Source organism: Phyllostomus discolor, chromosome 3 (assembly GCF_004126475.2).
Source record: "Phyllostomus discolor isolate MPI-MPIP mPhyDis1 chromosome 3, mPhyDis1.pri.v3, whole genome shotgun sequence".
NCBI classification, from domain to species: domain Eukaryota; kingdom Metazoa; phylum Chordata; class Mammalia; order Chiroptera; family Phyllostomidae; genus Phyllostomus; species Phyllostomus discolor.
Window position 1 is genome coordinate 77,360,078 of NC_040905.2, and position 134,947 is coordinate 77,495,024.

The window sequence follows — 134,947 nt, forward strand, 5'->3', positions numbered from 1 at the left end:
AAACGCTGCTGCTGCTGGGGCTGCAATAAAGTGGTCTTCCAGCATCACTTAGGTAGCAAATGATTACAAATGCCAGTTCGTGGAAAGGATTCCATGTAAGCTAATATGTACCTTCAGCCCTTTGAAAGGAAGGGTGTTGGGTAAGACCTGGGCCAACAGAGCTTCCAGGATGATGAACGTTCTCTTCATAAGCTGCCTTCTGGGTTTATACCCTGCCTCCTATGAGTGCCCTACAAACAATATTTTTATGTGTTCTATGATGCGAAGAGGGTAGGGAAGCAAAGTCATACAACCAGGTCTGTGCGTTCTTGCTTTCTACTAAGAAGCGGCAAAGTTGCAGCAAATAGTCCTAGTTACCCAAAGCAACTGATATTGATTGTTGGCATGGTCGTGAGCCTTCCCTCCTCAAGTGTTAAGCATCTAGAGATGGAAATCCCAGCTCCAGTCCATCTCTGCAGTGGGACTTAGTTCCTCTCAGCCAGTGGCAGTGTCTGCAGCAGCCCAATGCTACCAGGCTCAAAGGTAAAAGATACCCTTACGAAGTAGCAATAAGGAGTGGTGGAATTAAAAAATAAGAATCTTGTTCTATGACCTTCCAGTTATTGTTAATTATTTTTATGGGTTTATAAGTTATTTATTAAATCATTCCTCAATCCTTTCTCAAGTACAATCATTTAAATGCAAATTGGCCATTTTCCCTAATAACTGGTAGTAGATATCTGGAATACGAAAATGGCAGGTTATGTCAAAGAAATGAAAATTGAAATTTCTTCTGAATCGATTGGTCTCCGGGTCACCATTATATGTAAGTGTGTGAGTTTAAACACGTTCATACATATGCGGTTGTACTCACAGGTCAATTTCTAGAAAACAAACTGCCCATACTTGTTTTCTCTGCAGAGAACTGGGGAATGAGTGTTGGGTGTGGGAAGGAGACCTTGTTGTTGGCAGTACCCCTTTTGTCCTGTTTAAAGTTTTTCTGATATAATTGTTTATCTTTAAAAAAATAGAAAAGATAAGAGTTGAAGCACTGGTTTGGGCAGTAACAACCATTTCCTCCTGGGGCATATAGGCTTGAAACTCTTCTTTTGCTGCTGCTTAAGGGGAAAGGAAGTGTTATTGTGCCTCCCATAAATACCAGGTATTCAACATTCTACAGTTATAACCCAGTTTGCAATCTCCTATGATTTAAGTAAAATCTCATTTTAATAAAGTGGGGTAAGCTCTACAAACTCATTTAGACACTAAAATAATGTCAGTGTATGACTGTTACAGAAATAAAAGCTGAAGTAATTTGGTTTGGAGCTCTGCGTTCTGTAATGTGCTACTTTTCCTCCTGATAGGCAGTAAGATGTTGTTTGAAAAAAACTTAAACACAGAGCTTCCTGAAACTCATTTGTCTACTCACATATTAATAGGACTTACATGTAGTAATTCTTCCTACATTTTTAGGTTTCATTTATGAAAGACATAGAGATAAAATACAATGTTTTCAACATAATAACATGGAGCCAAACCCCACTTCTTAAATATTTTCAATGAAAACATCTTCCTTCTCCAGAGTTGGCCATGGCCTAGTCCAGCCAGGCCTGATGTAGAAACTAGAGAGCTACTGGGATCCCTTTTCTTTTTTCTTTCTCAAATGCTCAGACCTCCAATTACTGATGAGCCTCTCAGGAAAAAAATATTTTTGCTAGAAACTTAACTGCCTCCTAAAGATGCTGCTTGTAACTACTGTTTAGGAGACATGTATTAGCCAGCCAGAAGGCACCTGAAGATCACGCACTGTCCATGTAAGAAGGGGCTTTTTGAGTTATTTAATAAAGGGATCCCTAAACCTGGCTTCTCATCAGAAATTATTATGGAGCTTAAAACAACAAAAAGATCCCTGTCTCTACTCTAGCCTCTGAATAATAAGCTTCGGAAAAAAATATTTGCACATAACACAAACCATTATCACAACAAAATGAAAATGAATTTTTATATCATTTAATATCTAGTCCATAATCAAATTTTTCTAATCCTCTCAAAGATATCTTTTTGTTCAAATTAGGACTCCAACAAAGCCCAATGTGTTGTTCTTACATTTATTTTTTTTATTATTTAAACATTTTATTTACTTATTTTTAGAGAGGGAAGGGAGGGAGATAGAGAAAAACATCAATGTGCAGTTGCTGGGCCATGTACCCTGACTGGGAACCGAACCTGCGACACTTTGGTTCGCAGCCCACGCTCAATCCACTGAGCTACGCCAGGCAGGGGTGTTCTTACATTTCTTTTCATCTAAGTGTCTCCCTCCCCCTCTACTTTTTATGCCACTGACCAGCTTTGGGGAGTCCTGCCTTCTGATAGGGCTGATTGCTTCCTTGTGGTGCCATTTCACTTGTTACAAGTGAGATCTAGCAGATAGATTGATTTGTGCCAAGTGTACCTTACATGGTGTTGTATGGGGAAGTTGGTAATGTCTATTTCCCTTTTAGAGATGGTAGGATTGGCCAGTTGGTTCAGGTGAGCCTTCCATTTGAAAGCTTTCCATCAACTTTTCTCCTAATAATTTCTCTATGTACTGATGATTGCTGCCTAAAACCAGCCCTTGTTAATTAATTCTTTTCTACCCCCAACATTCCTTCCACATTCACGAACTGAGAATTTTTTTTTTGAAAAAGTCCCTTTATCAACTAGCATGATCTGTTTACTCTGACAATGCAGTTTGTTCAGAAGAGACAATATAAGTAAGTGTTTACGTTTTAGAGAAACGGGTTAATGCTCTAAAATAACTGTTTTCCTGTTTAACACCTCTGTCCAGGCCGCATGCTGTCTGAAAGTGGGTCCGGCTGCACTGCCAGTCCACAGCCCTCTTGCTCCGCCCCTGCCATCCGACTGGCCTCATCCCCTCCAGCCACAGGGAGGGACTCACGGGGCTAGCTGGTCCAGCCTCATGCAACTCTGATGCTGCAGAGTTGCTTCCCACGGCGATTCATTTATTAATTCTATTATTCAACAAATGTTACTTGTTGAGAGTTCTGAGCAGTGCAGTCACTACTGGTGGAGCCAGACTAAGGAGGGATATACGTTAAGATCAACCTCCAATTTTCACCTGCTCCCTCTAAAGTAGATGAGTGGCAGGACCTATCCCTCATGCCCCAGGTGTGGTACCTGTTACCAAAGAGCATGCCCCAGGTACCAAAGATCCTGGAATTCTCCTGGGGCCCACTCCCAAAGCCTGCATGGGGTCCTCCCCTGGCTCCCTTCTGGACTGTGCTGCCAGGGTAGGTACCCCTAGGTCCAAGGTGTGAGGATGTAACAGCTGTTTGGAGGAGTTAGAAGTGATATGGAACTTGTCACAGCTGTGAGGGAGCTCCTTAAGGTGTGTAAGGGTGCCTAGGGTGGGAAAAAGAGGACTGGCCTTGAGCTCGGAACCCTGAGGCCAAGATTTCTAAATTTGAACGTGGCCTTTAAAAATCAGGTTCCTTTGAGGTGCTTGAAAGGGTGGTGTTGGTGGGATAGGAGGCTGGGTATGTGTTGTGAGCAAGGATCGCCTGGCTCAGACTGAGTGGAATATAGAGAAAGCCTGCGATCAGAGGGAGGGGTGCAGGTGGCTGAAGAGAGATCCTGTGGGGATGAAAGAACCACCCTCTTCCCTCCTTCCATGGAAAGTGGCTTTTATTCCGCGGCTATCCCCAGTGATTGCAGTGTGCCAGGGCCAGAAAGCCAGGGAGAAATCTCTTCCCTTTGCCCACTTTGCTCCAGCCCAGCAGCAGTCATTGCCAAATTGCGGCCTGGGGAGGAACATGAGGTTGACTATGGGTTTGTCACAATTACTTAGTATGACCTGCTATATTTGACAGCCTATGATGATAGGACATAATTTTTCTACTTTGATTTGTAACTCAAATATGCAGACGTGGTATGTGAAATGGCCCTCTGAACTGCTTCTTCAGGCATTGCTTAGGAGCCACTGCAGTCCCGGGAGAGTTTCAGCTTTTGTCTACATCCAGGGGAGCTTGGTAGCATGAAGTGGAGGGGAGGTCCCTAGACAGATGAAATGGAGACAGTGCGTCAGGCATAAATATCTAGGGGTTTCCGCGTATGCCAAAGATGCGTGTGTGTGTGTGTGTAGGGGGCTGAAGGGTGTAGATACAGAGTCGCTAAGATCAGGTGGGTTGGTGGAGGCCTGGCATCAGGGCAAAGGGGCCGTAGTGCTGGGACTGTGCACTTAGAGGCAGATGGCAGGCAACCCACTTCCAAGGGCAACACTAGATCAGTGGCAGATAGATACCTTCGCACCTTGTAGGCACCAGTCCGGGAAACAAACTGGGCAGCAACCTGCAACAGAGGCCTCCACCAATACCCTGACATCAAGGAGCAGGCGATTAAGGCAAAACAAAACACTGATATTGGAAGAGACTGAAATTATTAGTTGACCAATGTCAATGGCCCTGCTCCCAGGCTCTCCTACCTCTTGATAGCCAAATACACCGGCAAATGACGATTGGGCCCATTTCAGAAAATAAATGTGATCTTTTCTTTGTGTATCTGAGCACTCATCACATTTTTAACCATACTAAAATGGACTAATATCATCATTAGCTATTTGGGGTATGAGTAAAGATCATATTGTCGAGTCATACTGAGCTTTCTGTAACTAACTCCCCCACCCTTTAAATTTATGAGGTTTTCTCCCTTGTTTCTCCTGCCCAAGTTGCTTATTCGAAATTAGTGATTGGTCCTCAAATTTCAGTGTGCATCAGAGCCGTTTGGAGGGCTTGTTAAAATACAGATAGCCAGTCTCACCTCAGAGTTTATGGTTCGGTAGGTCTAAAGTAAGACCTGAGAATTTGCATTTCTCAAAGTTCCCAGATGATGCCACTGCTCCTCTCTACAGGCCACACTTTGGAAACTCTTGTTGTAAATCCTATGCTAATAAAAAAACTTAAAAAAAAAATTTCACTATCAGATACACCAATTAGCATTCAGTCATACAACACATATAAAGAATAAACTTCCCCCTAAACTTAAAAACTTATTTTTATATATGCTGTTTATCGACAAAGGAATACTTTTTATTTTTTCATGAAGAATAGAAAAATTTTAAGATTGATAACATGCAGTAGTGAAGAGGATATGAGGAAACAGGTAATCCAATAACTTGTTCATGAGTTTATGAAAAGCTATGCTGGTTTTGGATGGTGATTTAAACAGTTATCACCAATATTTTTAAAGTATACATTATTTGATCCAGAGATTTCCTTGTGGGAAAGCCATAGAAAAATATATGATGTTCACACCAACATTTGTAAATTGGAAATAACCTTAAGATGAGAAATATTAAAATAAGTCAGCCACAAAAGTAAAAAAAAGATATTGCCTGAACAATTATTCTTATATGCACATTTCTATAATTTAACCACTGAATAATTTCCTACAGCAGAATTCTGTCACACAGTATTCTAGCATGGCAATTACTGAAATTCAAATGGCAAGATGAAAACCCATTAACATTCTAGAGGAAGCTACTTATGTATACTTTTCCAAATTGATTATTTTCCTTCACTCCTTAGAGACTTCCTAAAGCTCTATCAAACTCCCTAACTAGCTCATCTAGGATTAAGTGAGGGAAATTGGCTTTGAGTCTAAGCTCATAGTTTCTACAGTGACTTCTAAGACTGCTTTCTGATCACGTTAAAAAATCACAGTGTTGCCCTGGCTGGTGTAGCTCAGTGGATTGAGTGCGGGCTGAGAACCATAGGGTTGCAGGTTTGATTCCCAGTCAGGGCACGTGCCTGGGTTGTTGGGCCAGGTCCCCAGTGGGGGCCATGTGAGAGGCAACCACACATTGATGTTTCTCCCTCTCCTTCCCTTCCCCTCTCTAAAAATAAATAAATAAAAAATCTAAAAAAATAGATATTAAAAAAAATCAGTGTCAATTTAGTGCACACCAGGACAATCTTAGAAAGCAGTGTGGCAAAGGCTACCAAAATTTATAATGTGAATATTCTTTTACCCAGCCACCACACATCTATAAATTTCGTTTAAGCAATAACACATTTTCAAAGATCTTACAGCAATATTTTTGTAATTGTGTAGGTGTAAAATAAACAACTTATTGATACATTTATGCAATGCAATACTATGCAACTGTTTAAAGCAAAGTATGGATACTGAAAGGCATTCTGAATACAGGGTCTGGCACAAATAACACCACTTTTTATTACAAAATCATAAGTGTGAAATTCTGTAACATAATATCACACTCAAGCACACCATATAACATTTTAGGTGAAATGTCCGAATTAAAACTATAACTACACCTAAATTATTACCTTACCAACCATACTCAAGCAGGTGTTACTCCTGGCAGACCCTGGATATTATTAAATGGAAACAATTTAAAGAATATACAGTGTATCTCATATTCATATGTATATTTATATTCATATATTTATGTTATGCATGTATGTGGTACTGGGAGGATTTAAGAGTATGTTTTAGTATCTGGTTAGGCTAGTCCCCTCTCACTACTCTTTTCTTTTTCAGTTTTCATAGTTGTTATTGTATGTTCTCTCAAATAAAAATAAACATAATTTTTATTGGGATAAAATTAAATTTATTAATTAACCTAAAGGAAAAAAAGCATGTTTCGATGTCGAGTCTCATCTAAGAATACGGTGTATCTTTTCATTTGTTCAAGACTTTTTTTTGCCTTTCAAGAGTTTTATTTTTTAAGTTTTCCTCAGAGGTTCTGGACATGTCTTAAATTTACACATAAGTTTCTTTGTTGAAATCATAAAAGGGATATTCTCTTCAAGTATATTTTCTAACTAGTTTAGGTTTATATATAAAGTCGTTCATTCTTCTTAGTAAATATTTTATTTACTATAACCATACATACAGAAAAGTGCACAAATCAAGTGTATAGCTTCACATTCATAAAGTGAAATGTGCCCATGGAAACAGCACCTAGGTCATAAAGCGGAACATCACCAGCACCTAAGAAGCTGTCTTGTACTCTTCCAGTCCCTGTGGAGCTAAAGAGGAGAGCTGAAAAAATAATGTAAGCATTATGACTCCATTTACATAAAATTCAAAACCAGGCAAAACTAGTTGATGGTGATTACATCATGACAGTACGTACCTTTGGGGAGGGAGGGAGTGACTAAAAGGGCCGCTGATTTCCGACGCCATAGCTAAGTTTATCCCATTTTGAACTTCACTTAAATGGAATCGAGTATGCACTCTTTTCTATCTGCTGACTGCTGATATTTCTGTTAATAAATTGTTACTTTATGTAAAGTTGTCAGAATTTTTCAACAAATTCTTTAGGTTTTCCAGATATAAAATCGTGTCTGCTAATAGTTTTACCTCTTCCTTGCCAACTTATGTCTTTGTTTCCTTTAGTCAAGCTTCATGAACGAACCCCCCTAACACGATGTTAGAGATAGTGGGCCTTGTTCTGACTCGAGTTGGAAAGCCTCTTGTTTTGACATTAAGATGCTGGTTTTGGGCAGAGGTACAATGTCAATGAATTTCCATCAACTTCTACCTGAGTACATTTGACATGAATGAGTGCTCAACTCTGTCAAATACCTTTTCTGCAAAGATGGAGATAACCATATTTTCCCCCCTTAACTTTTAATATAATGAATATTAGTGGATGTGTAATTTTCCTTGCATTACTAAAATAAGCCTAACTTAGTGATGATGTATCCCTTTTTGAAGTGCTATTAAATTGTTTGCTAATATTGTTAAGGTTTTTGCAATAATATACATAAATCACAGTGGTCTATAATTTTCTTTTTGGTACAATCTGTCAGGTTTGGGAGACAATACTATCATATTCACTTTACAAAATGAGTCTCTTTTTTTGCACTTTGAAGTTTAAGATACATTTTCTAGCTTCTGGAAGTCTTTAAACATTGAGATTATTTAATCATACAGGTTTGGTAGAAAACGTCTTGAAACAATCTGAACCTGATGCTTTTTTTTTGGTAAGGAGTCCTTTAACTATGTTTCTTCTATGATATGTGGTAATTTGTTTGTGAATTTCTTTACCTGGGTAAATTTTGGCAATGGGCATTTTCCTAAAAAAGTTACTTTTCTAATTTATTATATAAAATTACTCAAAGTAGTCTTAAAATTTTGAAAGTTTTCCTGTTTTACGGTTATTTCTCCGATGTCATTTAAATTTTTGTTTCCTCCCTTTTTCTTGAGTAGGTTAGCTCGTGGTTGTGTATGTTATTCTCCCCCCTTCCCCACTTTCTACTAATTTTTTCTTCCGCTTTCTTTTGTCTTGCTTCTTCTTCCCGTTTTTAAGACTCGGTAGTTTAATTTTCAGCTTCTCCCATTTTAATTGATATAGTTCTAAATACTATAGATTTTCTGTCATAACTGCTTTTTAAAAATATATATATATTTGGTTTCTACCAGTTTTGTGGTCATGTTTTTCTGGTGTGCTTTCATTGCCTGTGAGGAAGTTGATCTGCTTAATTCTTACAACTTTGAATGGAATTTGACTTTAATCCTTTTGATCTGCTCCTTTATTTTTATTTATTGTTCAGTTACAGTTGTCCTTTTTCCCCATTGCTCACCCCTACCCTGCCCCCCCCCCCAGTCAATCCCCCTGCCATTGCATGTGCCCATGAGTCCTCTATTCGTGCTCCTTTGCTTGCCCCTTCCCCTTCAGTTGGTCATTTTCTAAAAAGAGTTTTCCTGTACTTTTAGGAGGGAGATTAATGACTTTTCTTAGATCCATGGCCCTAACTGTTCCTGTTCATTTTGACAAAGTGATTTAAGGGATTATATATGTCTGTAAATAATGCCTCTGTTGGCCTGCCTTCCCAATTTTTATCTGGACTTTCTATTCTCTGTCCTATTGTACTTGTCCTGTTTAATGCTAGCAGTTTCTCCTCAGTGCTAGGCTTTGACTCCTTACTCTTAAGAGGTACAGACTGCTCTAGCACAATCATCACACCTTATTATATTGCTTTACCACTCACCTGCAAATGGGAACCCGCAGAACCCCTCCCACTTTTAGTCTCTGTTCTCAGACCCATTGCACTTTATTATAAGCAGCTGAGGGCAGTGTTCTAGTTCTTCTGTTTTCAAGGCCTGTTGGAAACCAGCTGTCTGCCTTCCACTTCTCTCCACACAGATGCTGAAACTATGTCGGTCAGTGATTTGCCCTCACTTGGGTATTCCTGTTCACAAGGAAACTCTTGTCATTTAGTTTTGTAGAACAGGGTCTCTGGTGATCCTAGTTACTCTGTATCCTTAGAAGGAGAGTAGAAAAGTATACTGCTGCCATCATTTTCCCCTAGTTTAAACTCTGAGATGTCTATTGTAGAAAAGTTTTTAATAACAATTTTATGGTGATTATGACAGAAATGATAATTATAATTTAAATACTGTAAATTATAGGTATTTACAGTATTTCAGGTACTATGCCAAGTGCTTTATATTTACTATCTCATTTCATCCTCAACCACGTGAGATTTCCCCCTCGCTGTATCAGTGGGAAGGTGAGGGCCCAAGAAGAAGAGTACACTGATGCGCTGGCAGATCTGGGATCAGACCCATCATCTGTCCAGAGGAACTCTTTACTGAGTCTTAAATGTTATCAGATTCTAGTTTTCAAACTATGAACTCCTGTCAGCAAAACTTCTACCTGAATTTAAATATTTATAAATAACTATTTAAACATCTAATAAAAACGCATACATATTACAGGTCAAAGCTAAAAACACTGTAGATGATAAACAGACTGAATTGTGCTGTGTGATCTAGTCAATCCTGTGCTCCTGAACATGCTCAAAGCAAGGCTCCTCCTACTACCTTCTCACAACACCGTGTTAGGAGCAGGAGTAAAGCACAGGGAACACAGCTGGGGTTTCAGACCTCACACTTCCCTTCTCATTCTATCACCACTGCTAAGACAAAAAGTATGTATGTAAAATATTCCTTATAATTTACTAGTAAGTAATTTTCTTGTAAATAATTGTTTAGAAAAAGTTAGAAATGTTTTCTCCACAATTCACACTAGCCTGGTGTTTTTGGTCAATATGCTGCTATTGAATGTGGCAATCCCTGGTGCATGAAGTTTTACAAGAAGGCCTCTCACAAGTATATCAATTAGAACCATATTATAATTTACAATATTATGGTTTAAATTATACAAGGAGTAAAAAAATATTTCTTAATAGTTTTATGAAATACTTTTACCATGGAATTCTCTTCATCTATGAATACGGTTACTGCTAATGACTTTTTAATATTCCAAACACTAATGGTGACTCAGGAAAACCAGTTTGAGCTTTGCATATAGTGCTAAAGCCATTACACACATGGTGTGTTAACTCCCAATGGCTACAAGGTGATATAGCTCGAGACGCAGATGTCTTAACTTGCCGGAATTTAAGCAGAAGCAATTCATGAAAGGGTGACATCTGTTGTTAAACTTATTTTTTCCCCTCATCATCAGAAAATTTATTTTCTTTTTTTAAATCTTGATCAGCAATTTTTAAAAAATATTTTCCATTACTTTGATTTTATTTGTTTTTAAAAATGACTGGCAAGGGGCTTCCAGTCAAGATGGCGATGTAGGCAGACATGGCTCACCTCTTCATACAATCACATCAAAATTACAACTAAAATATAGAACAACCATCACTCAGGAACACCAGAAATTGAGTTGAATGGAAGTAGGACAGCTACAGAATTGAAGAAACCACATCCATTCAGACTGGTAGGAGGGCTGCGGACATGGAACAGGCTGGCTTCATACCTATATGGATAAAAATTCAGGAGGGATATCTGGGGAGCAAAGAGTCCCAGACCCACACCAGTCCCCTCCAATAGCCCCCACCCCAGCCCAAGATTCCAGTTCCAGGAAGAGTGTCCCCAAAACTTCTGGCTGCAAAACCCAGTGGGGACTGAATCGGTGGAGGAGGCTGCTGGAGTCCTAAATGGTTCCTTTGAAAGAACCCACACACAGACTCGCCTACTCAGACCCACTCCCACTGAGCTCCAGTACTGGAGTGGCAGCCTAAAGGGCACCAGTGGTATATAGGGAGAAACTGAAGTGTCCAACATCAAGGCAAGCAGAGCCATTGTCCCTTTGCTGAGCCCTCCCCCCACAGAGCCAGTAGACTGTTGCCATATCTGACTCTCCATCAACCTGGCTAACACTGTGTGTGACCTGCTCTGGAGGTCCCTTGAGACTCCCTCCACTCCACCCAACCTACCTGCCCACCCAAGCTGCTTTTTCTTAAGAATGGCTCTTCTTGGTGCCTAAATACTATCAAACAAGCCACAGCTGGCTTCAGTCAGATTAGAGTCACGGTTTGGCTTCACCTGGGAATCTCCAAACCCAGCATAAGTAGCAGCCATCTCAGAATGCTTTGTAACTCAGGCAGGGTGCCCTGGGGCCAAACACAAATTGGGAGCTGACCTTGGCCTGCACCACCAAGAAAACCCCAGAGCCTGCCTACCCAGTGCACAGCTGCACACCATGTCAGAGCACCACCACCCTGGCCCCACACAGCTGATCCTCTATGGAGGGCAGTGGTTGGTGGTCAGTGGTCCCAGTCAGTCTGCAGCTAACTGGCCTGGGTAAAATCCCTCCCATTGATTTGTCAACAGCAACCAAGGCTCAACTACAACAGGAAGGTGTGTTCGGCCCACACAAAGGGCACACCTCATGCCCCCAGCTTGGGTGATAGGGGAGGCTGTACCATTGGACCCTACAGGACACCTACTATATTAGGCCACACTACCAAGACACGGAATCAAAGCAGTTCTACCTAATACACAGAAACAAACACAGGGAGGCTGCCAAAATGAGGAGACAAAGAAACATGGCCCAAATGAAAAAACAGATAAAAACTCCAGAAAAAGAGCTAAATGAAATGGAGATAAGCAATCTATCAGATGCAGAGTTCAATACAGTGTTTATAAGGACGCTCAAGGAACTTAATGAGGACCTCTGCAGCATTAAAAAACAAAACAAAACAGAAAAACAAAGGATAAATTAATTGAAATAAATTTACAGGAAAACAATAGTAGAATGGATGAAGCTGAGAATAAAATCAATAATTTGGAACACAAGGAAGCAAAAAACCACTATGTAGAACAACAGGAAAAAAGAAACCCCAAAATGAGGACTATAAACAGCCTCCGGGACAACTTTAAGAGGTCCAACATTCACCTCATAGGGGTGCCAGAAGGAGAAGAGAAAAAGCAAGAAATTAGGAATCTATCTGAAAAAAATAGTGAAAGAAAACTTCCTTAATTTGGTGAAGGAAATAAACTAACAAGGAAAATGGGGACAGATCCATAGATGGAAAGCAGGATGACAGCTGGGGGTGGGGAGGTTAGGGGGTGGAGGGACTGAACAAAAAGGAAAAAGGACTCGTGGACATGGACAACTGTATGGTGATAGCTGGGGGAAGGGGGTATAAGGGGACTAAATGGTAATGGAAAAAATACAATAAAGATTAATTTAAAAAATGACTGGCAAACTGAAGTTTAAAACTAATCCTTTCTCCAAGTATAAAGTAGTTATCCTTTTGTTTGGGAAGAACCATTATTTAAGGTTATTTTTCTCCAATTTAGGAAAGATATGAAAATAAAATGTTAAATATTACTATTTAATTAACTATTTTACTATTACTAAACAGTGATATTAGTAATTTAGTTTTTATGCTGATACTTGGAGAACACATAATTCAACATTTATTATCACCAAGATCTTAACTTAAAATCCAGCTCCTTTAGTGAAGCATTTTCCCTCTCCATTTCAGTACTAGTTTCATAGCTTTGAACATCATCAAGGAAGTGATTGATGTGACTTGCTGATAAACTGACTACTAACAGGATGACTCTTTATACTACCTCACTTGTACTTAGCAAGCTCATAGAATGAAGAAAACAAAAGAACATAAGTAAAACCCCAGTCTTTAATGCCTCCCACTTACCCGAAATATAAAAATATAAATGACCATGTATGGAGCTAAACCACTAAATTTACTTGAGTGTTCCTGCTTTTTAATTACATTTTTACTTATTTAAGTAAACTTGTTACTTATAAATTTACTTATTTAATTTTACTTATTTTACATTTCAACTTCTTTAAGTTGAAAAAACTAGAAAGTCATTAGTTGACATAAGAGCAGCTAAAACGGGGCAACGAACTAAAAAATATAATCTAAGTGGCTAAAAACTCAGTTATAAAAGTACAAGTATAATTTATAATACCACACATTTCAGAAAAATAAAAAAAAAAACACTACCTGGCTGGTGTAGCTCAGTGGATTGAGCGCGGGCTGGGAACCAAAGTGTCCCAGGTTCGATTCCCAGCCAGGGTACATTCCTGGGTTGCAGGCCATAACCCCCAGCAACCACACATTGATGTCTCTCTCTCTCTCTCTCTCCCTCCTTCCCTTCCCTCTCTAAAAATAAATAAATAAAATCTTTAAAAAAAAAAAAAAAAACACTAAACATCTTTCCTTCCAGATAATACTGTTTTCTACCCATAAAGAAAAGAAAGTAACTAATAATTTGAGATTAAAATCAAACATAACTGTTATTCAGCCCAGTAACATCTAAATAAATGACCTGCATGACACAAAACTTTTCCATTCACTATCACGTATGTTAAATTACTTTTCCCTCAGTTACATAATAGTCTTCTTAAAACAATCTCCCTTTAGAAAATTGTATTAGTTAAGCCTGTTCATTCTTGCTATCAAGTTAACTTCACTGAAGTAGGCCATACAAGTTTAATTGGCACACACTTAAGAATAAGACAAAAAAAGTCATTCTTTTTAAAAATTACAGGATCATTTGTTTTCAAAGAATAATCCCAGATATTTAATTGATTAAAGCAATTTTCTACCATCAGCACTCAAGCTTTCAAAATGATCACTAATTATCCACTCAAAGATTATCAACGCTACATGAAGTGTAAACTTGTTTTGAAGATTTGTGTCCATTTTACAATATAATACAATTTGTAAGGAAGAGTTTTAAAAAAGATAACCTACATACATAGTTAATTTTCCTCAAAAGAACTTCTTAGAAATATAGTATAAACATTTAAGAACCACAAGATAGTCTACTGTAGTTCAAAATTCAAAGATTTTCCTGAAACCCACCACAAATACTGGCTCAAGACCATACCCAAAGTGACACCAGCACAAGATTTGATTGTAAGACTCTAACTCTTAAAAAAAGAGCACACTTGGTTATACATGGCTTTTAACCTTGAGCTACAGTTATGCTACAAACCCCACCCCACCCCCACCTAAAGTCAGTCATATGGAGATGTGTACATTCTCTGGGCACTGTTTGGAGTCCTTGGCTTGCCAGCTCTGATGGAGATCACGAAGGCGTTCAGAAGTTCGTGTGCTTACATTCAGGGCAGGATGGACTTTACAGATTCCACGTTCCTCCATCAATGACAGGCCACAAATCCCAAAGTATGCATGCAAAGCATCTGAAAATGAAGCATTTTAAAAATTACAACAGGCATTCTGATTTGTACATGCTACAAAACACTTTAGCTACATATCTATTAGCCCATCACTACATTAAAAATGAATTTAGAAAAATTCTAAATACAGTTTTTGACATACTTGCTTTCACGAAGTCTCAAACACTAATTTTTAAATAACCAGGTAATTGAAATCAGATGATATCTGATCCCAGATAATAACATTAACAAAGGAAAATAGTTCCTAGCTGAAGAAGAGATATCTCAACATCCTTTGTGATTAAAGGACAAAAAAGAAGAGTAGCACTAATATAAAAGACTACTCACTTTAGTGGGTTTTCTCCTTTGCTTACTATAGAATATGGAAATAAGGAGTTTAACTTTATTATCATAAGAGGAAATTTTTTTCTTAAAAATGAAAAGAAACAAACCTCTGAACCTAGGTAGCAGTACTCTTACCCTTATTTCTTAAAGTTCCTAAAACATACACTATCCTAATATTGTGTTAAATGAAAGGCACTTAAGCAAAACAATCTATTCTGGAATGCTGTACCATATTTAATTTTCCAATTTAGGGTAATGCCAATCATTCTAAAAGTATCTGACCTGACAATAAAAACAAGCTTATATTCTACTTGGCTATAATAATGTGAGTGCTCATAGAATAATAATTCTTCTACACTGTCCTCACTAGTGTCCTTCAGGGGTCAGCAACCCTCTTCCATTCAAGTGACCACTGAAATCACATGGCCCTATCACAAGGGCCTTATGTGTTCTTCCACAGTTATGGGAACACTACAAAACACAGATTTGGTAGCAGTAAAATTTTTTTTCTACTTTTGATCTGGCCATCATTTATGATCTCAAGAGCTATTAAAGTTCAAAACATCTAAGTCAAACTTTTCAAAAGAACTAAAGAAAAAGTTTTACTTACACAAGTATCATTTACTTTTCAAAACAGGAAAAACCAATAGTTGTGCTTACACAGTGTTATTTGTGAAAAAGTTATTTCACTAATGGAGACCCTTCTTTGTCTTTTCAGAGAATGCTTGGGTTTCTTCTGGCTTATTTTCCTTTAATTTTCAAACCACACACACACACAAAATTGAATTTCCCTGAACTATTATATGCTCCTTGCAGCTATTGTAAAATTATAAAAGACACAAAGGAACATTAAATTTTACTATCTAGAAATGAAGAAACTTTTCTAGAAAAAAATGCAGTAGAAAGAGAAATAAAGTACATCCAGAATAACATAAAATAGGGCCTTACACTTTCCAGTTAATGTAAAAATTAACTGATTTTTTTCTTAAAAGGATTTTTGTAAATGAACCAGCAGTTAACTGCTTCAAACCTCAAATAGTTAAAAAGCAAAACAAAACTCCTTATTGGTAAGTGGTAATGTATTCAAGCACTTTACAGGTTTAATGTTTTTTTTTTCCCCGCAAAAAATAGTTTCCTCTATAAAGTATATACAATCTCTTTTGTGTCATATATGCCACTAGATTTATTAGGACCAAGAATTAGCTAATTTTAAAGACTAGTTAAAATTATTTTTATAAATAAAGACTCTAGAAACAGGTCCATCCACATGAGTTCAACTTATCATACAAAGATTTTCTATGCTCTGTAGTGTACCGGCCCTGAAGACATTGTAACATATCCATATGAAGTATGACATCCAAGTATTCACACAAATGTTAAAGTTAGAAACTGATCTCCCAAGAAAAAAGCTTCAAGAATTTTCTTTTAAAAAAGCTACTGTAAATACTCAAAGTGTATTTTAAGTATGTTTGTATAAGAAATGCTTTCCAAGAGACTGTCATTTCCTATTCCCATTATTTGTTAAAATAGTATCATACAGTGACTGAGAACAATGGCATGCAGACCAAAATAATTATTTTCTTGAGTCACTTTTCTAACATATCTATGGTTACATGTTATATATACCAAAAATCTTTAATTACTATTTTGCTTTAGAAATTAAAAGCATTCTACATTTTTCTAAAGAATATTTTGAATGAAAATACAAATTAAGTATGGATGTGAGGAAATATTCTTGCTCATTTCAAGTACAAAAATATGATTTCATGAGCTCCTTATTTATATTCTGATTCAAGTACAACTTCTGACCATAGCAGTTCTATGAGAGAAGATGAGCTGAAGAAGTTCTAGACTAATAATAAAAACCACAATTCTGTGCTAGTGCAAAAACGATCATTCCTTGAATCTAGTTTCATATATTTATAGGTAATAATTTTCAACTTGCTTATCAAACATACCAGTTTTCTGAATGATTTTTAACAAATTCTCAACTGATTTTTTGAAGCTATAAATAGATTCATTTTGCTGGAGGTAAAAACGTAAGGGGGAGGGGGCCAGTAGCCTGAAAATGATGCTAGAGGTGGGAGAGGAGCCAAATACCAGGAGGGCCTTCTTGTGTGCCATGCCAAAGAACTGACTATGAGTGCTATGAAAGTCTTTGACTTTTTAAAATAGATTTAAAAGAAGAGTTTAAATTAGAAGTTCTTAACCTTTTTTTTTTTTGCATCAAAGATCCTTTTGAGAGTCTGAAAAAAGCTCTGATCCCTCTCCTCTCATTTAAGCACATATACAGACATGCACACAAAGTGTCACTATGAGGGGGTCTAGACTAGAGGCAGGAAGACACAATAAGACTTCTGCTGAATCCTAGGCTTGAACTTGGGTCCAATGGCACAAATGTTTTGGGGCCAGGTAGAGCATGCAGATAATGAGTTCTGTTGGTAGGCAAAGTCTGAATGTCTTGTAGATGGCATCTGCATAGTTACTCAGCAGGTGGTTTTATATTAGAGTATGCAGCCTGTAATAAGTCTGTTTAGGTTTGAGAAATAGTTGCATTATCCACATATTCTGAAGAAATGTCATTATTAATACAGATTTTTCAATATTTCTAAAGAAATTACTTAAAAGTACTTATGAAATACAAGAATCCTTTGCTCTTTATAGCTTCATCATTCCTGTGTTTGGAAAGCATGGAATATTATATTGTCTGAATAGAATGGGTAGGTTCCTGAGTTTAAGAGAGCGAATGGTGAGAATTCAGATAGCAAAGTATTCACCTAAAAAAGTAACACCAATGTGCCAAAAAACCAAAGAACAGAAGTCTGGACAGTGAAGGATACCTGATTCAGGATTTGAGATTTCTGATTTAATAACATCTGAAAACAGCAAAAACAAGTTCTTTTTTTGGATTAAGAGCAATTTATTCTACGTAGCTCAACTGATAGCAATAATCCTAAAGATTTTGTGATTCTCTAATTTGAACAGCGCTTATTTAGACTATTTGCCTATTGCCTCAAATGAAATAAAACATTGCTAAATAAAATATTTGGGAAAATGTAAACTATACCAATACATCTAGATGATCAAACCCTTCCTTTATACTGTCAATATCCTAAATCCCCTAAACTTAACAATTTACCTTTTTAAAAACATATTATTTAATGTGAGTTTACAACTATGGCTGAATTTTCTACCATATGCCATTTCTGACAAAGAGGCCTGAAGGTTTAGTCAAGAAATAAACAAAAGAAAAATTGTTCTGGATTCATACAAAAAACAAATTACCTGGATGGCTGTCTGGCCACTTGGCAAATCCCCCCACGAGGCGATCTTGAGTTGATAAGATGTAATTTCTATTTTTCTCAAAGTTAGTGTATTGGAAAATTTTCAGAAGCTGAAATGACAAGATATACAAATTTACTGGCATAAACTTTCATATCGACCATGGGCTCAATTTTCTGATATGTATCATTTAAATATGCTTTTTCCTAGCTAAGGCTCTCAGAGCAAGCCTCTGGGGACTTGAGCACTAAAAAGTAGCCAACCACATTATCTTTTTTATTATCCTATCAAATCTACTGTCCTGATTTCTTGACTCACTGTTTCCTTCTTTTGAACCATGCCCATCTCTTTGCACCACTTTTAGCTAGGCTCAAGACACAGCTATTCCCCAACATGTTCAACTTCTTCAGTCATTTAAAAAAGTACAATTTTACCTATCCATATTTTAGCTCTTACAGGCTTCTGAGCTAGTAAGTTGCAAACTGACAGCAGTCAGAACTAAAAATATTTCAAAAAAAAGCAACAAAAATTATTAACCAGATGCTAGAGACAGTTCTGAGAATAAAACAATGTATAGTTCTTTAATTATGAAAAGTAAAAGGTGACACAGATATAGCTTTAGCATAAAAACTATGTAGCTTACAGATTTAGGACAAGTATTTGTTCTCTCTTAAATCCCATTAAATAGGAAAAATGAAGGTTAATTCAAATTTAAAAAGAAGGGGATGGTGAGCAGTAGGCAAGTGAGTTCAAGAAATTTCTCTAAGACACAAAGCATTGAAAGTTTGTTACTGACTCAGAGAGGCACAGAAGATATCGGTGATAAATAAAAAAGCATTATACTTCAAACTGAAAAAAAAAAACTAATAAAAAAGTTATGGTAAAAATAAGAACCAAACATTCATTTTGATTTAATTAATAGAATATATGGAAGGACTTCTGGTCAAGATGGCAGTGTAAGGAAACATGGTTTACCTCTTGAACAACTACATCAAAATTACAACTAAATCAGAGAACAACCATCATCCAGTACCACCACAAACTGAGCTAAATGGAATCCCTACAAATATGGAATTAAAGAAGAAACCACACAGAGACTAGCTGGATGGGCAAAGATGCAGAATGGGCTGATTCCATACCCATGTATGTCAGATAAAAATTAGGAGGGATTATCTTAGGAGTGATGGAGTCCCAACCCCATACCAGGTTCCAGTGCCAAGAAGTCTCCATAAATTCTGGCTGTAAAAACCGGTGGGGATTGAGGCTGTGTGACACAGAAACTGCTGAAATCCCAGGCAATTCCTCTTAAAAGGGCCTCACATGGGCTTACTTGGACCTACTCCCTCTGAGCTCCAGTGTGGGGTGGCAGGTTGAAAGGCATCAGACATATGGGGAGGACCAGAATTGTCTGGCATCAGGGTGAGTGCTGGGAGGCAGCTTTCTTTCAGACAGAAGTGCTGGCAGAGGCCAATCTTCCTTTTCTGAGCCCTCCCCTCACAGAGCCAGCAAGTGGGTACCATATCTGAGACTCTATTAACCTGGCTATCACTGTTTGCCCCACCATGGAGACTTCCTGGGGTCCTGGCCCCAGCCAACTTTCAGGCCTATCCAAGCAGTTTCCAGTGGCTTTTCTATTAGGCATCCAAGCCTTATAAATGCCTTGTCCTGGCCCATGCCAAGAAGCATCTGGCTTCAGTGAGCCCTGTACCTCTAAGATACCCCAGACCTGGCACTAGTAGCAACTGGCCTTGGTTCATGGCTTGGCCTCACCTGGGCACTTCCAAGCCCAGCACAGGTAGAAGCCATCTGCAGATTGCTTTGTAGCTTATACTTTGTGACCCTGGATACAAAACAGGTGGTGGCTGACCTTGGATGTGATTTCCAACAGCAATTAAAGCTCAAATCAAGAGGAGGGTATACACAGCCCACATGGTGGGTTCATCTTGAGTAACCAGCTTGGGTAATAGAGGAGGCTATGCCATAGGACCCTAAGGGACAACTACTACATTAAGCCACTCTACTGAGCCTGGGAGACGTAGAAGTTCTACTTAATACATAAAAACAAACACAGAGAGGCTACTAAAACAAGGAGACAAAGAAACATGGCCCAAATGAAAGAACAGATCAAAACTCCAGAAAAAGAACTAAACAAAATGGAGATAAGCAACCTACTAGATATAGAGTTCGAAACACTGATTATAAGGATGCTCAATGGACTTAGTGAGGCCCTCAAGAGCATAAAAAGATTCAGTCAGAAATGAAGTATACACTAATTGTAATAAAAAACAGTTTACAGGGAATCAACAGTAAGAGTGGATGAAGCCAAGAATCAAATCAGCTATTTGGAATATAGGGAGGAAAAAAAAACAACCAATCAGAACAACAAGATAAAAGAATACAAAAAGAAATGAGGATAGTGTAAGGAGCCTCTGGGACAACTTCAAGCATCACAACTTTCATATCAACTGGGTACTGGAAGGAGAAGAGAGACAGCAAGAAATTGGGAACCTATTTGAAAACATTATGATGAAATTTCCCTAACTTGGTGAAGGAAGAAGACACACATATCCAGAAAGCACAGAGTTCCAAATAAGATGAACCCAAAGAAGCTCACACAAAGACATATCATAATTAAAAGGCCAAAGGTTAAAGACAAAGAGAGAATCTTACAAGCATCAAGAGAAAAGCAGTTAAGTTACCTACAGGGGAGGTCCCATACAACTGTCAGCTGATTTCTCAAAAGAAACTGGAGACTAGAAGGAATTGGCAAGACATATTCAATGTTACAAAAAAGCAAGGACCCACAACCAAGGCTACTTCTACCCAGCACAGCTATCATTTAGAGTTGAAGGACAGACAAAAAGCTTCCCAGACAAAAAAAAAAAGAAAAAAAAAGAAAAAAAGAAAAGGGTGGAGTGGGACAAAGGGGGAAAAAAAAGCTATAGGAGTTCATCACCACGAAACCAATATTATATGAAATGTTAAAGAGTCTTCTTCAAGATCACAAATATGAACAATAAAATGGCAATAAATATACTGGGTCAGCAGAAGTAACACCTGCTTGAGTGGGGCTGGTAGGGTAGTAATATGGGTGTAATAATTTATAGTTTTAATTTAGACATTTCACCTAAAATGTCATATGGTGTGCTTGAGTGTGATATTATTATGTTACAGACTTACATGCTTATGATTTTGTAATAAAAGATTTTGTAATAAAAAGGGGCATTATTTATGCCAGATCTTGTACACCTATCAACAATTGAATCTAAAGAACAAAATAAGCAAGCAAGCAGAACAGAAACAGAATCATAGATACAGAGCACGTTTTGATGCCAGATGGTATGGGGTTTGGGTGGATGGGTGAAAAAGGTGAAGGGATTAGAAGTACAAGTCAGTAGTTATGGAATAGTCACAGGGTTGTAAAGTACAGAGTAAGGAGTACTATAGCCAAAGGACATATATGCTTGGCCAGTGGACATAAACAAAGGTGGGGGGATTGTGCGAGGGTATGGAGGGAGGCTGGGTGGAGTTGGACAAAGGGGAAAAAATATGGACAACTGCATTACCATAAACAATAAAATATAATAAAAAAATATATGGAAAGACTCTTTAGAATCTTGATGTTGGAAATATTTTCCATCAAGTAGCACATGGACCACTACATAAAAAGAAATCATCTTAATACTATACTTGGTTCAGCAAAAAACAATATTTACCTAATCATACTGATTATTAGTTTTTAAATTTTAGAATCAACCTACAGGCTAAGCATAAAATATTTTATTATTACTATACAAAATATGAATGTTACCGAATTTGACATTACAAAAGTAAAGGCAAACTGACCAAATTATACGGTAAAGAGGAGAAAAGGTTCAACTAAAAAACTAACAAACAACCCCCCTACCACAGACACACAGAAAACTAGTCATAACTTGCTGACAAAAGGGAGGCTAAATTTTCATTTTTCATAGTTGGGAATAAAAAATAATGTCTAAAGGTGATGAGTTAAGAAATTAGCATATTATATAAAGTTATCAATAAGAATTAGTTTTTAAAAAAGGTTTAAAAGTGGTCGCCTTTAAAGTTGTCAAAGACTATCAAGGTTCTATTAGAAGAACCTAAAAGTCAACTTTTCAACAAATGGTATTGAGAAAGCTGAATGTCCACATGCAAAATAATGAAGCTGGGCCCTTATTTTATACTATATACAAAAATTTACTAAAATAGATTTAAGACCTAAACTCAAGAGCTATACCTATAAAACTGTTAGAAGAATGCACTGGGGTAAATGTGCTTGACATTGGATTTGGCAATGATTTCATGGATATGACAACTAAAAGTGCAAGCAACAGAAGAAAAAATAGATAAATTAGACTTCATCACAATAAAAAACTTTTGTGCATCAAAGGCCATTATCAACAGAGTAAAAAGACAATCAAGAAATGAGAGAAAATATATGCAAATCATGTATCTTGATAAAGAATCAATATCCAGAATACATAAAGAATGTATAAAACCCAGCAACAAGAAAACAAACATCCGATTAAAAAATGTGCAAGTGTTCATGAGGTTGTAGAGCAACTGAACCAACATACACTGCTAGTGAGAATGTAAAATGGTACAGCTGCTGTGGAAAAGTTTAGTGGTTCCTCAAAAAGTTAAACATAAATCTACGGTATGATCCAGAAATCCCATTTCTCGGTAAACATCCAGAAGAAATGAAAGCAAGGACATGAACAGAAATTTGTAGCTAAATATTCAAAGCCACCTTTTTTGTTTAAGTTACTTTTTGATTATAGTTGACATATTAGTTCCAGATATACAACACAGTGACTAGACATTTATATACTTTATAAAATGATCACACTTGTCAAGTACCTAAGGCCATATATAGATATTACAATATTATTGACTATATAGCCACCTTATCCACAATACCCAAAAAGTAGAAATGACCCAAATGTCTATCAACAGATAAATAAACAAAAGATATTACTTAGCCGTAAAGAAGAATGATATTTTGATTATGTGGTATAACATGGATGGACTCTCAGAACATTTATGCCAAGTGAAGTAAGCCAGACACAGAAGAACACATATTATATAATTCCACTTATATGACATACCTAGAATAGGCAAATTCACAGAGACAGAAAGTAGGACGGAAGTTATCAGGGGTTGGAAAGAGGAAAGAATGGAGAGAGTTACTGTTTAACAAGTACAGAGCTTATATTGAGGATGATACAAAATTTCTGGGTGTAGATAGAGGTAATGGTTACAAAACATTGTGAATGTAATTAATGCCAATGATTTGTACACTTACAAATAGCTGTATGACGTTACATATATTTTACCATCATAAAGGATAAAAAAAAGCTAAGGGGGAACTTCATAATGGATAAATCAGGTCTGACAATTATAGAGCTCTGTTAAAAGGAGAAGACAACAAGAGATCATGCACCTCTTCATGTGATGCAATAGGAAATAAACATCATCAATGAATGGCTAGTTAATGATAATAAGGAATTATGGCTAATTTTATTTATTTATTTAAAAAATATATTTTATTGATTATGCTACTACAATTTTCCCATTTACCCCCCTTTATTCCCCTCCTACCTGCACACTCCCTCCCACACTCCCTTTAATTCATGTCCATGGGTCATACATATAAGTTCTTTGGCTTCTACATTTCCTATACTATTCTGAACCTCCCCCTGCCTATTTTTTTTAATGATTTTACTTATTTACTTTAGAGAGATGGGGAAGGGAGGGAGAAAGAGAGGGAGTGAAATATCAATGTGTGATTGCCTCTAGCACACCCCATACTGGGGATATGGCCTGCAACCCAGGCATGTGCCCTGACTGGGAATCAAACTGGCAATGCTTTGGTTCGCAGGCCTGTGCTCAATCCACTGAGCTACACCAGCCAGGGCCCCACTGTCTATTTTCTACCTACCATTTATGCTACTTATTCTCTGTACCTTTTTCCTCTCTCTCCCTCTCCCTCCCCTGCTGATAACCTGCCATGTGATCTCCATTTCTGTGATTCTGCTCCTGTTCTAGTTGTTTGCTTTTGTTTTTATTTTAGGTATGGTTGTTAATAACTATGAGTTTGTTGTCATTTTACTGTTCATATTTTTTATCTTCTTTTTCTTAGATAAGTCCCTTTAACATTTCATATAATAAGGGGTTGGTGATGAACTCCTTTAACTTGATCTTATTTGGGAAGCACTTTATCTGCCCTTTCATTCTAAATGAAAGCTTTGCTGGATAGAGTAATCTTGGATGTAGGTCCTTGCCTTTCATAACTTGGAATACTTCTTTCCAGCCCCTTCTTGCCTGCAAGGTTTCTTTTCAGAAATCACCTGGAGTCTTATGGGCACTCCTTTGTAGGTAACTGTCTCCTTTTCTCTTGCTGCTTTTAAGATTCTCTACTCTTTAATCTTGGGTAATGTAATTATGATGTGCCTTGGTGTGTTCCTCCTTAGGCCCAACTTCTTTGGGACTCTCTGAGCTTCCTGGACTTCCTGGAAGTCCATTTCCTTTGCCAGAATGGGGAAGTTCTCCTTTATTATTTGTTCAGATAAGATTTCCACTTATTGCTCTTCCTCTTCTCCTTCTGGTACCCCTATATTTGGATGTTGGATCGTTTAAAGATGTCCTGGAGGTTCCTAAGCCTGTCCTCATTTGTTTGAATTCTTGTTTCTTCATTCTGTTCTGGTTGAACATTTCTTCCTTCTGGCCCAAATCATTGATTTGCATCCCAGTTTCCTTCCCGTCACTATTGGTTCCCTGTATATTTTCCTGTATTTCACTTAGCATAGCCTTCTTGTAATTTGTGACAATATTCAACCAATTCTGTAAGCATCCTGATTACCAGTGTTTTAAACTGTGCATCTGATAGGTTGGCTATCTCTGTCATTTAGTTGTATTTTTTTCTGGAGCTTTGATCTGTTCTTTCATTTGGGCCAATTTTTTTTTTTTTTTGGTCTCGGCGCACCTGTTATGTAATAAGGGGCAGAGCCTCAGGTGTTCACCAGGGCAGAGCAACCTATCTCGCTGCCTTGTGGCTGTTTGTGGGGAAGGGATCTGAGAAGGAACAACGGTGCCTGCTCTGCTCTCTGTGGGATTTCAGTCACTTCCCCCACTGCTTATAATCAAATTAGGCCCCTCTTGTGTGATTCCTGGGTGGGCTTGTGTACATTCTAGGGGCTTGTGGGTCTCTCCAATGAGCTCTCCTATGAGCCTAGGAGTTTCTCCCACTGCTGCCTCAACCTCACAGGTGTTTTCAATCAGAGGTTTTGAGGCTTTATTTCCCCCTGCTGGAACTCTGGGTTGTGTGGTCTGTCTCGCTCCCCAGTTGTTCCTCCCAGTTTATCTGCATGAAAATGTGGGACCGCCCAGTCCACAATCCACCGCCTCACCGGGTCCTCCAGCTGCTGCTTTGCCAAGAGTCCTCTCTGCCGGACTGCCCATCTCTGCCCCTCCTACTGGTCTGGATGAATGTTTCTTCTTTAACTCCTTGGTTGTTGGACTTCCTTACAGTTCAATTTTCTGTCAGTTCTGGTTCTTTTTTGTTTTTAAATTTGTTGTTGTCCTTCTTTTGGTTGTGCAAGGAGGCAGTGTGTTTACCTATGCCTCCATCTTCGCCAGAAGTCAGGCGCTCATGGCTAATTTTTTAGATGCAATAATAATACTGCAGTTCTTTTTTTTTTTCCTCCCCCAAAACTATATTTTTCTTCAGCAAGTATAATGAAACATTTCCAGGTAATATAAAAGCAGTATCTAGGATTTGCCTTAAAATATAATAGATGGAGGGGACAGCAGTGGGTACAAATGTGGATGAAGGAAGGCTGGCTCAGGGATGAAACTGCTGAGGCTGGTCGATGGATGTACAGGGATTTATTATATATTGTTCCCTCTACTTTTCAATATACTGACATTTTCCATAGTTAAAAAACATTAAAAATGGTGCAGGAGAGAGGGAGGCTCTTGCCTTCATTTTAAATTATTTTGTTTTCTGAATTTATTTCAACACGTGTGTGAATTTTGTCTAAGAGAAAAAATTAGGAAACCATATAGAAGATGAACACAGACATTTGTTAGAATTCAGAATAGATTACAGAATGTCAGAACTAGCTGATACTTTCTAAAGGTGAAGGCATTTTAAGAAAAAGAAAACCCGTAGGTATTTAGTAGCTAAATAACCTTTTAGAATTAGGTAAATCAGTATGTATGATGAAGGAAAATGCATAAACATATCAACCAATACATTTCAGAAGGTTTATACAAATAAATTAATAAAAAATAGAAAACCTTAAATGATTTAAAAAACCAGACCTATTATTTATCTTTTAAGATGAATATCTTCCCATAAAATCTTTACTGTATGTTCAGACAGATCCTTGCTTTAAATGAACTACTGATTATTTTCAGTAACAAGTTTTTTATGATCTTATACCTACTTTTTAAGCTAGGTTTTGGGCTACCTGAATTTTATAAAAATGGACATTTTCAAGTAGTACAACAGATAACTGAATTCTATCGAAAAATCATACAGATACTAGCTTTGCCAGAACAACACGAAAAGCAGTAGCCTAAACTTAATAATATTTGATGAACAGTACCAATACCAAACCCAATAAACACAGTTGATATTAACATAGAATATAGGTTTCTCATTTTTATTATTTCTCTTACCTTTAGAGTTGCTCCCACCCAAAAAGAGTAACAGGTGTCTACAGGCTTATTTGGTCTTCCATGATAACCATTTTGTTGCCTCATTATACACCATCTCTTTATCCTGTTCAATTCTTTTTCTGAAAACACTTCTTCTAGTTTACCCATGAGACACAGTGATGCAATGCCACAAAAAGTGGATCCTCCTGTTAATCAGAATCACACATTACACTTCAAAACAGACACCTAGCAAAATGATATAAAATGGCTGGAGAAAAAAGTGATTAAATAATTCTAGAAAATACTGAGATAAAAGTAATTTAGATGTAAAAGAAAATTATAATTTTAAATAGTCATTAGCACTGAAGTTTTCAATATTAATTTGATGAAAAAGAAAATAATTGGAAATAATTCAAAACTATAAGAAACATCATAAAAATAAGTAAGGCTTGGGGAGACTAAGAATTTGTTCAAAATTAAACGGTTAATGGCAGAGTGGAAACTGAAATGTAGGAGGAACTACTATTCCCTGTGCAGGACTCTACCACCTGAGTCTGATTTTAATCTCCTTAAAGACAGTATGTTTCTTATGAATTGAACTTCCATCTGTCGGAAGCTATAGGTTAATTTTCACATATAACATATGTAAGCTAGAAGCTGGTGTACAGATGAGATGCCTAGTCAGCTTAAGAAATTTAAGGAAAAAAAGCTTGAGTGTAGGGGCAGGAAGAGAGTATATGTGGGCAGGGGAGAAGAAAACTGTAGCCGAAAGTAGATGGAAAGTGAGTATCCATATTCACTACAGTAGAATGAATAAGGCCCCTCCAATGATATCCAAGTCCTCATCCCTGGAACATGTGCATGTTACCATATATGACAATAAGAACTTTGTAAATGTGATTAAGTTTAGGATCTTGAGAAGGGGAGATTATCCTGGATCACCTGGGTGGGCCCTAAATATAACCACAAGGGTCCTTATAAAAGGAAGGCAGAAGGAGATTAAGTTACAGAAAGAGGAGGCAACATGACTATGGAAGTAGGGACTGGAATGATATGGCAACCAGTCAAGGAATGTTGGCAGCCACCAGAAGCTGGCTGAGTCAAAGGAGCAGATTCTCCCCTACAGCCTCCAGAAGTAACCAGCCCTGTGACATCTTGATTTTAGCTCTATGAGGTTCAGACTTCTGGCCTCCAGAACTATAAGAGAATAAATTCGTGTTGTTTTATACCCTGAAGTTTGCAATAAAAATGTTACAGTAGCAATAGAAAACCAAAATGCCCACAAAGCTAATTACTTTCCTAGGAAATGAAAAGTCAGTACTTTTCCATAAAGAAAGGAAACAATACTTTCTATTGGCACTATTTGTTGTCATCTCCAAACAATTTAAAAATACTTATATTTTCAATTTACTACAATTTCACTTAGTAATTTTTATTTATTTCATCTATTTAAATAGATGATAGTTCCTAATATTCCTCATCCTGTAACTTTCCTTTTGCTGTTACAAATCTTGGATGTGTTCTCTGGAAAAGGAAAAGTGAGCATTCACTGCAGAGAACTTAAGGCAGCTATCAAATCAAATGGATTACTGTCAGTAAGAATTATTTAATCTTTAGAATTTTTCCCAATTAGTTGGGAGATCTATGCCAGTCATGAGTGAATTAAAACAGAAAATAAAAAAAATTATTATAACCTTTTAGAATAACTTCTATTAAGCAACCACATCTTATCTACTCTTCAATAACCAACTAGTCTCAACTTTTCTTTCATGAAAACTTAGACATGACTTTAGGTATTATATGATCATTAAATATAAAGCCTCATAGTATGTCCTCTTTAAAACTAACTACCAAAAAGCAAAATGAAACATTTAATTGTTACTATCCAAATTACTTGTTAGGATTCTGTAAAGCAAACTCGTACAATTCAAAGTAAAAATACTTTTTACTTTGCCCGAATCACTAGATTTTGAAAATATTAACTTCTGAAGTTTGGGCTCTGAGTAGTCATAAAAAGTAATTACAAAGTCTATACTTAAGCTAAAATACATTTTATCCCTAAGAGGTTCTTGTTTCACATAAAATTCTAAAAAACTAGTTCCAAAAACCTAGATTAAAAGCAGTATGTTAGGCATAAAAACAAAAAGAAAATACAGTAACATTTCGACAATAAGTAAATTAAGGAATATGATACAACAGCAGGCACAAGAACTCAAACAGTATATCTTCTTGGGAGCTAAATAGGATTAGATCAACGATTCCTACAAATTTTCAAAAACTTCAAGAATATAACATCATTATATTAAAGTACAAGAATTGCTTCTCACAGTAATGATCTGAATTCATCAAGAAAAGGTTAAATTGTGTTCAGTATGCTTTGGTTGAAGAAGGTAGGAAAACCGCCTTCCTCTATTCTACATTTGTGGGACATACCCAATCAACTGAGCCACACTAAAAGAACTGTACTCAGAAAACTACAGGACACTGAAGAAAGAAACTGAGGAAGATACAAATAAGTGGAAGCATATACCATGTTCATGAATTGGAAGAATTAATATCATTAAAATGTTCATGCTACCCAAAGCAATCTACAGATTCAACACAATTCCTATTAAGATACTAACATCATATGTCACAGATTTAGAACAAATATTCCAAACATTTATATACAAAACCAAAAGAGACCCCAAATAGCCTTGGCAATCATGAGAAAGAAGAACAAAGGTGGAGGGGTCACTATACCTGGTATAAAACTATACTACAAAGCTCTGTAATCAAAACTGTCTGATACTGGCATTAAGAAAAGACACATAGATCAATGGAACAGAACAGAGACCAGAAATAAATCTATGTCTTTATGGTCAAATAACGTTTGACAAAGGAGGCAAGAGCATACAATAGAGTAAAGAGAGTCTCTTCTATAAATGGTGTTGGAAGAGCTAGGCTGTACATACAAAAAAATGAAACTAGATCACCAACTTCCACCATACACCAGAATAAACTAAAAATGCATAAGAAAGATAAATATAAGTGATGATATCATAAAAATCCTAGAGGAAAACATAGGCAATAAAATTTCATATATCTCACATAGCAATATTTTTGCTGATATATCTCCCAGGGCAAGTGAAATAAAGGAAGAAATAAACAAATGGGACTACATCAAATTAAAAACCTTCTGCATAGCTAAAGAAAACATCATCAAAATGAAAAGGGAACTGACTGTATGTGAGAACATATTTGCCAGGGATACATCGGACAAGGGTTCGATCTCCAAAATATATGTATAAGGAATTTATATAACTCAACACCAGGAAGACAAACAATCCACTTAAAAATGGGCAAAAGACTTGAACAGACACTTCTCCAAGGAGGACATACAGATGGACACAGACATGAAAAAATGTTCAACATCATTAACTATCACAGAGATGCAAATTAAAACCACAATGAGATATCACCTCACACCTGCCAAAAAGACTATCATTAACAAATCAACAAACAACAAGTACTGGTGAGACTGTGGAGAAAAGGGAAGCCTAGTGCACTGTTGGTGGGAATTCAGACCGGAGCAGCCAGCATGGAAAACAGTATGGAATTTCCTCAAAGAGCTAAAAATGGAACTGCCTTTTGACCCAGTGATCCCACTACTGGGAATACAGCTAAAGAATCTTGAAACACCAATTCAAAAGAATTTATGCACCCTTATGTTCATAGCAGTGCTATTTACAATAGCCAAGATTAGGAAACAGCCTAACTGCCCATCAGTAGATGAGTGGATAAAAAAAACTTTGGTACTTCTATACAATGAAATACTACACAGCAGAAAAGAAAGAATTTCTACATTTACAACAGCATGGGTGGAACTGGAGACTATTATGCTAAGTGAAAAAACAGCCAGTTAGTGAAAGACAAATGCCATATGATCTCATTTATAAGAGGAATCTAATGAACAAAATAAACCAATGGGCAAAGTAGAACCAGAATCATAGAAACACGAAACAAACTGACAGCTGTAAGTGGGGAGGAAGAAGATGGGGACTGATTGAAAAAAGGTGAAGGGATTAAAGAACATATAAGAAGAAACCATGGACATGGACAATGGTGGGGGGACTGATTATGGAAAGAGGGGTGGGCTGGGTGGAGGGTAGATACAGGGTACAAAGTGGGACAACTATAATAGCATAAACAATAAAAAAAAAAAGAGAGAATGGAAAAAAAACAGCCTTCCTTCTCAGAGGCATTAAAAGTAAAAATATTAAGGCACATACAAATAAGAGAAAAATTTCCTTCTGAAATTACTAAAAGTTTGCCACTTAAAGTGATATCCTTCAGTTATATGAATAATTAATGTGTATACAATATCTCAGTCATAAAACATCACAGGAAGGGACAAAAGAGGTTCTCTTTAAACCACCTTCTCCAGTTCTTCCAGGTGTAGGCTAAAGGTGTTTCTGACTCTGCTTCTCTGTGCTGATTTACTTATATTTTAAAAGTGTAAGACAGTTAAAAGTTAACTTATTGCTTCCATTAGGTTGTACAGCTCAATTTTAAGCATTCTCTTAGTAGTATTTATTTGTACATACCAAATAACTGATGTGCTCTGAAACGTATAACTTAAAATGAAAAGTCAAGAAACACATAGCTGAAGTAGAAAGATAAATAATTAGGTACATAAATAAGCATACTGTTTTATACTTGAACATCACATGAAAAGGGTCAAGTGAGGTAAATTCAAAGAAGTTGAATACTTTGATTGAAATCAGGCCAAAAACAGTTTAATATTATTTCTCTTCTGGATTAGAGTAGAGATATTTTAAAAGAATAATGGAATCTAATTAATTTATTTGAACTTTTACTTTTTTATTATGTGTTCTGAGAGAACAAATAGTTTTAATCCTAGAAAAGCAGGGAAATCCAATTCTTACAAAACACACAAATTGTACCATCATAAGAGAATCACTGCGATAAACAGAATCATCAAATGACCAGGGTCTAGAAGGGTAATAACATGCCTGTTTAGTTTTCATGACAGGCTCTAGGCTAGGCAGTAGCTGGAGAAGAACACATGAATTAAAAACAAACAAACAAAAAAAGTGTGTTAAATAACATTTAGACTGCAGAATTAGGAAGAAAAGCACATGAAGAAACTTGATTATTACCGAACTGTAGCAAAGGCACATATCACAAAGTCAGCGTTCTCAGCTTTGAGATACGAAGTAGAACATAGGATAACAAATTCATTAAATACTTACTGAACATTACAACATACAAGGACATGTGGAATAAGACATGAATGAGACATGATCAATTTTAGCAGAGAAAATCAAGTAAACAGAGATAAGTGTCAAGAAAATGGTATGAACCAAGGATTATGGAAATGTAGGAGGGAGAAATTGCTCAGGGCTGGGGCGGGGGAATGACAATAGATGATAAAAAGTTTTCAGATAATGTGACACTGGAACCAGGCATAGAAAGACAGGTAAAACTGTGGAGAATAAGAAAAGGGAAACAAGGAAAAGCAGGTGGAGGGGAAGCATTTCAGACAAAATAAAAAAAGAAGAGTATCAGCAAAGTCCAGAGGTGAAGAGGCACATATGAACACTTGGAGAATACATCACATACTCTTCAGCCTGTAATTATTGAAGGTCTCTGAGTAAATGACAACAATTATTGCAGAGGTTTTGTACTATATTAACTTGTCTAAGCCAGAACTTCCTGTATGGCCTGAAGTTAGAGAAATCTGTGTAGGATTGGTAAGGTGGAAGTGAAGCAGCAGCCACTGCCCTGGTTGTTTCTAGGGGTGGTAAGAGACAAAGACAGAGGTGCTGGTAGATTCTTGCTTGACCTTATGCTCCCATATACTTGGAATACAAATTCTTCTTACTTCTTGCCCCTGTGACACAGGGTTCATAAACGGATGCAGGAGCAACAGCCCTCCACAGGCTGCACCATTCTGGCAGCTGGATGGACCTGGCTTTCCAGATTCCCTCGCAAGGCGTCCCTTGCCCACCTGTGTCAGGGCTTCAGAAGGGCTTGTCAGTGACTTTTTCCCAGTCCAACAACTACTTGTTTCAGCCTCTTACTCCTCCTCCATCTTCATCTGCAACTGTGTAAAATCTTATTCCTGTAATAATTCCTTATTCTTTAATATTCATAGTGATTTTGCTTCTCTGATTGAATCTAATACAAAGATGACTACCCTCAGAGGGCTGGAATGAGGATTAAATGAGACTAAATGGTAATTGGCACAGAAGCAGCTAAATAAGAAAAATTATTTTCCTTTCAGTCTGTGGATCAAACATTATAAACTGGTAAATTATGGGGGACAAAACGTACATGTGGCAAATTACACACACACACACACACACACACACACACACACGCAGGCATGGTAATAGAACAAGAGATAATACATCAAAAATTCTGGATTTCTGGCTTCTCTGAAAAATCAGGAGATCTAGTAGTAGTAGTTCTACCTTCCTGAATAGCAAGAACAGGCTTAGAAGGAAGAAAAGAGAAAAACAATGGTTTAAACATGTGCAACTTGGGATGCTAAAGTGACAGCAAAGTAGATATGCCTAGCAGGCAGACGGAAAGGGAGCTGTACAGCTCAGAAGCAATACCACATGTTTGGAAAAACAGTTTGAGTGACATCAACACAGGGATAATTGATGAAGAACCACCTGCCGGTTCATCCAACCGTGTGCCACATGTGTTATTGGTGTGCGGGACACAGCAGTGAACAGAACAGGACCAAATCCCTGTTCTTATGAGGCTTATGTCATGTGAAGAGACCGTGAACAAACCGCTAAAATATAAGTAAGTGACATGGAGAAAAATGAAGCCAGAAAGGGGGATAAGGGACAGGGTGTATATATGTGGTTGGTTTGTGATTCTAAATAGGGGGTATGTATGTGGATGGTTTGCAATTTTAATAGGGGGCTTATCCAAAAATATTATATGAACCCAGATCTAAAGGGATGCGAAATAAAGCCAGATGTATGCTAGGGCTGGGGATGGAGGATTCTCTACAAGAAAAGCAAGTACAAGAGCCCTGAGATTTAGAAAGATGGAACTACCCACAGAAAAGAAGAAAGTTGGCAGAGGGGAGAGAGGAAATAAGGGCATTAAATGGTACTGGAAAATACAATAAAAAGAAGAAAAGAAGAAAGTTGGACTGAGGTAAACAGATCAGAATGAGGAACAAAAATGGTGAAAGAACCAGAAACAACTTGTCAGGAAGTGGGAAAAGACGAATGTGGTATTCCAAGAAAAAAGGGGAAGAGGTTAATAGCTTCAAATGCTTTAATAAAGAGAAGATAAGGAATAAGAAAGAGACACTGGATTTGAAATAAAGACTATTCATGACTTTAAAAGAGAAACCCCAAGTTGCTGAAGGCTCATACAAAAAATTTAAATAGCAAGCTATTTTTGTAAAAGGGCAAAGTGTATTTGGACCACTATTCTAAAAAGATTAACAACAGAAAGAAGAAAATGGGAGTGTACAATGACTTCACAGGGTGACCAACCCAGAAGGACTTTATTTAACCTCAGAGCACACAAAAGAACAAGAATATCTGATATTTGTAGGACATACCGAGGTGTCCCGAGGTGGCTGCTCCTGGTCAGAGGCCACTTTACCAGGGTCTCCAGACACCCAGGTCCTGCTTGGCTGTCCCAAAAGCTAAGGGAGCAACAGTTTGGCACACCTAGGACCCATCTGTGGTACATCAATAAACTGGAGCACCGTGGTTAGGGAAGACCCCTGTAGGGCTTTAGGCCTCCAACCTACCATACTGAATTTAGAGATAAAAGAAGAATGGAAGCTTTCTGGCATGAACCACAGTCCATCACTGATGATCTTGATGGGTACAATCCCAGGCAAGTCATACTGACTCAAAATCACTGCTTGTGTGACTCAGTAAGTTTTTCCTGACAGGATCCCTTAGAGAGTATCATGTTTGAGCAGATCTCTGTCTCACATCCCAGAGAATGTAACCCCAATTTCTTGGGAACAAGCATCTGTCCCACATGTCTCCTATACTGGTAACCTTACCAGCTCCCCTCAGCCAGTATGCCCATTAACATCCTTTACAAGAGTGAGCAGCAGACCCTATCTTCTCAGAAATTCTTACAATGCTAGATTTTCTTGTCATGTAATGACAAGTGTATCCTTCCTCACCAGGTGGTGATGACCAGTGACATAACTGCTATTTCCAGCTTGCCCCACTGCTAATCTCAGATAGACGCAGGCACACACAAGAATTAACGGTGTCCTAATTACAGTGTGGCCTCAGAGGAAATCCAAGGCAATCTTCTATGCAGCCCTTAGAGACACACTCTACAAATACCTACATGGAAAGAGGGAGTAAGGTGTGAGAGACTGAAAAGATACCTGATAGGACAAGGTTCCAAGGGTATGAAATCGAGGAACATATATTAAAAATATCTTCTAATACATGTTTTATAGTTTATAATCCACTTTACCTCGTATCTCTTATAATTCTAACAACAATCTTAAAAAACAAACAAGCAAACCGTTTTTTTCTACTTCTTCATGAGGCAGCCTTTAGAGATACTAAATGAGGAGCCAAGATCACACAGCTAGTGTCAGGGATGAGACATGAATACTGACCTGGTCTTCCCACTGTATCTCACTGGGAGAGGGGTGGGCACAACGGGAACACACACAAAAAAACTGCTGTGATGAAGATGAAACAAGGAGTTCAGTCCGAGAGCCTGCTTGATTTGGCCTTTCTTTTTAAAAAGGGAACATGAAAGCTTATTTACTTCTATGTGGAAATATTCAATACGAAAGAGTTTAGGCTATTGATGTGCTGGCAAAGAAGTGACTATTATCTCTCTATTTTGGTTGTGCCAAAAGTGGGGGAAAATGTGAAAGGAGAGATTGTATCAATATATTGAACACATGTTATGCAACAAAATGTTTCATGACTATGATTTAGGATAATTACATTAAGGAAGGTAAATAAAACTTTTTTACTTTTTCACAAATTCACTGATTCAGGTTTAATATTCTATATCTAGCTTTTTAGTGTTATGCCAAAGACGGAAACCTGCTATTTTCTAACAATATCTTAAGAAATCATCCCAAGGCCCTGACAGGTGTGGCTCAGTTGGTTGGGTAATCATCCTACAAAGCCAGGGGTCACTGATTCAATTCCTACCCAGGGCACATGACTGGGTTGTGGGCCAGGTCCCCAGCTGGGGTGTGTGAGAAATGCAACTGATCAAAGTTTCTCTCACACATCGATGTTTCTTTCCCTCTCTTTCTCCCTCCCTTCCCCCTCTCTAAAAATAAATAAATAAAATGTCAAGAAAAAAATAAAGACATATCACCCCAAGATACTATTGTGCAGCTAACACTTGAGATTACTAGAAAACACTGTATGAAAACTCTTGTCTGAATAGTTTATAAATGACTACTGACCTAGAAGAGGTTCAAATCGGCACAACAGTGTCAAAAGAGAGAAGCAAGAAGACGGTCAGGCTGAACAAAGGGCTGAAACAAACTTCTGGGGTCCTCCATGTGGAAGATGCCATGATGTTGTTTAAAGAAACTACATGTTTATTTATTTTAAGATGCCTTACCATGAGATTCAAGTCCAGCTCCCTGTGCCAACCCATTGTCATAGGACTGAAAAAGAAAAACATTGTTTGGTTTAATAGGAAAATAATAATAAATTAAATTGTTAATATACTGAATTTTTGTTGCTTAATCTAATTTTATTTCTCCTTTATATCTTTTCCACAAAGTAGTAGATATAGGCATTTTTAAGTACCTGCTCTTGTCTTACTCACCACACCCAATTACTAAATGCATATATTAGGCACATTCTGACAGTAGAGTGTTCAATGATGGCACCTTATTTGTATTCATTTCTACCTGATAAAAAGACTCAACTCTCATTCCTCTCCCACTTGTAAGAATACACGTGTTTAAGGAAGATGTTAAGATTTTATACTAAAAACACATTATAAACACAAAACAAATCTATCTTGAGGCTTTTGGGTAGCTCAGGATAACGGTGACTGCCTAAAATTTAATCTCCCCCATATCCTAACAAATCAAAACAATACAACTATATAAAATTGAAACCTTAGCAAAGCTGGAAGACATGCTCAAGCTTCAAATCACCTGTTTATAGAAAAATAAATATCAAATCCCAGTAAGGCATCTCTCACACTCTTGACAAGTTTGCAGAGGGCAAGGGCAACCTGAAAAATCATGAGGAAGACAGAGGAGGGGAGCTAGTGGCAGGTCTGAGGCTAATCTAAACTCACTACCTGAAAGACAGACTTCACCCTAAGTGTGAAATATAGGCAGTCCTTGCTTTGCACAGTTCTCATCTGTACAAATTCGAAGTGCCATGGCTTAAATAACACAGTATAACTCAAATTTCAGCAAACCACAGTACACTAACTATGAGCAACTGCATAAAATATAAACTTCCTGCTAGCTCCTCAGTCCACAAATCACTACATAAATAATAAATTTGCATTATGACAAGTGACCAATCACATCACTCTTTTCAAAGTCTGTTAGTAGTTTGGTCACTGCACATGTTATTCAGTTCACACAGAGACAGCAAGTGAGTGGTTGTGCTGTCCCCTTCTCCTAGTGATAAACCCACATGACAATTTATAAAAAGTCACAGCCAAAAGAGGTTATGACAATGGCTACAAAGATGAAAGTGCAGTAAAGAAAACAAGAGCAATACCACTGGAAGTGACAGTGAAGTCAAGCACAGTGGGAACATTGACAGTGCTACAGTCAGAACAATGAAGTAAAGGCCAAACATCTACATGGGTGAAGAAAGTGGTTGTGATGAAGAAAATAAAAAGATATTCTAAAAAGTGATAATGGCAAAAAACTTCACATAAAAGAAACTCTTAGAGATATAGCACAAAAATGAAAATGCAAAGGATAAAATGTTGGAAGCTGATACAAACTTATAAAGCAGCATGATCATTTACCAAGACAGAAAAGATGATTGCTCCACTCCACATTGTAAGCCATATGAGAAGAAGCAAAACACTGTCTAAACTACTCTTGATAAATGTTTTTACAAAGAAAATACTTAACTTCTCAATCTTGCTAATGTTTTAAATTACAGTGTACTAAATAAATACTGGTCTTACCATTAAAAAATCCTCTATATATTTATAAATGACAGTAAAAGAATTTTCAGTGTTTTAGAAAAAAATTGTTAAGGTCACAAAACAACCCTAATTTTTCCAGTTGATGATGGAGATCACTCTGTATCATTTCAGCTTGCACAAACATTGTTACAGGCTGGCACTACCATGCCAAGAGAGAACTGCCTGAACGGAAAGACTTCTGAGTACTGACTTCAGGGAAGGGAGTTAAGAGAGTGCAAGTCAAGGTGGCAGCGTGCAAAGGGAAACTCAAAAGAGCAAAATTCAAAGACCTGGGAAATAAGAAAACCTCTCTCCCACCAGAATATCATAGAACTCAGAACCCCAGCAACACTAAAAAAGAAAAAAAAAAAACAAAAACAAACAAAAACAAAAAACACCCAACATTCATTAAAGATGTTAAACTTCGGGAGTTTTGAACAAGATGAAGGCATAGGTAGATACACTTCATGTCCTCATACAAGCAAAAGAAGGAAACAACCAATTTAAAAACAAAAACAACCAGTAAAATTGAACTGTACTGAAACCTGACAACCAAGGAGTTAAAGAGAAAAATTCACCCAGACTGGTAGGAGGCGCAGAGAGGACCCACCTCGAGGCAGATGGCGGACCAGGTGGTCCCAGATTCATGTGTGGATAAATTGGGAGGAACAAGTAGGCAGTAAGATAGACCATGCAACCCAGGGTTCCAGCCTGGGCAAAATTAAGCCTCAGAACTTCTGGCTGTAAAAACCTGTGGGGGTTGTGGTGGTGGAAGAAACTGTAAGTCTCTTGAAAGCCAGGCAAGAGCTTGGAGCACCAGCTTTGTTCCCTCTCTGACCCCTCCCCCACAGCACCAGAATGTAGCCATGTCGGTTGCCCCGCCCTGGTGAATACCTAAGGCTCTGGCCCTTACAATGTAATAGGTGTGCTGAGACACAGCAGTATGACCCAAATGAAAGAACAGATCAAAAATCAAGAAAAAGAACTAAGCAAAATAGAGATAGCCGACCTACCAGATGCAGAGTTCAAAACACTGGTAATCAGGATGCTTATAGAAATGGCTGAGTATGGTCTCAAAATAGAGGAAAAAGTGAAGGCTATGCAAAGTGAAATAAAGGAAAATGTACAGGGCATGAACAGTGAAGGGACAAACTGGAACTCAAATCAATGATTTAGACCAGAAGGAAGAAATAAACATTCAACCAGAACAGAATGAACAAACAAGAATTCAAAATAATGAAGAGAGGCTTAGAAACCTCTGGGACAACTTTAAATGTTCCAACATCCAAATCATAGGGGTGTCAGACAGAGAATAAGAAGAGCAAGAAATGAAAAACTTACTTGAAAAAACAATGAAACACAATTTACCCACCGTGGCCAAAAAAACAGACTTCCAGGAAGTTCAGGAAGCCCAGAGAGTCTCAAAGAAGTTGGACCCATGGAAGCACACACCAAGGCACATCATAATTACATTACCAATATTAGAAATAAGGAGAGAACCTTAAAAGCAGTAAGAGAAAAGGAGAGAGTTACCTACAAAGGCATTCCCATAAGACTGTAAGATGATTTTTCAAAAGAAACCTTGGAGGCAAGAAGAGGCTGGAAAGAAGTGTTCAAAGTCATGAACAGCAAGATTACTCTATCCAGAAAAGCTATCATTTAGAATGGAAGGGCAGATAGAGTGCTTCCCAGATACAGTCAAGTTAAATGCATTTATCATCACCAAGTCCTTATTATATGAAATGTCAAAGGCACCTATCTAAGAAAAAGAAGATGACCAAAACTATGAACAGTAAAGTGACAACAAACATGACTATCAACAACAAATCTAAAAAAAAACAAAAGCAAACAGCAAACTAGAACATGAACAGAATCATAGATACGGAGATCATTTGTAGGGTTGTCAGTGGGGTGGTGGTGGGGAGAATGGGGGAGGTTAAGAACAGTATAAGTGATGGAGAAGCCAAAGAACTTATATGTATGACCCATGGACATGAACTAAGGTGGGCAGGGAATTGCTGGAGGGAATGAGGGTACCAGGCAGAGGGGAGAAAGAGGAAAGAAAAGGAATGGAACAACTGTAATAGCATAACCAACAAAATGTTCTTTAAAAATAAAATGGCTATATAAAATAAAAAAGAAATCAAACTTTGTTTCTCTGCATTGAAAAATTAGCAATCAAACTAAAAATTCTTGTACAGCAAAATAATACACTAAATGAGTAAACAAGAAAAGACAAGTCTATGCAAAGAAATTAAGTTAAAGACACAGCAATTTAAATGAAAACATCTTAGTATATGAAAATCTGCTTCTACCTCCCCCAAAGAGTGATAAAGCAGAAGAAAATTCATACAGCACCCCAAAGTCAATTATGTGTCCTCAAACAAGCAACTGGGAATACAAAAAGAAAATTCTAAATGAAAAACAAAAAAAAAATCAGTAAAAAGAAATTGAGAATTAATGATTTCAGGAAAGAAAGGGAAGAAAAAGACCAAATAAGCTGAGTAAAGAAGACTAAATTACAGGATGCCTAAAGAATAACAGTTTCAAATGAAAACACAATAACAGACATTAAAGAAAGACTGAGAACAGCCAAGAGAATAAAAATTCTCTTAAGATAAAGAAGTAAACAAGGGTCAAAGAGAAAGTGGTTTTGATATGAATGATAAGCAAAGAAAGAACATACACAAATTTGGAATACCTACAGCAAATAGCCAAATAATGGACTAGAAGTAGGGATCACCAAACCAGGAATGCAGGCTAAATATGGTTTATGGCCTTGTTTTACATAGGCCTGGAGTTAAGAAAATGGTCACTCTTACTCATAATAAAATAAATGCAAATTAAAAATACATCAAGATATCATTTTTTCACCCATCAGATTGGTAAAAATAAAAGTAAGAAAACATATTTCATCTGTGAGGCTATATGGAAATAGGCACTGTTCTACACTTATGGGAACATACATTAGCCCATACTTTTTGGAGAGAAAATGGGCAACATCTAATAATATTATATATGTATTTGTCTTTTGATCAAGTAATTCAACTACTAGGCATTTACTCTAAAGATGTATCTTGAATAATACATAAGCAATATATGCAGAAGGTTATTAATTTCAACACTGTACTTGGAAAATATGTATTCTATATGTAGAATAGTTAAAAACAAAAACAAAAACAAAACTATGGCACTTGTACACAATGGAATAGTATTATTGTAAAAAAAAGTGAGGAAAATCTCCATGACCTGATATAGAATAATTTTCAAGCTATATTGTTATGTGAAAAAAGCAAGTTGCAAAAAAGTATTTATGGTACAGTACCTTTTAGTAAGAAATTGAAGGAGAAATGAAAATATACGAATCTGCTCATCAAAAAGTATAGGAAAGACAACCCCGAAATTAATAACAATGGCTGCTCACAGAGTGAATGAGAATAAGGTGGTAAATAACATGGTTAAAAATGGGGGTGGAATACTGAAAGGACCGGAGGCTCCCACGAGTTATAATCTCTGAATATACCTTTTTGTATAGTTCTGACTTTCAGAACCAGGTTAATATTTCACAGAAATATATAAAATCAACAAAGTGTATGTGTGTATATGTGGGGGTAGGGAGTGTCCTAAAAAGAAACCCAAACAAAAACGGACCTAATTGTTTTTTCCAATAAATAGAATACTAAAGGGGGAAATAAAAGAAGGAAACTAAGCCTTTTTTCCCTTTATTTCAATTCTCAGCTGAGGACATGCTTATTGATTTTAGAGAGAGGGGAAAGGATGGAGAGAGAGGGAGAGAAACATCAATGTGAGAGAGAAACACTGATTGGTTGCTTCTTATATACACACCCCAACTGGGGACAAAAATGCAACCCAGGTATGTGCCCTGACCAGGAATCGAACCTGTGACCTTTCAGTTTACAGGACAATGCTCCAACCAGCTGAACCACACCAACTGGAGCTAAGTCTTTTTAAAATATATTTTAAATATATAACCTCAGGCTTTAAAACAAAAAGAATCATTCTGGATAATGGAGCCCTGTTCATCAGTGTCAGAGAAGGGAGTTAAAATGAAAAAAGATTAAAATGAACCTTGAGATGTTGGATTGAAATCTGAGGTATCAGTATGGACTCCTGGTTTTTAATATAGAAACAGATATAGAAATAGATACAGATGTTTGTAAGGGGGTATCTGTGTACATACATACATACATTTTCTAGCTCTGCCTGCTGAGGAAGGGGCTAGAAGCAATGATATCCCCATACCAATGAGCACATCCAGTGCCCAAATCCTGGTTTCTAAACAACACCCTCCAGTAAGAACAACCAGTGCTCCTTGAAGAAATAAACGACTCCAGGCCTGAGGCTAAGAAAGTAAACGAGGAACCTGGAAATATCTTGTGCCAGAAAGCAAGGAGATGCTTAAAGAATGAAGCAGGTATGTAAAAAATACAAAGAGACTGCTGAAAGGTTTCTCAATGGCCAAATCTGGGACAATGTGAGCAGCACAATACATAATAGTAACAGATAATACCTTGAATACAGTAAGAATCTAGAGTCCACAGTGAAATGTAGAAAGATAGGGGCAAAGGAAAAGCTTTTGGTAACAAAATTTCAATTGATTATTACAGAAGAAATGAGAGAGCTGGAAAATCATCAATGCATAATACTAGTGCTATTATTAACTAGTAGTTAAAAGATATAGTTTCCAAATATCTCACAATGAGATGCTGAAGAATTACAAAGGGAAATATGCTAACTGTACAAAGAAAAATTTGGCATACACTAACTTAACCAAGTGGTCCAAGTTAATATTACCAGTAAATAAACAGATCAACATCTGTACCTACAAATACAATGCACCAAAAAAAAAATAGTACTACTTTAGTATTCATGCGAAAATCCGTATTACTCACCCTTGTGTATAACATAAATCTCTTTTCCTTTTAAAACTCCTTTATAGGTTTGTTCTTTCTGCCTCCAAAGCTTTTTAAAATTTTGTGCTATTTGTACCTTTTATAAACTCTGATTCACATGCACACATTCAGTTAAAAATAATTTCATTTCTCTGAGAATTTATACCTTCATTTTAAAATTCTGACTAGTAAAAAAGTTAAATTAACAGCCAAAAATATTCTAATTTATAAAAGTAAAAAATTTCTTATTTGGAAAATAATAAACCTGGGAAGCAACACTTCCATTTCTCTAGTTTTTATATGAGACTAAACAGTACAGCAAAAGATAATTCTAGCTGAGACTAAGATTTTCTTACAGCTGTTAATAAAAAGATTAAGTTGTGTTCTATGAAAAAAATAATATATTTGGTATTCTCCTTAAAATAAACCTTAGACTAAAACAAAGGACTAAGAAACCAAAAGTGATTCAAAAACTATTGTCAGTCCAGTCAACCTTGTTATACTTGGGTCTTGCAAGTCAAAATGGCTTAAGGAACTCACGCCTCACACGCAGTATGAGAATAATCTCACCAAGGATGCCATCATTTTCCATTATGCTTGGCCAAGGCTCCCCACTGGTCCTTGCTAGGATAAACTATCAATATTTGCCTTTGAGATTTTACTTTTTTTTCCCCTGCTTCTAAAGCAGACAAATCTTCTGAAAAAGATATTGATTCTTTCGATACCATCAGGTAACATTTAAATTTTAATGGTCAAAGAGTCAATCTGTCCTTGAAGATTATTTCTATATGGCTATTCTGATACATGATGTACCCAAAAAGCAATCTTGTTGTCCTTATTTCCATATTCTTGCTGGAAGAGATGAGGCATGCATTAAACTGCAGCCCTGATATACCAATAATAATAACATTAAAAAAGTCAATTTAGCAACACAACTCACCATACTTCTTCTAATATAGTTGATGGCTTTTTTCACATCCATGCCAGACCAGTTGTTCAGCATATAGCAAACACAGGAAGCACAGTATACAAATCGCATGTCATTTTCACTGCCTTCAGGTACTGCACAAAAACTGAAAATAACAATGAGATTTACTAATAATACTGTTCTATAATTTTATTCTATCACAAACACAGATTTAAAAACCTAATATGGATTAAAAACCATATACTACTTGCATTATTTAATAAAGAACTATAAACTTGAATATAAAATAATCTCTAAACCATTACTCTAAAGTTCTGATTTCTGGGTAGCTTTACATACTACCACAGTTACTTCTCCCAAATGCCAACGAAGTTTTGTTCTCAGCCTGAAACAGCTACAGCACAATGGGGGGAAAAATGGTGACAGTTAATATCAGGTTTTGATATGTGAAATTTCTTCTAACTATATATAGATAACCATTAATTAATTCATCATAGTGTTTTAATTTTTCATCTACTTAATCAATTTTAGAGGGGTAATAGACTGTATCTCTTATCTACGCCTTCATTTATAAACAAAGATAAGGTGGCAGTAAACAAAGACTATGTTGAAGTATTGAGAAATTAATCACATGTGCCTGCTGAGGTAACTATTTAGTATTACAGTATTTCCAATTAATGGCAATTAATCTTATATGTTGACATTAGTTTTCCCCTCATCAAGAGCAGCATTTTAAAAATACCGTCAGGAAAATAGAGATAACAGTAGATGGAACAGAGAAATAGTAACACAGCAGGACTTGTTTGCAGTCTTTTCTTTAGACACTAACAATACTGCTTTATAACTTCCTGGGTTTAAAAAGTTTCACCTTAAAAGTCCAGGAAAATTCTTCTTTAGTTAGATATACCACACAAACATCAAATATTAATAAATTCATTAACTTCTTTTTCTGTCTTTTACAAATATCAAGAAAACTACCTATACTGGAACATAGTATTCAATGCTCATCCTGTTCTCCTCCTATTACCAAAGGAATAAAAGTCCAGATTAATAAGAGTTTATGATAAACTTTAAAAGGCTAGTAGTATAGAATTATATTCATTTTTTTCAGCTTAAAAAGATTTTTCTTTGAAAAAGTAAGAAGGAATGACCCATACCTCCCATCTTCCAGCTGAAGGGCTCTCAAACCTGCTAAGCAAGCTTCTTTATTTACTCGGCTTAGGTCGTCTCCAAGAATAACTAAGCATGAAAGGCCAGTATAAGTCATTGCTATGTGGCCGCTGTCATAAGGATGGGCTGTTCCGGGATTCTGAATTTAAAAGTAATACAATCTTAATTAGTAAAATGAAATAAAAGCTTATTTTATTAAATAATTTCAGTAAATAGGTAAAATTAAAACATCTATACAATTTGTATAGCTATCTGAATGAGAAAAACAAACCTCAATTTTATATATATTCGTATTTTACATTTCCTTTGTTTTTAGATTCCCTGCTAAAAGCAATGGGCACACATGATTGAAAACGCCATGGCAAATTTATGACTGTGACACAAGCAAGTTGGTCTATAGCTTAAGGCAGAAGAAAAATGTTTCAGCAGTGCCTCTATCAAATCATGTCACCTTCTCTAAAATCACTATTTATTCCTCAATTTTGAAGCAGAGTATAGGAAAACTGGCAGCATGCTGTTTGCCTTCAGATTGCCACTGGATATAAACCTTGACACACCGAATGTAGCCAGATAACAGCTTTAACCAATGTAAAAGCAAATTGATCTCATAAGGAAGAAATTCCTATTTTGTGAACCCTCTTGACAAAATGATGAAGTTTTTCTATGCTTGACACTGTAGAAAAAAATTGGTATTTTGTGTGCAGATGAAACACTACAAAGCTTGTTTTGGGTCTGCTTCTTTAAAGAAAAAAGCTCCTCACTTTGTTAGGACTCACTGTTTTCTACATCTGTGTGTGCTGGTACCAAAGTCTCTGGATAAAACCCTGAAGATATTTTGCCTATTGCCACGAAGGTCAACAAACTCATCACTACTAGGTCTTTAGTTACTGCAATAGTAAGTTTGTTTTTTGTTTTTGTTTTACTAAGGAATGAGAACCATCTGTAAAGTCCCTCTCTAATGCATATATAAGTGCATAGGCTTCTTAGATAGCAAGTATCAAGCACTTGAATGCTTTAATTTCATTTTCTCCAGGAAATTACCAATAATTTACAAACACACACAGGATATAAGAGAGACATAATTTTTGTGTATGTGTATTGTGCATTCTTCCAGGAAGTAAGGTGGGTATAGCTTTCACTTAAAGAGTTCCAGTCTGTAATATACATTAGACAGTATGTAGCTGTATTGAAACATAGAAGCCTGGTTCTTCTGGTATCCTTTCTTAGTATTCTTTCTCACTGAAATCTTCCCAATTCCCTCCTCCTTTCTCCCGATCCAAAGAGAACTGACCTTTGATGGATTGAATGGAATACCTAGGTATGAAGAGCCTCGGAAACCACAGCGATTTAAATTTGATCCTAGAAAATAAAAACATGGACTTATTTAAAGAATCTCTTATTTTTTTGTACAGATGCTAAAGCAGTTCAATTACATCTTTCAGAAGCAGAGTATTTTAGTACCAAAGCTATGTCATCACTACCTCCATTTTCATAGTAGCTAATGTAGAATGCTTACTATGTGCCAGGTCTACTCAAGGAGCTTTATGGAAATTTGCTCATTTAATTTACAAATAAGTCAGGACAAAATAATGATTTTCTACCATGTACCTTTAGTTTACAACCCACCTCACTGTGTATAAAGTTTTCATACTTTTCTTATCTGATCAACATCTTCAATCCCTCATTTTATAAAACAGAACGCAGAGGCCCACAAGTGACATGTTCAAGGTAACTGTTGGTAACACGAGAGGATCTAGAATCCTTATCCCATCCAGTTGCTTTTTTACTTTAACTCATAGCTTCTTCACAGGGGAGCAAGCTAAAGGTATAAACTGATTTACAGTCATAAAAATATATGTACTTTGTAGTTTAGCACTGGACAGACCTCATTATGAGTCTAATAACCCATTTTGCTTTGAGGTATATAGAACACAGTAAATTCCCATTTAGTCTCTACTCACTCAAAATTTTACTGAAATTTTTTTCTATCTAAAAAATTTTCATTTTTAAGATATTAATGAAATATAACTAGGAACTTAATATAGTTATATTAATGAAAAGTGAACTCTTCTGCACTGCTAGTGGAAACATAAAGTGGTACAGACACTATGGAAAACAGTATGGAGGGTCCTCAAAACATTAAAAATAGAACCACTATATGATCCCACTATATGATCCAGCAATCCCACTTCTAGGTATTTATCCAAAGCAAATGACGTCACTATCTCAAAGAGATACCTATACTCTCATTTGTACCATTATTCACAGTAACCAAAAAAGGACACAATTTAAATATCCATCAACAGGAGACTTCTGGCCAAGATGGAGGCGTAGGTAGATAACATTTTGCCTCTTGCACAACCAAAAGGACAACAACAAATTAAAAAACAAAAAATAACCAGAACTTCTGGGGGTGGAGACATGCAGCAGGGGCAGAGAGGATTCATGGGAAGGTGGTGGCTGGCAGACCTGGCAGTCCCACATTTGCATGTGGATAAACCAGAAATAACAACTGGGAAGTAAGACAGACTGTACAACCCAGGGTTCCAGTGTGGGGAAATAAAGCCTCAAAACCTCTAAGTGTAAAAACCTGTGGGGGTTGCAGTGGCAGGAGAAATTCCCAGACTTACAGGAGAGTTTGTTGGAGAGACCCACAGGGTCCTAGAACGTACACAAAATCACCCACCCAGGAATCAGTAGCAGAAGGGCTCACATTGCTTGTTGGTAGCAGGGGAAGTAACTGAAAGCCAGCCAAGAGCTGAGTGAGCAGTACTGTTCCCTCTTGGATCCTTCTCCCATATACAGAGCTACATGTAGTGTATGGGTTGCATTGCTCTGGTGAATACCTAAGGCTCTGCCCCTTACTACGCAACAGGCATACCGAGACAAAAAAATATGGCTAAATGAAAGAACAGATCAAAGCTCCAAAAATAGAACTAAGTGATGAAGAGATAGCCATCCTCTCAGATGCAGAGTTCAAAACACTGGTAATCAGGATGCTTATAGAAATGGTTGAGTATGGTCTCAAAATGGAGGAAAAAGTGAAGGCTATGCAAAGTGAAATAAAGGACATATATAGGGAACCAACAGTGAAGGGAAGGAAACTGGAACTCAAATCAATGATCTGGACCAGAAGGAAGAAATAAACATTCAACCAAAACAGAATGAAGAGAGAAGAATTCAAAAAAATGAAGAGAGGCTTAGGAACCTCTGGGACAACTTTAAACATTCTAACATCCAAATCATAGGGGTGCCAGAAGAAGAGGAAGAGCAAGAAATGAAAAATTTATTTGAAAACACAATGAAAGAAAACTTCCCCAATCTGGCAAAGGAAATAGACATGCAAGTCTAGGAAGCTCAGAGATTCCCAAACAACTTGGACCCAAAGAGGAACACACCAAGACACACCATAGTTAAATTACCCAAGATTAAAGATAAGGAGAGAATCTTAAAAGCAGCAAGAGAAAAGGAGACAGTTACCTACAAAGGAGTTCCCATAAGACTCTCAGCTGACTTCTCAAAAGAAACCTTGCAGGCAAGAAGGGGCTGGAAAGAAGTATTCCAAGTCATGAAAGGCAAAGACCTACATCCAATATTATGCTACCCAGCAAAGCGTATTCCATTTAGAATGGAAGGGCAGATAAAGTGCTTTCCAAATAAGGTCAAATTAAAGGAGTTCATGATCACCAAGCCATTATTATGTCAAATGTTAAAGGGAGTTATATAAACAATAAAATGACAACAAACTCACAACTATCAACAACCAAACCTAAAAAAGAAAACAAAAACAAATAAGCAAACAACTAGAACAGGAACAGAATCACGGAAATGGAGATCACATGAAGGGTTATCAGCAGGGAGGGTGATGGGGAGAACGGGGAAAAGGTACAGGGAATAAGAAGCATAATTGGTAGATACAAAGCAAACAGGGAGAGGTTAAGAATAGTATGGGGAATGTAGAAGCCAAAGAACTTATATGTACAACCCATGGACATGTACTAAGGTGGGGGAATGCTGATGGAGCAGAGGGTGGTACAGGGCAGAGGGGAATAAAGTGGAGAAAAAATAGGACAATTATAATGGCATAATCAATACAATACTTTTTAAAAAATTTATCCATCAACAGATGAGTGGATAAAGAAAATGCCCCCCCGCCCCCACACAGGAATATCATTTGGCCATTAATAAAAGGAAATCCTGACTTTTGCAACAATATGAATGTGCCTTGAGGGCATTATGCAAAGTGAAATAAGCCATACAGAGAAAGACAAATACTGTTTTCACTTATATGTGAAACATAAAAAGGATCAAACCATAAAAATAGTAGATAGTGGTTTTTAGGGGCTGGAGGGGAAGAAGTGTTGGCCAAAGTGTACAAAGTTTTAAGTTCTGGGGATCTAATGTATAGCATGGTTACTACAGTTAACAGTACTGCATTGTACACTTGAAAGTTACTGAAAAAGTAGATCTTAAATGTTATTAGCACACAGTCACAAACAAAGGTAACTTTGTGAGAAGAGGTGTTAACTAACCTTATGTAGCAATCATTTCATAAAATATACATGTATCAAATCATCATGTTGTACCCCTTAAACTTACATGTCATATCAGTGATACCCCAATTAAGCTGGAATACATTTTTTAAATGTAAAATAAAAAATGGTCACACTCTCAATTAAAAAATCAGCATGACTGATGTATCACGTAGAAATGTAGTATCAACAGGCTGGACATGTGTAACTAGTAAAAAATCAAGTTTATTTAAAAAATAGGCTTTGAGGAACTAGCTTCATATCTCTTATGACTGGTGCATGACTAATTCATAATAACTAGTTTTTACTCTTCTATTACTTTAATACGTATGACTTTATTTTGCAATAATTATAGTCTTACAGAAAGTTGCAAATAGTATGAGTTCCATGTACCCTTCACCCAGTATCCCCCAGTAATAAGATCCTATGTTAAGTATAGTACTACTTCAAAACCAACATACAGTCGTCCCTCGCTATATCGTGGTTCACTTATTGCGGCTTCACTGTATTGCGGGTTTTTTAAAAGCCACAATAAGTGAACTGTGATATAGCGAGGGACAACGGTATGTTTCACTGGTGAGTACCCATATAGAATTTTATACGTTGTTAAAATTACATAGGTTTAAGAGTGCAGAAAGTATTTAAGAGCATATGAAGTGTTTATAAGAGTGTGGAAAAGGTTAGTAAGAGAGTGAGAAAGGTTTATAGGAGTGTGGGCAGGGTTTATATATTATAAAGCCTTAAAATATATATAAATAATAAAATAAATATAACACCGCTACTTCCTGGATTTTCACCCATCGCAGGGGTCTCTGAATGTAACTCCTGCAATAGGTGGGGGATCACTGTACTGAAAGTGGTACAATATTCCTTACTGCAGACCTTATTCGGTTTCACATGATACAATGGTACAATACTCCTTACAAGATTGCAGAACTTACTTCAATTTTACATGCAGTCATTTGTGGATGTGTGTAGGTCTATGGAGTTTTAGCACAGATATAAATTCATTTACTTAACACCACGATCAAGATACAGAACTGTTCCATCAGCACAAAGGAACTCCTTGTGCAATTCCTAATAGTCACGCACATTCTCTACTCCTGCAGTCCCTATGCCTGGCAACCATTAATCTGTACTTTATTGCTATAATTTTGTCACTTCGAGAGTGTTATATTTAAAAAAAAATTCATCATGATACCCTTGAGGTCCATCCAAGTTGTGTGAATATTTGTTTTCACTGAATAATATTCCATGGTTGGTTTAACAACTCAGTTGCAGGACAATGTGGGTTGCTTCCTGTTTGGGGCTATTACAAATAAAGACAGTAAGAATATTTGTGTCCAATTTTCTTGCCAACACAGGTTTTCACTTCTCTGTCATACATGTCTAGGAGTTAAACTGTTGGGTCATATGGTATACGTATGTTTAACTTACATCTTTTCTTGTGTTTACTTGCTACTCTCTTTAGTGAAATATCTATTTATGTACTTTTGCTAATTTTCTAATTAGATTGTTGGTTTTTACTGTTATATATTATAGATTGTTACATTGCATATATGGTTTGCAAATAATTCAATAATTTACTCCTCTTAATTTTTTGCATAACAGTTTTTCATTTTGATAAAGTCTAATATATCAACTTTTCTTTTTAGGACTATGCTTTGGGGTGAAGGCTGAGAACTTGCTGTTTAGCCCAAGACAATAAAAATTTGTCCATAATTTTATTTCTAAAATTTTTAGTAAACTTTGATTTATTAAAGATTTTATTTATTCATTTATTTTAGGGGGGGGGAAGGGAGGGAGAAAGAGAGGGAAAGAAACATCAACGTGCAAAAGATACACTGATCAGTTGCCTCTTGCATGCCACCAACTGGGGAACCTGGCTGGTAACCCAGGCATGTGCTCTGACTTGGGAACTGAACTAGCGACCTTTTGGTTCGCAGGCCAGCACTCAATCCACTGAGCCTCATCAGCCAGGGCTATTTCTAAAATTTTTATAGTTTTACATCTTACATCTAGGTCCATGGCACATTCTGAGTTAATTTTTATATAAGGTATGCATTTTATGTCAAAGTTCAGTTTTTTGCCTTTGTGTGTCCAATTATTCCAGCATCATCTGTTGAAAAGACTATCCTTCCTCCACTGAACCACTTTTGTACCTTTGTCAAAAATCAGCTGGTCATGTACTATGCCATCTTGGTTACTCTTGCTTTATAGTTAAGTCTTCAAGTTAGGTAATGTGAGTCCTTCCAACTTTTTCTTCAAAATTGACCTAGCTTATTTAATTTTATGCATTGGATACTTTCATTTCCCCCCATTTTATCTCCCACTTTATTCTATAGAAGAAAGTTTTTACATAAGCTCTTCCTTTTCTTGTTGCAACTCCTGTAAATGCTGTTGGTTTTGCTCCAGTCTGTCTTCCAACCACTGGAGGAGAGGCCCGCTGACTGCTGGCATCTGACTGCACAGATTCTTGGTAAACAGTGAGTCATTGTGGATCTTGGTTACTGAGCCCAGATGTGTAAGACTGTGATCCTTCTATATGCATCCTGTTCCTCTTGGCACAGGATCTTGGGTAGCTCAACTGCTAATTTCAAGGCACGCTTTCCCAATGGTTACATGAGGTACAGTATGGATTGAGATTTCAGTTCTCTCATACTCTGAGTTCTTTTGAGCCTGAATGGATTGAAAGTAAGTGTTGAGTACCCAGCCAATTTTTGTGTTTTTATCTTCTATGAAACAGGAAAAAACAAGTCCTACAAAACCTTGATGCATCACCTGGTACATGGCTTGTGTGCAAACATCAACATGTGAAGGCCAAACAGTTATATGAGGATGGGAATGATATCAGCCCACAATTCTCATAGGGTGACCCGTTAGTTCAGCCAACCTCTCTGCCTCTGTTGAGGCTGCAGATAGCTGCTCTGGAGAAATTTTGACTTTATCCTTCCTCTTATGAGAATGTGGCGAGATGATGACAGAATGAATGTAAACAATTCTGACTGTCAACCTTTTCAGCAACTGTGCTTATTTTAGTTCTGACACGTAAATTTAGAGTCATTCCTTGTGTCATCATTCAACTTCCCTATACACAGTCCCATCACCTGCTCCTTCTTTGTGCTCACAGCATAGTTGAGACAAACTAGGAAAGCGTGTAACTCAAGATGAACTGCCTGCACTGCCATCTGGGTCTGACCCTGCTCGTATCTGCCTCAGGCCCACTCAGGCCTGACCAACCTGGAGCTCCAGCCACTATTCTATTCTTTAAATTGGGTGCTGTGCTCTATTCAGCTTTATATACCCTGAAATACACAGAATAGTAACTTATACATTAATTCTTTGAACAACTTAGGAAACCTTGCTCACAAATTTAAAACTTTCTACCAAATCAATGGTTCTCAATTCTGACTGTGTACCACACAGGGATTGTTGGACAGATTAAATATAACCTACTGCATTTCCTCAAAAGGAACATTAGACCACTATTAAAATAATAATTAGGGGGAAGTATGTAGTAACATGAGGAAATGTATACAGTCAAGAGTGAAAGATACCAAAGTATGGGCATTATGTTTATAATTAAGCAAAGGGTACTTATCATCAAAGCCCAGAGCAGAATAAACAAAACAGACACTGGATGACAAGTTAGGATTCTAGATCCTTTTTTGTTACTGACCAACTGTTTAGTATAAACTTGCCATTCATTCCAAATTTACTACTGGATGCATACTCAGGATATAGTTTAAACTTCTTAGGAGATTATTAGATGGCACCACCTAGTGTTCCTATTCAGTAATAGAAAAAAACAAAAACCAACCAACCACACAAAAAACAAACCCTGAAAGAGTTCTGACAGCCTAATAGACTCAATCCTAGAGTTGGAAAAAAATACAGATGTCTCTTGGGTCCTAACCCAGGCCCACATAAAAGCCCTAAGAGTGGGGCCTGGACAATCACATGTGAAAAGAGAAAATGATCCCTGTGTGATACACAGAATCGAAAACTACTAATTTGATGGATGCATCCTCCACCATGGTAGAGCCATAATGTCAAACAAGCTTATTTTGTTACATGGAAGTAGTTTAGATAGTAATATATTGTAAAAATCCATATTACCTAAGGAAATAAAATTGGGTAAATGGGAAGAAGCAGCAGCAAAACTGGGAATGTGAATGTGGATGTAATATGTATATATTGTATATGCTGAGTATGTAGAGGGATGTGTTATTAGAGAATAAATCATGTTTAGCTATCAACTATAAGGAAAAACAATCCCTTTATTTGCATGCCTGCACATGAAAGACAATTATTAAGCTACAAAGCTAATTCCTGCCTAATGATTGGGTCATATCTCACTTTAAGACATAAAAGTTTTACTATTAAGTTCATAATAAACACAAACTATATGTCAAGCATTGTAAAGACAGTGCATTTAGATTCTTTAAAAATAAAACAGTTATAAACCTATAGAATATAAAAATTTAATGAGAGTTTTAAAAGCTTTAATTAGTGGAGTTGCTTTTCATAAGTATATTTCCCCTCTTTTAAGAGAAAATGTTATTGTTAAAGATAAAATAAAAACACATTAAAAGGTATATTTAGGGGCTCCTAATAAAGAACAACTCTTAGGCTAAAATACCAGCACACTATCAATGGTAGTCATGCTGCTTAAATATAATTTAAAACCTGATTTGGTCATGTTCCTAACTTCCTAATCCCAATTTTAAAAGTTCAGTTTTTGCACTAATCAAACAATTCAAGTGAATAATAATGTGGCAATTTCTATGTAAAATTGATATTTATATTTTATGACTATAGAAATAATTCTTCATAGGTCATAAGAAACACAAGATTTCAGACTTCCTGTCAAGATGGAGGTGTAGGTAAACATCCTTTGCCTCCTTGCACTACTACAGAAATTTTATAACCACACCTCAAAACAAGTAACACCCAGAACAGTCAGAGGTAGAACTGTATGGAAGTCCAACAACCAAGGATTTCAAGAAGCCACATTCATCCAGACGGGTATGAGAAGCAGAGATGCAGAGATGGCAAAAAGACATGGAAAGGCAATGAAACAAGCAGTCCCTTATTCACATATGGCAGATAAAAACTGGGAAGGATACCTCAGGAGGGAAGGATACCTCAGGAGTGAAGGATCCCAGCTCCAGGTCAGACCACAGAGCCCAGGATTCCAACATCAGGAAGATGAATTCTCATGACTTATAGCTGTAAAAACCAGTGGGGGTTGGAACAACAGAACAAACTAGCGGATTTTCAGGAGACTCTGCTTAGAGGGCCCACATGGACTTAGAATTTACGAAGACCCAACTCACATACCAGTCACATACAGAGAGTAAGTGAAGTGACTGGAAACAGGGTGAGTGCCAGGCAAACCTCCAGAAGCCAGGCGGTGGCATTATCCCCTTTCTGAGCCCTCCCCCTACACAGAGCCACAACAGGTGAAGCAGGCTGCCCCACCCTGGGCATAAATAAAATGCCAAAGGTTAAAGATAAAGATAAAATCTTAAAAGGAGCCAGAGAAAAGCAGACTTATCTTTACCTAAAAAGGAGTTTCCGTAAGACTCAGCTGATTTCTCAAAAGACACTTTGCAGGCTAGAAGGGACTGGCAAGAAGTATTCAAAGTGATAAAAAGCAAGGACGCACATCCAAGATTACTCTATCCGGCAAAGCTTTCATTTAGAATGGAAGGGCAGAGAAAGTGGTTCCCAGATGAAGTAAAACTACAGGAGTTCATCATCACCAAGTTATTATTACATAAAATGTTAACAGGACTTATTAAAGAAAAAGAACAGAACTATGAACATTAAAATGGCAACAAATTCACAACTATCAACAATGGAGTCTAAAAAAAAAAAACTTAAGCAAACACCCAGAACAGGAAAGGAATCACAGATACAGAGATCATTTGGAGGGTTATCAGTTGGGAGGGGGAAGGGTGAGAATGGGGGAAAAGATGCAGGGATTAAAAAGCATAATTGTCAGGTAGAAAACAGACAGGGAGACATTGAGAATAGTATAGGAAATGGAGAAGCCAAAAAACTTATAGGCATGACCCAAGGACATGAACTAAGGGATGGGACTGCTAGAGGTAATGGGGGTACTGGACGGAGGGCAGCAAATGGGGAAAAATTGGGACAACTGTAATAGCATAATCAACAAATTATATTAAAAAAAGAAACACAAGTTTGCTAGTAAAATGATACACCTTATACAACCCTTTCCAGGATGTCAAGAGAGATACAGACAAGGTACATGCAAAATTCTATAGCTTAAAAATGTTTTTTTAATAGCATTTGCTAAATTTCACAGATTACTTTTAGAAATGGACCTAGACCAATTAAGGAAAAGGCAGGTGGAAGATTTTCTTTCAGAGAGATTAGAGATTTAAGTGTTTCATCTAACAACACAGTAAACTGAAAATTTACAATTAGAGATTTGTGATGTGGCCCTCAGACTCATGGACACAGGGCGATATGACCAGATTGCTGGGCAAAGAGGAGGCTCCTGGAGCAGCACAGGGGAGGCTGCATCCCTGGTAATGGGTAAACAAGTGTTACATTGCCCCAGTAACTAATGTAAGGCAGCATCTGAGGACCGATTTCCCCAACCTTGGCAGAGGTGCTGCGGGCTGCGGCCCTTGCATGGAGTCTGCGCAAGGGTAGAGTGTGGTGAAGGGAAAAATCCCTCCTATCCTCTTCTAGTTCCTGATTTAAGGAGAAACCACAGGTCACACCAACATGCTAAAGGTTAGCATGAGGGCAGGGGGTGGTGCTGACCTTCCAATCTAATCTGAAAAAAGGAGGGGTTAGCTGTGGCCAAAAGGCTTGCCCAGGGAAATTTAAACAAAGGGAGGGCAGAGACTTGCTGCTCCCTTCCTCTGGGATCCACAGACAGAGCCCCTGCATGACCAGCTACAGAGGCTGGCAGAAGCTCTGGACACCCCCTATGGGAAGCTGCAGATCAGGACCACGCAAATTCAAGGGAGGGAGCCTGAAGCTAGAGAGCTGTATGCTTAGCAGCCTTGGTCTCCAGAGGGGCAGACAGATAAGGATGGAGTGGGATTTCTGGGCTTGATTTTGGGTTTCAGACTTTTGGGGGACAAATAGGTTTTGTATGTGTTTTGCAAAAGAGAAGACCCTGGAGCCTGGGAGTTCCCCATTTTCCCAAGTTGTGCAACATTTTATTAAAGACCTTTTCCCTTCCCAACCAACTTTTGTCTTATGCCTATATTTGATGGTGGGCAGCTGAACCCCACTTTTTTCCTGCAATATGAGTAGGGACAGTCGGGAATACAAACCAATCCCTGTGAGATCTCTGCAAAAAATTCTTGATCACAATGCTTTCAAAAGTTTCTCTAGAATTTTTTAAACTTGAAACATGTTCGATTTAGCCACAGGAAACTGCTTACATTTTAAGCATATTATTTTTAAAGGACAGTAATCTGATAAAAAATCTACTAAAAAATAAAATCATAAGCATCTCACCTTTTAATATTAAACCACCTTACCTATATTCCCAAACACTTAACCCTAGTATTTTATGAGATCTATTAAAAAACAGATACTAGTAACAAAAATAACAAAGGATTAGAAAACAACTGTATTCTTTTTTTAAAGATTTTATTTATTTATTTTTAGAGAGGGAAGGGAGGGAGAAAGAGAGAGAGAAACATCAATGTGCGGTTGCTGGGGGCCGTGGCCTGCAACCCAGGTATATGGCCTGACTGGGAATCGAACTTGCGACACTTTGGTTCCAAGCCCGCGCTCAATCCACTGAGCTATGCCAGCCAGGGCAACAACTGTATTCTAATTTGCCTCTATTCTTAACTAGCTATATTACTGTGAACAAATGATTAATTTCTCTGGACCTTAATATCCTCATTTGTAAAATGATGGACTACAATATTGCCTGCTCTATTCTAGCTATAAAGTTCTCTAGCTGTGCTCTTGATCAGAGAAAGGAGCACAGAATTTCCAGCTTGATCCCTTGTGATTCCTAAATACTTACAGAGGTTGATGAGAAGGGTCCTAACCCTCCAATGGTCTGACCACACGCTGATTAGTAGGATACCACTAGGGTCTTTACAACTCCAAAGCTAAACGAAAGGCCAGGGTTAATTTTGATTAATTATTCACAATGTACTTAAATGCCACACATGACAGTCTCCACTAGGGACATATACATTTCATCAGTAAAGCAGCACTGGGACTTCTGAGTCAGAAGCCTGGGATTTCAGTCTAGCTGTACCACTTAACGTGTGTGGCCTCAGGGCAGGTCTCTTAATCATACTGTCTCTCATTTTCCTCTTTTAGAAAAGGCAGATCAGGGGAAGAACAAATTTAACGAAGTATTTGACAATGATTTTGAAATTTATAAAATATTAAATAATGTACAGCATTATTTCTGCCACAAGCAAAATATCAATATTTATGTATAACCTTAATATAACCTTAGGTTTAGTTTTTAAATGTTTATTCTTGTGTTTTTAAGAAGTTAAGCTTTTTTAACTTGAATTTTTAAATACTGAAACATATTTATTGTAAACATTCAAGCAATGAAGATATATAGACTAAAATTAAAGTATCTTGTTCTTGCATCCCCATCTACTTTCCCCTCCACAAAGATTTCCTATGTACTCTTTCAGATTTTTTCCTGTATATTTAGAACTTACTAAAACAAAATGCCTCTGTGTATGTTGGTATTTATAATTTACCCATGTGCAATGAACAATTTCATATTAGTACATATATAGAGATCTACCTCAATTACTTTACTACTGCATAGTATTCTTTACTAGACCAGAGTTTAACTGTTTCACTTTTGGTGAACATTTATTTTGCTGTAAAGACCCTTACTCCAAATAAAGTCATATTCTGTGGTTCTGGGTCAACATGTCCTTTGGTGCCATTTTTCAACCCACATAAGAATATGTCAGATACAGTAAAAAATTGTACTGCTAAAATGCCCTTCAAAAGGTTGTAATAATTTTCACTTCCACCAAAAGAATAAAGTGCTCTTTCCCTCACATTCTTGCCAACTTTTAAAACTTTTTGCTGGCGTAGCTCAGTGGATTGAGCGCGGGCTGGGAACCAAAGTGTCCCAGGTTCGATTCCCAGCCAGGGTACATTCCTGGGTTGCAGGCCAGAAACCCCAGCAACCGCACATTGAAAATCTCTCTCTCTCAATCTCTCTCTCTCTCCCTCCCTCCCTCCCTCCCTCTCTCTCTCTCCCTCCCTCCCTCTCTCTCCCTGTCTCTCCCTCCCCCTCTCTCCCCCTCCCTCCCTTCCCTCTCTAAAAATAAATAAATAAAATCTTTAAAAAAAACCTTTTTGTTAAATTGACATGTTAGTTAAAAAATAATGCAACATCACTGCTTCTATTATATCTCTCTGATTTTTAGTAAGGCTTTTCCTCTTCTTATGTATTTGTTGACTATATTTTTTTGGTGAATTACCTATTCATACATTTTGTCATTTTCTAAAGTGATATATCATTTTCTTCTCAATCTTTAAGAATTCTTCAGTCTAGACAGACTTGTGGTAGGCAATATATACAATGTTAATATTTTGTCTATTCTATATATTACAATTTCCTCCAAGTCTGTCACTTATCTAATTTTTATCTTTCACTACAAAACATTTAAAACATTTATTTTGTCAAATCTATCAAATTTTCCTTTATGGTCTCTTGGTTTCATTTTATATGTTATTGGGTTGGCAAAAATGTTTGTTCGTTTTTTTCCTGTGAGATGGCTTTACGTAGCACTTAGTTGTCTTTAATTTCATTTGAAACAATTTTGTTAGATTATATTGTGACAGCTGTCACACCAGTGTGCATTAAAAAAGAAAACATCAAAATTGGTGAATTTTTGGTAGCCATTTTAATATTGCAGATGGAAGAAAATATGCAACATATTCAGCATGTTATGTTTTATTATTTCAAGAAAGGTAAAAACACAAATGAAATGTAAAACAGGATTTGTGCAGAGTACTGAGAAGTTGCTATGACTGATGAAATGTGTCCAAAGCAGTTTGCAAGGTTCTGTGCTGGAGATTTCTCACTGGACGATGCTCCACGGTCAGGCAGACCAGTTGAAGTTGATAGCAATCAATTCGAGACATTAATTGAGATCAGCATTATATTATGTTATTGGTGAAAATGAAAAACATGTCTTTTATTTTACATAAAAAAAATAAATGGACTTTTGGGCCAACCCAATAGTTTTTAAGATTGTATATGCTATCACAAAGTAGGACAAATACAGACCTGAGTCACAGAAAGCATATTCTACTCAGTCTGTAAATGCATTACTAATGAGAAAATATTGGAGGTGCCAGAGGATGCTCTAGACTAAATGTGAAAATACAGAAAGGATGAACAGCAAAGTTGGAGAAGGTACAAGTGAGTTAACAATTTACCAACTGCTGATGTACAACAATGCTTTATGTCTGAGAAGGAAGACAAATGTAAGGCAAACACATTTTTCAGTCCTCCAGAAGTTTACAATTAAGACGTAAGCAAAAACATTTTAAGCAACAGTTAAGCAGCAATAATTTTTCAAAAAATTAGCAATGGGCTTCAAATCAATGGAGTCCATGGAGATGACAGTACAATGTAGAAGAGAATTCTGATTGGTTTCAAGAGATGGTGAGTACCAACTGTAATTTAAAAAAACTTAAAAACTTTCATCAAGCTATAATAAATATCAGAAAAGCACACCTATGATAATTAAACAGCTCAATGAACTTCTACAAAGTACTGTAAACTCACCTGCAAAACCAGCACTCGGTTCAAAAAAAGCACACGACAGCACCAAAAGCCCCCTCCTACTTCCTTCTGGCCACTTCTTAAAAGTTGAGATTAGTTTTGCCTATTTTTTAAATGGAGTAATATACTATGTACTTCTTTCTCTCAAAATGTGTATGATATTCATTCAAATCTTGCATACAGCTATAGAATTTTCTTTCCTTCTGCACAGTATTCTATTATATAAATATTTGAATACATCATTTATCAATTATGCCAATGATGAGGAGCTTGTGTAGTTCCTACTTCTGTGCTCTTGTGAAAAGTACTACAATGAACATTCTAGTACCTTGAAGTATCTCTGGGTGTACAGTATCTTCAGGCTATATACTAGGGGGAAGAACTGCTGAGTCATAGAATGTACATTATGTTATGAACTGCTGAGTATGTTATGTTATGAATGTACTTTAGTAATATTGCCAAGTGGTAGTTATAAATGATGGTTATAAAGCTCCTTCAGCGTTGTATGAGAGTTCCAGTTGTGCTACATTCTCATCAACACTTTCCCCCCCTTTTTCATTTTAGCCATTCTACTGAGTATATAGCAAACACAATTAATATGAAAGTTCAAAGAGTCAGCAAATCTCTCACAACAAAAGATCAAATAATGAGAAAAGGAAGCAGCCATTAAAAAAAATATGGGGTTTAAGGTGTTTTAAAAAACTCCTTTTCACTAATAAAATGGTAGGGGAATGTAAACACATACTAAAGACAGAAATATAGCTCAATCACAAAGCCAGCAAACAGTCCTTAGAAGTGGAGGAAAAAAAATAAGAAAAGACAAAAATAGGAAGCATGGCAAATAAGTAGTCAGTGTTCTGTAATTGGAACCTATAGTATGAGTTGTCTCACTAAGATATTACAGTCCATACTTTCCTATAGAAACAATGGCTACTTTATTTCAGTGGATGGTATCAATAACATTTTTCTAAATAAAATACAATATATATTTTAGTAAAAACTTATAGAATAACTTTTCTATATAACACAGTATAAAACCCTACCTATACTATATATATTTCTTTAAGAAACTACAGTGTATAGTTTGAATAGGGTATACATTTTTAGTTTAAAAACAAAAGTCAGAATCTGTAATACTATCTTTACATCTGTCTAATATCCAACAACAACAACAAAAAAACCCCAGACTTAAGCTAGTAAAAATAAAAATCCACTTAAGCTAGGAAAAAAAAAATGCTGGTACAAAGGGAAAATACAAATTGCCTCCATTTGCAGATTAGAACCATGACCTCATGTCATCCATAAGCTCCTAGAGAATGAGGACCATATCTTGTAATTTATCAAAGCCCTTTGGCATACATTTAGCCAAGTCCTCTTAGCAGAACATTCAATAAATCCTACTCGCCCACATGTTAGAATCTACAACTACTGAGCAATTTATCACATATGCTGCTTCAAGTAGCTGGTGAAAAGTGATTATATATTTATGTATTAAGTTCTGATAGACCTAGTTCAAATGCTCATTATTTATTTATTTCTTTTTAGAGAGAGGGAAAGGGAGGGAGAGAGGTAGAGAAACATCGATGTGCAAGAGACACATCGATTGTTTGCCTCTTGCATGCCCCAACTAGGGACCTGGTCCATAATCCAGACATGCACCCTGACCAGGAATTGAACCAGCAACGCTTCAGTTTGCAGGCTGACACTCAATGCACTGAGTCACACTAGCCAGGGCAAAATTCTCATTTTTAACAAGAATTCATCCACAGGCACAGATTTTAAAAGTCACAAAAAACAAACACTGGGAACTTCAAAATAACAACAAAGTAGAAAGCCATAAACTATGTCCAACAGATCAAACCTCTTTTTTTCTAAATAAAGCTTTAGCTTATTTTTGCAAAGTTCATCTAGGTGAGATTTACACTTGATTACTCCAACCAAAGAACGACACTGTTAATTTATAAATGCTGACTCTTAAAAGACAGATATGTGGTAATCTCTGATAAAAATGGTGTGATTTCCTTATTAGCTTGATCTTTTCCAGGTTAGAATTTCTAACATTCATAAGTTAAACTGATGTTAGATTATTTTATACTTAATAGAATGAACAATGTAGTTTATAAAACTTGTATGTATTTAGTTGATAAGGTAATTTCTAAATTTTGAGAATTTATTTAATTGATCAGAATCTGTACAGTTTTAAGAAGTATAAAAATGACTGAGGAGTAAGAGCAAGCTCGATGAAATCATTCAAGAAATGCTAATGAAACATTAGAGGGAAGATGACCAGGAGACTGAAAAGAAACTTTCTGATGACAAAGAGGTTTTTACTGAAGAGACAAAAGAAAAGAGCAAATGCTACAAAACTAATCAAACATAAATCAAATACAAGTAATCAACAAGCAATCATCAATGTGAAAGTGCACATCACGGGATGGTGCTACAATTATGAATCTTTTAATCCCAGACAATTCTAAATTGTTCTCCCAAAAGATTACAGATTAGACTTGTTAAGTGTAATATCTGAACATATTGGGAGTGTTGTATTACAAAAAAAATACAGATGAATAAAATATATTATTAGTTTATGAATAAATGCAAAGATACGCTCACCCAACACATGGTACACCAGGTACAACTAGTCACACTAAAAATAAAATGCTAAAAACTCACTCACTGTCTTCTGTGGGAAGGACCTGCAGGGAGTAAATCCACTCTATTATATCCTCTTTGTTCACCACATCTAAGGAATCCAACATATCCAATCCAGACAGCGCAAAAAATGCAATCGTCAACCTAAAAGAAAAAAAGTCAGATTCCATCTTTACTGTCAAATCACTGAAGAGTTTCTAATTCACAGTAATAATAAACTCATTTCAATTTTCCAATGAATTTAAACACAACTCCCATTTTGCAAAAGTCAAAAAACAAATATATTCTTATAATTTAGTAAAAATAATCAAACCTTTGTTTCAATGTTTATAAAAGGGATATTTTGGGGTTAAGAAACCAATCCTACTCATCTGAATTTACTGAAGCTTCTGTATCAGTAATCTGAAGGTTAAAAGTAGATTTAAAAAAACAGAGTTTCCTGGACTTGTTAAATACAAATGAAGTCAAAAGTTTGGAAAAATATATAAAAATCTCAATTTTCACTAATTTGCCAAAAGTAATTATGCTTATAGCTGTTGCTTAATTCTTAAGGAATGTTACACTAAATCCATTTTTATTCAAATTTGTTAACAAATACTGTGACCTTAGAAAAAACATAATGAAATTTAGAAAGGAACACTTTAAAAAATACAAATGCATTTCAACTCAATTCTCTCAAAGAGAGCCATTCTTTGATGGAAGGAAAAACCGTAAGACAATATTCATCCCCCCTCCAAGACTGCACAAATCAGAAATCTAAACATTATGCTTTCATATAAAAACTAGTACCTTAGTGATTGCTTCTCACATGAAGAGCTTGTTATGTATAATTCCTCTCATGTTGAGATCCATTCCAGAATGTTGTTTAGTTCAGCATGGTTATCCCATTTCCATATTCTAGTAATTCCTATGACTAATATGGATAAATTAATACTTCAAACTGTCTGGTCTAAAATCTTATAGCAGGGCTGCTTGAGGCATTAACTTTTTAACGGAGATTCTAAAAGAGGAGTAACTCTTAATACCCTAAGGCAGTGAGCGGTCCTAAGGCACTTTGGACATTCAGAAACATTCTGAAGACATTTTTGGTTGTCATAAATAGGGAAGTTTGCTTCACCTAGTTGGTAAAGGCCAGGGATGCTGCTACACGTCCTATGTTGCACAGGTCAATCCCATTAAGTAAAGAGGTATCTGGCCCCAAAAGGCAATAGTGCTGAGGTTGAGAAACCATGCTTTAAAATCATATTATCTGTTTATAAGTGTTATCTAAATGATCTCTCATTTTACTTGTTCCTGAGAATGAAGGCAAATACCAGAAATCAGTCATCTGATGACACACTATTTTAAAAATTTGCATATTTAATTATTAAAGACTTCTAAAAGTCTAGCATTTTCAACTCAGTGTTACAGAAACAAACCCCCTTCCCCTAGGGGTCTTGTTACTGTGGTTCTTCCTTGTTCTACTCACCATTGGGTAGAAATTGGGGCTCTCCATGCCAGAGTTTGGTAAAAGGAAAAGGAACTATTTATTCAAAAGTTATACAGGTTTAGAGTAATGGCAGAATGTCGCTGTTATACCCCAAACTCCCTTTAAAATACCCGCAAACACGCAGTCCTGCCTCCCCTTGCCAAACCAGGCCAGTAGGGGGTACCATATCTCAGGAAAAGAAAATAGAAGTTGGTAGCTTGGCTAAGCTCCTGGGCTCCCATTTTTAACTCAAAACCACATTGTCCCGGTGAGGCTGGGAATCCTTCTGCATCCTTTCAAACCGTTAAGAGAGTTCCACATGGTTGCTACAACTTGCTTTCCTGCTTCCTTAGCTGAGTGGTCAAAGAAGGACCCTCTCCGTTCCCCAAAAACCCGTAGTTAAGCCCCTACATGGCTGCTGTGCATAGGTTTAAATCCCTGTGGTGTGGATCTTCCCCTGTAACCTCATTTCTGACTCCCCCCACAATCGGCAGCACCTGCTAGCACTTCTGTATTCTTTGCCTTCCTTGGCTTCCAGTTAGTCCCAGCTGCATGGCCCAATGGCATGGAGGAACCAACTCCAAGCTCCGCACAGGCACTGTGATCAGGGAGCAACCTCTCAGTTACTTCAAGGGCCAAAGTCACATCCATCTTCCTGGCTCCACGCAGCCCAGGAGGCCAGTCAGCTGTTATTGATATGCAAAATAACTCTCAATTTCAGTGCTGCTGCTTTTTCCAGCCTCCAAACTAAGCTTGAGGGGAGCCCTGGGGCCTCTCAGTTTAGCTGTTAAACCTACACCCCCGTTAAGCCTACACCTCACTATAATAGCAGTTGAGACTAAGGTTTATAGGATTAACACAGCTACAGAGCAAAGCTTATGTTTAAAAAGTGAAGCTCTCAACAGTGGCTGGAAGACAGGACCAAGAAGTTATTTGGGGCCTATCCTAAGATAGGTTAGGAAAGTATTCCTTTTCTGATCACACTAGAGTTAAGTAGACCTAAAACTTTGAGAGGTAGAAAATTAAACAGGCCACAGAAAATACAGGGGAATTTTGGGCTGTGGGCCTCTGAGAGGAATAATGTAGGATTTTATGGTGCCCTAATGACTGCTACTTGGGACATAGATTGCTGTGCAATCTGCCCTGGTGCAGGTATATATATAGAGAAGTAATCTTGCCATGCATGTACCTAAAATCAGGCTAGTGAGGTTATTTTATTTTTCCTTTGGAGACCATCTGCCTGTTCTCTTCCTTTCTTCTTTCCCCTAGAATTGAACTTTAAGTGTGTAGTCTGAAAATCCAAAGCAAACCAAGTCTTCTTGCCTCTTCTACTCTAACCAATACATATAAAAAGTACGGTATCTCATGGATGAAAAAGTACCATTTTTTTGTCCCTACATCAACTTGCTTCACCAGTGGATCATAAATGACATCTCCAAAAGATCTCAAAATGTTCAGGCTTAAGAACATTGTTTGCAGGGAGGGAGGGAGGGCAGAATCACAAAAAGGTACAAAGATCAAATAGAAACTCAAAAAACATTTTTTTAAAAAAGGAAAATGAGTCTCGGCAGTGAAAAAAAGAATTTAGCCACATTAATATGATTTCCCTATGCCACTAAGTGAGGAGGATACTATTAGGCTAGAGCAGGTGAGTGACCAATTGGGAGTATACTGGAACACTGACTTATGGGAGTTGAATAGATTCCCAAACTTCTGATCTCTTGCTCTGCCCCTTTCTAGTACAATCTCTTTAATGGCATCTCCAAGTGTCTTTAACAGTGGGCTACATTCCTGCCTAGACCTCAGGTGGGACTATAGCTAAATTATATTGCAAAGACTTCTAAAATTAAAAACAAGTAGCTACATTTAAAAAATAGGAACAAAGATGCTCAATAAAATTATTTTAACAATGGAAATGAAAAACCTTAAAGGACGCATTCCAATTAATCTGAAGTTAAAATACATAACAGATAGAGGCCCAAATAAATACTATGGAATGGCTGATGAACTACTGAGTAAATTCCAGAATTTAAGCCTTATTCTTCATCTGTAGTATTTTTAAATAGCTGACTCATCTGGTAAATATTTTTAAGATCAGTATTTTTGGGGAGTTAACATGCAAAATAATTTTTCAATAAAAAACATTTACTGAAAATCCACTACAGATTTTGTGACAAAAGTGAATAAAACAAGCCTCCTAACCTTAAGTAGGTTAAGTTATGGGGGGAAAAAACTTAGTTGCTATATGGTAAGTGCCATTCTAGTCCTCATCTTCCTTTCTAAACCTGCCCCTTCTGCCTAGACCTGAGGGCAGTTTTAATCCTTTAATGCTGGGACTCCTCCGTATTCCTTCATTCCTCCTTTTATCCCTACTTCCATTGCCCCAGAACTTGGCTTCTGAACTACTGTTAACAGCTTCCTAATTGGTCTCTTAGCTCTGGTCTTGCTCCACTTAATACAAAAAACCAATCTGAAATCCAATGGTTACTTTGAAATGCATAGTTAACTAGAAAGATCCAGTGATTAGGTACTTCCCATTACTTACATGATAGTAAGTTCAAGTTTCTTGATCTGGCACACAAAGCCTTCTGTGATCTGGTCCAAGTCTACCTCTTCAGATTAACTTCCTACCACATCCACCTTACATTTTGAACCACTATTAGAGGACTGAAGTTTCTCTGCTCAACATTCACTTACCTGATTTTATCGTCTTTGTCTGTTTGCCTATAATGCATAGGCATACATACACAAAAAATTTAATATTTAAAATTCTTTAATATTTAGTTCCAGGGTTACTTCTTCTAAGAAGCCTTCTCTAAGCCCACCTTTCTTCTGGTTGAGTTACACAGGGGGTTCCAAAATGCCCCGTGAATACAAGTACTGTGCAAACAAACTCAAACTGTGGTCAGGAGATCTGCCGTATCAGTTATCACCGGGGAGCTCCAATATCTCAGAACCCACCCAGACTTATGCAATCAGGAACCTACATTTTCAAAAGATTCCAGGTGATTCATATACACATTAGAGCTGGGCAGCACCATTCCAGTATGTTTCTCCTATCTGGCAAACAATCTCAGTCTTTGTGTGCAACAGAACCACCAGGGATGCTTACAATAATGCAGACTCCCAAATCCACACGACGTCCAATGTAGGTCTGGGGACAGGCCCAGGTACCTGCATTTTTATAAGTACCCTAATGTCACTGATTAAGAGCCTCTCACCATCACCATCATACTTTGAGGGATACATTGCTAGACTGTGATATTCTTCAGATAAGGGAGGGAATGAAAAGACAGAACAGTTTCGGATGGTTGGCAGCCACAGTTGCAACACAGGATACACAGGGGAATATGGAAAGACTCAGAAGCAGAAAGACTGTCTTGTAAAATAAAAACTATCTAAACCCTTCTCCTTGAACAGTTGAATCTGTAAAAATAACATAATAGAAAATGGTCAATATTTTGTTCCTCCATAAAAAAAGCCTACTCCATTCCTCTAAAGTAAATACAAATGGCAACAAGAACACATAACCAAAAAAATCTCTCTAAACCACCCATAAGAAACCTGTTAATTGACAAAGCTCAAAATCCAAGGTTTACTATTCCCTTGAGGTAACTAGTAACTATATCACTTTTCAAAGCTAATAAAGAAAAATCTCAAGTGAAATAACAATATACATTCAAATTTTCATAAAGCCACTATTAAAAAAGTAAAAATTATTCCTGTTGGTCAGTCTAAAGGAAACAGGGAAATGAAATAATTTTGCCAAAATGGTAGGTCAGAAAATAAGGTAAAAAATGAGCCTTCTTAAGAATCAACTGTTTCATATCTATCAGTAAAAAGGAATGAAGACAGGAACACCTGAATAACTGGTTTAATACCATATCCTCACTCCCAGGCACACAGCAGGCACTCAATAAATGCCTGTAGAATTGAACTGCAGTACTGGGTAAGAATTATGTCTGTCAATCCACTGTTATCCTTAAAGCTCTAGTATTAGTAGAAAATTTTGTGACCAATTGCCTTTGCTTAAAAGGTTGGAGCTTCTTCACAAGTATCTTAAAGTCAATTATGAATCACATACACCACAAAAGAACTTAATGCTAAACTAATGAATGTAAAGACTGTATGTAAATCAGGAAACTGAAAAACTTTAAAAAATCAGTACAAAAACTGATACGCACAGATTATCTTAAATGTGTTCCTGAGCCTTAAGAAACCAAAAATGGTTTGTAAAAATTCTATTCAAGTGACACAAACACAAAGCATAAAAAGAAGATATATCTCTTTGCTAACGTAATATAACATGACATATCTATTATCTAATATGTAATGTCTGGTCCTAAAGTTATACTAATGTTATTAAGTCAATTACTACATTAGCTGTTCAAACAATTTTGCTGTTTTACCTGTGCTGTGACCAGGATTACACAGTTTACTGCCAACATGCATTAGTTTATATGGTTTTGTCCGTGCTGAAATTTTAAGGAATAGACCACTCAAACACACCTGCATTTTGAAAATGCAACCACAGACCTATAATAGCGATAAGCAAAGTTCAACAATCACAATAGATATTTTTTATCCACATAAAATTAATCCCAATAAATTTTATTGGGATTAATTGTGATTTATTAAAATATTTCTTAACATCCTATATGATACAATTTTGTAAATTTTTCTTAAATTTATTGAGGTAACATTGCTTCATGACATATAAATAGAAATCTTAAGTCTAGGTATGGGCTGTGCTAGTCAATCAATACCTATGGACAGACAAAGGCATATAAATAATGCCTTACTTTTTTTTAACAGGAATACTTTTCATTTTTCAGGGCTCAGCTCACATTATTTGACAAATATTTACTTAACATGCTAAATACTGGTTAATGTCCCAGTACAGTGCTGTCCAATAAAACTTTCTGAGATGACGGAAATAACTGAAATAGAAACAAAAGCCATTGGTCTATATGGTGACAGAGCAGATGTACTGTGGTGGCTACTGCAAACAGAACTGAGTTTTTAATTTGATTTAATTTTAATTAATTCAAATTTAAATAACCAAATGTGGCCTGTGGCTACCACATTGGACAGGGCAACCCTAGTGTTACAGAAATAAACAAAGTAGGCAAAGACTCTGCCTTTGTGAAGTTTACAATAGTGTGAAAAAAAGATATTAAAAAGTAAACCAATGAATATATAATTTTGGGTGGTGACTGGAAGTGAGTCTTTTGCCAAGGGTAATTAAAATTAAGAAAGGCATCTCCAAAGAAATCTGGATTAGGTACCTGCCTTTCCCATATGCTCCCATGAACCCTATACAAACAGAGCATAGACCCTACTGAAACTGCTTATCTTGGTCAGCTGTACTCCAGCATCTAACATAATAAATATTTCTTGAACAAGTATGCGTAAGTATTCTATAAAACTTCCAAAACGGACCCAGTCGCTCAGTGTTCAAAATACACCAGAGACTCCAAGAGTTCAAAAAATGTGGAGAAAACAATCTGCTTTCTTCCCAGCTAGTCCCATGCAGTTTGGGAGCCTCACTACAAAACACAGCAATGCAGAGCAAAACTGCCTCCTCCTTTCGTTCTTCTCATCCCCAGACTTTTACTCGGAATGACTAATTCATAGTTTCTTAGCTTCTGCCAGATAACTCCTCAGCCACCTCCAACTTACAAAGCTTTTGCAAATATACTTAACCAGGCTGCTTCACGCAACATTATAATTCCTTTGCCAATCTTCTTCTATAGATTTATAGTTCCTGGAAAGTTAATTTCTATTCAAACCCCAGAAGATCCCTTCTGCTCCTATACATCAAACACAATACAGTCACTCAATTAAGAATTAATGAGTCCAATATATAATAACGGAAGAAAACAGACTTTAGTGATGAACACGCAATAGCGTATATAGAAACCGGATTATGATGTTGTACATCTGATACCTGCATGTTAGTAACCGATGTTACCTCAATTAAAAAAAGAGTCAATGAATTAGGAAACGGAAACACAGGAGAGGCTGTTTATTTAAAATACAATGACAAACGCTTTCTCTTTTTCCTTTTATACTCGAAAGTAGTAAGGCCGGAAAGACGGAATAAAAAGGAAGCTCAAAGTTGACAAGAAAAATTGGAAGTGAAAAAAGGCGGAAACTGGTGATTCCAAAATCCCTAGACTTACAGCTCCCAAACCCTTCCACCGTAGTTCGGAGGAAAGTGAGCGACTACAGGCCCGCCGGAGAGGGGAGGGACCCCGCAATGCCCAGCGGGCGACGTCGCAGCCCCCTGCGGGCGCCTAGTTAGCGGTGGGACTCCAGGTTTCCTGGCCGCTGAGGCCCGGGCCCCCGGACGGTCCTACTGACTGTGGTCACCAGTTACCTGCTGGTCTCAAGCGAAGAATAGCGTTCCGGCAAAACCTGGAGACAGCGCTGGAAGAACCGCACGTGCCGATCCCGCAGGAAATCCAGCCGCTCTCCCTCACAGTCCCCCACCATCCTCTCGCCCTCCGTGGCCGCCATGCTGCTCCGGAAGCGACGTCTGCCGCGACCCGGAAGGAGTTGGAGAGCGGTACTAAGAAATCCCGACGAGCGAACCGAGTGCAATTACTGTACAGTCAACGGGAGGTCACACGCAGCACTTAATTGCCCGGGTTTCTTTCTAAGTGGCGCACGACCCAACTTTTTCTACTTCGATATTTGGGAGGGAGCACAATGTCAATAGTTTTAAGTTAGCTTTGAGAAGATCAAGGACCTGAAGAATGTGATATAGTATATATAATAACAGGAATGACTCAGTATAAATTTTCCAACACACTCACTTTGGGGGAGGCCACAGTTTTAACCTCAATGGATATGGAAACTAAACTATAAGTCAAGCTATGGAAATAAACGTTTATTAAATAATTATTGACACTATAAAAATTGAGTCGTTCTCAGTCCTCTCTAGAATATCAGATATCACTCTAAGATGTATCTACTATACATACATATGTTCGCACGTTTGGCTGTTTGCCTCACTTTTCTTTTACGAGTTGTACTCTTTGCTTGAGTCAATGTTTTGACTTGAGCATCACTTTTATCAATTTGCAACAGCAAGTAAGTTCCAGGTGTTCTCCAATTACGAATATACTAAAAAAATGAAATAACATATTTGTAGCTATTTTTTCAAAAAGAGGGATATAAGTTGCTTCAGCCATGTTCCCTATAAAACTTCATATGGAAATCTTGAGGGGAAAAAATCCACTCAAGGATCAGGCCTAAAGTACTTTTTTAAAATAATCAATTGAGCTAATAGAAGTTTGGGTATAATTTTAATTAATAGCTTTCTTAGAAAATGTATTTCTTAAAAAATGTACCATGTGGACTGGAGTTATACTTATTCAACAATCCAAAGTGCCTTATATAATTTTAGGTACTACTTATCTTATTCACAGTTTTTCCTGTGTATCTTTAACAAATACTGCATTATCAAATAGCTAAGTATAAGCAGAGGGCTGTCCTTGGTGATTCTTACAAATACAGAGGCCATAATCCTCGCCCTTCAGGTATGCCCAATCAGAGTAGTTTTCAGAACATTATTACAATGAAGACCTCTCTCACACACACACCACCAAATGTCTGCAGATGTTCAAAGTAGAGTCATATCATATGCATTTAACTTACTATATATAAATAGAATCAACTCTGCACACTCTGTGTGTGCTCAGAAAGACAATCCTATTCCACTTGGCCCTTAAGAGTAAGTCAAATATTTCATCTGATTCTCAGCTCAAGAACCAGCAATCTGATCCAACTCTGGAGGAAATACTTCTATGACGGACTCATTGAGAAATAATATAATATATTCCTAGGTAAATAAAAGGTTTTTTTGTGGGTGATTTTGATCATACAAGGTTTTTGACATATGCATGACAGAATTTAACCCCTATATAAAATGCCACTCCACATTATTAGCTAAGAAGTGTAAATAGCTCAAATCTTCAAAGTATGAGAATGACAAAGCATCCATTTATGGAATCTTATTTAGCCATTAAGTGATGTTTGAATTATATAGAAAGATAGAAAAATATGTGTAATGTAACATTAAGTGCTTACAATATATTTACTAAAATGTGCTCTACATAAAAATAGTCAGGCCTGACTGGCATGGCTCAGTAGGATGAGCGCCAGCCTGTGAACTGGAAAAATAGTCATACCTCGGTACTCATCAGCTACAGAACTCATCAAATCCTGTACTTGTCCCATTGAGATGAGAAAAAAGTGTTTCAGCACTTGGTGCTTGATTGGGACTCATTGCACTTGCTAGTGCGTGTATGAGTCACGATGCCATCCCATAAGAGAAATGCTTCATCACTCATTGCTTGCTTGGTTCTCATTGGTTACAGCACTCCTCATGAGTTCCAGAATGAATTAAGGACAAGCACCAAGGTACCACTGTATGTAAGCATACTCTTGGAAAAAGTTACTCTGGGGTGGTGGAAGTACAGGTGCTTTATAACATTTTTTAGTTTTTTTTTTTCTAAATGTCTTAATATACTTTTCTTTTGAAACTTTTATTTATTTCATTTCTAGAGAGAGGGGAAGAGGAGAAAGAGAGGGAGAGAAACAAATGTGTGGTTGCCTCTTGTGCAACCTGTACTGGGACCTGGCCTGCAACCCAGGCATATGCCCTGACTGGGAATCAAAATGGCAACCCCTTGGTTTGCAGCCCACGCTCAACCCACTGAGCTACACCAGCCAGGGTTAAATGTCTTAACATACTTTTAGAACCACTATAAGAAGTGTTTATTTGGCATCTCTTCTATAAGCTTGCAACTGAAGACATTTATATTATGTTTATTCTACATAGTCTATATAAAGGATCCATATAACAAATTCCTCATTTATTTTAGATTCAGGTAAATGGATGAGTTTCTTCAAAGAAACTTCCACACCTTCTTTTATTAAACAAAATAAAAATAAAAAACCCATAAGAATCAGCTACAGAACTATTAACAAACAAAATAAAAATAAACAAAAAACCCCATAAGAATCACATTGCCTAGTACGCTTACCTTAGATGCAGGAAACTGAAAGCTGCATTTGTGTGCAAAACAGAGCAACATGTTAGTAAACAGCACATAAAAACCTAGACTTTTCTGTATCTTCTAGCTGTTCAATTCTATTTTTAAATTTCCTTGTCCTGTTATATATTTTATTTCTAAACTGCCTCAAATAATTTTAAAAAGTCATGGAAAATGAATATTATAAAATGGGCATTCCTGATTAAGGATGTTTTATGTTAATTTTCCTATTTTGCACCAATAACTGTACAATTAGAATTCAGTTTCCTTTGGAAGTTATATCTACTTTGAATAGTAAGTGTAAAATAAGAAGAGGTTTTGACCACTACTCATAGTAAATTTCTGAATCATTGGGACTAAATGTATCAAGTTATAATTAAAGATACTCTAAGATAAAAGTCATAAGAAATAAGTTTTCTATGTTTATTATGCATATGATAATTTTCCTATAAGATGAGAGCTAATTAAAGTTAGGAACTAAGATTTTATAATATGAAAAGTTGAGTCAAACTGTTATATTGTGTTTTCAGGTACAAAAGTTTGGAAATTTTTTAATTAGCTCTTTTAACCAAATATATTGAGGCAAACAGAAGAAGAAAACTGAATCAGCCAGGAAGATGTGAAAGACACAACAATTTTATAAATGTGTAAAGTCCAGAAAGGCTGGAGGGAAATTTGAAAAGCTAAAGGAAACCAAAAAGATTTTTATAAATAATACAAATAACAGAGCAGATATGAGATGTCAGGTGAGGCATATTTTTAAAATTAATATTCTTCATATAAAATCAAGCATGCTTCAAACAAATACAAAGTATTTATTACACAAAAATCTAGTAACTGACAAACTACCCATTTATAAACTTAGAGAGAGTACTTATTCCATAACTAAAACAAAACAAAAAAAAAAACCCATACATTTTTGTTACTCAAGCTAACTTATCTCCAAAATATAAATGTTACAAAATTTTGGTTTGAAAAATGTCACTCTGTGTCCCAATTTATTTTGCTGTGCCATGACAAAATCAAAATATCTTTGAAGTGTTCTCAATATTTTAAATGAAATACTGTTTGTAACATAAACTCATTCAAAAAACTTTTACATCAATAATAGGCCAACATACACATTAAATACCCTCTTAGTATAAACAGGAAGTACTAATGACAATACCACTTGGAACTTAATGACTGTCAATTCACATACAACACAATAATCAGTCTGTCTGGGCTAGTGATATTTTAAAAACATGGTTAGTACTCTGTCCTGTTATAGCTGAATATGTTAACATTCCATCAAGTGAATATCAATTTCATTGTCTCATATTCTTTTCTAAACTCCTTGTCTCCAGGTTGGAATAGCCCTAAGGAGAAGAAAAAAAGAACAATTATAAGTACACAGGAAATTTTTTAGAAATCCTAATTGATTAAATGTTAACTTTTATTTTATTTTTTTATTAAGCAAGTTTTATTCAAGTAGATAAAGAGGCCAGGGTACGGGCATTGATGTGAAAGAAGCAAAAAGTATGCATCCGAGTAGATGTGGCTAACTCCTGAGTGAGTTGTGCCCATTAAATGTGAACTTTAAAAAATATATATAGATTCATTTACCAACTTTTCCCTATTGAATATAATATACATACAGAAGTTGCATAAAATAGAAACACGCAGTTATTAAATTATCATAAAGTGAACACCCATTCTAACTCCTTTATACCTGTGTGGGATACGTAGAAGTGGCCCAGAGCCTGTTGGTCCTATCTTTTTAGTCCGTTCTTCCCAACCTTTGGTAGGTTTGTAAAGCCTAGAGGGGTCTCTGCTAACATTGTTTTCAACCTGTAATGAGAAGTAAAATGAGTACCAGTTAATTTACCTGAAATATTGTTTGTACTTTTGAGTAAAATCTGTAGTAAGGATCTTAATAAGAGAGCAGTTTAAGAAAAATATCTGATTTGAACTAAATAATAAAACTGTTAATAACCTCTTCAGCAAACTTTTCAATGTATTCATATAACTAAAATAAAATTTGGACTACATCAACCTATTAATAAACCGTTAATTTAGTTTATTTTTTCTAGTTCAGTTATTTTATTCTATTTCTATTATGAGGGAAATATGATGCAGCAGAGTGTGATAGTGGCACAACCAGACAATAATTTTTAGGATAAATAACCACTAGTAAGTCCTTCGTTTACCCATGGGAGTCACCAGCATCTTTAGCTATGAGTATCACCATTGATGTTCAGCAATACCGTTGGTCTTAAAGAGAGGCTCATACAGAAACAATGAAGAAAAGAACAGAGTAGAAAGAGAGAATTAATTTAGGATAAAAGAAAATGTGCTTATAATGTGAAATGGTAGAACTGAAACAATAGTTGCTTAAATTGTACTAAGCTATACTTATGTCAGTAAGTATAAATTTTAAAGATGATACAGAAATAAAGCTGGATATAAAGAAAATTGATGTCTGTATCCTTGCAAATCAAAGAATTAGGATAAAAATAAAAATAAATTAATCTTGAGTATTGAGTACCTTTTCTTTTAATTTTGCCAGTCTTCTCTGTTTTTCTGCCTTTTCATCTTCCTTTGTCTGTCTATCAAGAATTTTCAATTCAAGTTTATGTAAATCCTAAAAAACATACACCAACAAAAAAGACAACATTATGAAAGTAAAAGCCCTGACTGGTGTGGCTTAGAGGGTTGAGCGTCGTTCTGCAAACTGAGAGGTCACAGGTTTGATTCGCAGTTGGGGCATATGCCTGGGTTGCAGGCCAGGTCTCTGGTTAGGGGCCTGCAAGAAGCAATGGATCAATGTTTCTTTCCTTCTCTTTCTCCCTCCCTTTTTCTCTCTCTAAAAAATAAATAAATAACATCTTTTTTTAAAAAAGAAAGTAAAATAACTAGAATTTGTTTCAAACTTTAGTGGCTTGGAAGTAAAATGAAATCACCCTAAATATTAACATTCCTTCAATATTGACCTTTTCCAACAGTAGTAAAAGCTTTACTTTCTTTGAATATAAATATAATACATGCGCATCCTTTTGGAATCACTTTCTTTTCTGTATCTCTAGTTTTATGTTCAATTTAAAACTCCTTTTCTTTTAATAGGAGAATTAAGCACACTTTCATTTACCAATACAGGTATGTCTGGTTTTAGAAATCTCATATTTTTTATTTCACAGGTTTTCTTTTTTCTATGTTTTATGTGGCCTACTTGCTTTTTGGGGGGAAAGGGGTATTTTGTTATTTAGGGAGATTTTTTTCTTATAGAGACTAAAAGAAATTCCACTAATAATGTTTCTATTTTTTATACTTCCATTGCTTTTTGCTTTATGAGTACTGCTGGTACGTATTTTGATATATATATCATTTTATAGCAGTTATATTCATAATAGGTGTATTTCATTTGTACCCTTTTTCATTTTAAAGTAAACTTCCTTGTCTTTTTAATACTCTTTGGACCGAATTCCACTTTGTCTGATAAGATTATAATCTCTCTGACTGGCATATTTCTTGTACATATTTGCTTAAGTCATTTATAGTCCTACCTCTCAGCAATACCCTTGATTCCTTTAAGTATACACTGAGTATCTATAATATACAAGGTACAAGAATGAACAAGAGGACAAAACCTCTACCCTCATGAAGCTTCTATTATGGTGGAAGATGGACAAAGAACAAGTAAGGAAATTGCCTGTGAGGAAAAGATAGTTTGGCAAAGAAAGCACATTCATGACCTGGCCTTGGCTGCCTTTCTAGCCTTGTCTCCTACTGGTTCCCATCTTCTACTTGATGCCCTAAGAATGGGCTTCCCCGACAAGTCACTGTTACACTCCTTTCTTCTCCTTCAAGACTCAACTCAAGTGTCACTTCTCTCTGATACTAATAGCTATGGTAAGCTTTCTTCCCTACATATCCACCTCCTAAAATTCTCTGTCATACCTCAATCACTACACTATCTACCACATTATACAGAAATCTACTTGCACATCTTTCCCACTAAACTACAATCTACTAGAAATGAGGGAGCATGGCTTATTCATTTTGGTAGGTACAGGCCTAACATATCAGAAGTACTCAATTTTTCCTGAACTGAATCTGGAAGCAATACCTCTATGTGCAGCATCGCAAATTATTTAGGAAACATATTTACTCACTCTTTCTTGAAATCTGGAAATTTCATCAGCAGCAATTTTCCTTTTTTCTGCCTTTTCTGTTTTGTCTCTTTTCTCCTTTTCAAGTCTTAAAAATTCTTCCTGTTCTTTTTTCTGCTGGGTGTAGTTTTCTAGTAGTAATTTTAGTTTAAACTGGCGTTGGCGTTCCTTCTGCTGCCTTTTCTCTTTCTCTTCCTCTTCTTTTAACTGGGAAGCATATTTCATTGACATTTCTATGCTTTTCTGTTTTCTCCAAGCTTCCACTGCCAATTTCTTCTTTCTTTGTTCTTCTTTTTGCTTTTGATTATCTTCTTGTTTGTTATGAAAAAGCATAGGTATGTTCTCTGCCTTTTCCTTTAACTTGAAAATTTGCTCTTTTTTTTGTTGCTTTTTAGTTTTCCAATTTTGAATAGACTAATTAATGAAGAAAACAGAGCAAAAGAAGAATATTTTTAATAGTCAACAGCACTTTAAAATACAACCTCAAGTCCATCTTTCTAAAAAGAATATTGGTTGCAGGATGGTTGCTTCAGTTTCCAAGTGCTTTTTGTCATTGTTGTTTGTTTTTAACCAGTGTACTTTTTCTATTTCTGTTTTAAAAAATTAATGTGTCTTAAAATGATTTATGCCTTTGGCCTTCCTCTTCCTCTCTTCATCCCCAGGTGCCTAAGTACTGCACCTCATTTGTGTGCATGGGAAACACCCTTTTCCTCTATCATCTCACTTCCAAATCCTCTAAGCTTAGAATCCTTTCTGAGTGGCCCTTTTGTTCAAGTATCAGAAGAGGGATTAAAAGTGGCAAGGTTGAGAGCATGGGCTCTGAAGCCAGGATATTCAGGATCAAATTGTGGCTTTGCCATTTACTAGGTGTGACCTTGGGTGAGTCCCTCAAGTACTCTGTCTTCATTTTGCTTATCTGTAAGTGGTAGGTAGTACCTCTTAAGCAAAGATATTGCAAAGATTAAAATGAGTCAGTGACTGGCATGTAGTGCTTTGTTAGTGTAAAAAAACCAAATTAGCTTAATTTACATAGTGTATGTAAAGATTATTTAAAATACTAGCAGCCTTTTCTATGACACAAAGGATACATCCACTGAATTTCTTTACCCTCAAGTCAGAAAAGTGTTCCCTCATCTTTCCTCATGGTGTATCATTCATTCATTCAATAAATCCTTATTGTATGTATATTCTATACAAGGCAATGTGATAGAAATCATAGATGATTAAAGTAATACCAATTGCCATCTAGTACAGTGCTACTCAATGTGGCGATGCACAGCAATATCAGGGAAAGTTCAGGCCATGTCTGAAAATAAGTATCTTTATTTAGGCAAATGAAGATAAAAATGAGAAATCTCCTACTCAGAATCTTAGATTTAAAACTACATTTCTGATGTTTGCCTTCAAATTTCTTTCTCCTCCTCCAACATGCTCTACTTCAGTAAATGGCACCTTGATTTTCACAGCCCTTCCTACCTCGCCCCTACCATTTAGTCAATCATCAAATATCAGAAAACAGCGGTTGGGAACAAGAAGAGTATGCTAGAATCAAGGTGCTTTACCTTTATTACATGAAGCACTGTGTCTGTTCTTTTTCCCTAGAGAGGTTTTTCTCAAACTTTAGCCTATAACAGAATAACCTAGAAGACTTGTTAAAACACAGATTCCTGGACCCCATCCCCAGAGTTTGGATTAACGGCCTGGTGAGTTCTCACAAGTTACCAGGTGATGCTAATTTTGCTAGTCTATGCACCACTTTGCTGGGCCAGGAACCCCATGTTTTCAGTATCCAGGAAAAAGCCCAAATAATTCTTAACAGCTTGTTATTTTGAGTTTTTAAAAATGACTTATTTTTCAAAAATTTTCTTAAAGTCTCAAATTTCAATCTTCCTACACTTAACTGATTCAGGGGAGATAAAACAATTTATTGTTTCCTGTAAAAAATTAGACTAAACATGGAATCAATATTTTTTGATGCTCTGTAGGTATGTCATCTGTTGAATAGTCATACTTTTGTTGTTACCTCAAGCAAGCTGAAGTTAATACAGCTGAAGTCTACAAAAAAAATGTGACTCAGGCTTCAAGTATCTAGACCTGTGGTTTGCAACCAGGGGCAATTATTGTCCTGTAGGGACATTTGGCAATGTCTGGAGATGTTTCTGATAATCACAACTAAGGGAGTGTTACTAGCATCTAGTGGGTGGAAGCTAAGAATGTTACTAATCATTCTACAATGCACATGACAGCAGTCACAGCAAGGAATTACGTAGCCCAAAGAGTCAACTGTGCCAAGATTGAGAAGTCCTAACTAAACCAAAGCCAGAAAAATATTATGAAAATGGAACTGTTGGGAACTATCCTGCCTGGTTTCAGGAGCTGTAACCCCACTGACAGACAAAAAGGCTCCATGGGTAGAGAACCTTGGGACCATAAGCCACTAAGGAGACAAAACTTATCTTCCCGGCAGGGGCCCAGCCTCTGCCCTTTTTACTTCACCCTGCTTGGCCCCTGGAGGATGGCTGGATGGTCAATGATGAGTGATATTCCTCACGGAAGGAACAACCTAAGGCAGGCACAGTCACAAGGGGAGGCATTAGGGAAGGACTTAGAGGATTGTGGAGGAGGGACAAAAGACCCTCACCCCTCCGCTTCATCATAGCCTAAGTCCTTATTCAATCTGTAAAAAGTTTCCTAATCTTTTGGCTGCCTTGCTTTCCCAGCCTGACTCAGACCTGAAACAATGTCGAAGAGGGGTGCAACTCTGTGCCAGAACTGGCGGTTCCCAGCAGAGGGCGATCAGGCCTAAGAAAGAATGCATAAAGTCCTATGAAACCTGCTTTGCTAAGAATGTTCTCAATAGAAATGTTAATGGTGCAAGCACAAAATAAATTTGTTTCCCAAGGTTTTACAGCCGATTAGAGTCACCCTGTCTAGCAGACCCTGACTCAAAAGGACCCCTGTGATCCCAGAAATGTTATCTGTAAACCATACCTCCTTTCTTTGATATGCATCCCTATGCAAGCTAATACAATAAAAGCCCATCGAGAGAGAGGCTTGACACCTTCCTCCCCAAGCAGATCATGTCTTGGTAGACTTATACTCATCTGCGGTGCCTTGGGGAGCTCTTCGGGCTGTGGCAAGATTGAGAAGTCCTAAGTAAACCAAAGCCAGAAAAATATTTTTGTGAAAATGGAACTTTTTAGATATTTGCTATACTTAACAGTTATTCTTTTCTCTGGAATAGTCAACATTTGAGTCTTTTCAAATAAGCAATGAGGCTGAAGTTCTAAACCTCAATGAAACTTTTAAGAGTCAAAGAATTTTTCTGCTGCCTTTGTATTTCTTATTGAAAACCATGTGGCCTTTGCTGCTAAGATGCCTTTTATCAAAAGCCTGGGCAGATCCAGATTTCCCATATTTCTGGTGGACACATGGGGTTTTGCCCATAATCAGAAGTTTTCTGGGCCACTGTATTATTTCTTGGGGTAGAAATGTTAGCCTTGAGAAAGTCAAACCATAGTTCCATTAGTTAAATAATGTTACTTAACTTCTCAATGCCTGTATCACCTTCTGTAAGTTTGGGGGGGAGGGGTGGTAGAAACTGCAATATATCTCATGGAGTTGTAAAGTTAATAAACATTAAAGAATTCAGCACAGTACCTAGAACACAGAAATATACAACAAACAATGGCTATCATAATTATTATTACCTCTTTTTTCCTTTCCTCTAGGGCCAGAAATTTTTGATACCATTTCTCATGCTGTTGAACCTCATCGTGTGTTCTTCCAGGAAGGTGTTCTAGAACTTCTCCCATAAATGTTGGTTTTCCTTTGTGTTTGTTTCTCACCTTTACAAAGTTCTGGTGATCAAAATCATCCCAGCCCCCTTGTCGACCTCCTGTTTGCTGAAGGAATTTTTCAAAATCTACCACTTCTTCTGGAAGAGTACTTGGTGTTACTTTGTCTACAGGAACTTTGCTTGACATTGCCCTGAAAGCTTCCTCTGTTTCTGAACTACCCAAAGCCCATGTGTCAATTTTTCTTGATATGGTGCTCAACTCATTTTTAGTTGTTTTCTCTTCTTTAATAAGCTCTTCATATCTAAAATTTCAAAAATAAAGTTGAATAATGATATAAACCAACCCATATTAACTCTTTATTTTTCCTCTGATTTACATTATTGCTCTTTTCATGTCTTCTCTACTTAACATTATTTATGTTTATAAATATAGTTCCTGAATTTCCTCAGAGAATAAAACAATCTTTAAAATTCTTATCTGAGATTTTATAGTGTCCAAATATAAATGAAAATTCACATTAAACACAAAAAGCAATCTAAAAACCTAAAACAAAAGAAGAAAAGTGTTATGTCGGGTTTGCATAAAACTAATATTAAATACATAACAATATAATGGTTTATATATAACAACTTAGAGGAAATTTATTGTAAATATATATAGGTCAATAATTTTATATTAAAATGTGTTTAAAACATACATCAATCTCTGTTCTTCCTTAAAAGTATTAATTGCATTTTCGATTTCTTCCATCATTTCTCTTAGCTTTTCAACAACTGTAAAAAAGAAAAAGGAAAATTATATTATAACATTTCAGAGTGACTAACAGTTAAATATTGGGAAAAAAATGGAATGTTCCCCTAATTTAAAAACATTTCTTAGCCTAAAGAATAAGAAAAATGTGCTTTTAAAAAGAGAATTTTTATGGTTCTAAATTTTTATTGCAAATTTTCCCCTATGTATACATATCATCATTACTGTTTTCCAAAAATGTTTTTTTCCTTTTTGTTTTTTGATTTAATGTTTATTGTATTTTTTCCATTTCCACTTAGTACCCTTATACCTCCTCCTCCTGGTAATCACCACACTGTTGTCCATGTCCATGAGTCCTTTTCCCTTTTTTCTTAATCCCTCCACCTCCTAACATCCCCCCACTAGCTGTCATCTGTTCTCCATCTATGAGTCTGTCCCTGTTTTCCTAGTTAGTTTAATTTGTTCATTAGATTACACATATGAATGAAATCATGTGGTTATTTGTCTTTCTCTGATTGGTTCATTTCACTTAGCATAATGTTTTCCAGGTCCACCCATACTGTCACAAAGAGTAAAATTTAACTCTTTTTTATGGCCAAGTAGTATGCCATTGTGTAAATGTCCTATATTTGTTTTATCCGCTCATCTATTGATGGACACTTGGGCTGCTACCATATCTTGGTGATTGTAAATAATGCTGCAATGAACATAGGGGTGCTTATGTTCTTTTGAAATAGTGTTTTAGATTCCTTCAGCTATATTCCCAGAAATGGATGGCTGGGTCAAAAGACCCATTTTTAATTTTTTCAGGTACATCTCCATACTGCTTTCTACAGTGGCTGCACCAATCTGCATTCTATCCAACAGTGCAAAAGGGTTCCCCCTTCTGCACATCCTTACCAGCACTTGTTGTTTGTTGATTCACTGATGATAGCCATTCTGACAGGTGTGAGATGATATCTCATTGTGGTTTTAACTTGCATTTCTCTGACAATTAGTGGCATTGAGCATTTTTTCATATGTCTATTGGCCATCTGTATGTCCTCTTTGGAGAAGTGTCTATTCAGTCCTTTACCCATTTTTTATTTGGGTTGTTTGTTTTTTGGTGTTGTTTTGTAAGTACTTTGTAAATTTTGAATATCAACCCCTTATCAGATGTATTGGCAAATATGTGCTCCCAGTCTATGGGTTGTCTATTTTGTTGATGTTTTCCTTTGCTGTGCAAAAACCTTTTAATTCAATGTAGTCCATTTGTTTATTTTTTCTTTTGTTTCCCTTGCTTGAGGAGATATATCCAATAAAGTTGCTACAAGCAGTGTCCAAGATTTTCTGCCTATATTTTCTTCTAGGATTTTTATGGTTTCGATTTTAACATTTAAGTCTTTGATCCACTTTTAATTTATTCTTGTGTGTGGTGTAAACAGGTGGACTAGTTTCATTTTTCTGCACATATCTGTCCAACTTACCCAACACCATTTATTGAATAAACTATCTTTAGCCCATTGTATGTATCTGCTTCCTCTGTTGAATATTAATTGACTATAAAGGTGTGTGCTTATCTCTGGGCTCTCTATTCTGTTCCATTGATCTATGTGTGTGTTTTTATTCTAGCACCATGATGTTTTGATTACCCTGGCTTTATAGCAGGGGTCTCCAGTCTGTGGCCTGTCAGGAATCTAACCCTGAGCAAAGCTTGCCTGAGCTCTGCTGCCTATCTCTTCCCTATGCCTTCCTTAGTGGGCAAATGAGCAAAGTTCACCTGAGCTGCACCTTCTATGTCCTGCCCTCCAAACTGGTCCCTCGTGCCGAAAAGGTTGGGGATTGCTTCCTTATAATAGAGTTTGATGTTAGGTAGTGTGATTCTTCCAAGTTTGTCCTTCTTTCTTACATCACTGTTGCTATGAGGGTCATTTGTAGTTCCATATACATTTTTGAAATATTTGTTCTAGTTCTATGAAATATGTCATTGGAATCTTGACAGGAATTGCACTGAATCTATAGATTGCTTTGGGTAGTATGGACATTTTAATGATGTTAATTTCCATTGAACATGAACTATCCATGAACATGGTATATGCTTCCACTTACTTGTATCTTCCTCAATTTCATTCTTCAGTGCCTTATAATTTTCCACATACAGGTCTTTTATATGCTTGGTTAGGTTTATTTCTAGGTATTTCATTCTTTTTGAAGCAATTCTGAACAGGACTGTTTTCTTAATTTCCCTTACTGTTAGTTCATTATTGGCATATAAAAATGCAATCGATTTCTGGACATTAATTTTGTATCCTGCTATTTTACTGAACTCATTTATCAATTCTGGTAGGTTCTTGGTAGGATCTTGGGGTTTTCTATTAACAGTATCATGTTATCTGCAAATAAAGACAGTTTTATTTCTTCCTTTCCAATTTGGATGCCTTTTATTTCTTCTTGTCTGATTGCTGTGACTATGACTTCCAGTACTATGTTGGATAAAAGAGGTAAAAGCGGACATCCCTGTCTTGTTCCTTATCTTAAGGGGAATGCTTGTAGTTTTTGTCCACTGAGTACAACGCTGGCAATGGGTTTGTCATATATGCCCTTTATTATGTTTAGGTATGTTCCCTCTATTCCCACTTTGCTGAGAGTTTTTATCATAAATGGGTGCTAGATTTTATCAAATGCTTTTTCTGCATCTATTAATATGATCATGTGGTTTTTATTCTTCCTTTTATGTGGTGAATCACAGTTATTGGTTACAAATGTACCAACTTTGCATTCCCAGAATAAATCCCACTTGATTATGGTGTATGATATTTTTAAAAAAGATTTTTATTTATTTATTTTTAGAGAGAGAGGAAGGGAGGGAGAAAGAGAGGGAGAGAAACATCAATGTGTGGTTGCCTCTCATGTGCCCCCAACTGGGGACCTGGCCCACAACCAAGGCATGTGCCCTGACTGGGAATCGAACCAGCGAGCCTTTGGTTTGCAGGCCCACACTCAATACACTGAGCTACACCAGCCAGGACTATATGATCTTTCTGATGCATTGCTATTTGGTTTGCTATTATTTTGTTGAGGATTTTAGCACCTATGCACATCAGGGATATTGGTCTATATATTCTTTTTTTGTAGTGTCTTTATATGGTTTTGGAATTAGGATAATGCTGGCCTCAGAAAATGAGTTTGGGAGCCTTCCCTCCTCTTGAATTTTATGAAATAGTTTGAGAACGAGACATGGTAGTTCTTCTCAGAATGTTTGGTAAAATTCACCTGTGAAGCCATCTGATTCAGGGCTTTTGTTGGTTGGGTATTTTTTGATTACTGCTTCAGTTTCACTTGGTATAATCTATTTAGATTCTCTGATTCTCCCTATTCAGTTTTGGAAAACTGTGTATTTCTAGGAATTTATCCATTTCATCCAGGTTGTCCAATTTGTTGGCACATAGTAGTTCATAATATTTTCTTACAAAGAAATACAAAGGCTTTCTTTGTGTTAGTTGTTATTTCTGTTCTTTAACTTGTTATTTTACTTATTTGGGTCCTCTCTGTTTTTTTCTTGATGAGCCTGGTTAAAGGTTTGTCTATCTTTTTTTTTTATCTTTTCAAAGAACCAACTCTTGGATTCATTGATCTTTTTTACTTTTTATTTTTAGACTCTATTTCATTTATTTCTGGTCTGATCTTTATTATTTCCTTCTACTCACTTTGACCTTTGCTTGTTGTTCTTTTTTCAAGTTCCTTTAAGTGTCAGGCTTAATTGTTTATTTGAGCTTTTTCTTGGTTTTTCAGATAGGCCTGAAATGCTATGAATTTTCCTCTTAGGATTGCTTTCCCAGTGTCCCACAGATTTTGGATTGTTGTGTTCTCATTTTCATTTTTTTCAAGGTATCTTTTGATTACTTCCTTGATCTTGCTGTTGACCCATTCATTGTTTAATAACATGTTATTTAGTTTCCATGTCTTTGTGTGTTTTTCAGTGCTGTTCTTGTGATTGATTTCTAGTTTCATAGCATTGTAGTAAGAAAACATGATATGATTTCAATCTTCTTAAATTTATCGAGACTTGTTTTGTGTCCTAACATGTAGTCTATCCTAGAAAACATTCCATGTGTACTTGAAAAGTATGTATATTCTGCTGCTTTTGGGTGAAATGCTGATGATGTCAATTAAATATATTTGATCTAGTGTGTCATTTAAGGTCGCTGTCTCCTTGTTGATTTTCTGCCTGGATGATCTATCCATTGAAGTCAATAACTTGTTAAAATCTCCAAATACAATTGTATTTCTGTCGATCTCTCCCTTTATGTCCATCAAGAATTGCTTTACATATATAGGTGCTCCTATGTTGGGTGCATGAATGTTTACTATGGTTATATCCTCTTGTTGGATTGTTCCCTTTATCGTGATGTAGTGTCTTTCTTTGTCTCTACTATAGCCTTGGTTATATTATATAGTCTGTTTTGTTGGATATAAGTATAAGTACTGCTACCCCAGTTTTTTTTTTCTTTTCCATTTGTGTGAAACATCTTTTTCCATCTCTTTACTTGTCAGTCTCTGTTTATCTTTTGAACTGAGATGGGTCTCTTGGAGGCAGCATATATATGGGTTTGTTTTCTTATCCACTTGGCTATGCTATGCTGTTTGGTTGGAGCATTTAAGCCATTTACATTTAAAGTGATTATTGATAGACATGTATGTAGTGCCATTTTGTTAGGCTGTTTTCCTGTTGTTGTTGTTTTTTTTCTTTCTCTCTTTTTTTTCTTCTTAAAGCAAGTCCTTTACCATTTGTTGCAGTACTGGTTTGGTATTAACAAACTCCTTTAGCTTTTTCTTGTCTGGGAAGCTCCTTATTTCTCCTTTGATTTTAAATGATAGCCTTGCTGGGTAAAGTATCCTTGGTTGTAGGTCCTTGCTTTTCCTCACCTTGAATATTTCATGCCACTCCCTTCTGGCTTGAAATAGTTCTGTTGAGTAATCTGATGACAGTCTAATTGGTGTTCCCTTGTAAGAAACTACCCTTTTCTCTTGTGGCTTGCAGGGTCAGGGTGGTAGTGCTAGTACGTTGTCTGTAGCTGTCTACTGGGTTTGCAGGCTCTGGGGTATTCCAGGTGGTACCAGCCAAGGTCAGGCCCTACCTATGTTCTGCCCTGGCCCATCCAGCCTGAACTACAAGGCAATCTGAAATGGCTGCTATTTGTGCCGGGCTTGGAGATTCCCAGGCAAAGTCAGGCTGTGAACCTCAGCTGGCTGTTGCTAGTGTGGGCTTAGGGTCACCTAGCAAGAGTTATAGGGTCTGGGGGCTTGCCTAGGTCAACTGTTGCTTGTTTGAGAGAATTTAGGAAGTTGTGAAGCATGAGCCAAGACCAACCATTCATATGGAAAAGCCACTGTAAACAGCTTGGGTGGGCCTGAAAGTTGGGTGGGGCAGAGCCTCTGGAGGCCTCCAGGGTGAGGCAAACAGTGTTAGCCAAGTTGATGGAGTGCCCTTTTTTTTTTTTTTTACAGTTTCTGATTACTGTCATTCTTATAAACTACAATACCATTATAAAAATATTAACTCATGTTCTCTTCTAGTTTTTTTATGGTTCCATGTATTAATTTAACAAATTATAATATTTGTATTTGTTACTTTTTAGTGCTTACTATGTTACAAGCAGTGCACGAATGCTTTGTGTGAACTGTCTCACTTCAAGACCCCAACAATTCTATGAGTTAGGTCCTGCAGTTATTTCCACTTTAGAGCTGAGGAAAAGAAAGCTCAGAAAAATCAAATGACTTGCCCAAAATCACATAACTGATAGATCAAGATTTAACTGAACATCTGATTAAGTCCATTCATCACAAGCACTTTACTGCTTTGATCATTCAGGAGTGAATGTTGATATAAGTATAGAGGTTAGGATACAATTTTGTTTTTTACAAATGACTAGCATTTGCCCCAATACTATTTAACCATTTCTTCAGGTATTTGAAATGCACCTAAAGCAACTATTTCAAAAAGCAAATGGCAGGAAAACTACTAGGCTAAGAATCAGGATCCTAATCAGTCCTCTTCATTTTTTCCTCTTCATTGGTTTAATCTGAATTTTTACATAGCACAGATTCTTCATCCTATAAATGACCCTAGTATCTGTCCTGCCCACTTCATAATTTATAAGGATTTATAGCATGTTAAAGATTAAAAAACCACATCAATGTCAGATAGCACAGTTCTCCAATGTATCCTTATGAATCCTTAACCAATAAAGGCTTAGTTCCATTAATGCCAACTAGAAAAATTATTATTAGAAAAGTATACATTTTTTGCCCTGGCTGGTGTGGCTCAGTGGATTGAGTGCCGGCCTATGAACCACAAGGTTGCCAGTTGATTTCCAGTCAGGGCACATGCCTCCTGAGTGGTCTGCAGGCCAGGTCCCCTATAGGAGGAGTGTGAGAGGCAACCACACATTGGTGTTTTTCTCTCTTTCTCTCTCCCTTCCCCTCCCTCTAAAAACAAATAAATAAAACTTTTTTAGAAGTATACACTCTTCTAATGAACAACAGGAAATACTAATATATCCGAAAGAATATAAAATCTAAATGTACTTACAATCAGGAGTAGGCTTCACATCTTTTAACTGATGCTGAAGCTTCTTTACATTGTTATGTATTTTGGCCAATTGTTGCTGGATTTTTGCTCCTATAAGGAAGAAGTATGTACTTTAAAATAACTCTATGGCAAACATGGTTACAATTCAGAATTCTACACCTGGACAGATCATCTTCACTTAGTAAAAGACAGCCAGGAGCAATTAAGTAATGAACAAAAGATGGTTCCTTAGGTATCAAAACAGCTTGAACATTTTAATAAATACCCTTGCTCTAAATAAAGCTTTTCTCATTTTCCTCCAATATTTAAAAGCACAATGGGTTAAATGTACTATAACATGTGCCAAGAAAATGTTTTTTTCTTTTTTTTTACTCTGTGGAGATGGACTTATGGACACAGTTTTATTTTTATTTTTTAATTTTTTTTTAAATCTCTACCTGGATATATTTTTTGATTTTAGAGAGAGAGGAAGAGGGGGAGAAAGAGAGAGAAACATCAATCAGTTGCCTCCCATACATGCCTAGGACCAGGGACTGAACCCACAACCAAGGTATATGCCCTGACTGGGAATGGATCCTACAGCCTTTTGGTGTACAAGATGATGCTCCAGCCAACTGAGCCAGTCAGGGCTGGACACTGTTTTAAATGCATGGATTAGAAACTTAGGCTTAGTCATGTTTTGTTCTTCAACAGATTTTTCTTTAATTTTTTATAATTTATTGAAATAGAATTTGAAATAGATCTCAACTCTTTTTGGAAATATTAAAACTGTCTAAACAATATTAATTCTGTGAATACTGACAAACTTCCTATGAGAATTAATTTCATCTAACCACATCCTCTGAGCTGTGGGGGCTAATGATACCCACTGTTACAGCCTTGATGAAGTGCCTCAGGTGCCCGTTAGTGGTATCTGCCCTACAGGTTGCCTAGCTCATCCAAAGGACCAGCCTGAAAATGTTAGGCCCACAATAAAAGCCTGAAAAACAAAGAAAGGTCTCGAATACATTTTCAGATGTTCCATATCAGCAATAGAAAGACTGGATTACTCATTCATATTTTCTCTCTGAATTAATAATCTTACTTTAGTATTTTATTTAAATTATTTGGCTAAAACCATGTATTTACATGCACAAGTCTATATTTGTACAATACATTTAATAGTAATGTCATTTTATCATCTTTTGGTACTTTATTTATGCCCCTCCATTTTTTTCAATGCTCTCACAAATGAATATGAAGCACCACATAGCTCTGTCCAAAAGTCCTTAAAAGCAGTTAAAAAAATTACCATTATATATGGGCTTGAAGCCAGTGCTAATATCTAAAACAAAAATATGGCATTGGCTTATTTTTTGAATTAAAATTCAAGTGTCCCAGAAAAGGAGAAGCTTTATCCAATGTATTTTTATAGGGTCTTATTCACTGTTGGAACTTCAGGTCACGAAAGTTCTCTAGTAAAGTTAAGTAATTAGGAAAGTATTTTTGTTGTTTTGTTTTTGCCAGTGTGATCAGCTGCAGTGACACCACTATACAGCAAGTGATCTTTTATTTATTCATTTGGAACTGCCATGCCACTCTACAGGCAAAGCACTTAAATACAATAGTACATAAATGCAGGCTAAAATTGTGGCATCATATTTGAGGTAAGAAAAAAGTATTTTCTATTTCTAGACTGTAATATGGAGAGGGAAAACTTCTGTATCCCTATACTCAGTGCATTCCTTCCTCTCCTAAAGAAGATAAACACAAAGTGTGAATAAAGAGAGGCAGAAGTGTAGCAGAAAAATAAATAAAAAGGTAAAAATAAAGTGGTCTTAAGAGAGAAACTGAAATGACTTAAAATGCAGAATATGAAGATATTCTACTTAGTGGCATGACTCAGATAGATCAGCCTCTCAGTTGTCCACAAAGGAACTAAGGGAAATTAAGAGATAGTAAAGCAGGAATGTTTAGATTGCTCTATGAATCAAAGAGGAGGACCGGAAATTTGGTTTTCATATTAGGTCCTGTTGTCATTCAAACAGAAGAGGGAGAATGATTCTTGCCACTACCTGAAAAAATGATAACTTTTTAAAATAGTGCAATGTTACATTCTGAAAGAAGTTATGAAGAATTTCTTTTAATTGGTTACAAGGGATTGCCACAAGCTGTATAATCTCTACGTTAGTTAATATTTTATAAAGTTTAGTTGATAACCATTATTTTTCCTTTAAGCAATGCTAAGCAATTTTTAATTATAATCTAAGAATCTTTCAATATATAAAATCTACCCCACAATGAAATAAGGTATACTTGTAGAATTCTTTTTTAAGGCCAACATTTAGTATACTATTAACAATGACTGATATTCATAGCAAACAATAAAACATTTTCTATGCAATCTACAAGGCACTTTCTCATATGTTATCTCATGAGATGCACAGGACAGTTCCCCTGAGGAAGACGTGGTGGGTGTTATATCACAGACAGGAAACTCAGGTTTATGGGATTGTGACCTGATCACCTCATGCTATTAAGTACGGCTCTGATTCTGTTGCCGTTCTCTTAGTCCAGATCTCAGTCAACAATACCAGGGTGATGAGCTAAGACCAGATAGCCCAGAAATAAATTTCTGTTAATTTTAAGGAATTTTAATAACATTAACTAGTTTGTCAACCAAAAAAACCCTTTTTTCCTATTAAATTAGAAGAAATTCACATAGAAAATAATCCAGCTAGAATCACTAAATAGTAACCTGATGAAATAAATACATATCCCTAAAAGACAAACTCATTACTAACTAGAAATTACCTTGATAGAAAATATAACAGTCAAAGCACAAATAAAAAGCACAGGGCAAAAGTGCAACTTTATATCACTTAATGGTTTTTGTTCATCATAAACTCAACTTACTTTCTGTTTTCCTGCTGTTAATCAACTTATTTTCCAATTCTTCCAGCATACTATGCTCAATTCTGAAGTCACTTTTTTGGTTGTAGAAATGACTGTGTTTATCTTTTTCTATGTTAATAACTCTTTAGGAAAAGAAACAAATGGTATAAATATGACTTAAATATATTTTTAATTGCTTATAATATGAAGACACAATAATCAGCACTTTATATTTGGATTCATTCATCTAAGGACTCAAAATAGTTAGAAACAGTTCAACTAAAATCACAAGTAACTTGAATTATTTAAATTATAAAATGTTAATTAAGACAATGCAGTCATAGACTTGCTTTGAAAATACATAGGCCTTTGACTATGGATTCCAACTCAACCTCACTGTGGCCTGAAAATCGCTGCCACTGCTGACAGTTGCTTTTGTTAGAAAACATTGGTAACTTTGTAACCTGAACCAAGACATTTATTTACCCTTTCCTGGTATGAATTTCCTAAGCACTAAAATGTGAATAACACCTCTCCACAGGGCTGTGTGTGATTAACACTATATGAGATAATATTCATGAGGGATCTTTATACAGTAAAAATGTAGTATGGACCTGCAAGTTATTAATATTATTAATAAAACTAAAACTTTAAGAGGCAAACAGTCTATGAAGACAGAAATTTTAGTATATGTAAAAAATATTGTCTACGTTTACTTCACAGCTTCTTTGATTTAAGTCCACCTACCAGTAAGAAGGTCTAATGTTAGTTTGAATCATGGGGTAAGACAAACAAGCACTGTACTATCAAGACTTTTTTGGTTGGACAAAGAAATTTATTTTCTCAATACCTGTTCTCTCTCTCCCAGAAGGTGGAAATTAATATGAATACTTCTCCACTAATCCTGGATATAAGGAGTGGTGGAGTAGCTCTGGCCATTGACTTAATTTCCTACAACCTGAGGGACAACTATCTAAGGTGGAACCCCCAACCTTTTTCACTTTGGCACACAAAGAGAAAAATTTGATATTTATACGGCATACTTGGGAAAACAGATGAGACTGCTCCAAGCCTACCTGGCTGCCCCAGACTGAGGGGCTCTAACTTAGTACTTGTGTGTCAGAGAGGAACCAATGGGTAGTACAGAGACGTCATATGGATTTGAGCCTGCAAGTCAACTCTAATGGACTGAGGGTGGCTACTGAGTACCATGCTCAGGACTGGGAAGCCCACCTGGCTCTGGTTTGGGGGTGGGGTAAAGTCCTATGATCAAATAGAAATTTCTAGCATTGGCACTGTCTATGCTATGACAGTAAGTTAGTTAAGTCAAGCCATTCCTGGGTTAGAAAATACTAACCTATGAAGACAGTCAAAAGACAATAATGGAGACAAATTGCCAAACATATGAAAAGATGCTCATCCTCGCTTACAATAGAAGAAATTAAAATCAAAGGCATACCACAATAACACTGTACACCTATCAAACTGGCAAAAAAATCCAAGTTTAAATAATATTTACTAATGATAAAACTGTGATAAAACTGTGAGAAAGTATCATAAATTGTCCATGGAAGACAACTTGGCAATACATCACATGCATGTTCATATACCCTTGACCCAGCATTTCTACTTCTAGGATTATTTCCTAAAGACACTCTCACACATATGCAAAATGCTGTGGATATGTGAATACTGCAATTCATTGTAGCATCATTTGTTATAATAAAAGATTGAATATAACCTCGATGCCCATCACTAAGGGGCAGGTTAAGTTACATCATAATCATACACTGAGATACAATACAGTGGTCCTGTGTTCCATGTACTGATAAGGAAAGATCTCCAAGACATACTCATTTTATAACAAACAGTTTATTTGAAAATGTTAGTCATACCCAAAAGTAGAAAATGCTAAATGGACTTCCCTTGTATATACTCAAATGATATTATACTTCTCATATCACTTTGATTCCACAATTTCACCTTTTTCCTGGTTTTTCCTTTTTCTTGGTTCATATATCTTTCTTTTCTTTTTTTTTTTGGTTTGCTTAAGTATTCTAAATTAAATCCACTACACTATGGAATTTCACCCCAACATACTTCAGGGTGCATGTCTACAGATATTTGGTTTATATCACTATAATGACATTATCATGCCCGACAAGATCAACAATTCCTTGGTATCCAAGGAATTACTCTTAAGTTAAAAAAAAAAGAGTAAGATCCAGAACAAATGTCACCGTTTACATAAAAAAGACAAAATATAAATATGTATTTTTATCTTCTTATAAGCACTGATTACAAAATATCTATGGTATAATACCCAAGAAACTAGAAACAGTGGTCGTCTGGGGGGTGGGGCAGTGGGTGGCTGGGGTCACAGGGGAACAGAGACCTTGCACTGTGTATCCTTTGACATGTATTGATTATTAAACCATGTGAATGTATTGAATATTATCTACTCTGAAAACAGAACAGAATTATACTGCAAATTGTCTTCTTGGTATGCAATGAGAAGTGCTAAATAGAAATATTCTTCCAATGGATTTTTCTAATACTCTTTCAATAAGTTTTTCTAAAACCTTGTAACAGATGGAGAAAGCCTAATGAGAGCTGTAAAACCAACATATAATGGTAGACAAGGTATCAATACTGGCATAATCTACTGGTTTACTATATATATGGACCTTAATTGCTTTGTAGATTACCAGTCTAGAGAGAAACATAAGCCAGAACGCCTAACCTAGAGTCCAATTCTGTCTGAAGTAGTACATTTTGGAAATCAAAGAAAATATCTGTATGTTCTCAAATTCTGAGTATTAAAAATACTATGTAAGTATTATATAAATGCAATTGAGAATTCTATCTCTTAAAGCTATAGCATAACTTTTCAAATGTCAAACGGTATACTTTTTTACTGGTAGAATTTCTAAACAGACAACTGCCACTAATTCTGGTCCAGAGATCATTTTTCACAAGTCTCCTTTTTTCTTGTTCTTTAGCAAATTGATACTGCATGACTTCATCAGTGTTCTGATGAAGTTTTCAATGATAGGGTAGGGTTGAGTGCTTTGAATTCCAATTCTTTTATCATTCCTCATGATATATATCATATCATGGTGCTGCTGGCAACACTGAACATTCAATACATATCACTGGATATATATTTCAAAAATACATATATACTACAAATTAAAAGTTCTCAATTAGCCTAGTTATAATATGCAGGACAGATCTGAAAGGGATAGAGACTGAGGGAAGGAGGCCAAAGAAAAGGACATTTCAAAAATACAACTTGAGGGTACAGGCTTTTCACTAAATCATTCACTCACTCAAAAATATTTACCAAGTGCTTATCTTGCTAAGTGAAAATGTGTTCAATCTGTTATTTGATATATGCAGTCTAAAGAAATAACTGCTTTTCCCCTCTGAAATACACTGGTTTGAAATGGCAAAAATAAATAGAATTTAAATATCTCTACTTAAAATTAACTTTATATTAAATAGTCTATTATTATTTGTCTATTTCACACTTCCCATCTTTCTCTTGTTTTATATTTGAAAGGCTAGTGACCAGAATTTTGTTAATTGAATGTGGGGTTGGACAAGGTACAGTAGAATTAATTTTATACACTGCTCATAACAAAATGACTAGTAATGGTATTTGAAGATCATGTTCTTATACTTACTGATTTTTAAGTTTTTCTGCCGTGCGTAAGAATTCCACTTTCTTAGTCCGACTAACTTTCTGTTTCCAGTTTTGAAGTTGAAAAGGACGAATTCCACCTGAAGTACCAAAACAGCCATCATTCTGCATAAGAAATAAAAATAAATTTATCTGCAATAATAAAAATGGTAAGACATGAAGGTGGACTTTTTTTTCAAAGATGAAATATCAATAATAGAGTTCCTTGGGATAATTTTATCCATTCATCCATTGATGCCTATTGTAAATAATGTTACAATGAACATAAGGTAAATATATCTTTTCAAGTTAATGTTTTCATTCCCTTCCAATAATACCCAGAAGTGGAATTACTGGATCATATAGTAGTTCTATTTTTAATTTTTTAAGGACTGTCTATAATTTCCCAAATTGGCCATACCAATTTACATTCCCAACAGTGCACAGGGTTTCTTTTTCTCCACATTCTTGCCAACTCCTGTTACTTCTTGTCTCTTTGATAATATCCTTTCTAACAAGTGTGAGGTCATGTCTCATTGTGGTGTTGATTTGCATTTCCCTAATGATTAGTGATATTGAGTGACCTTTCATGTACCTGTTAGCCATCTGTATATCTTTGGAAAAATGTCAGTTTTGTTCCTATGCCTATTTCTTAATTGTTTTTCTGCTATTGAATTGTATGAGTTTTTTATATACAGGGTCCAGCAGAAGTAAGGCCTGAGTGTGGTTGGTAGGGTAATAATATGGGTGTAATAATTTATCATTTTAATTTGAACATTTCACCTAAAATGTCATATAGTGTGCTTGAGTGTGATATTTTTGTTACAGAATTACCTGTTCCTAATTCTGTAATAAAAGATTTTGTAATAAAAGAGGGGCATTATTTGTGCCAGACCCTGTATTTTGGATAGTAGCTCTTTAGAAAATATGATTTGCAGACATTTTATCCCCTTCAGTAGGTTGCCTTTTCATTTTGATAATGGTTTCCTTTACTACACAGGAGCTTTTCAGTTTGCTATAGTGTCCTCTACATTTAGAAAATAATTTTGCTGGACATAATTCTTGGTTGACTGCTTTTTTCTTTCAGCATTTTGACTATCATCCTGCTGCCTTCTGGAGGCCAAGGTTTCCGATAAAAAATCAGGCATTAATCTTATTGAGGATCCCTCGTATGTGCTGAGTTACTTTCAAGATGTTCTTTTCGTTTTGCCTTTATACAGGTTGATTATGATGTACCTAGGTGTGGCTCTCTCTGAGTTTATTCTGTTTGGATTACATATACATATATATTAATATTTTCATCAAATTTGGGAAGTTCTCATCCATTATTTCTTCAAATACTCTTCCCCTCCCCCCCTTCTTTTTTCTCTCCTTCTGAGACTCTCATGACACATGATGCTCAATGGTGTCTCACAGGGCTCTGAAGCTCTGTTCATTTTTCTTCATTCTTTTTTTCTTCCTGTTCCTCAGTCTGGATAATCTGAATTGACCTGTCTTCAAGTTTACTGATTCTTCTGCCAGCTTAAATCTAGTGTTGAGTCCCTCTAATGAATTTTTCATTTGAGTTATTATATTTTTAACTTCAAAATTACTATTTAATTTCTTTGTTATAATTTTTATCTCCTTACAGATATTTTCTATTTGGTAAGACATCATTCTCACATTTTTAGTTCTTTGGAAATGGTATCCTTTGGTTTTTAAACATATTTAAAATAGCTGATTTACTTCTGGCCAAGATGGAGGCACAGGTAGATACACTTTGCCTCCTCACGAAACCATAGAAAGAATTACAACCAGGTCTCAAAACTAATAATGCCCAGAACCATCAGAAAATCGAGCATTCTGGAAGTCCGACAGCTAAAAATTTAAAGAAGACACATTCACGCAGAGGAGTTGCAGAGATGGGCAGAGAGGTGGTGAGATGCGGAAAGGCTGTGGCAGCAGGAACAGGGAGGGATGCCTTGGGAGTGAGAGATCCCAGCCCCAGGCCAGACCGCACAGCCCAGGTTTCCAGCACCAGGAAGGCAGATCCCTGCTACCTCTGGCTGTAAAAAACAGAGGTGGTTCCAGTGGCAGAAGGAACGGCCGGGTTTTCACTGCTTAAAGGGCCAGCATGATCTTAGTGTGTACTCAGGCTGACTCACTCTGGGGTGCAGCAGCAGGGTAGCAGGTCGAAGGGTGCCAGTTACACATGGGCTGAAGTAACTGGAAATGAGGTGAGTGCCAGGTGAAATGCCAGAAGCCAGGCGGCAGCACTGTCTCCTGTCGGAGCCCTCCCCACGCAGCCACAAAGTGGTGAAGCAGCTTACCCTGCCCTCACAATTACCTAAGGCTTTGCTGCACACAATTTACAGATGCCTTTTCTATACAGGCCACTTTACTAAGAGTGTAAAAGCAGGTCTATCTAATACACAGAAACAAATACAGGAAGGCCACTAAATTGAGGAGATAAACAAAAATGGCCTAAATGAAAGAACAGAACAAATCCCCAGAAAAAAATCTAAGTGAAACAGAGATAGCTAACTTATCACATGCAGAGTTCAAAACAATGATGATAAGGATGCTCAGAGAACTCACTAAGTATGGCAAAAAAATAAAGGAAGAAATGAAAGTACACTAAGTGAAATACAGAATAATCCACAGGAAACAAACAGAGAAGGGAAGGAAGCTGGGATTCAAACCAATGATTTGGAACATAAGGAAGAGATAAACATTCAACCAGAAGAAAAACAAAAATTAAAAACAAAAAACAAGGATAGGCTGAGGAACCTCTGGGTCATCTCCAAATATTTCACATTGAGGAAGGGACCTCCAGTTAAGATGGAGGCAAAGGTAAACATGGCTTCCCTCCGTGCACATCCACATCAAAATTACAGCTACACCGCAGAACCATCACACGAAACTGTCAGAAATCGAGTTGAAAGGAAGTTCAACAACTATGGAACTAAAGAAACCTCATCCACCCAGACTGGCAGGAGTCTAAAAATTCAGAAGGGGTATCTCAGGAGTTAAGGGTACCAGTCCCACATTGGGTCCCCCAGCCCAGGACTCCAGTGCAAGGAAGATAAGCTCCCATTACTTCTAGCTGTACAAACCAGGAGAGTTTGAGTTGGTGAAAGGAACTACTGGAGTCCCAAGCAGGGCCTCTTAAAGGTACTTTACTCAAACTCACACCCTCTGAGCTCAGGCACTGGGGCAGCAGCTTCAAAGGCACCAGTGGCATATGGGGTGGAACCAAAGTGTCTGGCATTAAGGCAAAAGCTGGGGGACAGATTTCTCTCAGACAGAAAGGTGGGGAAAGGCCATTGTTCCTTTTCTGAGCCCTCTCCCTATAGAGCCACAGAGCCGGCAGGTGGGAACCATATCTGAGAGTCTGTCAACCTGGCTCACACCAAACCATCCTGGGGAATCCCTGAGGCTCCAACTCACCCAAACTTTGGCCCACCCAAGCTGTTAACAGTGGCTTTTCCATATGAATGGCTGGTTTCAGTTCAGGCTTCATATCTTCTTGAATCCTCTCAAACAAGTAACAACCAGTCTCAGTGAGCCCCAAGTCCCTGTACCTCTGGCTAAGAGGCCCCAGGTCCAGTACTAACAGCAGTCAGCTGTGGATCACAGTTTAGCTTGGCCTGGGAAACTCCAAGCCCAGCACAGGTAGCAGCCATCTGCAGATTACTTTATAGCTCAGGCTGGGTGGCCCTGCATAAAACATGGGTAGGGGCTGACACTGGCCTGCACTATCCAGGAAACTTCAGAGCTTGTGCACCCAGTAGACAGCTGCAGACCATGCTGGAACACCACCACTCTGTCCCTACACAGCTGATCCTTCACAGAAGGCGCAGGTTGGTGGTCATGGTCATAGCCAGTCCTTGCAGCTGACCGGTCTAGGTAAAACCCTCCCATTTACCTGCCAATAGCAATCAAGGCTCAACTACAAGAGGAGGTTGGGAGCCCTTGCTGGCGTAGCTCAGTGGATTGAGCGTGGGCTGCGAACCAAAGTGTCGCAGGTTCAATTCCCAGCCAGGGTACATGCCTGGGTTGCGGGCCATAACCCCCAGCAACCGCACATTAACATTTCTTTCTCTCTCTCTACCTCCCTCCCTTCCATCTCTAAAAATAGATGGAGTCTTTAAAAAAAAAAAAGAGGAGGTTGTACTCAGCCCACACGGAGTGTACACATCGAGTACCCAGCTTGAATGACAGGGGAGGCTGTGCCACTGGACCCTACAGGACACTTACTACTTTAGGCCACATTACCAAGACAGGAGTCACAGCAGCTCTACCTAATACACAGAAATAAACACAGGGACACTGCCAAAATGAGGTGGCAAAGAAACACGGCCCAAATAAAAGAACAGATCAAAATTCCAGGAAAAGAACTAAACAAGATGGAGATGAGCAATTTATCAGATGCACAATTCAAAATACTGGTTGTAAGGATGTTCAAAGAACTTAGTGAGGACCTCGATAGATGAAAAGACCTGGGCAGAAATGAAGGATATACTAATGGAAATAAAGAACAATTTACTGGGAATCAACAGTAGAATGGATGAAAACAAGAATCAAAGCAATGACATGGAACACAAGGAAACAAAAAAAAAAATCAGAACAACATGAAGAGAAAAGAATAATAATAATAATAAATGAGGATAATGTGAGCAGCCTCTTGGACAACTTCAAGCATGACAACATTCACATCATGGAAGTGCCAGGAGAAGAGAAAGAGCAGCACATTGGAATTCTATTTGAAAAAATAATGAAAGAAAACTTCCCTTATTTGGTGAAGGAAATAGACATGCAAGTCCAGAAATAACAAAGTCCCAAACAAGATGGATGCAAAGAGGCCCATGCCAAACCACATCATAATTAAAATGCCAAAGGTTAAAGATAAAGAAAGAATCTTAAAAGCAGCAAGAGAAAAGCAGTTAGTTTCCTACAGGGGCATTCCCATTAGACTGTCAGCTGCTTTCTCAAAAAAACTTTGCAGGCTAGGAGAGATTGGCAAGGAATATTCAAACTCATGAAAATCAGGGCCCTATAGCCAAGAATGCTTTACCCAGCAAAGCTATCATTTAGAATCAAAGGGCAGATAAAGAGCTTCCCACACAAGAAAAAACTAAAGGAGTTTATCATCACCAAACCATTATTATATGAAATGTTAGAGGGACTTACTTAAGAGAAAGAAGATCAGAACTATGAACAATAAATAGGCAATAACCACATACCTATCAACAACTGAAAAAAAAAACTAGGCAAAGAAGAAGAACAGAGACAGAATCATGGATATGGGGAACATTTAATGGTGCCATATGGGAGGACTTGGGGAAATGGATAAAGAAGTGAGGGGATTAAGAAGTGCAAATAGGTAGTTACAGAATAGCCATGGGGATGTAAAGGACAGCATAGAAAATGTAGTAGCCAAAGGACTTACACGCATGACCCATTGGCATGAACAAAGTGGTAGGGAATGCCTGAGGGAGTGGAGGGTGCTACTTGGGGACGCAAAGAAGGAAAAATTGGGACAACTGCAATGCCGTGATCAATAAAATATCATTAAAATAAAAATATTTCACATATTATATATTTTAATATCTTTTATATTTTTCCCTGAGTCATTTTGGCTGGAGTTAGAATAGTAAAGAGAATCATGGAGGATGTGTGAGAAAATTTGCCTAACGTCAATTTCTTGAATTTATGTAAGTAAAGACATTGCATTTCCTTAGAGGAAGGAAAGAATGGAACCTGTCCTCAGCTCACAACAGCCTTCCTTCAGGTTTGGTCTAATCCACAAATATTTAGTGAGCACCTACTATGTTCCAGGACTAAACATGCAGAGCTCTTCATGGTGGGAATACAATAGTGAGTAAAACTTCCAAAATTTCCTGCCCTCATAGAGTTTTCATTCCCAGGGGTGGGTGGTGGATGGAGAAAGACAATACAGAAAATAGGTATAATATATGTAATACATCATGGTAAATAAATGCTCTAAGAAAAGAAAACAAGTTGTGTTGGGTAACGGAATTCAGTTTGGGGAGGTCAGGGAAAGAATCAGTGAGCTGATGGCATCTGAACAAAGATACCTGAAGGCAGTGACAGTGCTAACCATGGGGAAGAGCATTCTGAGCAGAAGAAATAGCAGTTTCAAAGCTCCTGAGGTAGGGGAGTGCTTGGCAGCTCTGAAGGACCACTGGGGAGCCAGATTGGCTGCAGCAGACTCAGAGCAGGTGACTGGAGATGAGGTGACGGGGAGGTGGTGGGGGCAGCTAATAGGCCCTGAAAGGATGTCGGCTTTTATTGAGTGAGATCAACAACCTCTTGGAGGCTTCTGAGCAGTAGAGTGTTATTATTACTGGACTGAATCACTCTGGCTGTTGAGAATACTTTAGGAAGGCAAGAGAGGAAAAACAGAAACCGATTAGGAAAGCCCGTATTTCAGCCACGGAGAAATGAGGGTGTGGACAAAGATAGTGGTGAGAAGAGCGGGATTCCGGATTTTTTCTGAAGGTGGAACAGACAGGAATCGCCCATGGTTTAGCTGAGGTCTGTGAGGGAGTAAGAAGAGTCGAGCTTTTTGATCTGAGTTACTGGATCCAACAATTCTCCTTGAGGGATCCTTTGTTTCTCACTGTGGGCAAAAGGGTCCCAAAAGAATCTGGAAACACATGTGCTTCGGACCATCCCATATTTGATTCCTCCTTGTCTTCCCAGCGCAGGTACAATAATAGAGCAGCCGCCAATTAATTATTCGGCAGGAAATCTTTCTCCGCGGCTCGGAAAGGTGAATATTACCAGCTCCAATTTTTTAGAAAAGAAACTGTGTCGCCGGGAGGGTATGTTCCTATCACACTCTCGGAAATGACAGAGCCAGGGTTTCCACCCAGGTCGTCTTGGACTCCAAAAACTGCTGGGAGGTGCCTCTCCGTAAAAGCAGTTTAACGCACAGACGAACAAAGCGCAATGCCGAGTGTGTGCCAGGCCCGGAGCAAAGAAAGGGAGGCTGACACCGTGCCTCCCTGGGCCATGCTGCGGAGGACACCTGTTCAGCTACGACCGGGAGCCCCATCCAGGCACTGGGCCCTGCAGACCCCTCGGGCCCACGTCCGCCACCGTAGGGGTTCCCGGCCCTCTTTGATTTACCTGTTGCGGCACCAGAGCTGCTCCCACGCCGTTCCCGGTGGCCGCGCCCGCCCCCGTCACAGCCCCGGCTACCGCGGTGGCTGCTGCTGCCACCACCACTGTCGTCAGGGCGGCCATCTTTCCTCCCACGGCTGCTCCGGGCGCAGCGACCACCGTGACCTGAGCGTTCAGGGGGGAGGAGCGGCCGCCTCCGCGGTTCTCAGGACTGCGGAGCCCGGTGGAGACGCCTAGCGGGAACGCGGGGCGTGGCCGGGGGGGACAGGGCGGAGCGCCGGGCGGGGCCGGAGCGCAGGGCGGGGCCGCTGGGGCGCGGGTTCGGTGGGAGCCCGGCTTGACTGCGAGCTGCCTGCTTGTGTATAACCTTTTCCTAGAAACGTTATCTCCTGTTAGCAAAATCTTTCTACACTGCACCTCTCCCTAACTGCCAAGAAAATTCATTATCTTTCATTCTCATACTTACTGTATTCTTGTCATATATAGAAATATCTATATCTATCTTAGATATATATTATAGATGTATGTTACATAATAGAACTTCTTTCTAGGTTTCTGCTAAGTGCTGGTGAAACGGAACCTAAATAAAAAAGTATTACTGATGGGCTTGAACAATAAGCTATATCACACTTTTCAAAGAGACAAAGCAAAGCATGTCCCACACTTATCAGATACCAGAGACAAGAATGCTAGGGGACTTGAGGTTTTTGTTTTTCCTTAACATCTTACATATGTGCATTTCTTTTCTCTTACACTGAAAATCTGGGTTCCTTAGAATATCAACATATTTACTGTTTTTGCTTTTTCTTGCAACAGTTATGTGGTTTCAAATTACAATTCTAATATTACCACCAATTGTAACCAAGTAAGCGAAGTTTAAACTCGTTTTGCAGTTCTTCTTGTCCTTAGACTATCTCCTAGACAGGATGAGTGTTGTGTTGAAAAGTTTTCTGAAATCTTTTGCTTTTTGTGGTTATAGAATCAATTTGCATATAGTTGGGTTCTTTTGATTGTATTTGGGCTCAATTTCAGTGTTTCATCTTTTATTTTCTTTTTGGTTTACTCTTTAAAAAATATGTAAAACATGTAATATAGGTAAACCCAAAATTATATGACATGGTATGGTTAAAGAAGTCTTGCCTTGCCTTTCTGTACCATTTCAACTGATCTTATATGTGTAACCATTTTTATGTCTTAGCTTGTTCTTTTATGTTTCTTTTTTACAAAAATGAATATACCTACGTTAACTTTCCTTTTTTCTTTTCCTTTTTTTTCCTTTTTTTTCAAAAACGTACCATATTGCATTAGTTTCCTAGGGCTGCCATAATGAAGTATCACAAACTGGGTGGTTAATGACAATAGAAATTAATTCTCTCACATTTCAGAAGGCCAGAAGTCCAAAATCAAGGTGGTGGCAGGGTTGGTTCCTTTGGCAGGGCCCAGAGGGAATATCTGTTCCATGCCTCTCTCCTAGCTTCTTGTGGTTGTAGGCAATCAGTAATGTTCCTTGACTTGTTAAAGCACTACTCCATTCCCTGCCTCCATCTTTGCATGGCCTAAAGCCCTGTGCGTTTGTGTCCAAATTTTCCTCTTCTTATAAGGACACCAGTTATTGGATTAGTGTCCACTCTAATCCCACATAACCTTATCTTAACTTGATTATATCTGCAAAGACCATATTTGCAAATAAGATCACATTTATAGGCATTGGGCATTAGGATTTCAGCATATCTCTTTGGCGGACACAATTCAACTCCTAACACATTATATATGATACTCTACACCTGACATTTTTCATATACTGTACCCTGGAACTCACTGCTATCGGTCTACAGAAATCTCCCTCATTTTTAAAGTGAATGTATAATACTCCATTTTTTTTATTCAACGAGTCATCTACTGATAGATGTCTGGGTGATTTCTAATCTTTTGCTGTTACAAGTAATGATTCACTAGTATTTCATATTTGAACAAGTATATCTTCAGTAGAGTTGTGGAATCAAAGGCGAAATGCCAACACAACATACCATATCTTGCCATGTATAATGTATACTCTTTGCCCAATTTTTTAAGGAAAAATAAGGATGTGCACTATACATGGGTATAATGACTACATACCATGGGTATAATAATCCTGTGTATAACGCGCACAAAATGTGGATGTGCGTTATACACTGTTATTTTTCCTTTTTGCTTGATCCCTCTACCCACCTCCCCCTTAGCTGTCATTCTGCTATCTATGAGTCTGTCTCTATTTTTCTTGTTAGTTCAGTTTGTTCATTAGTTTCCACATATGAGTGAAATCATATGGTATTTGCCTTTCTCTGCCTGGTTTATTTCACTTAGCATAATGTTCTCTAGGTCCAACCACACTCTTGCAAAGGGTAAAATTTTCTTCTTTTTTATAGCTAAGTAGTATTCCATTGTGTAAATGTCCCACAGTGGTTTCATCCATACTGACTTCTGAAATGAGAATAAATGCAGTAAGTGCTCACCAATATTACATACTCATAGATGGGTAACAACTACCTCCACAATTTTCATTCTCAAATAAAAACATTTGAGCTCCTTCTATCAACCTTTAAATGACTATTTCTATACAAAATATTTGACTGTTTAAACTTAACTTGGCTTCTGGAAAACTAAAAAAAAGTAGTTGTTTAAAGAGTTTTCAGTCTTTCTGCTCTCATTCTACAGTTTCTCAGTAAGGTTAAATTTCCCTAACCAGATATGCCCCAAAAGACTGTCACCTTCCTGAGGACGGGCCAAAAAGTGTTGTTGGTTAACAATACAATGGTGACAACAACAACAGCAGCAACAACAACAGTGAAAATACTTTCAATGTTAAGGCAGTCTGAGGGCAAACTAGATAAAATGAAAAATTGTGAATATTTTAAAAATGTTCCTACTTTTGATTGCCTATTGTGTGTCAAATGCTCTTATTTACTCGCCTACCTACCCTTAACTAACAAACTTTTGAGAACCTTAGTTAACAAATCTTTTAAGATAATACAGCTAAAATATGGCAGAGTCAAGCATGAAGACTGAATATAACTATAGAGTTAATACTTAATTTTCCAAAACTACAAAAACATCCAAGTCCATTCTTCTTTTGAAAAATAAACTTTTTCCTGGAAGACAGAAGGAAATAAAGAAGAAAATCAGTTGTGTTTAAATGGATGTTGATTAGTCATTTGCAGGTAGTCCCAGGTTTACATCCCCTAGATCAGCCTGAGGAAAATGAAATATCTTCAGTGTGGGTGATAGGTTTATGACTATACCACTTAGTCCCAATAGAACACTCTTCCCTGAGAATTCCAACCCACTCGATAAACATGAGCCTATCATTTAAAAATTAATTTCAGAAAAACTTACCATAAAGTCATTCTTTTATAGTTAGAAAATTAAACTGTTGTATCACCTATATATTCCTTTGGATTTATAGGAAATGTTTCAGAAACTTTTAGCTCATAGGAACAAAATAACTTTTTAATTAAATATTGATTCTTGAGAATTTTGTTTCTTAAATTACTGTTGTTCAGTTACAGTTGTCTGCATTTTCTCCACCCCACACCCCCTACACCCCAGCCAAACCCACCTCCTTCCCTTGCTTCTACCCTCCCCCTTAGTTTTGTCTATGTGTCCTTTATAGTGGTTCCTGAAAACCCTTCTCCCCATAGTCCCCTCCCCTGTCCCCTCTGGCTATTGTTAGATTGTTCTTAATTTTAATATCTCTGGTTATATTTTGTTTGCTTTTTTCTTTTGTTGATTATGTTCTAGTTAAAGGTGAAATATGGTATTTGTCCCTCACCTCCTGGCTTATTTTGCTTAGCATAATGCTCTCCAGTTCCATCTATGCAGTCGCCAAGGGTATAAGCTCCTTGTTTCTCTCTGCTGTGTAGAATTCCACTGTGTAAATGTACCATAGTTTTTGGATCCACTCATTTGCTGATGGGCACTTAGGTTGCTCCCAGCACTTGGCTATTGTAAATTGTGCTGCTATGAACACTGGGAAGCATAGGTTCTTTTGGATTGGTGTTTCAGGGTGCTTAGGGTATAATCCCAGCAGTGGAATTGCTGGGTCAAAAGGCAGATCCATTTTTAGTTTTCCGAGGAAGTTCCATACTGTTTTCCATAGTGGCTGCCCCAGTCTGAATTCCCACCAACAATGCACCAGGGTTCCCTTTTCTCCACATCCTCTCCAACACTTGTTTGTTGATTTGTTTATGATGGCCATTCTGACCGGTTTGAGGTGGTATCTCACTGTGGTTTTAATTTGCATCTCTCTGATGGCTAGTGATGCTGAGCTTCTTTTCATATATCTCTGGGCCCTCTGTATGTCCTCCTTGGAGAAGTGTCTGTTCAAGTCTTTTGCTCCCTTTTTAATTGTTTGGGGTTTTTTTTTGTCTTCTTGGAGTATGAGTTCTTTATATATTTTTGAGATCAAACCCTTGTCTGAGTTATCATTGGCAAATATGTTTTCCCATATAGTTGGTTGTCTTTTAATTGTAATGCTGTTTTTTTTAGCCATGCAGAAGCTTTTTAATTTGATGAGGTCCCATTTGTTTATTCTTTCCTTTATGTACCTTGCTTTAGGGGACATATCAGTGAAGATGTTGGTGTTTGGAATGTCTGAGATTTTCCTACCAATGTTCTCCTCTAGGGCTTTTATGGTGTCATGGTTTATATTTAAGTCTTTTATCCTTGAATTTATTTTTGTGTATGGTATAAGTTGGTGATCAAGTTTCATTTTTTTGCATTTCATTTCAAGTTTCATTTTTTGTAGCTGTCCAGATCTCCCAACACCATTAGTTGTAGAGGCTATTTTTACTCCATTTTATGCTTCTTCCCCCTTTGTCAAATATGAATTGACCATAGAGACTTGGATTTATTTCTGGGCTCTCTGTTCTGCTCCATTGGTCCATGTGCCTTTTTTATGCTAGTATCAGGCTGTTTTGATTACAGTGGCCTTATAATACAGTTTGATATTGGGTATTGTGATCCCTCCTGCTTTGTTCTTCTTTCTCAAAATTGCTGCAGCTATTTGGGTCATTTATGGTTCCATATAAATTTTTGAAATGTTTGTTCTGTATCTGTGAAATATGTCATTGGTACTTTAACAGGGATTGCATTGAATCTATAAATTGCTTTGGGCAGCATGGCCATTTTGATGATATTAATTCTTCTAATCCATGGGCATGGTACATGCTTCCATTTGTTTGTGTTTTCCTTAATTTCTTTCTTTAGTGTTACATAGTTTTCTGCATAAAGATTTTTTACCTTCTTGGGTGGGTTTATTCTTAGGTACTTTATTTTTCTTATTGCTATATCAAATGGGATTTTGTCCTGATTTCTATTTCTGATATTTCATTGTTGGTGTACAAAAATGCTTTTGATTTATGAGTATTGACTTTGTATCCAGATGTTTTGCCAAATTCATTTATTAGGCTAAGTAGTTTTTTGGCCGAGTCTATAGGATTTTCTATGCACACTATCATGTCATCTGCAAACAATGACAGTTTACTTCCTCCTTTCCAATTTGGATGACTTTTATTTCTTTTTCTTGTCTAATTGCTGTGGCTAGGACTTCCAGTACTATGTTGAATAGGAGTGGTGAAAGCAGGCATCCTTGTCTTGTTCCAAATCTTAATGGGAAAGCTTTAAGTTTTTGTCCATTGAGTACGATGTTGGTTGTAGGTCTCTCATATATGGCCTTTATTATGTTGAGGAATGCTCCCTCTATTCCCACTTTGCTGAGTGTTTTTATCATAAATGGGTGCTGCACCTTATCAAATGCTTTTTCTGCATCTATTGATATGATCAAATGATTTTTGTGTTTTGTTTTGTTTATGTGGTGTATTATGTTTACTGATCAGCAACTATTGAACCATCCTTGCATCCCTGGGATGAATCCCACTTGATCATGGTGTATGATCTTTTTAACGTATTGCTGGATGTGGTTTGCCAATATTTTATCGAGGATTTTAGCATCTATGTTCATCAGCGATATTGGTCTGAAGTTTTTTTCTTTGTTATGTCTTTATCTGGCCTTGGGACTGGATGATGCTGGCTTCACAAAAAGAGTTTGGGAGTCTTCCATCTTCTTGAATTTTTTGGAATAATCTGTGGAGGATGGGGGTTAGCTCCCCTTAAATGCTTTGTAAAATTCTCCTGTGAAACCATCTGGTCCAGGGCTTTTGTGTGTCAGAAGCTTTTTGATTACTGTTCCAATTTCATTGGCTGTTATTGGTCTGTTCAGGTTTTCTGCTTCTTCTTTACTGAGTTTTGGAAAATCATGTTTTTCTAGAAATTTGTCCATTTCACCTAGGTTTTCAAATTTTTTGGCATATAGTTCTTTAGTAATTTCTTACAATCCTTTGTATTTCTGTGATATCAGTTGTAATCTCTCCTCTTTCATTTCTGATTGTGTTTATTTGGGTCCTCTCTCTTTTTTTCTTGATGAGCCTGCTTAAAGACTTGCCAATTTTGTTTATCTTTTCAAAGAACCAGCTTCTGGATTCATTGATCCTTAGAATTGTGCTTTTAGTCTTTATGTCATTTAATTCTGCTCTGATCTTGGTTATTTCCTTCCTTCTACTTGCTCTGGGCTGTCTTTGTTGTTGTTCCTTGAGTTCTTATAGGTGTAAGGTTAGGTTGTTTATTTGAAATGTTTCTATCTTTCTTAGGTAGGCTTGTATTGCTATGAACTTCCCTCTCAGGACTGCCTTCACTGTGTCCCATAAGTTTTGGATTGTTGTGAGTTCATTTTCATTTGTTTCCAGGAACTTTTTGATTTCTTCCCTAATGTCATTCTTGACCCATTCACTGTTTAATAGCTATTCAATCTCCATGAGTTTGAGTGTTTTGGGTTTTTTTCCTTGAGATTGGTTTCTAGTTTCAGTCCCTTGTGGTCAGAGAAAATGCTTCATATGATTTCAACTTTTTTGAATTTGTTGAGGCTTGTTTTGTGTCCTATCATGTGGTCTATCTTTGAAAATGTTCCATGTACATTTGAAAAGAACATGTACTTTGCTTCTTTGGGATGAAAGGCTCTATATATATCAGTTAAGACCATTTCATTTATAGCATTGTTCAATGCCATAAATGTTCGTTGATATTTTGTTTGGAAGATCTGTCCATTTTTGACAGTGGGGTGTTAAAATCTCCTACTATGATTGTGTTGCTGTCAATATCTTTCTTGCAGTCCTCAAAGATTTTCTTTATGTATTTGGGTGCTGCAATGTTGGGTGCATATATAGTCACAATGTTTATGTCTTGTGGATGGATTCTTCCCTTGAGTATTATGAAGTGACCTTCTGGGTTTCTCTTTATGGCTCTTCTTTTGAAGTCCATTTTGTCCTAAGTGAGTATTGCTACCCCAGCTTTTTTTTCCTGTCCATTTGCTTGGAATATTTGTTTCCAGCCCTTTGCTTTCAGTCTTTGTAGGTCTTTTGTTCTGAGGTGGGTCTCCTGTAGGCGGCATATGTGTGGGTCATGTTTTCTTATCCATTCCACTATTCTGTGTCTTTTGATTGGGGCATTTAATCCATTTACATTTAAGGTTATTATTGACAGGTACTTATTCATTGCCATTTTTTGTATCTGTTTTTCTTCTTGTTCTTAAAGCAAACCCTTTAGCATCTCTTGTACAGCTGGTTTGGAGGAGGTATATTTTTTGAGGCTTCTTTTGTCTGGGAAGCTCCTCATTTGGCCTTCCATATTAATTGAGAGCCTTGCTGGATAAAGTAGTCTTGGTTGCAGTTCTCATTACTTGGAATATTTCTTGCCATTCCCTTCTGGCTTGGAGCATTTGCATTGAGAGCTGCTAGTCTTATTGGAGCTTATTACTGCCTGTTTTTCCCTTGCTGCCTTTAAGATTCTCTCTTTATCTTGGAATTTTGCCATTTTAATTATGATGTGTCTTGAAGTGGGCCTCTTTGGGGTCCTCTTGACTGGGACTCTTGTGTTTCCTGGATTTGTGTGACTTTTTCTCTCATCAAATTAGGGACGTTTCCCATCATTACTTTTTCAAACAGGTTTTCCATCCCTTGCTCTTCTCCTCCTGGTATCCTTATTATGTGGATATTATTATGTTTCATGTTGTCCTGCATTTCTCTTAACCCCTCTTAATTCTTTTTGAGCCTCTTTTCCTTTTCTTGATTGTTCTGGGTGTTTTTTCTACCTTGTCCTCCAGCTCACTGATTTGATCCTCTGCTTCATCAAACCTGCTTTTGATTCCTTCTACTGTGTTCTTCAGTTCAGAAATTGTATGCTTCATTTCCTCTTGGTCCTTGTTGATAGTGTCTATTTCCTTTTTCATGATGATATAGTTTGCAGTGAGTTCATTGTAGGTTTCCTGTAGTTTTTGGTAATTCTCTGTGAGCTCATTGAGCTTCCTGATAACCATTGCTTTGAACTCAGTATCTGATAGTTGAGTTGCCTCTATTTCATTTAGCACTCTTTCTGAGGCTTCCTCCTTTTCTTTCATTTGGTGATTGTTTATTTGTCTTCCCATTGTATGTGAAACTCTTCTTGTTAGTCTCTGCTTCTTAAATTGATCTGTTCTGCTTCCCTGGGTTTCTGGTGTGAACGTCTATGGTAGAAGACCTCTGAGATTCAGTGGTGCAGTCTCCTTGATCTCCCGAGCTCACTGGTCTTGGGCTGTCATTTATGTTGGCTCTGTGTTTGTCTTTGGGTTTTGATTGTTGTTGGGGCTTTCTTTGGTTGGTTCTTCCCCACAGCTGGTTAACTGAGGGTTACTCCATCCACCACCTCTTATATTCTGTTGTGCAGGTGTGGGCAGGCTGTGTTGAAGCTGGTTCTTCCATGTGTACAAGGTTTTGAGGATTCTCTCTTGCTCTTGTTCAGTAGTTTGTTTTGAGTAATTTCTCCACCATTTAGTTGTATTTCCAAATGGGTCCTGTGTTGAGTTAGTGTGGCTTCTACTCCCTCCTTTACTTTCTTCTGTTGTTATCTGTTGGTGGTTCCTTTGTTGATGGGTTTCCTCTTCCAGCAGGTATCCTGGTATTCACAGCTTCCACCTACTTGTCTGATTTTCCTATGTCCTCTACAATTTTTGTTCTCCAATATTCATATATGCTGGGGTACTGTTGGCTGTTCACTCTGTTTCTCAGAAGATCGGCTAGGTGTTTCACCCACGTGCAGGGGGAAGTGGACTCCACTCCCACCTCTCCTTTTACCTGATTCTTGAGAATTTTAAGTTAAAAACATCCCTATACAAAAATGTGAAAGTTAACAAGTTATACATCAAGAAACTAATAAAGAAAACAGTGAATGGTTGGGACTTCTGTAATGTTGCAGGCTTTTGTTGTTGTTGTTGTTTTTACAATTATCATGTGTTAATTTGAGTAGTTACACTGGCTACTTCTGGGCTTCTTTTATTTGGGAAGAATAACCAATATTTTTTTAAACTGTTTCTGTTTGTACTTTTGCCAAGATAATCCTGACACTGCCAGCTTAACATTAACTGATGCCTATAACATTTAACAAAAAAGTGAATGTCTAGTTATGGGCATAATTTGGAGTACAGAAACATTTTATGGCTCGCTTATGTTGGCTAGAAAATCAAGAAGTGTTAGGACCATTACCGAGGAAAGACTGTAGATACCAAACCAGGTTGAAAAGGATAGGGAAGTATAGGGAATTGGAAGTTCCACCATGATTTGAGCTTGGAAGTAGGCAGTACTGAGACACTGCATGGATGGTGATACAGAGCAGTCTAAAGGAAGTATCTGGTGGAAACCTGATCAAATAAAAAAAAGGAAAAACAAAAGGAAGACTTTGGCTTTATAAAATATGTAAATCCAAGTGTGTGCTTGACATGACTGCTGGTGAGTGTAAATGAGTGAGAGATAATGACTAGTTCTTGTAGGTCTGTTTCCTCTCCTTATCAATATTTCTGCAAGGACTGGTTCTTAGTTTGGGCAGCAGGGATGTTCACTGTCTTGGCAGAGCTTGAGATTGTAGCTGTCAGACACCTGCTGCAGAACTGTTCTACCTTAAGGCTGCCAATCCATGGGGACACTACTTGGAGAAGGGCATAGTGAAGGGAACTCTCAATATAGAGTGGACTAAATGACATATTTTATAAGGTAAATATAATTTTGTAAGATAGATCTAGTATATTGATCTTTATTCATTGAAAACAGGGACTATATGTTCTTTTTTAACAGTTATGAAACATTCACAAAAATTGACCATATATTTAGACCACAAATCCTCAATAAATGCCCAAGAGCAGAAATAGTGCAGATATAATTCTCTGATCACAAAGCAACCCAATGAAGAAGACAGACATACCCAATTACCTAGAATTTTAAAACTCTCTTAAAACTGTAGAGCAGTGATTTTCAATCTTTTTCATCTCATGGCACATATAAACTAATAACTAAAATTCTGCAGCAAAGCAATATATATATATATATTTATTTATTTAGGTGTACTTCTGATTTATCCACACTGGGCTATTATTGTTGTGTTGGCTGTTGTAATTTTTTTTATTTGAAAATCTAAGGAAAAAGAGGTCAGTGTGCCTGACTAAATATTCAGGTATTGCATGTTTTTTAAAACTGTTGTTCAGTTATAATTACTCTACTCTGCCCTCTGCCCTACTCACTCCCTACCTCCTACATTCAATCCTCACCCCTATTGTCTTTGTCCATGGGTCCATTATACATGTTCCTTGACTTGACCCTTCCCCTTCTTTCCCCCATTATCTCCTTCCTCCTGCCCCCCTGATCACTGTCAGTTTGTTCTTTATTTCAATGTCCCTGGTTCTATTTTGCTTGCTTGTTTGTTTGGTTGATTAGCTTCCACTTATAGGTGAGATCATATGATATTTATCTTTCACTGCCTGGCTTATTTCACTTAGCATAATGCTCTTTAGTTCCATCCATGCTGTTGTGAAGGGAGGGAGCTCCTTCCTTCTTTCTGTTGCATAGTATTCTATTGTGTAAATGTACCACATTTTTTTGATCCATTCATTTACTGATGGGCATCTAGGCTGTTTCCAGCACTTGGCTACTGTAAACTGTACTGTTATGAACATTGGGGTGCATAGGTTCTTTCGAATTGGTGTTTCAGAATTGCTAGGGTATAATCCCAGCAGTGGAATTGCTGGCCAAAAGGCAGTTCCATTTTTAGGTGTCTGAGAAAATTCCATACTGTTTGCCACAGTGACTGCACCATTTAAAATTTTTTGTGACATACCAGTGTGCCACCAGATGAAAATCACTGCTCTAGAGTCAAAGAGGATAACAAAAGTAAAATTGCAATTTAATTAGAAAACATTGGTGATACTACATTCTAGTCTCCATGGATTACAGCTGAAGCAATCCTCACAAAAATATTAGCAGTTTCAATAACTATATTAATAAATAAGAAAGAATAAAAATAAATGAATTAACCACACAGCTTAGAGCAAAAATCAACAACCAAAAAAGGAAAGAAGGAAAAATGAATTAAGAAATGTTAAAGTAGAATGTAATAATACAAAAACCAGATAAATGATGATCGAAATGAATGTATTTAACAAATTAAGATAGTTAAACTACTAGCTAACCTGAACAAGAATTAATATTAAGAAAGTACAAATATACATAATAAAGAATACAAAGGAGAATTTAAAATCATAAGAGACTATTTTGCTCAATTGTCTGCAAATAAATTTGAAAATCCAAATGAAATAATTTTTTTCTAAAAAATGCAACCTTCATTTCCATGCTGAAAGGCGGTCTGTCAAACTAAAATAGCAACACAATGTAAACCATTTTGTGACTTAGTACTTGATTGCAGACAGCTGAGATTCAATAGCTGAGGGGGGAATTAAGGACACCATCCAGACATCTGTAATAATTTCTCTACTTCCACCCTGCCCTCCAAGTTGAATGCTGCATCAATGTGTCTGCCTATTCCTTGTCTCTATAATTAAACAAGAAAACAGCACTGATACACATTTTCTGATACACTCAGAAAAAAGTTTACCCATTCACTAAAAGAGTGACGAACATACCAGCAGAGTTATCTATCTAGCCTAGAAACGTTGCTTATTGTAATTACTGGAACCCTGGTTCTGACATTTACAAATGGCCCACTAATGCAGTTGCGGCTGATCAGGATAACCTCAGCAGGTGTTCAGAACAGGCCTCCCCAAGATGTGCTGCGTTAGCATGTGAATTATTTTGAGCTGAAAGCAATGGAGACCTTGCACGCTCCAGAAAAACTATTTTATTTTTATTTTTTATTTTGGAGGGAGGGGAGGAGAGAGGCATTGATGTGAGAGAGAGGCATCAATTGGCTGCCTTCTTTACGTACCCTGACTGGAGGCCAAACCTGCAACCTAGGCATATGCCCTGACCAGAAATCGAACTGATGATCTTTGAGTTTTGGGATAACACCCAACCAAGCCACACTGTCCAGGCCAAAGAGAAACTTTCCCTTCTCCCTTGAAGAGTTTAAATTGGGCCTTTTCCCATAATAAGAGTTATTACCAGAAATCTTTTACTGATATATTGTATTTCTGGAAAAACATCTAATTACTAAACATCTGTCCTTCTTGCCGTCCTGTGAAGACCTTCCTTCCCTCTGAAGCCTCAGGCACCTTACCTCATTCTAAGTTTAAGTCATCACATTTATTTCATTTTGCCTTGCTATGTCTGAACCTCTCAAGGATGTGGGGTTCCCATACATACATATATAATGAAATTTGGTCCTTTTCCCTTGTTAAAAAAACACAATTTACTAAAATTGGTAAATTAGAAATCCAAACATTAAACATTAAAACCTGAGAAAAAGGAAAAAGTTATCAAAATGGTGGGATCCCAAAGACCAACAGAGGGCTTCACAGGTTAATCTTACCAAATCTTACGGAATAAATAGGCTCTAATGATTTTAAATTGCTCCAGAACAGAGAAAAAGAAGAAAACTTCCAAATTCTAATAATAAAAGTAGCATATGCTTTTTACCCAAAACTGACAGCAATAGCACACACACACATAAAACAATGGACAAAAATCAATGACCAATATTGATATAAAAATGTTTAACAAAGTTTTAGCAAAATTATCTAGCAACATCTCTGAAGAATTAAAAGAAAATTATTTTTTCCATAGTATTGTAAGAATAATTCAGTATTATCCACTATGTTAGAATGTTTGGGTACAGTCTGTTGGCTCATCAGCATCTATTCGCATCTCTCTTTAGGGTGCCATCCTATACTCCAGAGGCTGGAAAGCTCAGAATCCTCATTTCCCAAGCTCCCTTGCAGCTAGGATCCTCAATGTAAATTATGTTTTGCCAATCAGATGTACTCATGTGAAACTTGATTTCAGAACTCAAGTAAATAAAGTAAGAAGTTGTGCTTGAGGCATACATTGTGGTGGGGTAGGTTGTAGCAGACATGGTGAAACTCTGGAGCTGACATCAGTTTCCTGATCCAGAGGTGACAGATAAGAAGGTGTGTTCTCCTGGAGCTAAGAATTCCAGTGGTAGCTTCTCATTCCCAGATCACAGTAAGATGGTGTGCTCCCAGAGCTCGTGGATGATGGGAGTGTAAGCGTGACTTCTTGACTGTGGCAGAGAGAGGGAGCAGGTCTCTTGGTGGGCCTGAGCTGCAGTGTAGTTCTGGCAGTTATTCTTAGAGAACCTCCTCTGCCAGCTCTTTACCAATTTTCATTCCCTGCACTAAATGCCTTTCTGTTTCCTGCAGCTGAACTCTGGCTGATAAAATAGATTAAAAGATTAAAAAAATTGTATGATTTTATCCAAATATGCTGACAAGGCATTTGATAAATTTCAACATCCATACTGGACTTAAAAATCTTCATAAAGTAGAAAAGATAGATATTTATTAAAAGCCAGCATTATGTTTAATAAGGAAATCCTAGATGCATTCTTATTAAAATCTGCATCAAGACAATTATATCTACAGTCACCACTGGTATTTAGCATAGTTCTGGAAGTTTAACCAATTGAGAAGAGAAAGACATAAGAGGTATAAACACTGGAAGAGAAGGACATTTATTATGGTTTACAGATAGTTGTGCACCTGAAAACCCCAAGAAACTCAACTATAAATCCATAGCAAATAATACAAGAACTTATGAGATGGGTGGGTATAGAATTAGTGTATAAAAATCAATTGTTGTCATCTGTACAAACAATTACATCTCAATTAAAAAAATAAAGACCCAAATTTCAATAGCATAAAAGAAAATACCCAAAAACGGAATCCTAGTATTTGATAAAGATGACAGTTTAAATTAGCAACCCACAGAGGACTTCTGAAAGGTTAACTTTCATATGTGTCTAAAAGTTCTTTTATCTTGCTCACAACAGAGAGTCTGACTCAGTAGAGTTCTCAAGATAGAAAGAAAACTTCCTTCAGAATGCTGAAGATATTGTTCTGTTGTCTCTTTTATTTAGTATTGCCACTGAAAAATCCAATATTATCTGATTCTTGTCCATCTGTTGCTAATCAAATCATTAGCTCTTTACTGTCTGAGACCCAAAGCCTGCCAAATCCACTAGAGCACTGGAGTGCTCTCTCTGTCACATCTGACACCATAGTGCCTACTTACTGTGAGCAATATAATCCCAAAATATACGTAAAATTAATCTTCAACCAATTCAGTTCAAACTCTTGAATATTCTCTACCAATGGAATTTGAGAACTTCACCTTTTTTAAACTACATAAAACTGCATTTCAGTTTTTATCCAGCAGATGTCACCTGAGAAACAATAAACAACTGTACGGAGCCTATATTTAATTCTTTGCATAACAAAAATATTTTTATCTTTTATGCATGAAAATTCAAATGTTCTTCTCATGATATTTCAGCACTAGGGGTAGGAAGGGACGTAGCTGTTGAATCCCTGACAGATGAAAACATTTACTCTCATAGTCAAACTTTCAGTATAGTCAACAGACTTTTCTTAAACTGATTCAGTTTCCTGAATTTTATATTAAGAATCTAAGAGTTCGTGTTAGTGGAAGTCGTTAGAATACTTTTAATACTGTCAATTTTTATATGACATAAACAGTTTTAAAAAAGCAAACCTCAACTATTTACACCAGAATGTAAATAAAAAGAAAAGAGACAAATAACTCTGAAGTTTGTGAACTAATTTTTACCAACAATCTCACTCAGTCCTCCACACTCTGTTATTCCCTGATGTGTGTGACCAGACTCCTTCAGCGACTACAAGACTCCTTCAGCGACCTACAAGCCCTGCATGATCTGGGCCTGACCACCTTTCTGGCCTCCCTCTCCTTCTCTCCTGGTTCTCCAGCTACCCTGGGCTGCTTTCAGATCCCAAATATACCAGCACCCCTTTGCATACATTAGCAGCCCAGCCTGGAGTGGGCCTCTAACCCTCCCTTTATCTATTAGTCATGGTCCTTCTGGACACAGTGTGAAGGTCAATTCTTGGGCCAGCTTCAGCCCCATTTAGGGTAGGAGCCCCTCTAATCTGTTTTTCCTTCACAACAGTTACTTGTTCTTATCTATTTGTGCGATGATTGATCTACAGAGTAACCGCCTTGGGCACCCCTGTGCCTTTGCCATCTAGTCCTTAGTGGTGCTCAATAAATATAAATAAACAAACTTATGTTCACTTATTACTTTTATAATATAAATTAAATCTTAATAAATGTAAATAAGTTTATATTTATTTATGTATTTATAAATAAAGGGCTTAATAAGTATAAATAAATGTCACTTAACAAATACTTGTTTAAAGACAGTTACTGAATTACAGTGTTGGCAGCCTCCCCTACTAGAATGCAAGCTCCACAAAGGATGATCTTCGTTCCATTCACTTTTGCATCCGCAGCCTGACACAGGCCCACTGCAGGCATCCATAAATATCTGGTAAGTGAGTCTGTGAATAAATGAATGTGTACATATTTTCTAAACCAGAAATTAGGACATATTTGAACATGTATATGAAATGAGGACTAACTTTAGACATATGGGACAAACTGTAGCCAAATATGGGAGCAATTAAATGTCTTTTTTTTAACAACTATTTTTGTCCACTGGTGAAGTGGTATGTGGATGACATAAATACCAGTCATCAGTGCAGCAAGTCCTGGGTGAAATTACACTAGGTTTCTTATGACACTCATTCACTCACTTAGGGACCAACCACAAACATGACACGAAACCTTTTCACAGGGTTTCTCTCCTTCCGAGGGAAATTACAGGACTTTTTCAGCTAGGATGGTGCAGTGCCATTACTGATGATCTCACCTGTGAGTAGAAGGGCAGAGCAGCTTTTCCACCCAAGAAATGGTTTGGAGAGGGGGGTTTTCCAGGCACTGCCACAACATGGCGCAGAGACCTGAGCTGAAATTGTCAGTTATTCCACAAATATCATTCATTCATTCATTCAACAACTGTCCATTGAATAATCACACACCAGTTACGCTGCTCAAAGCTAGGGCTATAAAAACAAATGAGGCATGACTCTGGCCCTCAAGAAGCTTACCATCTTTAGGGGGGACTAACAGCTGAAGTCTAGTGTGGCACATAAATACAATGCACAGAGTATTTCATAGCTCAACATAAATTAGGGTTGTGGTTGGGAGGTCCCAGGAGAGCTTAAAGAGGAGACACACGAGCTTATTTTCAAGGACAAGAAATATTTAGCTGTAGTAATAAGGGAAGGTCAAATAGCTTCCCAGAAGAGAAAATAGCCTGAGCAGGGCACAGAGAAACAGAAGCAAAGGCTTGTTTGGGGAACGAGGAAAAAGTTAGCATGCTATAACAAAGCACAAAGCCCATTCAACTGGAAGGTAGGACACTCTTAGTGATTCTGAGAGTTCATAAGATAATTCCTATGTCCACTCTCACAGCTCACCCCCTCCCAATAATGAATTTTATTTAGCTTTTGAACATAAGGCAAAAAATAAGTTAGAGGCGGTAGAAAAGTTGTTTTCGATATGAGTGACAGTTACAGCAAGTGCAGGTTTACAAATCTGCATAAGCTTCTGTTACTAGTTTCCTAGGGAAAATAACTGAAGCTGGTCATAGAGACCAGGCAAAGATCTAGTGAGAATATGTTGCGTCTACAGTGAGATGCTCTTATAGCCTGGGTTGTGTTAGAAATCAGAGCCTAAGGGACAAGTTTCTAAGCTGCTGCTTTTTAGGGAGGTGCCATCCCAGAGAAGACAGACAAAGACTGATTTTGGGGAAAACAAGAGGGAGCCTTGAGTCAGTCTGTGTTGGCATAAAATATGGTTAGTACTCCATCTCATGGAGTATTGACCATACTTGCTGCCAAAATACTGCTTCTCAAGGTAGCCCGTCAGAAGGGAGGGAGGGAAGGAAATTTATCTGCCATCTCTTTCCTACTCCTGGTCTCCCATTGGTCAGAGTCTGCCCCATGGGGCATTAACTCCCCTGGAAAGGTGTGACTCTCTCTCCAGGCACCTAGAGGAAGCTGAGGTTATACTACTTCACTGAAGTGGTATTTGCCAAGGTTTTTGACCACCCTTTCCCTTCAGGTTCATTTTATATTTGGACAGTGTCCTAATTTCAGAGTCTGCTCTCCAAAGAAATCAGAAACTGTCTTGACATAATAGATTTTAGGATATAGAGTCCAAGTTCCACCCGTCAGATCCCCCTGACTGAGATCTCCACGCAGAAGTGAGTGAGGTGCCTCAAGAAATCCATCGTGGCAGGTGGAGAGAAAGGCAGCACCTTTCAGAGACCAGGGCCAGAGGACCCACCACCGGCCGTAAGGGCTGGGCTGTCTGCACCCAGGAACAGCGGGGTGCTCCCTGGAGGTGTCGTGCTGTGTAACTTGCATGTGGCTCCTGGTCTCAGTGAACATCCATGGTTGATTCTCTGGCCCTAACTGAGATTTTTAGAATTACTTAAAACCTTTAATAAAATTCTTTTTGTGTGTGTGCATAAACTAGCTAGAGTGGGTTTTGTTTCTGAAATCAAGAACCTTCAAAGATTGATGTACCCTACAAATATATTTTGGATTGTCTTCAAGTTGTGACATACCTGTAATCCTGGACCTGCTCACGTATGTGGAACACATCCCATTATTTTCTATGCTGTATCCTATAGTCATAGAATTCTAGACTCTTAGACACAGACAGATCCTTTTAGACACTCTCTTATCACTCACCTTTGGCTTTTAGCAAATGTTCATACCATATGCATTTCAGGGAACCAAGTGTCTCCTGGAACAAACAAACAAACAAACAAAAATTTGTATTGGCTGAAATGCCTTTGTGCCGGTCATTCAATGAGTAGGGCTGAAAGGGCGCTGTTGGGAAATCTTATTTATGTGAGAGACAGGTGAAGAACCTGCAGGCTGTAACCCAGTTTAGCCAGACACTTCTGGTAGAAAAAAATCAGTGACCTATAAATCAGTAATTTTCCTGCAATACCTAGTGAAACCAGGTCACTATTTCCAGCCCTAATTTTGTTCCCTGGTCTCTTAACATTTAACTATGTTACAAATTTCCTTTTGATAAGGTTGATTAGTAAATTGGTAGAAAAAACAAAAATTTAAAGCAAAACCTACAGGAATTTTTGGGACGTCAGTCCATAAAGTATCCATCTATGTGCTAGGTATGCCATGGCTATATTATAGTAGGATCATAAGTTATAAGAATTGTTACAGCAATTTTTCTTTTTCTTTTTTTTTAGCACAACAAGAAAAATCTGATGAAACATTCTTTTGATTGGTTTAATTTCCCTCTTGAGTGGAAGATTACAATGGCCAACAAGCAATGATTTTGGTTTTCATTTGGAACTCTTTACTCCCCAAGGATGGCAAAGTGACTAAGTATAGGTCATAGATTGAGGTGGGTCTCCAGATTTCCAGAGGACACTGTCACCACTCTCCTCCCCCACATTTCGAATGTGGCCCTTTGGGTGAGGATGGGGAGAGAAAGAGAGCTCTGGGCTGGGTTAGGTCGGGCTGGTCAGAAACATTTTAAAGCAAAATGCATTAGCTGGTAAGATGGCCCTATGCAGTCCAGAGAACTCTGTCCCAAGCAGAATACCTAGAAATATCTTAAAATATATACTACCTTGCTCACAAAAAAGGAGACAAGACAATCATAATGACAAAAATATGCCTAATAGTTTTATAAGGATGTGTTTCTCTACTGTAAACCATTCTGTGATCCCATTTCTGGGACTATTCTGCTCTTCCTGTTCCTCCATTCTTCTCTGCCCATGGCCCCTTGAACAAGTTCAAAGTCACTTGTCCTGCTCCTGCAGGGTATGTGGCTCCCAACTGAGAATCACTTTCAGGAGGAGGAATGGCTGTTCTTTAATAGAGTGGATTATATTTTGTGTTGGGCCGAAATCAGATTGAGAAGAATAAACTTAGAAACAAATAGAGGATAATTCTTGTAATATCTGGCTTCTCCTTAATTTCAAATGAAAGTTACTAAGTCTACTTTCACTGAATATTAATCCTTACTTTGAAATGCTGTTCTCAGTAGGCAGTGGGACTAACAACCATAACTTTCTTTTTCTCACACTGAAATACACACACATGCACAGTAAATTCAAACATAAAAGAGTATACGGTGATACATCAGTCTACCTCCCGTCCCTAACACCTATTCTCCTGGTCTCTCATTCCCCCTCTGTATTATCCCTAGAGATATTCTTTCCAATACAAGCAAATACATGTGTGTGCATTATATTGTTTTCCTATTGTTACACAAATATTTATATTCTACATGCACTTGTTACACATGCTTTTTAAAAACTTAACGAAGGTCTTAGAGATAATTGTATTGTCAGCATAATTATTCTTTTTGATGGCTGCAGAATTTTTTACTATAACAGAGAACTTGATACTTTCTCAACTAAACTCTAATCATTCCACTTTCCCAGTCTCACACCATTGCCAACTCTAAAGTAATTAGAGAGCGTAGCAGCACTTGATGTTAGCTAAATAGTTTACCTTTCTTTAAGAAATACCATTTAGGTTGTTGAAGGGCATTTTGCTAAAATGACATATTTTTGTTGTTTTTTCTTGTGTATTTTTTAAACCTGTTTTAAAAAGAAAGACTATAAACTTTGTCCCCCCAAATACTTTCTCTCCTCTGGGCATGGATCCTTTACTTATTGATCCTAAATACACGCAGGGTTCATTTTATATTACTCCCAGGTGCCTTGGTAGAATTATATTTCCCATTTCCAGTCAGGGTTAGGTGACCAGAGGACACAAGGTCTGAAAGTAGCCTAGAATTTTTGAAGGATGGGGTGAAAGCCAGACTCCATCTCCGCCCTACACCAAGGGGTTCTTTAGGTTTTCTGACCTTGGAAAACCTGCTCTTGGAATTTATGTTGGCCTAACATTTGGGTACAAGCTGATCTTTTTTATCAACTTTAAAGTTGACAAATTTTTTTTTTTCCTGATGGGGTTACTGAGCGTTGCTGCAATCAAGGGATCTCTCAAAGTCTCAAAGTTCAGGAAAGTGACAATGAATGAAATCTGCCGTGCTGTCCTCCCGAGACCACTCTCAACAATTTACAACTAGCAATATTCTCTTTTATCATGCTACCAAATACAATGGCAAGAGAGAGAAGCTAACAGTAATTCTACCTATTTCTCTTGCTACAAAGACTCCCAAGCCAGTAACATCATCCTTAGTACAAAAATAGTCTAGAAAATAAAAACCTTGGAGTAAATAACTGTTTTTTTGAGAAGAGAGATGCAGAAAGAAAGATGGCAATAACAGGGAAATACTTTGTGCAATTATAGATCATTTTAGAGATTAATCATCAGAGAGATTTATAACTCTAACCAGCAAATCCTTTTACCTCCTTTATTTCCGCCTTTTCTTTTCATGCTGCTGTCATTTTGAGTTCTCTCCTGTCTTATTCTCCTCTTGTTCTATACAATATCATCACACCATAAGTTGTGAATGTCATTCTGGTGTTTATTATTTCCATATCTAGATATTAGATTTAATCTTTATCATTTCTCCATGATTAAGAGCCATATAGCCATGAAGTTATTATAAATCTCCACTTGCATGTTAAATGTATACCTCAAATTCAATTTGTTTAAAATCAAATCTGTCATCTTTATCATCAAACTTTCACCATTTATCTAAGCCAGAAGCAAAGCATCATCATTAATACTTACATTTTCACAAGTATCTCAAAATCAAATCAGGTATTGATTCCTTTGGGTTTCTACAGGTTCACTGATTCCAAGCTTTCTCCCACCTCCCAGCATCTATGTAATACTGTTCACATTTTCTTTGTCCTTTCCACCCTCCCTCAGTCTTCTGCAACCTGTACCTCAGTGGACTAACTCCAACTCAGAACTCTGGGGTTCGCACTAAATCTCCCATAACCTCCCAAGTCTGATTTGAATGACCCTCTTATGTGATCTTAACTTGGTATCTTAAAATCCTCTTGTAATATTTCTACACTAGATTATAATGTCCTTGTTTGGAATATGTCTCATTTAGTAGATTAAATCTCCTGGAGGAACAGGGTTATATTAATTTTGTTCTCATTGGCACCCTCAATTCCTAGTTTGATGTCTGGGTCAGCATAGAACTTCAGTAGATATTACTTAAATGTAAGGGGAAAACACCCTCTTTTTTGACAGAACCAGCAACACCAATTTTAGCTGTTGTAGGAGAGATAGTGAGCTCTCCTCCAAAAACTGATGTCCCCTTTCTAAAGACAAGTTGTTTGGGGAATGAGGCTGCCTAACCAGGGGCCATATTTCCTAGCCACTTGCATTTAGACACACTGGTTCGTACCAGAATGGAACGTGAGGAGATGTAATGTGTGTAATTTCTGGGCCTGAGAGGTTAAAAGCTAGACTATCTATGCCACTCTTTCTCCATCACTGACCGGCATTGGCAAATAGGCTGACCTTGACAGGTGGCAGATTCTCCTTTAGCCTGGGTCTCTGAATGGTTCTGTGGAACAGAGCTGTCTTCCACCTTCCTCACCCCAACCTCATACATCTACTTGGAGTTTATATAAGCAAGAAAGAAACTTTCATTAAATTAAGCCATTGAGGTTTTGGAGCTTATCTGCACTTAGGTTACATCAGCTAGCATTTATTAATTCATATAGACAGATACCTACCTTAGAAAAACTCTTTCACAAAGAAATATATACATGAATATCAATTGTAGCATTGCTTACTGTGTAGAAAAAAATGGAAAAAAAATAACAGGTTTAGTCATGTAGTAAAGCACTATACAGCAATATAAATGAATAGTCTACATGTATATCACATGAGGAAAAACCTCAAAAACAATATTTAATGGAAAAGGCAAGTTACAAAAGAATGCACACAGGATGATACCATTTTATAAAAATTTAAAATACACAAAGCAATGTAATATTGCTTGTGGATATATACCTATATAGTAAAAATACCAAAACATGTATGGGAAGGATACAGTCAGGTTAGTGGTTAGTACTAGGGAAGGAAGAAAAAATATGGTGGTTGGGGGTGGGGGAGCTTTAGCTATAATTGTAACTTTAATTCATCTTTAGAAGGAAGGCTCTTAGCATGGTTAAATTTTAATGTTGGGGTTTAAGGAATCCCTCAAAATAGCACCTAAGTTCTGAATTGAATAAAAGAAAGACAAAGAGTCAGATTGACACCAAAAGACCACATTTATAATTATGTAAGTAAATGATAAAAATGTGGCTCAGCTCTCAGATTTTAAATATTGGACCCCAGAAACAGACAGCAGTGCTGAGCCCATCATTAACAGGGCTGGACCCTCACACGGGAGCCTTTGAAACTTCGCTCCCATCAGGGAAGAAAGCCACCGAGAGCTTATGCTCTCTGAGAGTAAGCATGTTTTCAAGATGAAGAAGACAGCAAGGAAGAGCCCTAAGCATGAGTAGTTCCTCTTCCCAAACTTACTAGTTAGGGAAGACCCTCCACCTCCCATGAGCAGGAGGAGTAACTGACATCAGCAAGAGTGCATCATCAGTAGCTGAGTTCCCTCCATGGAGGAGGAGGAAATCTTAGGAATGAAGGAAAATGTACCACCTCCCCTCCCCTACAGCATCTCCTTAATTCTGGGGGTGATTACATAGGTAACTGTTACATTATTTTCTATACTATTCAGTTTATTTTAAATATTACATAACTAAAATTTGAAGTTAGACAAATCCTTAATGTAAATGCCTCATAACTCTGCCTAGAAGCTCTCCTCTGACACAGAAAGCATTCTTCAATGGTAATACTTTTGTACCAAGGTCCACAGTGAAAAACAAAAACACTAAGCCCAAATATCTTTGCTGGGCATTGCCAAATGAGCTGTTCAAATGCCCTGGAATTTGTCCGGAGCACTTGGCTTTAGGGAAACAGCCAGATGGACCATAACACTTTTGATTCAGATTCTAGTAAATGACATTTCTCAACTGAGGAAGCAGGTCCAGTGAAGTGCTTGTGTGTTTATGAACTCTAGAGTTGGACCTAAATTCAAATCTAGGTTCTCCTACTGACCTACTTAGCTGAGTCAACCTTGAGCAAATTACTCAACTCTCTGTTTCTGTCCATTTCCTATTTGCCTGGCTGGGTTGTTTCTAAGGTTTAAATGAGACCATGGGGCTAAAGCCCTTAGTAAGGTCCTCGTACTTTGCAGAGACCCAGCAGTCAGTGAACCAGGTCCCAGGTTATCCCGAGCACGTGTGCTCTCCTTGAGAGATCTATCTCAGTGAGTGATCTCTGTGGAGAATGAGAAAATTTTGTAACTCTGAAGAAGACTAATCTTTCTAATCCACCAAATAGATAAAAAGCTATTTTGTTTTATAAACTTCATTTACACAATGCATTTTTATGCAATTAAAATAAATGTCCAATATTTAATTTGCTTCAGTAAAATCTGGGCCAAACCTCTTTTGGTTCAGTGAAACTATAATCCTACTGGAAAGCCATGTTTCTTGTCTGTCCCACTTGGAAATTCTCACTCAAATCTGTGTCTATGTGAAATTCTGAATTAATGTTCCCTAGGTCTGTCCAAATCAATGTTAATAATTTACATGAAGACCAATGAAGCTTGGCCAAGGCTAGCTTTTTCAGATATTTTGCTTGACATTTAGAACTTCTAGATTTAAACATGGAATTAAATTTATTTTTTTTTATTTGAGGAGTATCTATCTCCTTTCCCTAGTACCTAACTTCTGTGAGAACCTGGAATTTTATCTGCTAAGTAATAGGAACTTAATAAGTTACTTTTTAATAAATAAATGAAAAAATGAACAAGGTTTTAATCACACAACTAAAAAAATGTATGAGCTGGAAAATATACTTAGCTAACCTTTCATTGGTATACACTGAGTATTACATGTAGTTTTTCTCTAAATTTAATAAATTACTTTTCATTCTCCCCTCCTTTTTATTTATAAAGTTAATCTAGACTCAGTTCCCATGTATAACTGAGTGCACTTTACATTGTATGCAAATTTAAATACATTTTCAATGATAATATTCATGTGCTATTGGCAAATGAACTAGGTGTGGTGGGTCTTAGGAGAGACTCCTGCTGGATGCCTGCTTCCACCACAGCCTTAGTTCATAAGTGTAGGTAACCCAAGAGGCTGCTTAGATCTCTATTTCTGTGTGGAGTGTTTGTGTAATTTTAGTTCTAGTATGAAAGAACTTCTGTAGGAGGTATTTCCAAGGGTTAGAGACACCCTTTATTCCATATGACGAGTCAATTTTTACTTTTTGTGAAAATATTAAACTACTCTCAGGTGTAACATTATTTTCCTTAATGGACTTTTATATATTAACTTTCCATATTTAAAAAAAAACTGGAAATGGAACCATAAACAGAAAGTTCAGAGTGTTGAGAAGTGATTTTCCTTGTCTTCTAAAAGAGGGACTTGACCTTTGACCATGGTCCCAGAGACAGTGAAGGGAAAAATTAGTAGCAAGCATTAGGTAAACTCAAGGAAATTCCATTTGTCTGCTGGCCTTAAAGGCAGTTTGATAAAGATTAACAGGGAGGAATGTAATTGTTAATTAAAAGACACTTCTGCAGACTTTCAAGTAGGAATTTCCTGCCTAAATGGCAGGAGAGCACAAGTATCAGAAGAATGCATTTTTAAAATATATATTTTATTGATTATGCTATTACAGTTGTCCCATTTTTTCTCCCCTTTATTCCCCACTGCCCTGTGCCCTACCTCCCACCATCATTCCCCCGCTTAGTTCATGTCCATGGGTCGTACATATAAGTTCTTTGGCTTCTACATTTCCCATTCTATTCGTAACCTCCTCCTGTCTATTTTGTATTTACCATTTATGCTTCTTATTCCCTGTACTTTTCCCCCCATTTTCCCCCTTCTCATCCCCACTGATAACCCTCTCTGTGATTTTTATTTCTGTGAATCTGTTCCTGTTCTAGTTGTTTGCTTAGTTTGTTTTTGTTTTTGTTTTTTTTTAGGTTCGGTTTTTGATAGTTGTGAGTTTGTTGTCATTTTACTGTTCATATTTTCAATCTTCTCCTTTTTCTTAGATAAGTCCCTTTAACATTTGATATAATAATGGCTTGGTGATGATGAACTCCTTTAACTTGACCTTATCTGGGAAGCACTTTATCTGCCCTTCCATTCTAAATGAGAGCTTTGCTGGATAGAATAATCTTGGATGGAGGTCCTTGCCTTTCATGACTTGGAATAATTCTTTCCAGCCCTTTCTTGCCTGCAAGGTTTCTTTTGAGAAATCAGCTGATAGTCTTATGGGAACACCTTTGTAGGCAATTGTCTCCTTTTCTCTTGCTGCTTTTAAGACTCTCTCCTTATCTTTAATCTTGAGTAATTTAACTGTGATGTGTCTTGGTGTGTTCCTCTTTGGGTCCAACTTGTTTGGGAATCTATGAACTTCCTGGATTCGTATGTCTATTTCCTTTGCCAGATTGGGGAAGTTCTCCATTATGTTTTCAAATAAGTTTTCAATTTCTTGCTCTTCCTCTTCTCCTTCTGGCAGCCCTATGATTCAGATGTTGGAATGTCTAAAGTTGTCCCAGAGGTTCCTAAGTCGCTCCTCATTTTTTAAAAATTCTTGTTTCTTCATTCTGTTCTGGTTGAATGTTTATTTCTTGCTTCTGTTCCAAAACATTGGTTTCAGTCCCAGTTTTCTGTACATTTTCCTTTATTTCACTTTGCATAGCCTTCACTTTTTCCTCCATTTTGAGACCCTACTCAACCATTTCTATAAGCATCCTGATTACCAGTGTTTTGAACTCTGCATCTGATAGGCTGGCTATCTCTTCATTGCTTCGCTGTATTGTTTCTGGAGCTTTGATCTGTTCTTTCATTTGGGCCATATGTTTTTGTCTTGGCATGCCTGTTACATAGTAAGGGGAGGAGCCTTAGGTATACAACAGGGTGGGGCAATCCACATGCTACATTGTGGTGCTGTATGTGGGGGAGGGGTATGAGAAAGAACAATGCCACTTGTTCACTTCTCAGCTGGCTTTCAGTCACTTCCTCCACTATCCACAAGCAAATTGGGCCCTTCTGGTGCTGATGATTCCCAGGTGGGTGGGTTCGTGTACTCTCTAGGACCCTGTGGGTCTCTCTGATGAACTCTCCTGTGAGACTGGCAGTTTCTCCTGCCACTGCAATCTCCACAGGTTTTTTCAATCAGAGGTTTTGAGGCTTTATTTCCCAGCACTGGAACCCTGGATTGTGTGGCCTGTTTCACTCCCTAGTTGTCCATCTCAGTTTATCCACAGGCACATGTGGGACCACCCAGTCTGCCAGCTGCTGCCTTGCCATGAGTCCTCTCCACCATGGCTGCCCATCATTGCCCTTCCTACCAGTCTGGATGAATGTTTCTTTTTTAAGTCCTTAGTTGTTGGACTTCCATACAGTTCAATTTTCTGGCAGTTCTGGTTATTTTTTATATTTTAAATTTGTTGTTGTCCTTCTTTTGGTTATGTGTGGAGGTACAGTGTATCTCCCTATGCCTCCATCTTGTCCAGAAGTCCCAGAAGAATGTATTTTGATAGCACATTCTAAAAAGTTGTTTGATGGTCTTTCTGTGTTGCCTTAACATACTCCAAAGACATAACTGCTCATTGACCTAAATTAACTTTTCCTAAAGAGTTCTAATTATCTACCTCAGACCTTTTTTTAAGTTGTGGGGTAAAAATCTTGCTAGGTCAATCACTGAACAATTATCCATTGACTATCAATATGTACAGAGGAAATTCTAGGTTCTCACAAAGCTTAGGTACTGATGGAGGAACATAGGCCTTGTCAACTAAGCAAACAGGATAATTTCAGTTAGTGATGAGGGTTATGAATAAAATAAAAGAGGAAGATGTGATGGAGAATGTGAGTGGGTGATCTTGAGAGAAAGTTGGTTGGGGAAGTGCCATTTGAGCTGAGGTGCAACACGTGAGCAAGAACCAGCCCTGTGAAGACATGGGGACACTGGTCCAGGCAGAGAGGAGAGGGAGGAAAGCAGGTGCATGTGCTTGGAACAAAGGAAGGCTTATGTGGTGGGACTAAGTGAGCAAGGAGAGAACAGTGGCAGATGGAGTTCAGAAAAGTAGGCAGAGCAAGATCATGGAATTTGGATTTTATGCTAAAAGAAGTTGGCAGATTTTAGTCAAGGAAGGACTGTGTTTTCAAAGTTCACTCAGTACTCTATGTGAAGAATCTATTTTAGCTTTATAATTTGGAAGGATACCAATCAATCCAGGGATACTATCTAGGTTAGTAAAATAATTATTTTTACTTTATTTTCCTTCCTTCCTTCCTTTCTTCCTTCCTTCCTTCCTTCCTTCCTTCCTTCCCTTGCCTTCCCTTCCCTTTCCTCCCCTCTCCTACCTTTCTCTTCCCTTCCCTTCCTTCTTTCTTTTTTTTTCTTTTGAAAATATAGATTAGTTTATGATCACTTTCCTTATTCTTTCTCTTTAGATGTGACCTCCACAAACAGCTGAGCCACTTAGGTAAATAACCTTTCCTATTTCCAGAGAACATGACCATAATGACCGCTGATGTAAGAAATGCCCAAACCTATAGTGAATTTTTTATAAGAGTTTATCTGAGCCAAACTGATGACAAATGCCAGGGAGCGAGATCTCAAATGTTTAGAAGTATAACAGTTTTGCAAATTGTTTTAAGTTTTTGAAATTAAGAAGGGGATGTAAGGAAGACATCTATGGAGATCTGGATATCTAAGACATCTAAGACATCTAAGACATCTAAGACATCTGGAGAAAGCAAGGCAGGGAGTAGGTTAAGATGATGTGTTCTCCAGAGGGTTAATACCCTCTTCCAGGGAAATTACTTCTGGCATTTCAAAGGTGTGTTCACCTAGAGAGATAGGGCTGGCCTAAAACCTTTCACTACAGAAGTTACAGGCTTGGGGCATGACTACCCACTATGACCTGTCCAGTTAGGAATTTATGATCAGATCACCCTGTGAGGTTACTTCACATAGAAACCCCCTTTTTTCAGACACATGACCTAGTATGGGGCCACATGACCTAGTATTGCCTCATGCTTTCCTAGCAAATATATTTGTTTGTTTGACCTCGAAAAGCCAAGCTGCAACTGCACCAAAATCCAAGATTTTTTTGACATGTCAGCTATATTTGATTCATTAAAGTGACTCAGTAGTTTTCTCTGAGAGTAGGGAACCTGTCTACCAGGTTACTGCTCTCATAACATAGGCCTAAAAAAGCCAAAGGGGGGTAGTATTGAGGGTTGGAGGTGGGGATGGGTGGGGTGGGGAAAGTGGTGGCAGGAAAATGGAGACAACTGCACTTGAACAATGATACAAATAAATAAATAAGGAAAAAAATAATAGATTTTCTAAGCAAGTGACTTTAGAGTTATGATTGCAGGATAAACTATTTGAAGTATGACTTGCACAAGGCCCTCAGTGGTCGGGGTGAGACTGTTCTCCAAGACATCAGTGTGAACAGTGGTAACAGTCAATACTTACTGAGCACTCAGTTTTTGCCAAACATCCACCTAAACTAGGTGTGGGCAAACCTCTCCTGCAAAGGACCAGAAAATAAAAGTTTTAGATTTGTGGGCTCTCTGGTCTTCTTATAACAAGTACTTAATTTTGTTGCTGCAGTGAGAAAACAACCACAGGAAATAGGTAAGGAATGACTGTGGCTATGTTCCAATGAAACTTTATTTTTCCAAATAGGCAGCTGGCTGGATACAGCCCACAGGACACACCTTGATGACTCCTGACCTAAATGACTTACATGTATTAACTTATTCGATCTTCAAAACACCCCAGTTGTTATTATGCCCCTTAATTTACTGATGAGAGAGAGGCCCTCTAACTGCTGCAGATGGCACAGCTCAAACATTATAGAGCTGAGGTTTACACCCATGCAACATGCCACCGAAAGCTGAGCTCAGAGTCACTGCAAGTGTGGCAGGGCCGGGACCAGCCCTACCCTTTGCCATGTGTAGACATCTGTGGCAAATGTATGAGTTATCTAGTTTCTTTACAGGATGACTATGTCATAGGATTATTAGAGAATTAAAGGTTGGGGAATGGCATGAACCAGACAGTACAACGCTTGCGTCAGCAGAGCTTAGCAGGATGCTGTCCAGTCACTGCACATTCTTGTCCTTTTGGTATGTATGATATTTGAGGGATGCCTGGGGGTCTCTGGGTTCCTGTGGACATCTGTGTCTGGGTATGTACACTTGTCTTGGTAGTTCATAGAAGAATGGTAATATTAGCATCCTAAGATTTTTCTGCTTCTGTTTTCCCCTTTATATAGTCCATGCAATTATTGCAAGCATCAAATGGAAGGGAAAGAAATATGGAGAACTGTGGAGAGTAAAGGGTTTCTGGGTTACACATTTTGGAGCATACAAAATGCATACAGTGAGAAACTTTATGTTTTATTTTATTTCTCTGAAAATGTAGATAGGTACGTGTGCTCATGCTGGGGAATTCCCTTGGATTTTAAAAGATTAAGAAAAGCACTTGGATTTAGAGTTTTATTATTAATTTGGAAAGCAAGGTTTGTATGATAAAATCTACTCCATCTGTATTAACAAGCTAAGTCAGAGAGGAAGTCTCTTGGGTTACTGTTTTGAACCCTCCAGCATACTGGGGGGTTCATACTCTGTAAAATCATACCACTCCCCTTTCATACATGCTTATTGAAAAACACTAATGTTTGCAATGGAAATTTATTTTGTGTAGGACTTCTGTTTATTTATTATTTTTACATTTTTGTGTAAGTTTTTATTTTGAGGTAATTATGGATTCACAAGTTGTGAAATATATGTTATATGAAGATCTCAAATACCCTTCCTTCATCTAGTTTATTCCAGTGGTATCATCTGCATATCTATAGTTTGAAGTCAAAACTAGGAAATTGACTTTGGTAGAATACACAGAACTTATTCAAGTCCTACCAGTTTCACAAGCTCCGTGTGTGTACACAGTTCTAGGCAGTCTCACCACATGCGTAGATCATAAGTATAACCACCATTGTAATAGGGATTCAGAACTGCTTCATCAACACGTCTCCCTCATGCTGCTACCCCTTCACCCCTGCCAACCACTGATCTGTTCTCCATCTAATTTTGGTATTTCAAGAATGTTATATAAACGGAGTCATACATTATGCAGTCTTTTGAGACTGGCTTTTTTCCCCCATTGGGCACAATGCCTATTGCCATGTGTATCAATACACACAGCAATCAATCATTTTGTCATTTTTATTGCTGAGCATGGATGTACCACAGTTTGTTTACCATTCACCACCCACTGAAGGACATTTGGGTTGTTTACAGTTTGTGGATATTATGAATAAAGCTGACATGAATATTCATGTACAAGCTTTTTGTATAAACATAAGTTTTCATTTTCTGGGATAAATGCCCAAAAGTACAGTTGCTGGGTCACATGGTAAGTACATGTTTAATTTTAAAGAAACTACCAAACTATATATTGAAGTGTTGACTATACCATTTTACTCCCACTTATATTTAAAGCATATGGTAAATAAGAAAATTCCTTTGTTATTAAATATTAACCATGACATTTATTATGCATATTTTAAATGTAGTTAAATCATTTATTTTGCCATAACAAACTTAATCTTGGATCTACAATATTTTTACATCAAATTCACCCAATGGTAGAAGAGAATGTAATTCTCTTCATGTTCGTACTATTGAATACACTTGATCTTTTCTGACGTTTACCTCTCTAATCTTGTAAAAATAACATAGTTTCTGCAGTACTCAAGAATGTGTTTTTCTCCTCTTTTTTTAAATAAGTGAAGTATACAAAGCAAAGTGAAGGATTTTTCCAGTATTCTGTAGTTAGAGAGTGGGAAATACAAGCTCTTACTGGGTTGACTTAAAAGTAAATTAAAAAAAAATAAAAGAATTTGATTTTTATCCCTTTTTTTCCCTTTACATTTTGGTGTAAGTAGACCCAAGATCAAATTGCAGAAACTGCTTTTTCTAAAAAAATAAAAAATGCTTAGAAGGCAAGGTAACATTTTATATATAAAAAGCAAACAGAAATGAGGACAACCGGGGTGACACAGTTTCACCAACTGTGGAAGAAAAAAGGGTCCATGATTTCAATTGCAATATTTATGCAATGCTGTTTTTATTGAAAAGTCATTATATGCCAGACACCGTACTAGGTATTGTGGGGAGGTGGGAGTTTAACAATATAGGATAAAATGTATAATGCCATCCAAACTCTTCCTTTCCAGTTGGGCAACAGGAGGATCCCACAGGAAGAGACTGGAGAGTGATATAGAACAGCATATAGTTAATGATAATAGCTGGCATGTACAGGGATTCTGGGCCAAACACTGGGCAGACAGCTTTGCATATGTTACTCACTCGAGTCTTACAACAACCCTGTGAGGTCACTCTCATCATTTCCATTTTACAGATGATTATAGACGAGGACACTGAGGCTTGGAGTGTCAGTTAAAATCTAACATGTCATTTGCCATGGTCTGGTTTTCCATGCTCACTGAAAATGCCTCTCTCAAATATATATCTTTCCTGTCTCAAGGATGGAATGGACAGGTTCCCCTCTCTGCAAATGCAGCCTGAGCTGGGAAGCAGCTGTAGCATATAGTCTTTGGCCAGATGTTGCCCTGAGACTTAGTCATATCAGCCCAGCATATTAAACTCACCTGAGCTCCAGGAAGCAGGTGTAGTAGACCATCTTGCGTGGCATGGGCCCAGCTCCCACTTGGAGATGCGCAGGACCCACGCCCACAGATATGTTCTCTTGTGGGGAATCAGGCCTGCAATGTACCTAGGCCACTATGAGTCTTGCTTTTTGCTAAAACTCCCCTACCCTGAATTGAGGACATTTACTGCAAAGCAACTTCCTAACATCCATGCTAAACCTTCCAAGGATGAGTATAACCAGTCCATCTACTTCTGCCTTTTCATTTGCAAATATCCCTCTTCTGTGATGTGATTAGCAGCATTGGCTCCTTTGTTTTCTATAATAGGTAACCACCTAAAGCGAGC

General features: G+C 37.2%; 2 protein-coding genes and 1 pseudogene across 4 annotated transcripts; all 3 read right to left on the bottom strand.

Annotated features, from left to right (window-relative positions):
- Positions 1-13,554: 13,554 nt before the first annotated feature.
- On the bottom strand, positions 13,555-70,959 carry PGGT1B (protein geranylgeranyltransferase type I subunit beta). 2 transcript variants are annotated; one of them, XM_036020669.1, is made up of 10 exons: positions 70,786-70,911; positions 63,725-63,848; positions 62,961-63,079; positions 46,248-46,315; positions 44,944-45,095; positions 43,799-43,931; positions 36,395-36,440; positions 26,801-26,985; positions 18,098-18,206; positions 13,555-14,491 (listed from the first exon to the last, which is right to left on the bottom strand). In XM_036020669.1, the coding sequence occupies exons 3-10, from the start codon at positions 63,040-63,042 to the stop codon at positions 14,310-14,312; spliced, it is 957 nt and encodes a 318-aa protein (XP_035876562.1). In that variant the 5' UTR covers positions 63,043-63,079; positions 63,725-63,848; positions 70,786-70,911; the 3' UTR covers positions 13,555-14,309. The 2 variants fall into 2 exon arrangements, with proteins under 2 accessions (XP_035876562.1, XP_028367276.1); XM_028511475.2 differs by lacking the exon at positions 63,725-63,848 and having other exon boundaries at positions 70,786-70,959.
- LOC118499515 lies at positions 51,429-54,819 on the bottom strand (annotated as a pseudogene).
- A 3,125-nt stretch (positions 70,960-74,084) lies between the features above and the next one.
- Positions 74,085-102,670, bottom strand: CCDC112 (coiled-coil domain containing 112). 2 transcript variants are annotated; one of them, XM_028524799.2, is made up of 10 exons: positions 102,434-102,670; positions 95,301-95,422; positions 91,633-91,754; positions 88,738-88,827; positions 82,114-82,189; positions 81,327-81,717; positions 77,620-78,030; positions 75,996-76,091; positions 75,180-75,298; positions 74,085-74,826 (listed from the first exon to the last, which is right to left on the bottom strand). In XM_028524799.2, the coding sequence occupies exons 1-10, from the start codon at positions 102,548-102,550 to the stop codon at positions 74,796-74,798; spliced, it is 1,575 nt and encodes a 524-aa protein (XP_028380600.1). In that variant the 5' UTR covers positions 102,551-102,670; the 3' UTR covers positions 74,085-74,795. The 2 variants fall into 2 exon arrangements, with proteins under 2 accessions (XP_028380600.1, XP_035876563.1); XM_036020670.1 differs by lacking the exon at positions 75,996-76,091.
- Between the last annotated feature and the right edge of the window lie 32,277 nt (positions 102,671-134,947).

What these genes read in the sequence shown, in the direction of transcription:
- PGGT1B (XM_028511475.2), bottom strand. Translation starts at nt 70,925, where the DNA reads ATGGCGGCCACGGAGGGCGAGAGGATGGTGGGGGACTGTGAGGGAGAG. An exon ending in TTCCATTCAATCCATCAAAG is followed by an intron (nt 45,096 to 46,247) that starts GTCAGTTCTCTT and finishes TTTTAAATTCAG; the next exon opens with AATCCCGGAACAGCCCATCC. An exon ending in GGGTGGGAGCAACTCTAAAG is followed by an intron (nt 18,207 to 26,800) that starts GTAAGAGAAATA and finishes TTGTCATTTCAG; the next exon opens with CTTCTGAAAATTTTCCAATA.
- CCDC112 (XM_028524799.2), bottom strand. Translation starts at nt 102,550, where the DNA reads ATGGCCGCCCTGACGACAGTGGTGGTGGCAGCAGCAGCCACCGCGGTA. An exon ending in CAGCTCTGGTGCCGCAACAG is followed by an intron (nt 95,423 to 102,433) that starts GTAAATCAAAGA and finishes TTTCTTATGCAG; the next exon opens with AATGATGGCTGTTTTGGTAC. An exon ending in TAACAGCAGGAAAACAGAAA is followed by an intron (nt 88,828 to 91,632) that starts GTAAGTTGAGTT and finishes TCTTCCTTATAG; the next exon opens with GAGCAAAAATCCAGCAACAA.